Source organism: Fundulus heteroclitus, chromosome 23 (genome assembly GCF_011125445.2).
Source record: "Fundulus heteroclitus isolate FHET01 chromosome 23, MU-UCD_Fhet_4.1, whole genome shotgun sequence".
Taxonomy (NCBI): Eukaryota; Metazoa; Chordata; class Actinopteri; order Cyprinodontiformes; family Fundulidae; genus Fundulus; species Fundulus heteroclitus.
Genome location: NC_046383.1, coordinates 9,148,121 through 9,292,299, shown reverse-complemented (window position 1 = coordinate 9,292,299; position 144,179 = coordinate 9,148,121). Strand labels below are relative to the sequence as shown.

At 39.9% G+C, this 144,179-nt stretch overlaps 1 protein-coding gene across 1 annotated transcript; it reads left to right on the top strand.

The window, feature by feature from the left end:
- Positions 1 to 35,026: 35,026 nt before the first annotated feature.
- Positions 35,027 to 140,824, top strand: ppargc1b (peroxisome proliferator-activated receptor gamma, coactivator 1 beta). Its single transcript, XM_012861834.3, has 12 exons — positions 35,027 to 35,136; positions 103,694 to 103,879; positions 109,414 to 109,614; positions 119,675 to 119,800; positions 123,971 to 125,021; positions 126,155 to 126,200; positions 127,953 to 128,017; positions 130,128 to 130,773; positions 132,570 to 132,627; positions 132,883 to 133,001; positions 133,341 to 133,462; positions 134,081 to 140,824. The coding sequence occupies exons 1-12, from the start codon at positions 35,056 to 35,058 to the stop codon at positions 134,170 to 134,172; spliced, it is 2,793 nt and encodes a 930-aa protein (XP_012717288.2). The 5' UTR covers positions 35,027 to 35,055; the 3' UTR covers positions 134,173 to 140,824.
- The last annotated feature ends 3,355 nt before the right edge of the window (positions 140,825 to 144,179 follow it).

The following is a 144,179-nucleotide window of genomic DNA, read 5'->3' as shown; positions in this document are numbered from 1 at the left end:
TCCCTCACCAAGAAAGCCCAGCAGAGGATGGACTTCCTGTGGCAGCTGAAGAAATTCAACCTGCCAAGGACAATGATGGTGCACTTCTACTCCTCCATCATTGAGTCCATCCTCACCTCCTCCATCACCATCTGATATGCTGATGCCACCGCCAAGGACAAGATCAGACTGCAGTGTGTCATCCGGTCTGCAGAGAAGGTGATTGGCTTCAGTCTTCCATCTCTTCAGGACCAGGACCTGTACGCCTCCAGGATTCAGGCGTGCAGGGAAGATTGTGGCTGATCCCTCGCACCCCAGTCACAGACAATTTCAGACACTTCCCTCTGGCAGGAGGCTGCGGTCCATCAGGTCCAAAACTTCACGCCACAAGAACAGTTTTTTCCCCATCCGCTACCAGCCTTATCAACAAGACCAAGAGCCACCCGTGACACTTGACACTGCCTCTCTCCCTCGTTCAGGACCTACAAGCTACATCAACGTAGCATCTCCAGACCTTCTGCGTTACATTAACACACAGTCTACTGTGTACATAGCTCTGTATATATATATATCTATTTTGTCTGCACCATCAACACCAAGTCAAATTCCTTCTAAGTGCAAACCTACTTGGCAATAAACTTGATTCTGATTCTGAGTGATTGATGACAAAGTGGTTTATCCAACCATATACAGGGATTTTTGATTAGGCCCCTCCTTCTGAAATACATCTCCAATGGACCGATCCCAGATGGATGTGTGGAGCTCTGTGGAACGAAATCCATCTGGCGAGAGTCGGGTTAAATCTTCAGACCAATCTGTGCCATTCGGTCCAAATGACAGGATTGGTCAGAGTTTTTAAGGGCCTGCAGCTCTCACAGAGATCTAGTTTATCAACCTCCTTTTTTCTGAATACATAACACATTTACTACTGTCAGGATGGAAAGACCATTTCCCCCAGTATCACAAAAAGTGTTTCTGAACAGGATTACCAACTATAGCCTTGATATAGAGAGTTGTAGGCCACTGTATGTACTAAAACAACTCTGAACCTTCTCACCTCTTGCAAAAATGCTTCATATATCTTTTTTTTTAATTCTATCACATGAGAAAATGCTTTCTCTGCTTTTTTTTCCCATGTTACAGTATGATGTTTGCTTGTAAGTATATTGTTGATGCATGTTTATTTTTTGCACACGTGGGCCGACGTATAGGCCATTGGGTTTGTCTGAAGGGGTCAAAGCGGAAAAGCCGGACAAAACTGCCAGGCAGATTTAGCAGCTGAACCTGGATGAGTGACTGCAACAGAGACAAGGATGGCGGGAGAACCTCAGAGGGGGGAAATAGAGATGAAAGGAGAGGCCTGGAGGTTCCCTGTCTGACAAAACTGATTATGAGAGAAAACTGTGAGAAACACCAAGCCTGGTCATGGCCATGTAACCCACAAAAAGATATTAATTGGAAATTTTCTGAAACACAGAGAACAAGTAGTGAGAATCCACGGATGTAAGGCACTGCCTGTAGGTTCATTACTGTGTCCCTGTGGCTTTCATTTGTTGTGTTCTGTTTTGCTTCATATGCTGCAGGTTCGCGGCATTTGAAGGGGAAATACACCCAGATGCAAAGAGGGGATAAAGAGGTTGAGAGGATAAGGGAGTATGAAGGGATAGGAGAGGAAGGAAAGAAAGACACATAACGCAGGGAGGAGAGAGGAATGTGGTCGGACGGGAGAAAATAGAGCAGAGCAGAGAGGAGAGCGTGGAAAAAGCTCAAGCGAGGGAAAGAGATCAGCGCTGAGAGTCATGTGACAGAACAGCACGTGTTGGCCAGTAGTGTCAGCTCTCCCTCCTCTTCCTCACTCTCCTTCTCTCCTCTCAGATACAAGAGGCGATCCCAGCCAATCAGGACGCAGTGCCTCTGTTTTGCTCAGTTTATGTGTCTGTGGGACTCCGGGTGATTGTGTCGAACTTTTCGTGACAGAATATTTGACGGAAAGGCTCCTTTGCAGTTTTAATGTTCAGAGGTATGACTGAAATGATGATAACATTGCAGGCAACACAACCTGTACTCAGAACACGATCAGAGTGCGCACAAATCAAAACCGAGGCAAAACTTTGAGGAACACCAAGAGAAAGGAGAAGTTTATAACAAAAAGTGTTGAATCAGAGAGAAATTAGTATAACTGCAACATACAGGCTTTTTTTCTTCTTTGACCCTAGTGGAGCCGAGTGTATAGAATATGCATTCTTCCATAGCAGATAAACTTAATGCTATCATTCTCCCAGCCAATCATTTTCATGTATTTTTTTTAAACGTTTTAGCAGCTAAGACAATAAAATTGTTCTATCAAGTTAACTGTCCAGGTTCTCAATCCAACATTCATAAAAATCTGCCCCTTTTTGTGCTTTATTGCATGGTGTTTGTGTTTATTTCATTGTGCTGCAACCCAATTTTTCCAATGCAAATAAAAGCAGGGGAGTGGCCATCTACTTTTTCATTAGACATTCATGGCACCCCATAAAATATCTTTCTAAATACATTTTAATTTTAATGTTTAGTTTTGCTTTTTGTCTCTAGTAAAGAATGTTATTTAACTTTTCGTTTCCTTATTCACAGTCCTTTGTGGTTTTCCTGGAATGTTTTTGGTTATTGCAATGTTGCAGGATCCAGTTCTGCTTGAGGTTTAATTTCTATAGTCTCTCACAAGGTTTCATGTTTTCCTCAAGCTGCACCTCATGCACAGCAGAATGTTTGGTAGATTATGTGATGATGAGCAAGTCGCGCTGCAGCCAAGGAGCTTTTATACGTGTCATGTAGCCTAGTCACACTGAAATATACACCACAAATGCCAAATTTAATCTGAAAAACTATGAAGACTGAAAAAATGTCTAATTCTTTATAGTTATAATTCATATTTTTTGACCGCAGCTTAATTGAGTTGTGTCATTAATATTTATTGTTGTCTGTTATTAACCTGAATATATTTAAAAACATTAACCTTTAGTCCCTCATTAATGTGAATGTTTTACCACACTAAAAACTAAAATGTTGTTTCAGATAAAAAAAAAAAAAAAGGTGATGAGATCAAATTCTTTCAGTTAAAACCTCTTGGGCCCCAGACCCCTAGTACTGGGGGAGGAATATACATTTTCAGCAATTGTAAACTATTTAAATAACCATTTTATTAATAATTGTGTGTCAAACACTTTTGAAAGTTATTTGAGGTGACAGTGGTGCAGGAGTTAGAGAGTTTTTCCTGAAACTTGTGGGTTGCCGGTTCAAGCCCCCACTCTGACCGTCTCAGTTGTTTTTGGAGAGCAGGTCTGTGGACGGTGACGTTTGGGTAGGCATGGAGGATGTGGAACCGTTCTCATTAATTAACATGACAAGGTAATTGCTCCGTGGGTCAGACACGAATGGAACGGAGCAAACACAGAGGATGGAGAATTTGGGAGTAAGTTCACCTCTGACTCAGAAGGACCGACCCTTAAATTCATCAGGATGGTTTTGGCCCACAAACTCAGAGAAAGCTCTGATCAATCTGGCAGATTTGGTTGCATCAAATGTTTTTGTTTGCATCATACTACGTTTGTTTATTTTTGTGTGAAGTTTGAATTACAGCAATTTATTCGTTTCCCAGCCCCACTTAATCCTTGCAAGGTCACAGTGGGTTGTTGCTCATTGCCAGTTGTCAATTAGCAAGAAGGTGGGGTACACCTTGCATGGGTCACCATTCCAACACAGGACGTTTTTCATTTTTCATTTTAAGTTGAGGTGAGGCATTAGAACTCTGACCATGCAAATAATTTTAACTCCAAAGAAACCAATAAACTATTGATAGATGTCAGACCTTTAATCACCCTTATCAAATATTCCCTTATCATAAAACTTTCCTATGAGCTGTACAATCTGTGTATGTGTTCTATCAGCCTTTGTGAGTTCATTTCTCTCACATAAATCAATAGTATGTATACTAACAAAGTTCTTGATTTCACTGATCACCAACTCTAGCTGATTCTTGTCATAATCTTGTATTGTGTCAGCTAATTCAATTGCTGTACTTCTTTTGAGTCATAGGGCCAAATGAATGAGAATAATCAATAAACCACTAATTTAAATTAAAGTTTGTGCCTAATATTCTTTTTCATTACTGTCTCTCTCAGGTAGTAATGTAAAATCACCATATTGCTGTTTAAGTTTATTGTTATTTTAAGTATTCTTTTATTCAGATGTGCAGAAGCTTTAAATGAGGTAAACATTAATCTAAGCTATTCTTTTTCTCTCCTCTCTCTCTCCATCCTCAGTGTTACTCGCTGTTTAAATCTGCACAGATATCTCCATCTGTCTTTCTGTCTGCCGTTCAGATTTGTGCAGAGTGCTCAGTCGCGGATGAAAAGCTGACACACCCTCGCACACACTAGGATGACTTGGTTGAATGTGGTGTGCCCTAAGCCTGCGTGTCACTATGTGGCAGATGGAAGAAGAGAGGGAGCTTGAGTGAGAGACATAGCTGAACAGACATAGGTGTCTGCCTTGCAAGACCGTGTACAACCGTTCTGCTTGTTTACAGTTAATCGTTGGTGTCCACGCGTGCACGTTTGCAACTGAATGGACATCGCTGTGCAAGATCAATACACATATGATTGATTTACAGTAGAGGTCATGTAAGTTAACATTATGTAACGTATGGAGGAAAGCTTGTGCATGGTGATGGTGTCTGTGCGTGACAGATGTGCAACAGGATCATTATACTGAATGTAAATTCCACATGTCTCTGCAGAGATTATAAATCATGCAGAGTTAAGTCATTTGAATTGACTTTTCTCACTGTGTTGTTGTGCGGAAAACAGAATTTGAAGTTGAATGATCACTTTCTCTCCATATTTATTTCACAAATCAGACCTTTGCTGATAAACACACTTTTAAAAAGCATTACTGGTACAATTCAGACTTCAAAGATTTTCAATAACTAGGGATAGAAAAGGTACATTAGTGTTGACAACCTCTATTTCTTCATAAATTTAAAACAAAACGAATGCTTTTCAAATGGATCTTAGGAAACAAAATGTGTTTCTAAATGTACGTTTTTGCATGTTTTATTATTCTACCATTTATCTGCATTTAATTTCTTGTGTAGGTCTTGTAATGTGAATATATATTAACAAAATATATGTTATAACCATATCACTTGTTTGTTTACCTAAAAGCTGAAACTTTAAACCCTGAGGTAAATTAAAATGCCCAACCTGAAATTATATAAGTAACTGATTGCTTTATCAGCTCTAATATACTGTGGCTTTATCACACCACATGAATTATGATGCTGAGACAACCAAATTAAATGCTCCCCGACATGTTCATCCAACATATTTATTCACAAAAGGGTAATCCAAGCCCTAAAACACTGAATAAACTTTATTGATTTACAAAACTCCATAATATAAGCTCATTCGATTACTTACATCTCTCAGTCACTGTAGTTTGAACATCTGTTATTTATGCATCATTTGCTGCTCATCAACCTAGACGCACCTTGCACATCTGTGACTTTGCCGTCAGCTGCCGAGTCTGTTGACGCCATGCAGGAAGAATTTGTTTTGTCTCTGAGGAAGAAAATTTGTGACTTCCACATATGGTACCTTGCGGTTGTTTTTCTACTAATAAAATAGGGCATTGTTTAAAAATGTGTTGTCTCTCTGATTTAATAGAGTGCAACATCACATTGAGCCTAAAAACTCCTCTGGCCCTTCAAGCTAAAAAGCAAAGGTTCCCTATCAGTTGGTGTTTTTGGAGAAGGTTCAAAAGTTTGTACAGAGTTCATTGTTTATCAGATTACAAGTGAACTGAATAAAGACAATGGGTTACTGGAACAGATGAGACATCTCATTTGATGTGAGGACACCAGGGGATCCTTCAGATTTCACCAGGAGGAACTATGAAAAAATGTTGGAGAGAGAAAAACATCTGTACTCCTTATTCTGCAATCAAACAACAACTTCGCTTTTATAACTATAATAAACTGGATTTATGCATGTTTGCAGGTTGTACTGAAAACTTCCTAGACCCCCCCCCCCCTGTATATTCTGTTCTTCATCAGGATATCATAAAAATGATCTCAATCAGCTTCTGAGATTTTCTAAATCTAACCAACGTGTCCAAAAACACATTGCGTTAAAACAACTCTTCTTCAAAGGATGTAGTTCAAACTCGTGCAGTTCACTTAGATGCAACTTTGGAAACTTAAGTCATGCTACTATGTTGTTTTTAAAGAGAAAAAAAAACTCTCTCCATCTCTATCTACTCCTTGGAGAGAATTTGCTTGAACCTCTGATCCTGGTAAGACTGGCAGCTGTCTTGGTTGTTTTTGTGGGAACAATCTTTCTGTCTGTAGAATTATGATATTCAGATAGTTGGAAAATGGCCTCATAACCCTTTCCAGATTGGTAGGCAGCCTTATGCCCTCTTAAATCTAATATAAGCAGCAAATGTGTATCTGTATGTGTATATTCTATTAGTATTATTTCATATTTGAGGTTAGTTTTTTTTTCATCCACATATTTTGCTATATATGTGTCAAAAATGAAAGACGTGTGCATTTCTGGTGGATGAGTTGACAGTCAAGACTGTTTTTAACTGTGGCCTCTTAAACTCTATGATGCTGGTGTTCCTCTTTCTTAAAATCCTCATCAATGCACAGAACTTTGTGAAAATCTTTGCTGAAATAAAGATATCGTTCTCGTTACTGTGGCTATACCTCTAGCTGCAGCCTGTATGAAGCTAAGAGGAGCAAATGAGTCACAGAGTTCATTGTGTGAAGGTAATTCCTTTGCATATCTCCACTGTACCCATAACTAGTTGTACTTATTGTCTAGAAACACAAAAAAATCACACACAAATACAGACATAACTTGGGATTATCTAAAAATTTGGAAAAATTAGGGCATAAACCATTTAGTTTGTGTTCAATTCAAACGATAATGTCAAATTACCAGTAACAGATCCCCAAAAAGATTTATATTAGCCTTGGTATTGGCCTGAACCACCCTGTGATTAAAATACATACAGCATCACCACTCTTACCTTGAAGAGAAAATGCAGTGAAACCTTTCTGCAAAAGGAAACCTTGTCCAACCAATGTATTTAATATTTTAGATTTTGGATTATTCTCTGTTCACAAGTGTTCACTCCATAAAAAGAGCATCGTTTAACAACACTGGGTGGACCTAAATTCTTAAAGAAAAGCTAGTGGCACTCATAACATATTCATGCACAACAGTGACCCTAATAAACTGAAACTAAGGGCTCATACCCTGACCATCAAAACTTTTCAACTTGAATTATGTTGAAATGTGTCTGCATTCCCACGTCACACTAGACTAACAACACTTGCCCTAATATAGCCAAGCAGTCTAAAGGAACAAATTCAAAGTTAATCAATTTTGACTAATTGGATATGTGGTTTCCAAATGGGGGCGAGGTTCAGATCCCACCGTTCTGTTCATTTGTATTACTCTCAGCAGGGGTTATTGTTTCACAGTCCATTAAACTGGAACTGTCTTTCATGGGGAATGGCTGATCTAGTAAAGGCTACAGAGCATCTCACCTTAATTAAACATCAAAGCAGTCGCATCTGTCCCGTCTTTTAGGCAGCAAATGGCAAACTAAAGCCTGTCTGGGATTAAAGTTGTTCAAGCCTCTTTATTCAGGCGAAGAAAGAAAAGGTGACATTCAAAAAGAAATGGAATAAAAAAGTAAACGTGAAAGAAAAACTGAAGACAGACACATATTGCAAAATGTCTCCAAAAGACATACATATGAAAGATTTTCATATAGTTCCTTCTGTTGACGCAGATTCTGGCAGAAATCCACCAGCTCTCAGTTTCCCTCTGAAACAAGGAATGCACCTCATCTCAATGGAAATCAGGGAGCAAGACTGCGAGAAATGTTTCAGTTTTTATGATGACTTTTACAGATACAGCTGACAAAAGGTGAAACAATTCAGCTATCTTTTATTTCTTTGTAGCTGAAGATGATTGTCACAAGAGGTTTGTCTTGAGATGCAACATTTGCTTTTCTGCTCATGGAAGCTTGGAAAATACTGCAATGGCAGAATAAGAGGATACAGCTGGATGTTTTTTTTAGCTTCTACTGATTTACAAGTTTACTCAAATAGATTGTTTTGCTGTTAATGAATTTGGGAAAATATGGATGATGTTATTGCTTTGTAAACTTCATTCACAGCATTTAAGTTAAATGGAGGCGCATCATTCATTCATCGTTCATCTGTTCAAACAATAACACACATACTACTTCCTGAGGAGGGCCGGTATGAAGAAAACTCATCAAAATGCCCACAAAGCGGGTTAAGCTGAGTAGAACGAGGCCAAGTGGAGCCATTGGAAAAGGGGGAAATGGTAACAGACCTCATTGTCAGGAGTATGTTTCTTAGAAGGAGGACCCAATTGTAGACAGGCAGGTAGAGGCAACACTGTGACTTGAAAATATGTTTAATAATGTAAAGACTTGCAGAAAAAGACAGGCATGACTGTGTAGTATTTCTCAATTGTCATTCATAGCCAAACTAAACCTTTTTGCCTTTTTGTTGCACAAAAAGGAAAATAGGGTCAGTAATCTCTGGTTTTGCAACCAGGAGAAATGTTCATGACCAATGGCTTTGCAAGACTCAAAATGGGGCCAATGGCAAAATTAAACAAACAATCTATAATACGACACACATCTAAACAGATTTCCAAAGTTACTGATATTTGTAGAGATCAACCTTTGCTTTTTAATTAAATAATTTTAAACATTTCTGATGTTGGTGCATTGTATGGTCCATCTGCTTCATGGTCCATCCATCCATCCATTGTCTTCCGCTTATCTGAGTTCAGGACGTAGGGGCAACAGGTCCGGAAAGGGAAACCCAGACGTCCATCCCCCAGCAAAGTCCCGCAGCTCATTCTGGGGGATCCCAATCCGTTCCCTGGCCAGACGGGATATATACAGTCCCTTCAGCAAATTCTGGGTCTTCCCAAAGGGAGGCGCCCAGGGGGCATCCTGATCAGATGTCCAAACCACCTCCTTTTAAACACATGAATACTTGCCTTAATTCAAGTCTTCATGTGTCTTCCAATTGTTTGCCGCTGGCATTATGAAGACACAAAAGAACTTTGATGGAAGAATTGGGAACTTTTCTAGCCTTGAAAATGTTGCAACAAATCACCGTGTGAGGTTTATTGATTTCCTGGTTTTGCACAAGGCGGGCTAACTTTGTCCCTTCTCCCTGCTTATCAAGTAACCTTTTGTAAAACCCGTTCATTCCACTCACTGATAAATCGATAGATGAGGCTTTCTGGTTTTACTGTGGTGTTCTGTATTAAGTTTGACTGAAATTATATTTGATCAATAAACCCCCAGCTGTTTATAAGGACTCTCTGTCAGTTGAATTAAGATGTAATGTACTGCACAGAATTTGGTTCTACATTTTCACTCCTCGCTGGATTGACATCCTAAACAAGCAGATGTAAAAACTAGATATCACAAGCAGCAGGAGCTTGTGAGCAAAAATGAATCTCTGGAGTTGGTTGCAATGAGAATAAAGTTGTTTTGGTGCAAATTTAATTGCATTGTTATCACAGCTGTGTAGAGTGAGGGAGCAGCAACCCTGTGGGAGCTTTGAAAGATCTCTGAGATGAAAGAGGAAAAAAGGAGAGCATGAATGAAACATGAAGTGAAATGAAATGAAGAGCAAAACTGTGATAAAACATACAGACTGTGAAGAAGATTGGAAGAAAATTTAAAGGGCTCTGTTCAATTTAAAGAAATAATCGTTGTGCAAGTTAAAATCAAAATCTTTAAACCTTAAGCAACTGGATTGGGAATTTCCAATGCTACGTGTGTTTTTATTCTCTACACAAAAAAATAAATAATTTGACATGGTTATACTGCCAAAAATTAATATTTAGAATGATTTTAAAAAAATGCAACAAACTTAATGTAATTTGCCTGAGGAAAAATAAAACTTTGAAAGTAAATCATGAAATATGTTTAATATTTTTTGTCTCTGATTCGACACACCTGACTCCAATATTAGCTCATTTGCAGAGCTTGACAGTGCGCCAGTGAAGTAGATTAACCATTTGATTCAGGTGTGTAGGGCAAGGGACATGTTTAAAGGTTGCAAGACACCTGCCCTCGAGGATTTGAGTTTGATGCCACTAATATGAAGCAGCAAACTTGTCCTTGAGATGGTCAGATATTAGCTATGTTTACATGCACAAAATTTCACGATCAGATTAAAATGTTTTCAGATTAAATATTCAGATTGCACAGTGTATATGAGCACACAATCAACTGATCTGATCATAATGTGCGTGTATATGCACTTGGCTTTATTCGGAATAGAACCATTCTGACATGCATTGTTATCAAATTCCCCCCAAAAAACACCGAAGAACAAATACCTCCATCTTTGCTAAACAACAAAAAATAGTAAACTAAGCAGTATTATACGAGTATTTTTGTTTTACCAGAACCCAGGCTGGAGTTGCACGATGTTCTAAGTATGGTTGAAACGTTACTGAGTAGGCAACAATTTTTGGCTCTTATTTTATTAACAGAAAGGTTTTATCGGGAGCCCCAACAGTTTTGCTTCCTGACGTATTTCCGGCACTCAACAACGCAAAAATATGTCACGTTACGTCAGGTAAGTTTGCCACATTTGGAATAACTTCAGCCTGACGGGCGTTTATATGCATGTTGATCAGATTATCATAAACCACCCCTCTCATTCGGATCACAATTCTATTCCGATTGAGCTTAATCGGATCATCACATTCTGATTGGCTTGTTTACCTGATGCATTTGTATTTCGATCGGCCCTTTATTCCCATTACTTTTGTCGATGTAAACGTAACTAATGATTTAGTGTGGTTAAAAAGAAAGAGAGATAATGGCATCCCAGCAAAAGTAACTGTCCTTTCTTGGCACAGTAGCAGGTTTTACATTTTACCTTTGTCTTCCCAATATATACATACAACATAAGATTGCACAAGTGAATGGTAAATGGCCTGTACATGTACAGCGTTTTATCATGTTCTGGGTCCCCAGAGCGCTTCACACTACATTCAGCTATTTACCCATTCATAAACCCATTTATACAGACTTCATTTATGTGACATTTATATGTCACAAAATGTGTATTTGTGTTTAGAAAACACAAATACACCTTAACCTGCTTGTTTCTATAATGCTTTTCTTTCCTCTGTAATGTTTTTTTTTCATGTACAGCACTTTAAATTGTCTTGTTACTGAAAAGTTATTTCTAAATAAACTTGCCTCAATTGCCTTGCTAGTTCAGTCATACATAAGAGATAACACTCCCCAAGAAAATAGGCTTTTTGTACACTAAAATTAAGACATGCTGCTGCACAATGTCAGGGATAAATGAAATAAAAATGTATTCACTGCAAACCGACCAATTGTTCTCTGGTTATTAAAGATGACTTATGTCTGTGCAAATTCTCAGTCATCTGGGTCATGCTGACCATAAACAGATGACTTATCAACATTGTGAGAAGATTAGCTAATTAAAGCTTTCACAAAGCTGAGGTGTATCCATACATGTTGACATATAGACACAGAAAACATACAGATTTGATTCATATTTATGCTATTGTTGTAGAATTGTGCAAAATATTTTACTTGTGTTGAGTTCATGTAAGAAAATCTGGTTGAACACAAAATTGACCTTTTACTGTGGAATGAAGGACTGTAATGGAGATAGCTTCCATTACATCAGGAAACTTGATTATTGATTGAGTTACAGTCTAAACAGTTGCATTGTTGTATTATTTTTGTTCAGACATTTAGGTGTACCTTCTTGAGATGCAGGGGGACTGGCCATCCATTCTGTGTGATGGAAGTGTCAATATATGAATGTCAATTTATGTTTCCTTAAATTTCCAGATGTTTATTTTCTTGGTTTGACAGAACTCTTGTTTAGTTGTAAGCACCTACCTCTTCCTGGTTTGGCTCCTCAGCAGGGTGTGGCAGCAAATGGGAGAAACAAGCTGCAGGTGCTGCTGAAAGCTCTTGGAGCAAACCATTTGTAAGGAGGGTAGAGCTTTAAGGAATTATGTTTAATTTGAAGTATTATTTTGATTGACTTTAGATTTGGTTAGTTAAAATGATTTGCATTTATGTAAATATCTGTTAGGTTTCATTTATTGTTTTTGGGTGTTGTTTTTGTGTAAGTATGGTTGTTTATTATTTTCTGATCATCCCCTTCATTGGTTCATTCTAGCAAGACACTCAGGGTGCACTGCTATAAAAGGCAGATGTTGTTGTTCAGCATGTTTGGTGCCAGTCCTTAAATAAACCACCTCAAAAGTTATTGATGGTCCTGCCTCTATATTCAACGTGGAGCCTCCGCCAGTCGAAAGCTGACAAGGACCAAACCCAAAAGCTAAACAAAACATCTGACAGTTTGCATTAATAAGAAGACCTATCTTTATTGGACAAAACAGGTAATATTAAAACCTTTCCTTATGTTGTAGCACAGCAAAGATGTCAATGTTGCATTGCGATACCCTTCATGTGAAATGACAAGTGCAAATACAAGTAATTTGGATCAGGTCAGGTACAACAGGCTCAAATCGAAGGCAACTGGACATTTGCTCAGTTGTGTGAATATATTTTGATGTCTAACCAGGAGTCTTTGTCAGCTCTGGAGGCTTGTAGTTGAATAATTTGGGAGCTGCTATTTACAGGGATTGCTATGACTTCTCCATCGGATAAGAAAAAAAAAAAACTGGACAAATCCATGGTACACCACAGGCAAGCCAACAGCTTGAGGCAAAGTTCAGCAGTCCCCTTACACCTCAGGAGAAAAGGACACACTTTATTTGACAATGATGTTCTGATTTTTGACAGAGGGATGGAGGAAGCCATCTTTGTCAAAAGAGAGAAGAAACACAGAGCCAACGGGGGAGAGTTGTGATAACAGCTTTCCAGTATCTACAAATCTGCATTAAAACTGATTTCAAATCAATTATATAAGTGGTCTAATTGGGCTTTATGTGACCAAGTGAGCAACTCATACCAGACAAGACTCCAATAACCCTGGGAAGGGAGGGCCATGTCTTTGATTTGCATCTGACTTTGAATGTCCTTAGGAGGATGGGCCTCCATGTGCTTAAAAACAGCAGCTCCAAGCTCCACGTTGCTGAACTGCAAGTCTCCAGATTTGACAAATTCCTGGATAGATGTCGAAATATACTCACTAAACTGAGCAAAACTCCAGTTACCCTTTCTCTCAACATGTCATTGTATCAATGCTTCATTTTACAACAAAGACTGTGAATGTTTTCATATGTGACCATGAAGGGGAGTGGGCAAAGTATGTTTCTTCTTAACCTGGTTTACTAACCAAAAGATGACAGGAAACAAATGAAATCACTATACTCTATTTGGCTTTGGTAAAACAACAAGTTACACTGTATCTTAAACTGATGTAGCTGTGAAAGTAGATTTCATGAGGGAAACTATATATGTGCGAATAGCTCAGGGCAGTGGGCAGGAGAAGTGAATTATGAACTGCTGAGAAGGAAACAATGGCAAAGGAGTGGCCATAGAGAATGGGGTTGAAGGTTAGATTACTGTTTCTTTTCATTCCACACTTAGGTGCTATAAAGAAAACTCCTGCGGGCTTCTGTTTAAAAAAAAAATAACACAAACAGTTTAATTTGCAAGAGTGATTAATAGCTGGTTTAGGATTTTATAACAATTTATTTTTTCAAATGGATTTTGCACACCCTGGCTTTTCCTAATTAATTATTAATTGATCATTTTCACACTAGACAGCAGTTGGGACAATTGTAGTTGAATATTCATAAAAAAACAAACAAAAAAAAAAAACGTTAATTGAAAGAAACAAGATAATTATTGTTCGTCCATCAATCCATATCTTTTCTATACCTGCTCATTGTTGGAGGACCTTCAGACCTGGGGAACTGGCATTTATCTCCTGCAGTCATTAAGCAAATGATGGGGTACACTGTGATGACCGGTCCATTATAGGAAAATACAGAGAAAAACAAGACAAACAATCATGCACTCACACACATCCTTGGTGCTGATTTGGATCAGCGTCAATTGATTTTGCTGGTGGAGAATTAACAGAAAAATGTGCAAACTTGTTGATAGCACAAATTATATTCCTGCTGAGAGTACATGTAGCAATGGAAGAAAACATTACTAATTGTTGTTTTACGTCATCTAATTCCACATGATCGCTACTCAGAGGATATGAACATATCCTTTCTTTACTGTGTGCTATAATTTATCTTCCCCTCACAAGTCAGCGGTTAAAATGTTATGTCTGATCAGCGTTTACCATTATAAGTATTCTTTTGGATGTCGTGTGTTAATTAAAGCTAAAAACATAATGATACTGTATTGTTGCAGAAGCCCATTGTCAGTGGACAGTCTGAAACACTTTATTCTTGAAAAAGAGGAAATACAAGTCAGATCTTTTTGGCCAATGTGTATAGTTGTGGAAGTTGTTCGGATAGTTATAGCAATACTTACCGAGGAGAAGACTCCGAAGTGCTACAGAGGAGTAACAAGGAGCTTGAACAGCAACAAGATTACCTGCAATACAGACAATCGCTTTGGCATGAGCTTTTAACCCCTTCCTGCCATAAAGTATAAGGGATTTGGTGCTGTTGGCATTTAGTTGGAAGACCCACTATCACATCACAGCATACCATTTCATGGACTTGGATCATTAACATTAGATAAGGCTGGTTCAACTCTAGAAGATATATATTATTTTCAGTGCCAAAAGGTTTTCATGACCTCGTCCCAATCTCCAGGGTCTCCCTATGAGTGAATGGGAGGTGTCTGAACCTTCAACAGCAGTTTTAACCTTCCTGTGGATGAGGGGATGCCAAGAGTATTCATTGGAGCTTATCACCAACATGAGAGAATGCAGTTCAAGAGGTTTCTGTCCCTGCTGCACCCAAGTTAATTGTTAAAACAATTTTTAACTGGGCACAGCACTCTGTACACATACCTGTGTGGGTGCAGTCAGAAGACATCGTGAATCTAAAATATCTTTCTGTTTGTGCAACAATTGTAATGATCTAACCACGATCAAGCTTTGGAGAAGACAATATTTGCGTTTTTCTTAGTCATGCTTCAGCTTTTGTACGCTTGTGTGATAAACCCAATCAACCACTGTTGATGCTTTTTCCTTTTCATCCTCATTAGTAGCTAAACATTGTGCCAGGGCCTTTCTTTGAGAACCAGAACGCAGTTTGCTGCATTAAAACTGCTGCCCGGAAAACTCACAACTTGTGTTGGTCTCCTGGCAACTAGCACAGCCAAGTCTATGAAAAATTTGGAGGTGTGCACCCCACTGTGCATTTAGGAACCCCACAAAAGTAATGGAAACTCAGTGCATACTAATTCTATGGAGGCCCGAGGATGGTGGCATGGTGTTTATTGGCTTGGACAGTGTAGATTGTTTGTTGCAGCTGTTTGTTGAGATCCTCTTTGTTAAAGGACAAATAGTTATTGTAATCGATGCAAATTGCAGTTATGGCACAAAGAATGTTGCAACAACGTTGCATCCTACCAGATTCTAGAATGCTGTACATGTGATGAGGTTGTAGCCTTGGCAAGAGGCATATGTGGCCAGTCCTGCTTCAAATTCTCTATGACCAGGCTACTTTGGTAATAGGGGGTCCCACATAAAGCCAGCATCCTCTTTTAAAGCTCCCTTGTGTACCATCCAGAACCTTGACATGCTGCCAACACAATAATGAACCACAATAAACTCCCAATGGAAGTTCTGTGCAACCTATTGCTGTGCACAGCCACTGTTGGGATTTGAACCTGGGACATTTTTGGTACTAGGCAATACTGTAAATGAACAAAACAACACATAGGTCCATACATAAGCAGGGTTATTCACAGGTCAGATCCTCCAGCAAGGATTTAAATGTGGCCTGTGCTCGGACAGATCTGATTTAAGGAGTTAATCCAGTTCAAGGCTTAGGTGCAACAATTGTAGTCGTGCAAAATCCCTTGCATTTTTGAGCCACTAGGGAGTATCTGGTCAGACTGTTTCAGGATGACAGAGAAACAGAAATATGACAGTTAAATAAGAATAAAAAGAGACGACCTGCATAAATTGCATCGTGCCCATTTAAATCAGTTCTAAAAGAAAAGTATGGCCTGAAGAAGAGGCTGCAACAAGGGTGAAGTGCACTTTCTACTGGTCTCGAACGCCATCCCCCAGGTACAGAAGTCCTACATGTTTCAAATGCATTACGGCTCCTGTTTACTTTATTGAAAAGTGACAAACGGGGGGTGTGGTGGTGGCGCATGGGTAGACCATGTGACCCATGCTCAGTCCTCAATGCAGCCATCCCGGGTTTGAGTACTGGCCCATGGACCTTTGCTGCATGTCTTCGCGTTAGTGGGCATATTGCCACAAAATGGAGATAAAAAATAAAACAATTAAATATTGTAAGGAGGCTTATTGAGCTAAATCAGGTGTGCCAAAAGCAGGAAAACATCTAAAATGCTCACTTTTTTTTTCAGTTATAGCATTTACATATTCTGTTTTTATTGCAGCCTATCGGAACAGTAGCTGGTCCAAATAATCAAGCTGGAAAGAAAAAAAAATCCACAAAACCTTTCCTAGGTTTGTTTTTATTTGAATTGAAAACCGGTTTGGATGCCACATAGGGAAATAGTTGTTACATACTCAGGAAATTTAGGCCAGCCAATGCAATTTGTCTGGGTGTGTTTTTTATAACACCTGGCTACAAGACACTCCCTAAAAAACGTCAAACACTAACACACACACACACACACACACACACACACACACACACAGGGAGTAGGGTGTGTGTAGGGGGGAGGAGGGGTTATGTTGGGGTGCACACAGTAATGTAAGTGGCAAACATTGCCTGGGGATTTATTAATACAGCAACGGTCTGTCACAGGTCACCGTGAGGACATTAGCTAAGGAAATCTATTTACAGCTTGTCTACACATGTATGCACGCGGTTGTGTAATAATTCACCCCGAGTAAAAGAACAGCTCAAATGAATTATTATGCAGAGGTGAAAGAGAACAACTTAACTCCTCCACTAGTTGTTTAAAACACATTTTTGTACAAAACAAAAGAAACAATTAACCTAAACTTGATTGTTGAAAAATGTTACGTTATCTATGGGTTGTGGTCATTTCAACCCTTCCCTTCTTTGTAGATTTGACTGTTTCGCACATTTAATACTCCACTTTTGCAGGGAAGAAAAGGAACATGTACCATAGGACATTTCACATGCACACACATTAATTTGCGCCTGCCTTGGAGATCTTTTATTTCCGCCTTGACGAATGATGATTTGAAATAATTTCACAAACTCTACCCTTAGTTTACTTGAAGACAATGCTGATTTATGACTCCAATAAACCATATCTATTGTCAAGGGTGTCACAATTCTGGGGTGTTTGTTCATTTCTTGTTTGGTTCTTTAGGTCTTCCCTCATTAGTTCATTTTTTGTGTTCAGGTTCTTTGTTTATTTTAGAATTTACTGTTAAGCTCTGCTTCTTTGTGTTCCAGTTCAGCCCATTCTGAGTAAATTTCTCCCTTCTTAACATTCCTTCTTAGCTGTTCCAGATATCCCCTGATTGACACACCTGTGTTCCACGTCATTAACCTCGCCTCCCCACAGACTTAAAGACTTACTGTATTTTTTTTTTTTTTTTTTTTTTTTTTTTTTTTTGCTGTTTTCTTCCATTGACTTCATGTTACTTGCTGCTCAGTTGCCCTTCCTCCCTAAACCGAGTAATGAGAAAGAGCTCTTTAAAACCATTTAGGCTTGGTCAGGGGTTATTATTTATAATATTTTACATACTTTAGCTGGCCCTAAATGGAATTTGAACCAAAAAAGGGAAATAAATAAACCCTAAGGGACTGTTGGATCTTGGTCACTGAGATCTAATTCAGTTTCTGGCATAAAGTACAAATTCTAAACCCAGGAAGTTTCCTAGGACTATTGTTAAATTTTTGCAACAAAAGTAAAAAATTTAAACAAGAATCAAATTACAATAGTAAAGATATCAAACACAATGATAAAATTAAATTAAAAACAAAAAGAACAGAACACAAATTAAACATAACACATTCAGCCTTTGGAAAAAAATATTTGAATGGAAATATGGACATTACAGAAATATTGAAATCTCACTAATGATATTTGTGCATTATTTTGTGAGGATTTTATATCACACTGTATTTCCACAGATTTTAGTTCTGATCCCTGTTTGGGGAAGCCAGCTGTGACATAATATAACATATTATGACCCCTGATCAAACCAAAATAACCGTTAGCTTCTCCCTAGTGGGAGATGTTTATTAATATCTAATTATCATATACTTTTATAATTATCATATAAAATGATCACATTTGCCTTACAGTAGATGTGAAAATATTTACCAGCTTTAAATCATCATGGTTGGGCTTGAAACACCCCAATCTGCAAAAGTGTGAATGCAAAGGGTTGAAACAATCAGCACCTGGTGCTGATATGTGTAGCTTCTGCAGTGACAGATTTTAGTTTCCAGCCATGCAGAACTACAATGTTTGTTAAAGGGATATGACAGACTTGAAGCAGAGAAAATGCGACAATAAGAAATGAGGGCTAGGTGTGAGAAGAGAAGAGAAACCAGGACCAATTAAAAAGGAACCTATGAATAATAATAAAAAAAAAAAAATTAAGAGGCACAAATGGATTATTAATTTAGCTAAAACTGAACCAATAGACAAATTTCACTTCTGAACACAAAACCAACTGACCCTGACAGACTATTGCATTTCAGTTGGTTGTTCACTTGTTTGACTTTAGGTTTACCCCATAAACTACTAACTGCAGTAAATATAAAAGGAAATATTTCATCATATTCCTTGATTTTGGGGATTTTTCCTCAAAGGTACAAAACGTGGGGCTGAACTTGGTCTTAGATGCATATTTTCCTAGTTTTATATTTATGTTTGCTAATTTGTACTTTACTTTTAAATCAATTTAGCAGGTTTCTCTTATTAATATTTTTTTAGAATTAAAAAAAGGATAAACAGGTCGATCATGGATGGATGGACAAAAATATCACTGACATTAAACATTTTATTTTAGATTATTTTTTTACAAAATCTTTAAAGGTCAATTGAGACTGCGAAACGCTACCTAACATAAATATTTTTTTTAAATAATACCTGAAAAGAAGAGGACATTGTTGCAATAAAATGCAAAACAAATAATATCATAAACAAGAACAGTTAACCTTTTCAGTTTTACACGTGAATCTCACAATCTTTTAGTGATATTTAAAGACTAGTGCATGTTTAGAGGGATGTACGTGAAGCAAAGCTCTGCTCTGGTCAACAGCTGTACTGTAACTGTATTTGGATGCACTGGCATTTAACCGGACACACACATGATCTGTCAGCCCCGCTGTGAAAAGTAGTGCAAGAGTCAAGGTCAGCCTGGTAGAGAAGGAGAGAGAGAGAGAGAGAGACTGATGAGGAACATAAGTGACTGAGCAAAAGCATGGACAAGCATGTGCAGAGGAGAATAATGCATAGCACTGGATAAATTAGAACCTATACCGCTCACATTTATACCACACTCTACTTTTTCAGCAACTATTCACCAGATTGGCCAAGCAAGTAATGAAATTCCTTGGTTAGATTTAATGATGCAGGCTGCCTTGAATTACATACTCCTATAAATCAGGATGCATCTCATTCAGTGATGTACTTTTAGGACGAGGAATGGAAATAGATTTATAGTGAGAATACATCCAGTGACGATAAGGGAATAGAACTGCAAAAGAATCAATGCATTGGAAAAAAGCAGAAGCTGACTTGTTCACAATGTTCATCTTCATTCAGAACTTGTCATCCTTACGAAGCAGCAATATTTCTACTATCCAGCTTACCCACCTGAGAGCCTTCAATACACTAGGCCATAGTGTAAAAGGACCAACAGGATTCCATCTAAAATCAGATCGTCCGTCTTGGCCGTGGTAATCCAACCCTCCGTCTTAATATCCTGAGATGGAAAACGTTACTTAGTCGCTAGCTATGTTTACATGGACAAAAGTAATCAGAATGCGTCATGTAAACAAGCCAATCAGAATATGATGATCGGATTAAGCTCAATCATAATGAAATTGTATTTAAAATGAGACGGGTGGTTTATGCCAATTGATAATCCGATCAGCGTGCATGTTAACGCTTGTCAGGCTCAAGTTATTCCAAATGTGGCAAACTAACTCGAGTGTGCATGGCACCCGATGTAAACGTGACATATTTCCGCTTTGGTGAGTAGCGGAAATACGTAAGGAAGCGACACTGTTCAAAAAAAATAAAAGAGCTCAAAATTGTTGCTTACTCAGTAATGCTTGAACCGTAATTAGAACATCATGAGAGTCCAGCGTGGGTGGTCTGAAGCCAAACTCGTATAATACTGCTTTGTTTACTTTTTTTTGTTGTTCAGCAAAGACGGAAGTACTTCTTCTTCTGTGGTTTTTAGGGGAATTTGATAACTGTGCATGTCAGAGTGGTTCTATTCTGAATAAAGCCAGGTGCATATACACGCACATTATGATCGGATTACTTCATTGTATGCCCATATAAACAGTGCAATCCGATTATTTAATCCGAATATATTTTAATCCGATCGTGACATTTTTTTTTATGTAAACATAGCTATTGTTTCCTTGTATCTTAGAATCATCCACCAGGACCTTATCTGGCACCTCTTTCGGAGCGTCCACTTAATCGTCTGATTACTTTGATGGAATGCAGTACTCCCCTAAAAAAAACTTGCTAACCGCCATGGGAACTGGCTACTGGTCCTACAAGACAAATGAGACTCATCTCGTTTTTAACAACAACACCTAGAGACCAACCAGTATAGCTCAAGAAACAACCACTGGTCACCCATCACAAGGTACCCGTCCTCCATCTAGTTCAGCCATCCATGGATCCATGGCACTTCCACAATGTCAGTAATCACTTGCCTACAAGTTAAACTCTTTAATCATGTCATTTATTCAGTTATGGTTGTTTCCCCGGAGCCTTACTAATCTCACGCTCCTCTCCTCCAGATCATTTGCAAGGCTGTTGGTTGAGAACACGGGAGGTCTTGAAGAAATGGAACATTATTCAAAGCTTACAGTGAATGGCTTTACCGATCTTGGCTTGAAGTGTGTTGATGCATTCGAGTTCAGAGCTTAAAACCAGTGGTGGGTTGTTGATAATCCCAAAAAGCTGCAGGAGACACTCAAATTTTTTGCAGCGCCTTCTTTTGAGTTGCCAAACTAAATTATTCCAAAAATGTGTTTGATGTCTTACCCTAAATATGAATTGGATCAGCTGCTGGTAAAGGTAGTCACTGGTACAATAAAATGTAATAAGTCATGCTGATACTTTCAATGATCAAAATATTAATAATGTCCAAATGTCTGGATTTACTGTATCTTCAGTTTGATAATCTGTTCTCCACAAACAGAACCGTTTTGAATTAAGTAACAAGAGGATGCACATTGCCATCAAACTGATTTGCCTTTAACACAGTTTCTGCAACCTTGTGTGCATCTCCTGCAGTGGGACATCATCTGCATGCTAAATCTTTTTAGCATGCAAAGTGTGTTTTCCTGAAATCACAACCAACAAATATCGCATTACCAACAGTTCTTTGAAACATTATTACTGCACAAACTAACAATGTGACAAATGACACCTTGTGCAGCCTTTACTCAAATGAAATGTACAGTTAAAAAGTCAACAGTCTTTCAGTTTCCTGGGGCCTCATTTATAAAGCTTGCATACGAACAACACGGGGCCTGAAACTCGTGTACTTCATGTTCTTTGCAAAGATTGTGATCTATATAAAAAAAAAAAAACACTTGTGTTCAGTCCTTCACGCCGAGTCTGTTCCATGCATATGCTCATTTTGTAGACAGAGGAAGTTGACAACGGTAAATTGGTGAATTGTAAACAATGCATGATGATTCCTCTTAGACATTCAGCTTCACTCCATATCAGACTTTAATCATAGATCGACTTCATGATAAACATTCAAAACTGTAGTCTTATCCATGCTTGCACTGGACACACATAACTATACATAAGAACCTTGCAAATGAATAAATGAATAACATGACCATAACATAATTTAAATCAAAGTCCGCACAACATTAACATTAAATCTTGAATTTTAAATAATTTTAAATCTTTTGTATAATTTTTTTTTTATAATTATAATTTACATTTTTATTTCCCACTCTGTGAATGTCTGCAGTCACTGTTTCCTGTGGCCTACCACTAGGTCAGTGGATGCAAACCTAACTATAGTTCCTCTGGATGGCTGCTTTTCTATTTAAACATATCTGCAATTACAGAGCAGCAATGAATCAAAGCAAGACAAGTGCCTGTTTAAGATTTTTACATTTGGGTTTAACAAGTTCAGCTTTGCGAGGTTTTTTTTTTTCAGCTTGGTGAGTTTGGAAGTTTGCTTTAACCTCAACAATCCACACAATCATGATAATAAAATAGACATGTAAACATCCTTGGTTCTTAATCCCATAAACATGATTCAACCTCATTCTTGAGGAAACCGAATCTGTGCGCTGAAGTGAGAAGGCAGCGTAACGGAGTGTGACATTCTGGCTAACTGGCAGCCTCACGAGCTGGTTTAGAATGTTCCAATGTATTCCCATATCTTGGATGGTTATATTTGGAACATCCTTCTTACATGACGAGATTCTTTTCAGCTCCTCATTGACTGCGTTTGATCTCAACATCATAAAACAGTCAACTCAAAACAGTTGGATTTATTTCTTTTTTTCTAAACTGTGTTGACCTTACTGTTGTGGGTTTTTGGACTTCCAGAAAAGTCAGTAATGACTTGTTTTCTGCATTTGAATCTTTTTTGAGGGCTGGTGGAACCTAAGCATTTTCTTTTTTCTTTTTTTTTGCAGAGCAGAATCACTACTCACACTGACCAGGGATGCTGAGCATGTAAAAGAGTTACATAGGAATCCAATGCAGTACACTCATCTTTGGACTGCTTTAAATCATTGGAGGTTTTGGGAAAGACTAGAAGTCATCCTCCACTTCTCCTTCCATCCCCCTGGTTATACTAGATCCTTATTTGTAGATAAAAAAATTAATAAAAAAACGTTAAATTCATTTAATTCTGTCTAGATGTGATTTACACCTCCTGAGCTAAATATGTGTCTATATATTTTAGATTATGTAATTTTGCTCACACATTAAATGTTATAACCTTTGATAATCCAGCTGGAGATGTTTCTGTAAACAAATCCTTACACATCAGAACTGTTTTGGTGATTTATGTGAACAGCTCCCCATTTTTCTTTATCCATCGAGTCAGGGGTACAAGTTGAAATTACATGTTCCCAGGACACAGTGTGGCTATTGATCATAGTGCCACAAAATTTAGGCATAACATTAAGGGTTGTCAAAACTCGTTGTAGAGTCATTCGTTTTTGTTTTAAGATATACGTAAAAAACAACAACCTGTCATTCACGGTGGTAACCTGACCTTATTCCCTGCATATTTGACACTCTTCCTGAATTCTCCTTGTATTACTTACCTTTCCTCTCAATCCTCACCTTCCAGGATTGCTGTTCAGCAGTGATGGTGAGACGAAGCCTCATGAGGCTTTAAGCCACTTGAGCCAATTGCTTGCTTCATTTCTCAAAGCTTCATTTGCACATGAAACCAACTGGTGAGTGCATAATCACAGTCAGCAATATAATCTGTCATGGTCGTCTGTATTTCTTTATGGGACCCTTGGAAATGATCATTAATTGGCAATAATCATTAACTTCTCTTATGATTATTACGTGTGTGTAATAAAAGATTTAGAATTTTATTTGAAAAGTACAATCTTATATGGCAGGCAGTGTATGTTTTTCTGTCACTTTAGTGAAACGGCATGGGCTCAAGCAGACAGTGAAAGAGCTTGTGCAACTTGGGCAATGATGTGACAAATGGGAGATTTTGTTCAGAAACAACAGTTTTTCAACAATTTGTGGTTTTAATCTATTCTTTTTTTGACACTACTTCTATGGCCTTTTATATTTTTTTACTAAGAAAATGTATTTAAAAAAGGTTTGTGCAACTATTTACAGTTAACAACAAAACAAACTCAAAAGAAAAGTCATCCTTTTTATAAAAGACTCACCATATGATAAAACATGCTGTCAACCAAAGCCTATGACTTTGAATTTAGGGTCGAGGAGAGTAGCTAGTGATAGGATGCGCATGGGTGGCAAAATCTGAAGCTTTTCCCATATTTGCCTGATGAGGTGGTCTCCAACTTCTAATGCAGTTGTTGGTGCAAGCATTGTCATCTTCTCCTGGAGGCTTAGTGCCAAAATTTTCATGAAATGGTGAGCTACTACAGTTCAGATCTCTCCTCTGAGCCTCTGAGTCTACCTCTCTGGGTCCCCTGCTTTCTGTGGTCCTCTCCTGGGGCGCTTTTGGAGCACTTCCAGGCCTCCTTCTGCAAGCCGCTTCCACTTCTCCTGGTTTTCCGTCCTGGTGCACAGTACACTTACCTTCTCCATCACTGCCTCCGGCTCACCAGCCTGCACACCCTCCAACATTTACCTGCTCCCACAGGCCGATCAGACCAGAGAAAGGGATTCAACACAACCAGCCTCAGCAACTTGCCAACCTCAACTCTCTGTGAGCAGACTCACCGTTCCCCGGATCCTTCCTCATCTCACTATATGCTGCTGTGGCACAGCTCATGTCATTGATTTGATTCTTTACCTCCCTGTTAACCATTATTATCTTCCCGCCACAGAACCTGAGCCGGGTGCTGATAACTTCTCTGCCCGGAGCAGCCTCTTCCTGTTTTCTAATACATGGTCGTTCACTAACTGTAGTCTGTCTCTGCAATTGTGTCTCATTCCGAGCCACACAAATTCTCACCGTGACACACACACATGCAAAAAGATTACATTTATTTCAGTGTTTAAATGAAATATTAAAGAATGAATGAAATCATGAGAGTTTTGCAAATTTACATTTTTAACATGACCACCTTTCCTTGAACTGCAACAACGCATAAGTTTTTTTCATTGGGTCAAGTGTCTATATTATAATGCAAATGTTTCACACCTTAAAATACTTTCAGAGTTAAACTAGGCCATTTTAATTATCATAGCTCAAATAACTTGCATTTGTTTTACTTCAAAAACTCTCGGGCTTGGGCGCGGCAGGAGAGCCCATAACCTATGTTCAAAGGCCTCAGTCGATCCGGCTGTCTCGGGTTCCAGATGGCCTCTTCTGTCATGAAATAAAATAAAAACTGTTTGGTTTAGCAAAATAAATCCCTTGATGGACATGACTTCGGGTGATTAAGGACCAAAACACAAGCAGGGAGCAGGCAGAATTGGATGGATGGTCCAGTATGTTGTTTACCGGTATTTCTTTCTCTTTAACTCAGCACTGTGTCTCTCTGTGGCATGAGGAAACAACCTGGTTTCACAGATGTTACTGAAAACTTAAAGGAACTAGTGAATCAAGGGCTCAAGAGCATGGCAAACTAGAAAAGGATCTGGAGGGACTAATGAAAAATACACTGCAGCCATGGTGAAAGCAGGGAGCTGAAGAGATCTGAGGGAAAACTATTAAGTCAAAATAACCGATGAAAACATAATGGACAAGATAATGAAACAACGTTGAGACATAATGAAACAATAAATATAACAGAACATGAACAGACATTAGTGATGCAAGACCAAAGTCATAACAAAACTCAGGAACAAGAGGAAAAAGGAAAGCGGGAAGTAGTTAAACAGAGCACACACAGGAGGGTGGAGATCTCTTCTACAGAAACAATGACTACAACTTTAAACAATTCAGAGTAAAGGCACAAAACCAAACCTCAAATTGAACACATAAACAAACACTCAATAAAACAGCAGAGTTCCATTCAGTTCATTTGTGAAGCTCCAGTTTAGAAGTGTTCACACAAGTCGGTTTACAAAACAAAGAAATCCAACATACTTCCATTTATAGAGTCTCCTTTGGTCCAAATTAACTTCTAGTTGATTAATGAATTTGTTTGACACAATTTATTGTACAGGCAGATTCATACACAGTAACATACTAGCCTCTTAAGTGTAGTGACAGTTGGCCCTAAGAAAGCCATTAGCAGCGATTCAATGACTTAGTAACAATCACTCTTCCTAAGCAAGTACACGGTAAAGGTGGAGAGGAATGACTCCATTTTAACAGGTGGAAACTTTCAGCTTAACCTGTCTCAGAATGATTGTTTATATGCTGTGGCCTGGAAGAACAAAAAGGAGACATAAAAAACACAGACAAACCAAGCCAAAGGGGTTTTTATGGAGAAAACATAGCACAGAGGTAACTTCAGCCATGACTTCAACTGATTTGTCCAGGAATGAGGAACAGCTACACACAGAAGCACTGAGTCAGGAGCACATTCTTGAAAAAAAGAAAAAAAAAGAAAGAAAGAACACAAAGTTATTGGCAGCAGTAGATTCATCAACGGTTATGCCCACCAAAAGAAAAGAGTACAGACCATTCCAAAACAAAAACTACTGTCGTTTTTATTAAAAATGTTTACCTTTAGATGGCCTATTCCTGGTAAGTTTCATGGTAAGTTTTTAGGTTACTTGAGAAAGATCTTTATGACTGAAACATTGACCTTTTTATATAAACTAGTGCAAAAATGTACAAGCATACACAACTTTGTACAGTTCAAAATTGTGAAATGTCTCAAATTATCTTTGCATGCAGTATTTCAATGTAATAAAATCCATTTGCACATTTTCACCTCTCAACATAAAGGTGTTGCTCCTGTAATGTCCACTTACCCCTGAAGCTATGTGAGGTCAGTCTGACCGTTGCAGTGGCATTAGAGAGTCAAAAAAAAAGATGTTCTCATTTGCACATGAAGGCATAGAAGCAGCTAACAATGTAAGCCTGAGTGCAGTTACAAACACCCACAAACCAGCCTGGCTCAATGACAGCCTGACCTCAGATCATGAGCTTGGATTAGGACTGCATGACCTGAGGGATAGAAATCAGTAAAATGTCCATTTAAATGGTCTGGATATGAGCAAGACGCACACCCTCAGAATTTATACTTCAGTGGTATTGATTGTTTTTGGTGTTTGTTGTGGTCAGCCGCAGCTTGGTGTGATATACGAAGGCATTAATGTTGCCCTGGTTGCTGCAGCTTATTGCCTGTTTGTCATCTTGAGTGGAGTTTTTTTCCTGCATTGAAAGACATTTGTTGTGTGAAGCCCTTCTAGGTTTCAGGCTCTTACGGCACATTTTATTTCCCTTCGTTGCTATTTAGTTCTTATGATTTGCACATGCGAAACTAAAAAATTGTTTTAATTAAATAAATAAAAATGGTTCTGAGTTATTTGTGACGTGTTCTATAAAAGTAAGTAAAAGAGATGTTGCTGCACAGTTTAGTTTCTGTCCCTTCCTCCTCATCTTTAAGGCTGTCCTGTCAACTGCCCTGCTGTCACTAGTTATGTGTTATAGATGTTTTGAAGCTGTAGGTTATTCTGTGGTTGACCTCATTGGTTCTGTTTCAGGGTCAGGGAGTTGACTGGAGGCCTTCTCTTTAAAGACACCAAATTGCAGTAATATTAGATCAGGGCATCACCGGAACGTGACTTGCGAGTACTTTGTTGGCATTTCAGCTATGCTTGCTTCTTCTTCTAAACACTGCCGACAAAACACCCTGATAGAAGATATTACAGAAGCTGCTATTTGAACCAGTTGCTATGACCTATATCAATAGTTTAGTGCTCCTCAAGCAAACCTAACATATTATGTCTAATGTGGTCTTTTCAGGCCCAAAAGAATAGGAATAATATGTTGTGTAATGTGTAAGCTAGTGGGTGTTGAAATCAGCTTGAGGAATGAGTAATGCTGTACATTAAAATAAAATTGTTGCTGGCTTTGAGAGTTTCAGTTACACAACAACATACAGATAAGGACATGAAATTTGAAACAAAACCCACCACAAAATGTCTCCCGGTTCTCACTGTCAGTCTGTTAAACTTCACTTTGTTAGGACTTCCAGGTGTTAGACCACTGGGGTTACAGTGCTATGGAAAAAGTATTTCTCCCTTACATATTTCATATACTCTTCCTTCCTTGTTACACTGAAACATTTCACATTATCAAAACCATTTAAACATCAAAGACAAATACAAAGTATATCAAAGTAAACAGTTTGCAAATTCTGATGTCACCTAAAGCATCTCAGTTGGCCTTTGACTAGGCTACTCCAAATCCTTATTTTTGGAAGCCTTGCTGGTGACCTTCAGATCATTGTCCTGCTGTGAAACTCAAGGGTGCTTGAGCTTGAGGCCATGAACTGAGATACTTCTGTTTCAAAAAAGGAGGGAAAAAGAAAACAAGATGGAAAGGTGGGACATTTAAGTACATTGAGTGCATATACTTTACAGTTTACTATATTAACACTGATAATACAACACCTAGAACTTTTTGACAGAACTTTGAGTTTCAGTCAGCTTCAGAACTCATAAAGCACTGAAACAGCTCTGTTGAAAGTCACTAATGATCATGGCCTCAGATAATGGACTTCTGTCTGTACTTGCCCTGTTCGCTCTCACAATATCCTCCTAGAAAGACTTAACCATACTGTGGGGATTAAAGGAAAAGTATAAGGCTGGTTTAAATCTTATCTGTCAGAATCCAGTTTGTTCATGTTAAAAATAAATCTTCTTCAAACTCCAGGATCACCTGTGGAGTACCACAGGGTTCAGTCCTTGGACCAATTCTCTTTACTGTATATTAATGCTTTCTATTGGTAAAAGTATCAGACGGCATGGGATTAATTTAAACTGTTATGCTGATAACACTCAGCTATATCTATCCATAAATCCTGAAGAATCCAATCAATCAATTACTGTATTGATGACATCAAAACCTGCATTACTTAAAATTTTCTGCTTTTAAATTTTGGCAAGACAGAAGTTGTCATCTTTTGGCCAGAGTCCTTACAAATAAACTTCTTAAACAATAAGTTAATCTGGATGGCATTAAATTGACCTCTATCAAAAAGTTAAAGAAGTTGGTGCTATTTTTGAGCAAGAGTTCTGATCAAAAATTAACAAGAGAGATCACATTTCTCAAATTTTTGTTTCCCTTCATTGGCTTCCTGTTTAATCAAGAATATAATTTAAAATTATTCTCACATATAAAGCCCTTAATAATCAAGCTCCATCATATATCAGAGCTCTGATTACCCCGTATGTTCCTAACAGAGCATTTCTTTCTCAGACTGCAGGTCTGCTGGTGGTTCCTAGAGTCTCTAAAAGTAGAATGGGAGGCAGATCCTTTATTTATCAGGCTCCTCTCCTGTGAAACCAACTCCCAGTTTTGGTCCATGAGGCAGTCACCCTGTCTACTTTTAAGACTAATCTTAAAAGGTTCCTTTTTGATAAAGCTTATAGTTAGAGAGGCTCATGTTACCCTGAGCTACCTCTATAGTTATGCTGCTATAGGCTTAGGCTACTGGAGGACATCAGGGTCTATTTTTCTCACTCTGCTGAGTTCTCCTACTGTTCTCCAATTTTGCTTTATTTGTTATTTCAACTTTTAACTTTGTGCTCTCTGCTCCGTCTTCTCCAACCTCCAGTCGGTTAAGGGAGATGACCGTTCACACTGAGCCTGGTTCTGGTGAAGGTTTTCCTCCCTTTGTAAAAGGGAGTTTTCCTCTCCGCTGTCGCTTAATGCATGCACAATATGAGGGATTGCTGCAAAGCCATCATCAATGCAGACGACTGTCCACATGAGTAGTGAATGCTGCTTGTCAAGACTTGATGCTTTCTGACCAATCTGTCTGGAGGATTTGATTGAATTGACTTCAAGTGTATTGAGATGACATGTGTTGTGCATTGGCGCTATATAAATAAAATAACATTTTATTTTATTTAATTGTGATTGTTTTCAACAGCTGGAATTTATACCACCAATGGTATGTTATTTTTTTATCTACTATATCTTGCTATGTAAAACTGTCACATTTTGACCTAATCATGAATAATTAATATATTAGCTTTTCAATAATATTATAATTTATTGAGATGCACCTGTATTCAGATAACGTTAACTGCTGATACATGACTTCCTCCTTGATGATGGGGACATTAATGAGGCGGCATTTTCTTTATGCATCACAGACAAATGACTCTTGTTTATCAGATACACTGCCTTCGGGAAAAGTGCAGTAGTGATTCCCTGTGCATGAGAAGAAGGTACTATTTCCTGCTCCCATAGTTGTAAAACATGATCCCTGTCCCTCCTCTCGTCTTGGCTGATATGTGCTCAGTCATTCACTGTCTTCAACAAGTGATATGACCTAAACACTGAACCTGCCAAACTGAACGTTTGCTTCTAAAACATTTCAATTGGTCCTACGTTTCTAATCAGGACAAAATTTAATAACATGAACAACAAAATCAAATACATGACAAGTTTTTTTCACAACTACGTATGTTGATGCTTAAGGTAGTTGAGAGTTTTATTTTTTTTTTGGTATGTGCCACTTGACTCAACTTGTAAAGTCTTGAGCAGTTATTTAACTGATGTTGTAATACTGTGAAACAATGTCACAAGTGGAGACAAATCCTATTTGTTTATTCTTTTTATTGAGTTGTGCTTTAACAACTACCACTTTCAGTAGATATGTTGTTTGGGGATAAGTTGTGACCAGTTGCTCTAGTATATTTTGTATCTGTGAAACCCATCTGCCTCTTGCTAATGGCATTTACATGGCATTTACAATGTGGCATAACGCACACAAGTTGAAACTGTCCATCACTGTTACTACTACACCAAGATCTTTTTTGGCAGAACTGTTTGACATGTTCAGCGTAAGTATAAAAAGCAGAACTTGGTTATTTAGCAATCACTTCTAACAAATCTAACCTGAACTGATCCATCAATTCACACAATAGACTGTGTGGGGTGCAAACAGTGCACTATTATGTATTAAGGCTACTATCCAGTTGTGTATTTGTTTGTTGCCCGACAAATGTACAGGCAAAAAACGCACAGCTGAATAATGAACTCTGTTTATCCACAACAAGTCTTCACAAAATACAAAGGTTATAAAGTGTACTGAAGAAAACAAACATGCTCATTCAGCTGTGTGTGTACCTGGGACAATGACATCACACAAGACACAAGAAGTTAGCTTTCACTGGTAAACACTATATATGGCCAATGAGACTTTTGTCAGATTTCAATGCTGATTGGGAAGCCTATAAATGCATTTGAGTTGCAAATCTTGTTTAAACCAGTCAATCTGATTAGTTTTTTTGTGGGTTTTTTCACTGGTTATAAAATTAACACTTCATTGTCTGCTTCTATATCCTTAAATTGTTATGTTATTTGCCAGTATGGTGGCACTGTACGCTCTCTTGAATACAATTATTTTCCATAGTTTCTCATCATGATGTTAACAGGACTGATAGTGGTGGTACAGGCTGTATTTCAGATTCATATGGAGGGGTTAGGTGACGAGACTCATAATAGCACATAGGTCTGTCTGGTTGGTAATTATTCTCTACAGAAGTAGTGGTTGATGCAATTGATTAGCAAGAAACAGTTTTGGTAATATGGAAATCCTCTTAATAAAACTAATAATCCATCAGATGATTTTCTAACAATTCCAACTCAAAATGATTACTGAAGGTCTTTTGATAATGAAATCTGGCCATTCCAGCCTGCACTGGTACTCTCCACCCAGCTGCCTTTATGTGTTCTCACAGACAGCTCCAACATTTTGGTGCAGGCACACAGAATGCAAGTTTTTTCAAGAATTTAACTGAAAACCTGATTAAAGTGGGGGGAAAAACAGAACGATTCAAATGAGCTTATTCAAGACAGTTGTGATAATTTGCCTTAGCATTTGTGATGTCACCAGAGCTGTGTATGTGTGGAAGCTTGTTATTAAGATCTTAGACAACAAAATAGCAAAATGAATAACAATAATACTTTCACCTTATACTAAGAACTTATATCTAAAGAGAGTTTGATTGATTTTACAGAAAAGACAGCTTGCTACTTTGATCTGAGCTGCTCTGTTATTTTTCAGGACCAAAAGAGTTGACAACCTTTTTCTTAATAAAAATCTGAATCTGCAAAACCGTTTTTAGACAGGAATTTATCTGCATCATGATGGTTGGGATAGCAACAAAACAGTAGCTTGCCTTCAAGGAAAACTACTTACTGCTGCACAGTGATAACATACTGGTGCCAGCAAGCGAATGCTGAGGTATATTTTCCAATCTGCTCTGCATTTGGATCTGACACAACTGCAGAAATTCATAGTACAAATATCACATTAAAGAGCGTATAGTGAGAACGTACAATTATGGATATCTGACTGTATCCAAGGAGCTGGCCTAGTTGAGATAATTGCTCTTACTGGTGCTAATAAGGCAACAGATTTTTTCGCATCTGAATACAGAGAACTTGTTTTTTGAGGTATAATTAACATATTTGCGTCTGCTCTGGTAATGATGTCAGACATGCATGTAAAACACAAAGTTGTTCTGTGTTTAGCAACCATATTGGAATAGTTTAGGATTAAGATGGGAATTTGCCCCCTGATTGCATTGTTTTCCATCTATAATGTTTGTAACTGTCCGTCAACAAATTGAAAAGTGAAACTGTAAAGAATTAAGTCATCAATAACCTTTGACTGTTTGTAGTCAAGACAAGATTTACCTGAACGCGCTATTTTGCTTCAGGCTATGTGTCAGGTTGAATGCTAGGTAAAGCCAGTTAATTCAGGCCAAGAAGGCAAAGTCATGCTGACTTTAAAAAAGCAAAGTTGAATAACATCGCTGTTATGAAATCATAAACAGTTCGTACACCGATAAAAAAGCAACAAGAAAATGCTGCTTGTCAAGACTTGATGCAATCTACCGGGTTTCCTTAGGAAACTTTTTGACCAATCTGTTTGATTTGATTGAATTTGACTTTGTAAAGTGCCTTAAGATGACATGTGTTGTAAATTGGTGCTATATAAATAAAATGAAATTGAATTGAAAACTAAAACAACAAAGACATTGTATTTAATAGTTCCTTGCAAAGGTGCCATTCAACCTTTTGCTACATTACAACCAACATATCATGTAACATTTATTTTATTTGGATTTTATACGTTGGAGTAGAGGAACTGTATTTTTTACAAATACAAACCTGAAAAGTGTGGCGTGAATTTATATTCTGCTCGTTTTACTTTGACAGCACTAAATAAAACCGATAGAAAACAACTGCTTTCAGAGATTGCCTAAATTTAAAAAAAATGGAGTTCACCTGAGCTGTTCTGTGAAGGCCAGAGGTGTGTTAGAAGAATGATGAAATGAAAGCTATTGTCACAAGTGAACCATCAGGAAATGGAGCCATGTAGGGGACACAGCAAACATGCGAAAGAAGGAACTCTCGTCATATTAAGACAAAATGACATTTTTCGGCCTACATACAAAACCCTATGTGTGGAAGAAAACGAACACCACACACTTTCGGTTTCACAGAAAATCAGCTGTGCTGGAATAAACGACTGACAGGCGTCGAGGTTGCTGTTTCCCAGCAACAGCAAGAGGATTTTTGCCACTTATAGCTGTGGATCTGGGACAAAAGCAGAATGTTTGAAGAGTTTTCAATTGTGCAATGCATGTCCCCACTGATCAGCTCCCTTTTTCTATGAATTTTTTATTTTTTTTATTGCGTGATTACAAAACAGGGCCCTTAGTAATAGAAGGTACTTTCTTCGGTTGCACATTTCAGTCTGGTGTTAAGTCCCTTTTTTCAGTTTTAATGGTAAACATTACACATCCAATTCATGTTGGCATTTTATTAATCAATTAGGCGTAACATTATGACCACTGTCAAGAGATATGAATAAAACTGCTTATCTTTTCGTTATGGTACCGGGTAGTGGCTGAGGTATCTTTGCCAGCAAGGGAAGATTTTGTCCTAAAAGTGGATGTTTTGCAATGTCAGCGAAACAGTATTCCTCAATGGCCTTGCAGCAGGATAATCCTCTGTGAAAAAAACAAAACAAAAATGGATCAGGAGTGGTTTGATGAGCACCAAGTGATTCGAGGTGTTGAGCATGAGTCCAATGTGCTGGTCAAACAAGCCAGAGCCTTGTAAGTCTCGCCTCGGAACTTACAGGATTTAAAGGATCTGCCGCTAACGACTTGCTTACAGATCACATAGCAGGCCTTGAAGGGTCCACGGGACTCCAGACTGGATTGGTAACGCCGTGTTAGCAGCAGAAGAGGGACAAACCCACTATCACGCAGGTGGCCATAATGTTAGGGCTGATCGGTGTGTGTTAATGCCGAGCATTGTTAACACTCTATCAATATGAAACAAAACATTTTCACGACAGCTCATCCTACAATAATAACAATAAACACAAAGGCCACAAAAACTGAAACTTTGGCTGAGATTTATTTACTTGTATTAATGATTTTTTTTACAGTCCCATGCAAGCATAAGCAAATATTACATGTGTTTCTAATTCCCCTGTATCTGCAGCCACATCACTAATATATCGTTACATTTCAGCTGCTGTAAATCTGTTGGATATGTTGCAGAAAATGTGTTCTTCAAATGTACCAACTTTAATGCCATGAGCAAGGTTCCAGAATATGCGTCTCTGTTTGTATAAAGCGGTTTTTATTAGATTTGGGGCAGCCACATTGCAGTGAAGCCGCCCTCGTTCAGCTGCGGGAATCAATGCGTTGACCCCTGGTGCTCCCCGGAGACCGCTTTTGAAGAGCCGCATGTCTTTTAATGTTGCATGCTTGTCTTCATGTGTAAACAGATGCGCCCCCTATAGGTGGCCCTATCTCACTCCTCCTCCTTCTATACTCCACTCTCTGACTCCGCAGCTCCTCATTCACTAGAAGATGGCGGACTGCGCTCCACTATTAGATGAGGAACTCTCGTCCTTTGTCTTCAGTTACCTGACAGAAAACTCCGGCAGCCAGGTAAGAATCCTGCCTTGGAGGATGCAAGGGACGTCGGGCTTTGCAGAGCGGTGCGCGTCTCTGCACGTCGCCGGCCATGGCGCACGCAGTGCCCGGCTGATGGGAGCCTCACTCCGGGCTGCTCAGCAGCATCTCCCCGGCACAGTGCAAGCCGGCTTCTCGCTCTACATGCGTTTGTGAGCGTGCGTGTGTGTGCGTGCGTGTGTGTGGACCTCTACAATGACTTGACGTCTGGCTTTCACGTGTCTTGGACGAAATGTCACCATCCATCGGCAATAAGGGAATTTTATGGATGAAAACGGATAAATGTTTTAGTGTTTAGTGCTGGAGGCGAAAAGCAGCCGGTGTGCTGCTGCTCGGCAGGGATTATTTGGTATGCAGAGGGGCGCTTTGGAAACTTTAGACGCATTCTTGTGGGAAGTTTTAATTTCAGTGCTGGGGACTCGGGACACGTGGTGCGCTTCTTAACGCGTGGACGAAGCCGGAAGATTATTATGATATATTGACGTAATAATCGGCTTCTGGACTGTTTCTATCTATTTAAATGTGGGTTAAGAAAACACGCACCGGTATGTTTTCTTAAATCCATGTGCTGCAGCCCTCGTTTCATCTTTGAACACGTATCAAATTTATTCAAGAGGCCGCTTGTTTTGGCACTGCAGCAACAACACATTAGGTCTGCGTGATGTTATTTATCCACTTCATTATTAAGACGATTGTCGCGGCACGGCGGGTTCAGAGCGCTGGGGGATCTTTGTATGTCCACCGTGGGAGCTCTGCGGACTGGTCGGATCACCCCAAAGTTGAGCAACACCTTTCCCCACGACGCCTTCACGGCCAGCGCGGCATTATCGTTAGACCTTGTAGTCCAGAACCCACAGAAAGAAGAACAGACGGGGTTCTGGGTCAGCTGGAAAAGTTGGTGCGGTTTTACGTTTTCGTAATGGTTTGCGTAATCGCGTGGAAACGGTTACAAAACGCGTCTGGGTGCAAACTTGACAGAAATTTATTCGATTCTTTGATTGTTTTTTGTGACAGGCAAATTATTATGACGACTTATCAAAATACGGTGTTTCTTGAGGGGGGGCTCTGCGGGGAGGGGGGGCTCTGCGGGGGGGGGGGGGGGGCAATTATGTCAGGAATTAAGATCAAATTCGCTGATTCTCCTCTAATTTGAAGACGCAACTCTCGAAGATTAATCCCCCTCATCCACCCAGGTTGTCTGCAGGAAAAGTCCCCCTCAGGGGTCTGTCTCTGTCAATCCAGGATCCGCATCACAGCGTGACATAATTGCATTGCGGTGATTGTTTTTGCTCTGGATGATGCAGGGTCATCGCGGGATATGGTGCTGTGTAGGTGGGAGGTGTCGGTGTTGCTGTTGGCGGGGGGATTGGGGGGGCTCACAGCTGATTGGCAGCCCGAGCAGGTTGAAATCACTGCGTGGATGGATGTAGGGAGATGATGGGCTATTTATAAGGAGCAGCAGAGACATGTGCCTCTATATAACACATACTGTAGATGTGAGCCCTCTTAACGTGACGCATATTAAAGGTAAATAGGAAAATGCAAAAACGGCCTCTTTTATGTTGCGGAATATAATGTTCCACATAGCTCAGCTGCAATGTTCATGTCTTCTCACAGGGATTTATTGCCTATTTAGCTTTTTAAAATGGGGCTGCAGCACAGCTGCACAATATCACAGTCGTCATGCAGTATCAAGGTATGCCACATCTCAATTCCAAAGCACTGCAATATGTGCTGTTATATTCCATGGGCTATGCATTCAAATTGCCTGCCAGTAATCCTTGTATGAGGTAGAACACCAACTGGTTCAGTGAAATTCTTCGTCATGTTGTCCATAAGTGATTAGGCAACCTTTTCTCCCCGATGTTGGAAGATTGGGCAAGGATACGATTTGAGTGAGTTTCACAAGGGCAAGATTGTGACAGCTGAACGAACGTGGCAAGTTGTGTCCAAAACTGCAGCTCTGCTGGGATGTTCCTGGTCTGCACGGATCAGTATCTATAAGAAGTGGTCCAAGTACTGAGCTCCATTGAGCTATGGAATATGGTGGGGGCAGCATCATGCTTGGCTGGATATATGGGCTGGACTGGTTTAACTTTACTGTCGTTTACACCTGCACCGCATCTGTATATGAGTGACTTGAGATGCTAAAGCTCAGAGAACATGGTATGGATATCAAGATTATGAAAAAGGACATTGGGACAGTTAATCTTGTAATATGTTTTGTAACATTATGCAGCTTTCAACTGCGCTATAGTTTGGCAGCGATGTCTGCAGTGTTGGTTTTTGCTTGAATGGCATGCAGGCCGACTTCATTTCCTCTGTGCAGATGTCAAAACACCCAAACATAAAAAAAAAAAAAAACTTTCCATTTTAAAATAAGCCAGTTCAGGATTACAATTCTAAATATTTTAGACTTTGAAGAAGAGATTGTCAAATCTGGTATATAATTCTAAAAAAATAAACAATCCCTTTTTTAGTTCCAAATCAGAAACCTTTAATTAAATAATTTCTTACAGTGCGCATACTGTACGCAGTACAGAGTAAGTTATGTAAAACTGGACGTACCCAGGGTTTAAATCGCAGAGTTCTGTTCCTCTCATCCTTGGTCCTCCCCAGATGAAGTGGTACCCTAGGTGGTGAGCCTTATCAGCCAAATAAAAAAAAAAACACAATCGTTTATCAGGTCACCGCTGGTTTGAATAAGTCTCAGTTTACTCCCTAAAACAATAAAAACTTGCTGTGCTTCATCATTTTTCTGCACAAAAAAATTCACCTCTTCTTCACAAACTCATACAACCAAACATCAGTCAACCAGCAGAGGGGATTTGAAAAAAAATAAAAAAAATAATGCTCACGACACCTTAATACACATTTGGATTCAGAACGATGTGACTATAAAACAGAAGTGTAATCGTGCTGTGCAGATCCAATAAAGAGGTGGATGTGGAATGTAAATGGGACAACTGCGAGGGAGAAAACTTCTCAGATGGAAATAGGCATGCTGTTACGTCTATGCGGCGCTTTGCTCTGAGGCTTTTAATGCTGGATTGCTTCTAAGTCCTTGACTGGCACGGAAGAGGGAAGATAAACTTGAGTCAGAAACAGAATCAAGCTGCGCACCATATCACAGTGTGAAGTCCCTTCTTTATGTGCAGTCTGATAAGGTTATTTATATTGCAAACGGCACACTAATATGTTAATATTTACTCCTGGTTATTAAGGCGGACTTATGGCTTTCTTTTACTCCCTATCGCCCTGTGTGTGTGTGTGTGTGTGTGTGTGTGTGTTTGGTTTGTGCTTTGAAAGACTCACACTTGCCCCTGTCGGCTGGTTATTGTAGTACTCTATCCTCGTGACTGGTGTTACAGAACTGCCCTGCTGCAGTCATGTGAGTTGTAGTGGAGGGAGGCGTCACCGTGACGTAGAGGAGGGATGGGCTGTCTCGCCTCCTTCCCCCCCCCCCCCCCCCCCCAACATGTGACTGCTTCCTCCTCTTGCTGTCTCTTCAGTTCTCTCTCTCACAGGCAAACGGCAAACAAGCACGCCACATTTTTTCCTCCTGTCTGTTTCCCACACATACACACGCCTCCGTATATATAGAAAAATAATTTGCTGTTGTTTGGGTTTATGTTCCAGTTGTAAAAAACCTAGGTAGGATTTGTCTTTTCAACAAACTTACTATAGTTTTTTTTTTTGCCAATATTTGCAGGATTCAAAACCTCCCGTGTTATTTCTCATAATTTATCTCCCAAATAACACAAACGGCCCATATATGGTGTAATATGTCTCTGTCACCATTTATTTACGTTTTGAGTATTTGCTTGTGATTATTTTATTTTTTTTGTCAGCCAAAACATAAGCGGGACAATTGCAGTTTTTTTTTTTTTCTCACAAAGGATCTGCTGTCGCCTCGGGCTTGAAGTGATGGTTTCCTGAAGTTGCTGCAAGTTTGGCATTTCAAACATTCTTCTTGCGAAATCGCAAAGTCTTTGACGACTTGCTCCTGCAGATGCTACTCCTGACGTCATCAGCATGTTTTGGTTTTTAACACGGAGGGAACGTGTTGGTTCTTAACCTCGCACCTGAGTCTTATTTCACAGTTACGCCTTGCAGCCAATTAAGATTTTGGAAAACTCCCAAGATGACCCTGGAGGTTTAATTTTGAAATCTTTTGTGCAACAACTGAGTAATAATTGAATGTCCTCATTAAAAGTTTGAGTCAGGCCTATAAATCATAACTGAAAGTGAAATATCTGGTTTTTCAAACGTTTTTAGTGCGCCTTCTTACACTGGCACCGGTTGGCTTTACGCCTTTGGTAGAGTAGTGCGTAGTTGGTAGGGGAAAAAAAATAGGTTTTGCATCGAAACATATTGTTAAAGGTTGATTAAAAAGATAAGCTGCATAAAAACACCAAATTTTAACAACAAAATTCAAACATTTATGAAAAGATCTCAACATTTTACCCACATGGCTGATGTTGTGAAGACATTTTTCCAACAGAACACAAATATAGTCAAAATTACATGATACAATAATGCTTTAAAATAACTGAAAAGCTTCAGCCTTTCCACTTATTTTGAATGGCTTCTGTCATTTCTGTCTTTGCCTTGTTTAGTTTGGGTTTAGTGTCACTAATTTGCTGATTGTAACCTACAGCCTGACAACTTGCTGTGGGAGAAACAGACATGAACTGTTTTTTTATAAGCCCTGACTTAAAAGAAAAGACATCACTGGATGGAAAACAGCTTGGTGAATTACTGCCACCATGTGGTTATAGTATTATTGCTGTTTGTTTGTTTGTTACATGTCAGCTTGGCTCTGCACCAAATCGTACCTCCCTACCTTTGTTATGCATTTTCATCCCAACCTACTTCCATTTTGTTCTCTTTAACAATCCAGCTCATACCAAAATATAATTAATTACACAAGTAGTTTATTTCCCTTTGTGATTAAGTGTTTTGATGAATTATGGAGCTACTAAGTTAGAATACAATTTAATTGTATATTATTATTCTCTGAAGATTTTAACATGCTTTTTTAATGGATTGGGATACTGATACCAATTTGGACCACTTGACAGTTATGAAATAAGACAATCTTGACTGATATACGTAGTTTTATTGGAGTCATTGAAACACAATTATTTACAATGTAGCATAAATGAATTACAGATAATTACTAAAAAGTACTTAAAGTCTCAAAAATGAACGTTTTGGCCATTCAACAGGGTAATATTCGTTCATTATTTGGGTTTTGCTGTCAATTTAGCAAATCTTTGGTCATGCCATTCTTAGTTTAACAGCTGTTGTGCTAGAACACTACAAGATAATTATGCTCATGTAAACTTGACAACAGCAAAATATCACCTTTATTATCCAACGAAAAAAAATGTTGGAAGACTTATTCTTCAACTGATAAAGTTTTAAATGTGTTATCATTTTAATGAATTGCAGTGGCACGCTTTAGTAGTTACAAACCTGCTGCTTCACTGGAGGTCTAATAGAAAGCTTACATTGTTAATTTAAAACTTTCTATTTCCGTTGACCTGACTGGACCCATGGAGAAGTCGCTTCAGATCACAGAAGGCTTCTGAGACCTTTCTCAGGGGTAATCATTGACCGCTTGGTGAGGGTCCCTCAGCCTGCTAAGAGGGCTGACTTCAGGCGAGATCAGCCTGTCTTAACGTCATCAACACATCCTGCTTTGACAGGACACAACCGGCTATGGGACGCATGCTGGTAAAATATTAGCCGTGGCACATCTAGTTCTCTGTGCTGTTCAAAGCGCAAGTTGGGTAACCCTGCTTCACTACTGAGAAAACCACATGCGTGTACAGAGTGTTATCAAAAAAGGTGAATTCAAAAGCATTTTTTTTGCCTTTCTGAGCAACAAACTGTATGGCAGCCATTAGTCATTAAGCAATACTTAATGTTTTGCAAAGCTTTTGGGTCAAGTTATTTTGAAGCTCTTTGGCTATTTGAAAACCATACGATCACTTAGATCACTAAACTTTACAGAACATGTTATTCTGCACTATGGTTTGATGTAAAGTTTGATGCAGAAAATTGTTCAAATTTCTCACGAGATGAAAAATGTCCCATTTATACTGTGGATTTTTAAATGGCTTACCTGCAAACATGGGAAAGTAGAAATGAAGGTGTGTTGTGTTTTTCTAAAGCACTTTGAGTTGCCATTTAATAAACACGTCTTGGCTTGAAACTGTGTTGGTTTGTTGTGCAAAAAACTAAATTTCAGACTGAGAAACACCTAAAAGGGCTTAAAAGGCCTCAAAACACTACAGAACTTGATTCATTGTCTTCCAAGTCTGGATAAATTTAGAAACATTAAACCAGAGTACTGAATAATATTTGAGTTTGTAGATTATTTATCAAAACTAAAAGAAAAATCAGAAAAATGCTATAGAGTTAAATTTATAGAATACCCTTTATTTTCAATTTATGGAATACCCTTTATTTTCAATTTGTCACATCTAAACTTTGTTTTTTTTCATATACCCTGATTGTTTTGTTTTTTTGGGTCACTGACAGAACATGCAGCTAAATGCACATTAATAAAAAAAAAATATTAAAAGCCAAACCACAGTTTTTGGGGTCTGGCAGCCTTAGAATAGGCTTTGGAACCAGTTAAACTAGTTTTAGACAGTGTTGTCTGTTTAGATGGCAAACAAAGCACTGTGACTTCATCTTGTTTGGATTTTTTTGCCAACAAAAAAATCTGTATTCAAAGTAGGATAATCCTAGTCTGAATTTGCATCAAATTGGATTGGAGCTGATCAAAATGTGTCCAGATCCCCTGAAAACAAAATACATTGTCCATGATTTATGGAACATACAGATAGTATTTATCTTGGAAATATATTTGAGTTTAGACTTTAGATTTTGAGGAATCTTGAAACCAGTCACCAACCTCATTAAGTAACAATGAAGCATCTTGGGATGTAAATTCTGGTCTTGAGCTCCTTTCAGCCCTCATCCGTCACCTAGAATAAAATGCTATCCTGTTTCAAATAGGAAGTGACGGTCTCTTACTGACCACATTCAGGTAGCTAGCTAGACTTAGCACGATAGCGCCATTTTGCAGGGATGAAGAGTTTGAACGACATGATTATAGAACTCGAGTTAAAATTGCGTTGTCATCTTCAACTAAATGGAGCAGATTTTAGTTCTAATTCGAGCCACTTTAAAACGACCTGGCTACTAATCTGGGCATGCAATATGTTCATGCTTCTTTTTGCTGATATAAGAAGAGGATGCTAATGCACAAAGCAATTTGGTGAAAATAATAATAATGATAAAAAAAACTTTAAAATACAATTCTGTGTTTTAGTTCAGATGTGAAATTCTAAATAATTAGTTGTCGTCAGTCACCTGGGAGCTGAAAGCCTGTTGGCGCATCAGCTCCCTTGTGCAGACTGATTAATACTCCTTAAGCTGGTTGGTGACTGAGGAGTGAAGGCTCCACACAGACAACAGACAGACTAGTATAGATATCAAGCCTTTAAGGATCCTCCCAGGTGTGATGGATGTGTTGGATACAGACGTTACAGGCAGTCTTTGGTACATAATCTGTCTTGAGTTGTTTTTCTTTTTTTTTTTTTTTTTTTTGGCTTTTCAATGATTTAGGCTTTTTTGTTGTCTCTACTTCAGTTTCTTTTTTGCCACGATCCTGTGTTTTATTGCCAATTCCGTGCCATTAGCTCTCTTGCTATTCCTCTCCTGTCTTTGTGAGTCGTGATGTGCAGTGCTGCAGTGCAATGTGTTCAGCCTGCAGCCCCACAGTGACTCACCTGTCCCTTCTGTCACCATGCGCTGCGCACAATCACAAGGAGCGATGGCATATAATACAAAATTACGGAAACTGTCACGAAAGTGGCGCGCACTGACGTGTTTTGTCTTTCGAATATTTTAACGTAGCTGGGGATGGTAAAATTAAGGCTGCAGTTGTTGCAGAATCCATTGTGTTAGAGACAAAAACAACATTCCCGGCTGACATAATGTGCAAAAGTTAAAGTGAAAAAGTTTAGGTGCATTGTTGCCTAGCTGTCAGATTCACAGCTAATGGGCGTCACATGCTATTTTCTTTTCTCAAAATAGTCACTGGTCTTGGTAAACCACCCCCTTATGGCGCTTTAGACGTCTGATTGTGTATTACAGGTTACACCTGATAGATGTATAGATGTTGAAATATGTATTCTTTTGTCAACAATATAAGTTTGTTGATGTTTTGCTCATTCTGTTTGGGTCTGTGCTCATCTCTGGTGGTGCTGGGAATATGTTTGCTTCCTCTGAAATCCCTTTGAGGTTCATCAAGCATCCTGCTCAGGCACAAGGGGCCCATGCTCGTTCCTGTTCACCATGCTCCTAAACTCTGTGTGTGTGTATTGCAGGGATCTTTCAGCCCGTCACGTGTTCCACTGTTGCTAGCTACCATGCTAGCAGAGACAGGTTAGGTGGTGGCGTGGGGAGGGGGGATTGTTCAATAATTAATTAGCTGGTGATTCATCAGCTGCTCACTCAGACTTTCTTGGCATCACAGCAAAAAATTCACGCAGGCACACTCATTTGGATCATGCAATTGTGGATTAAATCTATTTTTTTGTTTCTCCGAACTCAAATTATGATGTTGTCCTTCTTTCCTTTTAATTGTAGAAGCTCTTCCTTCATTTTCTTATTCTTCTGAGGTGCTTTTCTATCATTATACATTTTACTGTCAGTCTTTCTGGTGCCTTATGTGAGCTCTCAAATTTTAGTATCAATGAAAGTACATTTTCATAATAATTTAATCCAATTTAAAATCTGCAACTTCTTAACTTAGAACCTTTAAGATCGTAGATTTGTTTTTGCCTCATTACGGAAAGCAGTTTGCCCACTATTTATTAACTTTTCAGACACACATTAGCCAAGCTGTTTTGTAACTTGGCAACATGTCAGATCTTGACTTTGCAACATTGTTCGCTCCGTTTTAAGCCATTAGTCATATTCTTGTAAATGTGTGGCAAGAACTGCTGAGGGATTTCTAATAATTACAGTCAAAGCTGGACATTATGTGTAATAGTTGATTGTTCTTGCATTATGTCCTATGTACATTTAAAGGCAAACTACATCAGTACAGATGCAAAGATCCAGCACACCTTAGCTACACTCAAAAAGGTTTAATAAGGTATATAGCAGACCTTGATGTCAATGTATCATGATTGAGTTAAAAACGTTTAGGTCACCTTGCTGGCAATCAGCAAGTTTGTCCACAATTTAACACAATGCCAAGACGGGAAGGACATCACCATTAACATTAGATAAATATCTGTTGCTGATCATCAGTCTGGAAAACATTATGAGGCCAGTTCACCATTCAACAGAGAGAAATATTATTAATATGTGGTCAACAGTTATAGTAGTCTGTGCATATTCTTCTTTCACAGCGTCTTTATATTTTTTTTAAAGACAAAACGTGCAAAATTAAACGTCTGCAATTTCTTTTTGTAAGTTATAAGATTCTGTGTTGTCTCCAATTTCTGTCCACGACAGTTTTGGAAAGTTAATCTTATGATATAATCTCATCTGATCCCAATTGTGCAGCGCAGCAATCAGGAGGCACTGGTTAGATGCAACAAATCACCCAAGCTAATTAAAACACAGCACAGTTTATTTCATTAAGCCTTGATGGACACAGTTTTAATGTGCAGAAGTGGTATGCTTATTGCTAAAGAGCCAGACTCATTAAGTCTTTGCTGACAGTCCTGGAAGACTGATAAGGTCGATCCAACTGTCAAGATCAGATGCAGTTTGTTCTTTTTATCATGTGGCTTTGTCGCTGGTATCCAGTAACGGTGCACAGTAAGGCTCTTAGGCAGCGTTAACCTTTAGCCCAGTTTCCAAACAGGGATAAACGGTGCTAGCAAAGGCTTACAGACCTGCATGGTTTAGGGCTAAACAGAGCGGTGCATTATTGCTTTAGTTTTAATCAAACCAACATGCGTTTTGGTCCTGCTACCCTTCCCCTGTCTCACAACAAGTTTCATGTGAAGGTCTTAGGCTTGTGATTCACTTGTTTTAGTGGAACTGTGTTTGATCATCAATCATTCCAGAGAAACTCACGGTCCAATAAATGTTTGTAAAAGCGAGCAGGGAGTATGACAGGTTGCATTGTTAGAGGGAACTTAGATCCATGTATGAATGTGTGAAATCCAGCTTACGTCCTCTCTTGCTTTCATGCGCCACGATTTCACACAGTAGCCTTCTGTCAGGTATTGCATTGAAAGGCAAAGGGAAAGATGTAGGAGAAATCAGGTAAGCAGAAAAAAAAGCTTAAACTCAAGGGGAGTTCAGATCCTATTAGGAATTCCTTATTGCGTTTTTTTTTCTACCTTAATTTGTATGAAAATCTATTCAGAGTGTCACCGTGTTGCAGGTTTATGCCGCTGTGACTCAAACCAGAGTGGGATGTGAAGATGTAAATTTCTCCTCCATCTCATCTTTTGCACTCAGTCCAAGCTTTTCAGTTAGTGTTGTGATTCACTGGTATCACCTCTTTCCATTTCCTCACGATGCTTATTATTCCTCGAAATCTATGCTTTTTGTCTTTACGGCACATTAAAATCCATCTCAGAGGGTTTAGATATATTCAGTCTGTTATTGTTAAATCATCTTTTACACACTGTTTAACACCGGTGAGCTGGTTAAGCCTCTCGGTTAGATATGTTACAGCAATTCAATTGCAAAGACCCCAAATCATCAGTGAGTCAAATTACAACAATTTGAGTAATTTATCAGTCGCTGAAGTCATTGAGAAACTTCTTTGAATAAATCTTTTTGCTGCTTTCCCCTGTGACTGTAGGCCCCAGGCAGTCATTAGATATTTGGTACTAGTATTTGACGCTGAATAGGCTCATAAATGGCTAATTAGACAGAAAAGCGATCTTCTGAATTCCTGACTCTAAAGCTGAATTTTTTTTACCCCCTCTGCATCTTACGTTGTACTGCATTTACACATTTATTTCTTAAGCAAAACTAAACATTAACTAAAGGTACATGTTTATAGGCCTTTATTGCTTTACATATCTTAATTAAATAATTATTTTTCTTCAATAGGGTTTGAAGGCATAGGAGGAAGCTAAAACAAAATGTTTGCATCTCTGACACGTGGCATATTAACCTGTCCACTTTCTACAGGCTTTTCCACAGCCTCTGTTAATTGGTAATTCCCTTAATTGGAAACCAGTTTCAGATCAGTTAAACTGATTTGAAACTAGTTTTTGGTACATAATGATATGCTAAGATGCAGGCTGAGGTTGTATTTATACAGGTGCCATCAATATATTAGAATGCAGTTCAAAAGCCGAGTTATTTTAGTAATTCAGGTTAAAAAAGGAAAACATTGGTGCCACATATTGATACATTGTAGTTAAGTGTTTTCTTCTGGTCATTTTGATAATTGCAGCTGAAAATTTAGTTTCTTAGAAAATATTTATATTACATTGTAAGACCAACTAAAAAATAGATTTTCTGTTCATATAACCATCAAAGTTATGCAGAAATAAATATTTCAAATGTTTATTTCACTTCACACATTCATCCTGTGTGCCATGAATTAAATAAACGTTCCTATGATATTCACCTCACTTCCACGTGTCCTTATCTAACCGTCATTTGTAACTTGTATTCATCACAACTGCCGTGGTGGCCATATTGATAATGTCAACATGAAAGTCCAGCTGTCAAACCTTGGACGCTCACACTGTTGCTGTGCACAGCACCTGAGGGAGGTAGGGGCGGGTAGGAGGAGAGGGAATTCAATCTCACCCTGCTGCTCGGGGCTTTGTAGTGAGGCAAGAGCTCGCTGGCTGCCCTACTTCTTTAAAGCTCTCCTCCACAGCCGCCTGATTTATCATGGGGGCAGCCACATGAGAAATGCCTTATTTTTAGGCAGAAAGACCCATACCCAGGGTTATGTTTCTTTCCAAAATCTGAGATGAGTGGAAGATAAAAGAGATGCTGTAATCGGCCGACTCTCAACGACTGTGCAGCTAGTTGCATAGAAAAACGTGACCAGCAAATAGCAGAACATACATGTAGACAAAACTGATAAACCACAGTGCGTCTTCCCTCCCTCCCAATAATCCACTCGTCTTGCTGGATTAAAGTGTAAGATTATGACCCATGCTCCACAACTTCCGGGATTACAGTTTGCTTCCTGGGGTAATGCCACCCTGAGCTGAAGAGGCAGTGATGCAAAAGTAGTGTATATATTGCTCTTCCTGTAGTATTTTACCGTTACTATGCTTGAGGAAGCCTGTAGAGTCACACAATGGCAGAGATATTTTGATTCACTGCAAAAATGTAGAGATGTGTGCGACATGCAACAGTTAAAGCTGTAAAATGGTGAAATAACTTCAATATAATTGTGCTGGCTACTCTAGAGTTTGTAATCAGCTGCGGTTCCAAGAAAATTTGGACATGTTTGCAGAGAGCTTATAAATCTTTGTTGCAGAGGGTGTTCTGAGGCTACGTTCACACTGCAGGGAAATGCGACCCAAATCCAATCTTTTTGCCCATATGTGACCCATATCTGTCTTTTTCACGGCAGTGTGAAAGGCCCAATTCCGAAAAAAATTCTTGCAAGACCAAAAAAGAGTGTTATATTTAAAATATACAGTAGCAACAGATGCAGTGCTTTGTGAAACTTATACTCCTGTTACTCCACATCCCAACGGTGCTCTGCCAGCTTGACATTTGGTGACAGGCCAGTGGAATACAGGGTTAGGGTTAGGATGTTTGTTAGATGGTGCATTATTCTGCTGGTATTATTTATCTGATGGTGGATAGACTGTGGTCATAAGGGTATGGCCACAACGTTCGCTTGGTACTAAGGCGCCCAGAGTAGACCACATTTTTTTTTCTTACACCACCACCGAACTGAACCTTGCTGGGTCCATGATTTCATGACGTCTATGTAAATTATTCTCTGACCCACTTGAAAGCGAGACTCAACAGTCAGGCAATCATCTCCCCAAATTGTCAAAGTCCAATTTTGTTGTTCCTGTGTGAACTTTAACCTCACTAACCTGTTCTGAGCTGACATGAATGGGATCTGCTGCTCTCTTCTGTTTCTGTTGCCCCGGAATTTATTCTTTTTTTGTCTTGAAATTGGCAATGTAAAAGTGAAACTAACTCTTTACTTTTAAGCAACATTGTATTAGTTGTTGACCTCCGTTAAAACGCCACGTTCCTAATGTAACAACCTGTTTCCTATGGCTTGGTAAATAGTTGATGCTGGGGTAGCAGCAACTTTTCCTGTCTTTCAGTTAGTCTTTTTAGTAAGGAGACAGTAAGAAGTTCAGTTGTAAAAAAGATAAGTTCTGACCCCAGCTTAAGCATTGGAACCAGTTTGGTAGCTTTGCTCACCATTGCTGTCGAAAACAATAATCCTTTGTGCCTACCGACAGAAAAGACTATTTTGTGCTAGGTCTAATATGCTTATAACCAGATCTGCAATTTGACATATTTGTCTTGTAAATGCAGCTTTGGTGAGACTAGCAGGGACTTCACAGATTATACACTGCAAAAAAGAAACTAAAAGTAAGTAAAAGTTTCTTGAAATTAGTGTAGTCCTTGATTTGAGGTAAATAAGATTATCTGCCAATTGGAATGAGTAGTCTGACCCCTAAAATAACACTGTTGGATATACCGCACTTGAAATAAGACAATGGAGATGAGTTATTCCTATTTTAACTGCAAAAATCTTATTCCTTTGGGAGATCATTTAAACTTACCTGCTCAAACCAAGGACTCATTTCAAGAAATAATTACCTACTTTTAGTTCCCTTTTTGCAGAGTAAGAGAGTTAAAGAAGTGGTCTTGGTAGTACTAATAGGGTAACGGTAGAAGCAGAAATATTACTCATCACATGACTGTGTTTTAGGAGTTTGGACACCTAAGCGGTCTCCGTGGCAGTTGGTTTTATCTCGGCTGAACTGTTTACTGCCCCAACAAAGAGACAGGGTAGATAGAACAAGTTTCTGTTGCACCGACTGATCTCTCAAGGGCGATCTTTTAAATGAGGGAAAAGGTTAAAGGCAATTTCCATGGAATTGTGAAACAGAGTGCAGGGACAAAAGGACACACAGTCACATATACAAATGCCAGCATGCCATATATCCGTGGCAACGGTGTGCCAGGGGAAGGCAAGCACAGACTGGTATGACCGTGCACCTCAGCACACTTACACACAGGTAGCTACGGTTTGCTTTAAACACAGCATATCCTAAGCAGTACAGCTTTATTGGATACGGTTCGGTGCATAGCACACACACAGTCCTGTACTTACAGTCTAGCATTTCTCCTCATGCTTCACTCCACTATAAAAGCCATCTTATTTTTAGATTTAACTTTGTTGCTTCCTCACATAAAAGGCGCATTATTGTCTCTTTTTAACTCGGTTTGTGTGCTCCAGCAGGGAGGGACTGTTATAAATAGATCCGCCGGCTTCGCCGTGCACACCTTTCTGTCACATCACACACATTTAGATTTGTGGACAATCTCAGGCACAGTCAGAACTACTAAAAGAGCTCCATGTGGGCTTGTTAAGTGAATAACACAGAAACATTATAGACTAATGATACAACTCATCAAAATTGATTCGATTACCGCTCCGAAGGAATCCAAATTTGAACCTATCCACTCTGATTTTGTAATATATTCTGATGATAATCGGATGTAATGTCATTGACAATTCCTAATAATGAGCACATTTGAGTGGAGTTTCAGTAATAGGCTCAGGAGACTCTGTGGAGCTTAGTGATGGAAAGTTTAGAGGTGTGTGTATGTGTGATTTAAGCATGCAGGCTTCTACCTGTATATAATTGAAACACTGACAAAGGTGGGGTGAGGCTGTTAATATCCATCGGTGTGGCTCATGCATCTACACTGGCACACGCGTGTCAGCATTCATAACATGTCTAACATGTAAGCGCATGCTCCCAGTAAAAACAAGCATCCTGGTTCTTGTTTTCCGCTGGAAATTTCCACGTTCCTCCCGCCTATTTGTGCAATCTCACTCCTTTATGATGGCAGGCTTGAATCTGAACGTGATTTATTTTCACCTCCCTCCATTCATCAGCCTACTGTTCGTTGACCTACATCCCGAAGGCCGCTTAGGTTTGCGTGACCACAGCTCAGTGCCATGGTGATATGGCGTTGCACACATACACAGCGCACATGCATCCAGTACTGCCTGCACACTCACATTTGCTGCTGGGATGTACAGCTCTGCATCTGGATGCTGTGAAATGAAGCCATATCAGTAAGTTTCAGTTACAGTTTGGACCGAACATTGTAGCTAAAATCAATACAAAAAACAGTTTTTGTTATATCTGATAACATATTTTAATATTTAAATACACTGGAACCAGCACAGTGTAAAATTGCACTAGAACTCAGATTACAATCAGAAAGCTGTATTACTCTTTTGTCCAACGTCAATAAAGATGAGTAGTTAACTACTGAAAGCCATTTTCTGTGTTATTACATTTTATTGCCTTTATCTGTTACAACATGCAGTAAAACTGTTTAAAGCAAACCCGAATGGTGTGACATTGGTTGGCCACTAGATGTTGGGGGTTAGGAACAATGTTGCCCTGCAATGTTTTGTTTTTATCAAGCTTTGTCAGATTATGCCAAAAACAACTTGGTGAACTATCACTCAATACTGATGATTGAGAATAAATATTCAAAGGATTTGCCGTAAGAAGGCTCATATATGGTTATAGGGGTTGTAATGTACCACTGCTCCCACTCCACTATTCCTCTGTCACAGGAAACCCAAAACCATCCAGTGCGGTGTTAAATAAAACCAAGCGATGGATATTTAACCTTCTGTGTGTCATCATTACTAGCCACTGTTGCATTGCTTTGGTGTTAATACTTTAGATGGCAGCCTAATCTGTAATCTGCTTCGACACTTATGCCAGTCCTGTTATGGGTGATCCCTGGTGACTGATGTATTGTTAGTTGGACATGCCTGAGTACGTCTACTGTTAATCCCTTACTACAGAGCTTGGAAAGAAGTTGGCTTTCATATTTCATGTCTGTTTCAAACTTTGTACCTCACAGTTTTTTATCTGCACTCGTCAACTCTACATAAAAGCCAAATTGCAACTCATAAACACTCTCATCCTTTTATATTGCACATTTTCTTCAGGTTGATTGAACTTTCTTAAACCAGAGAAGAACTATGTTTTGTGATTAAACTTCTCCATGAACCTTTATTCACTTGCAGCAATGTAGGCAAGATGAGAAAGTAAAAGGAATCAAAACTGGAAACTCGAAATCTGCTGTTGCTCAGATTGATCCTGTAACTTTTCCTCTAACTCTCGTATTAATCGCTTTTATTCCTTGAAATTGTGACCAGCCTCTGGGGAGCATAAAGTTTGAGTTAATGTGGAAATGATTTCTAATCAACTCTGACTCCGTCAACTCGGCTACTAATGTGCCGGGTCCTCCTTTCTCACCTCTTCAGTGTGTCAGTAGTCGGAGAGTATCCGATCTCCATCAACAGATTAGAAAAATGAGAATCATCTCGTTGATTGCTTTCAGAAAATATTGGCACACCCCCGCTGTGGAGTGCAGCACCTTTTTTTTTTCTTCCTTCACGCTCTCCACCATTGGTTACTACTTTTGCTGCAATGCGGGGGCGCTGTTGACATAAGGAGCATTACTATTGTAATGCTATTTGGGTAATAAGTCATCTACGGTATTATGAATGTGTCCTTGTCTCTGGGCGGGAATATTGTGGCGCATTAATCCTTAAAAAAGTTAAACAGTTTAGTGATGAAAAGCTGCACATTAGACTAGCCTGTGCTGCTTTTAAAGTCTCATCACTGCTGAAATCCTTGTTTTTTTTGCCATTTAAATGGATGTTGGTTCTTCACAGTTTTTTAGGTGCTAAAGCTTAGCATTTAATTTCTACTGTTTTATATAGTTATGGTCAAGTCTAGATAATTATCATAATTATTTGCATTCAGCAGTGTAAAATGAAGAAACTTTACTTTGACGAACTGTTAAACTTTTACATAATTCCACAGTTTTCCAGCATTTGATGTCTTTATGTTCATGGATCACGGTTATGATTTCCTCCTTTGGCATATCTGTCTGGCAGCGTTTGTGTTGTTTTTCTTAAATTAAAACAGACTTGAGTATGTCTGTTAATTTAATAATTTACAGATACTATATAAAGGTTTGATAAAGGTCCATGCTAGTTACATCTAGAACTTTTTTTTTTTTTTTTGCTGGGTGAAATTGGCCTGCTCTTTTAAGGCTTGTTACCATCACAGCACAAAAGAAGTAAAGGTTAGCTCAATTGGAGGCATATATGGATAAACCAGCAGCCTGGAAAGAGTGAAACCAGCTCTGATCTGTCCAGACTCCGGACCTTTCAGCACAGCACCGGGTAATTGGGTGGAGATGATGGATGGCTCCACCGACAAACAAGAAGAAAAAATTCTCTTTTCTGGTGTGGTGTTGTTTTTTTTATATCTGTACTAGGTGACTTTGTTGATACTTTTGTTCTTATACACCTTGTGGGCCTCATTGATGCTCTTTCCTCTAAAGCATCAATTTCTCAGAAATGTCCATCTTTGAGTTTGTGTCCATCCAAACCTGACCACTGTGAAAATGGCATCCATCTCATTGTGAACTTCAGTTTTTTTTAACATCTAACAGTTTGTTATAAAAGGACAGAGTTACCTGGCCTGGTGAATCTGGAAAATATGGAATTTGGACTGAAATAAAAAGGCACAAACCCGCCCAATTGGTTCAGGTTTAGGGTTCAACCAAATACGCACAGTATCATGGCTAAACTGTTGCATGTTTAAGATCAGCTCGTCCTGTGAATTATTCTTCCAAGCACAGAGTGAAAGTGGCCCTTGTGATTTGCTTGCCTGGTACCTGTTAGGGTTATGCAAATTTCTTTACACCTCATGTAAAGTTGAACTCTTGGCAAACATGCCTGTATTTCCGTTCGTTGCACACCTTTCACTCTATTTTTTTTGTCTACCTCTCTTGTGTTCTCCCTCTCTGCTTCGTGGCTTTCTCAGTTCGGAGCGCCTTGCTGGGGCCCGTGACCTTTGTTTCAACTGCCTTCCCTCTTTTATTTCCTTCCCTTTTCACTTTTTTCAATGGTTTTCTTTATTTCTGTTGGCTTTGATGTCTGCGTAGGCCTACTCCATCTTTTTCAGCGTGAATATCGCTCCGTGAACAGTTCGTCTGCCTTCAAATACTGGGACAAAGCACACGCTTGCACACACTTGCTGTTCCGAGTACGTACTAGGAGTGACGAGTGAGTGATGGAGATTTTGTCAATCAAATCTAGGATTAAAATTGACAGCGCACGTTCACGCACATGCAATCGCAGACACACAAACAAACAAACACACGCACGGTCAGAGAAGAGCAGAAAAAGTGACTGGGCCAGTCTGATAGCCAATTTACACAGCGTGAAATACAGGCCGAAAAGAGGAGAGTGAGTCTGTGAGTTGTCGCGGTCTGATAGCTTATCGATTCCTCTGCAGGTGATTTTAGGAAGAGGACGATCGGAGGATTGCAGGGCGAGGAGGAAGTAGACAAAGAGTCAGAGCAGATGAGGAAGATGAGGATGATAGTGAAGCAGAGATAGACTCGTATTATTTTAGGTGAGGGAAACAATCATTCGGAGAGAGAAATCCACCAAACGCTGCTAGTCTCACTTCAACAAATGTGTTTTTGGAAGTAACCTTCTAGGAAATGGAGTGTGCACTCACTTATTCAACCTTGAACTCTTAAAAAAACATTTACGAGGCAGGTCATAGACTAGCAAGTTTAGCACTGCCTCTTTCTATGGCCATATTCAATAAATTAGAATATGTATTTCCAAGAGACTTGTTTGTGATAATAAAAGTAACTTTTGAAAAAAACCCTACCTTTAAGTTGGTAGTAAACATAAATTTTTGATTAAGCCCCCATTTCTACATGAACAATTTTGCTTTTTATTTGGTCTGATGCAATATTGTAATCTTAAATGCTGTGTCGTTATTTGCTGCCTCTGTTAATCTGTATAATGTGTTTCCTTTAGTGAATTAAGTTACGGTATTGAAATAAATGAGCTTTACAATGATATTCTAATTTTTTTTTATATCTGTGTATAAAAACAGGCTAAATTCAGTGTTCTGAGGTTTAAATATGAATGGGTAGGTTTTTTTTATGTAGTTCTCATCAGGAAACAAAGCTAATCTTTAATCATCCCCAGAAAAGGCACCTTGTAGCCTCAGTTGGACGTTTCGGCTGAGAGTTAGCCATTTATGGCTTTGACTTCTGCTGCAGACCTAACTAGGTTAATTAGTAAAGCCCCAAAAAGCCCTTTGTGGCTATTTATGAGTGAAGGAGTCTAATGAGGAGCTCTCCAAAGCCTAGTTGTTTCTTGAATGGTTGTGTGAATGTTTGGCTGTAGCTCTGCAGTTGATAGCTGTGCTATGAAGGAGTTATGCTTTATTTGCTCACGAGAAATGGACTTGGTCTCTTTCTGAAAGGCTTTTGAACAACTCAGACGGACTGAATTCTATATCCTAGCTGCTCTATTTGCTCTGCATTTCTCTTATTTACATGAATGATCTGCTTTTGGTTACCTCACCAAAAGTCAGACCAGTGAAGAAGCTTTTTTCTCCCAGTCTGGCTGTATTTCATAGTACCGAGCAGCACTGTTTAATATTCAGGCCTTCTTTCTTCCCTCTGGGGCTTCTGTGTGTGTTTGGGAAGTAGTACTGCCACATTGTTTGATATTGTTGCAGACTGCCCACAAAGAAGACCAAATGATCACCGGGTGTACACGTGTGTGTGTTCTCATCCCATCATAATGGTAGCCTTGGTTTCAGCATTATAGCTAACAGCCGAATGAGTACCAGAACACTTTGGATATCAACAACAAAAAAAAGCTTTTCTCATTTTTATGTTGCCCAGTTATCCGACTGTATTCCTCAGATGTGGGCACCAGGTCAGCCAGACACCTTAGCACTTCCAAATGGGCTATGTTTCAAGTCTTGGGTTGCTCCTGCTCTTGTTTGTTACTATTCTCTTGAAGATGTTAGATGCTTGCTGTTTGGATTTCTGAAAATCATGGAGGGCAGATGGATGGATGCAATGGTTGGTGGATGGATGGATGGTGTACGACAGCATAGCAGAGGCTGTATAAGTGATGGAAAGCTTCACTCAGACAACCATGTTGAAGGTTTCCCGGTCCTAAAAAGGGTCAGTTAAGTGCTGACCGAGGCTTGAAGTGAAGAATTGTCCTGTTGACTGAAGTTAAATCACCCCTTGGAGGAGAGAGGCTGAATAAGACAACAGGTTTGTAGAAGAGAGATCAACTTTATGGTTGGTGTGGTTTCCTATTCATTATGTTGCCTGATTAATAGTCTGAGAAGTCTTAATTTGCTACATGTCTTCCAGCCTGATGTAGTTTATTAAAACCACCCCATGAGAAAAGTGAAGGGAGAAAAATAAAACGATTCACATGATGCTGAACAAGATATTTCTTCTTCTTTAATGAATTCTTTTTGCAAACTTTGTCTGAGTGAAATGAAACAAATCAATTGTGGACATGTTGCAGTCCAGATTTCCAGCTGTCTTGGTTTAATTTTAAGGTGTCAAAACCCTTTAAAGTGTGAGATGGTAAATGTTCTGACAGTGTTCTGGCAGTATCTCCAAACAGCCATTTCCATCTGGATCTGATGATCGAGTCTGACACGCCTGTCAGGAGATTAGTGGCACAAACTTCTGTAGCTCTGTTTTTTTTTTTTTTTCTAAAGAAGGCATTTCCAAAATGCAGCAATGAATCTTAAATAGTTGCTGTATGTTTGTCAGTTTGTGTAGGAGCTGTAAAATTTGTACTAACATCCTCCTGAGGTGTTCTAATCTGCTGTTAAGTAGTTGCTTTATTAATACCAAGAAGTGTGCAACAGTGTACAGCGCAGAAGTACTATAAAGTACAGGTCCTGCATGCGGTTCTGTTGGAGTTCTCTGGGATTTACTGGAAGCAAACCTGCCTGATTTTTTTCTTGCATGGACAGAAATGCTGGAGACTGCTGTCATGACTAACACTTGCATAAGAACTTCCTACACATACTTCGGCTTACACACGGACTCACAACACATACTCACACACTTCATGACTCATCAAGCACTTCCAGTTTTGCAAAGTTGCTGAGTTCAAGCTTCGTTCCGTTTTCTTCTTGAAATGTGTGTGTTTTTAGTATTAAACTGATACGTAATATGCAGCTTAACATATATATATATATATATATATATATATATATATATATATATATATATATATATATATATATATATATATATATATATATATATATATATATATTACAATGTTGGAATCATAGCAGCCAAATTATGTGGGTAGTAGTCTAAAAGATGGTGCAACAATTTTTAGTTTTTGTCATTGATGCACACTTTGCATCTAATTGGCTCCTGTGGCACATGTGTTCAGATGGATGCTGGGTACCGTGCTTCTTCACCAAAAGAAGACGTCATCTCCCCGGGATTTTTGTGTAGGGCCTATAATAGTTTCGGCTGAAATGGTCAAGCCTGGGTGGACAGCTAACTGTTATGTTTTAAGATATCCTACACGCACACACACACACACACACACACATTTATATATATATATATATATATATATATATATATATATATATATATATATATATATATATATATATATATATATATATATATTATGAATCATGCCTCCTGGATATGAAGGTAAGTGTTTAAAGTTTGACACTTTGTTTCAGACTCTTATTTTGAAGTGAGCAAGGAAGTGGTCCTTTGGGCTAACTGTTAGCTGCTAACTGTTAGCCACTAAGGATACCCAAGCTGGTATCAGCTTCAGAGCCTCCAGTCAGCATTAAAGAGCTTTTTTGCTGTTTTTAATTAATGTGGTCAACTCTGACTTGAACAGAGTTTCTTCAAAACATAGTTTGAGCCCAGTGCAGTTTTGTCATTATGAGCTGCTTAGACAAGAATATGGGGGAACACTGAAATCTTCTCCATTGATTAAAGATTCTTTAAAATGTAGATTGTGGTTTGTGAAACTTAGTACTGACAGACTACACCCACACACATTCTAGTTTAAAAAACAATGCGAGGACAGTGCCGTGACTTCTATAGACTTCCATTCATTTTAAAGCCTTTCTATGGCCCAACCCTGACCTTAACCATAACCTTTACCACTATATACTCAACCCTCACCTAAACCTAATTGATACCGTAGTGCTAAACCTAACCCAGAAAAAAGTAAGGACCAAAAAAAAAGGTCCTCACTTTACATCAAAGTCCTCACTCTGCTAGTAGCACACGCACATTTGTGTCCATGGGTGTGTATTAAAGACAGAGGAATGACGGTAGTATAGTAATAGAATGAGGTGGTGGTGTGAAGGTCGTTCTGCCATCATAAACATGATGTGGTATATATACACACACACACACACAGGCTCTGACACACACACACGGCCTCATATCAGCTGCCTGTCCCACTCTGCCCGCCTGTTATTTACAGCCACATTTTCTGGACTCACCCACAGCCCGAGCTCTGTCCGCGCGTGTGGTGGTGTGTGTGAAGGCCAGTTCCAGTCTGCCAGGTGAAAGATTTGCTGCAGGCATGTAGACTCAGGTGGGCATTAAAGCAGCAGCTACTGGAGAGAAAACAAGGGATATTTTTCTTTTAAATCTTAGCTTCATTCTGCCACTAAGAGGCAAAGTGTGCAACTCTGCTTTCATCTTCTCGCACCTAAATATTTGCATTTTCACCTTTTAGAAAGCTTGTGTGAAAAGGTTTTGACACACAGCAAGAGCTGTTTTTTTCTGTTGCCTGTTAAAGCACAGCTTTAGTCTCCTCTGGTCACTAACCACGTGCTTAAAGTTTTAATGAGCATCAGCATCTCCAAATAGAAATTATCGATCGCTTGTTGAAAACAACACTTTCATCCTGTCTCAATATGATACATGCATAAGACAGAAAAACAAAACAAGGTGCATGGTGGGCACTTTTTGGTGATGTACTAAGAATTTGTTCTGACAAAGCATTACATCTTTACATACACTCACCAGCCACTTTATTAGGTACACCTTGCTTGTACCAGGTAAGATGCTGCAGATTTGTCGGCTGCACAAGCATGATGCGAATCTAACGTTCCATCACATCCCAAAGGTGCTCTATTGGATTGAGATCTGGTGACTGTGGAAGCCATTTGAGTGCAGTGGACTCATTGTCATGTTCAAGAAACCAGATGATTCGTGCTTTATGACGTGGTGCGTTATCCTGCTAGAAGTAGCCATCAGCAGATGGGTACACTGTGGTCATAAAGGGATGGACATGGTCAGCAACAATACTCAGGTAGGCTGTGGCATTGACACGATGCTCAATTCAAAGTGTGCCAACAAAATATCCCCCGCACCATTACACCACCAGCCTGAACCGTTGATACAAGTCAGGATGGATCCATGCTTTCATGTTGTTGACGCCAAATTCTGACCCTACCACCCGAATGTCGCAGCAGAAATTGAGGCTCATAAGACCAGGTAACATTTTTCCAATCTTCTATTGTCCAATTTTGGTGTGCCTGTGAGAATTGTTGCCTCAGTTTCCTGATTTTAGCTGACACGAGTGGCCCCCGGTGTGGTCTTCTGCTTCTGTAGCCCATCCGCCTCAAGGTTTGACGTACTGTGCATTCAGAGACGCTCTTCTGCATTCCTTGGTTGTAACGAGTGGTTATTTGAGTTACTGTTGCTTTTCTATTGGCTCGAACCATACTGGCCATTCTCCTCTGACCTCTGGCATCAACTAGGCATTTGCGCCCACAGAACTGCCGCTCACTGGATATTCTCTCTTTTTTAGACCATTCTCTATAAACCCCAGAGGTAGATGTGCATGAAAATCCCAGTAGATCAGCAGTTCCTGAAATACTCAGACCAGGCCGTCTGGCACCAACAATCATGCCACGTTCAAAGTCACTTGAATCACCTTTCTTCCCCATGCTGATGATCGGTTTGAACTGCAGCAGATCGTCTTGACCATGTCTACATGGCTAAATGCATTAAGTTGTTGCCATGTGATTGGCTGATTATTAAGTACACCTGTCCAACTGCTCGTCAACGCAAATTTCTAAAGTGTGTGAGTTTATTCACAATAGGACTGAGACACTTGGTAATTCAATATACCATTTCATTATATAGTCATTTTCAAATTTCCATAGATCTCGTCCCCGTTTTGGTCAAGCCTACATGTAACACTTCACATTGAGTCGATTGCAGATGGAGGTAAGGCTGAAGTCAGAATCATTGATGGATAGATTGTGCAAAAAGGCATGGATAATGCATGTGTAGATGGATGAATGAAAGGAAGTATAATGAAAGTACACATATATGTACATATTTAATTTATGATTTGGGCGTAGCAAAACAGTGATAGGTATTGGATTACAGTCTCTTAACATTTTTGATATCATTGATCTTGTATAGTGCTATCAATTTCTGCTTCATACCAATTTAATTCCAAGTTGTCAATTTAGACAGAAAATTGAGGAATTATTTTGAACAAATAGAAAAAAACAACAACAACATGAACAGTACAGGAGCATGTCTGTGCAGCCAAATGGAGTTGTATTAGAAAAATTAAAGACAACACCACCCGCCATTTGTGCGTTCATGTGATTTTGTACATGCAGTATGCGTCTTTTACTGTGATCCTACGGACCAGGCTGGACATAATGGCCTAAATAAAAAAGGATGTTGTGTGTGTTCTCGTGCTTGAGAAAGATGTAAAGAGGAAGCAGATCTTTTGATGAGACAGCTGGGAAGTTCAAAGCCCGCGAGGCTACGCGTCTGACGACGAACGCACATGCTCCTATGAAAACACACGCACGCAAATTATACATGTTCCGGCGCACAGTTCACAGCTGCAGCAACACACACCCTCCCACACACATTCACATGCACTTGTTTCGTCAGCCTCTCAGAAGCAGGTTCACTTTCCGCAGAGCTTTATTTAGAGATAAACCAGGAGGTCAGAGGTTGCCGTACAAAGTCCATGTCTTTGTTTCCCTCCCCGTCTTCCCTGCCTAATATGGATCTGCTGCTGCATGAGTCTTGCAGTCACATGTGTCATCCAGCTGCTAGGCCACACACACATGGAAAAGGAAACGCGCATGGAAACACGGTTCAAAACTGAACATTTGACACACCAAGGTTCTTCTTACTCTGCTTTGTTTTAAAGAGGCATGCTTGGTGTCTGTACTGAAATATTAATATTGCTCTTTAAAGGTTCAGGCCTCCTATTTAATATTGGTTTCCTCGTTCCTTGACTCCTCCTCTTGTTTCCATTTTTGCTTTTTTTGTTTATCTCTGTCTGTCGTCTTTTTCATAGATTTTATTCCTCTACCTTCTGGGGTCTAATATTTCAACCATACTTTCACCATACGTTTAGATTACTCACACTGGTCTTTCTCATGCAAATAATTACTTACCTTTAAAACACCTTGGAAAAACTTAAAACAATCAGTAAAGTGTTTTTGTCCTGTGACCTACGCAAATAACAGTAGCAATCATTTACTGGCAGAAGACCACCTTGATATTATATTACCTGAGCTCCCTGAGTATGTTAGGATTAATTAGCTCTGCAGATGTTTTTCACTATCTTACAATTGCATATTCAAAACTCAAAAACATAATAGAAAAGATTAAAAGTTAGCTTAAATTGACATATTAGCATATTGTACAACATGTAAAGACATCTTTGCGTTTCGGTTAGGCTCTGAAAGAGTGAGAAAGAGCAGGACTTTTAGTAGATAACAGGAAGGGTGAATGGAGTACAGAAAATGTGCAGTTTGTTAAGGAAAATGGCTGCTGTCTCACATAGCAGTGTTCTCACATCCCTGCTCCTTAAAACTAATTATTAACGGCCACTAACAGGAGGGATGTAAAAAATATAAGAATAGCAATGAAAATATCTTTTGTATGATACTTTTGAAAAAAGAAATCCAATTTAACTAAAATCAGCAGGGAAAACCTTAACAAAAACTGGGGACTGGGAAGTCTGTTGCACATTCTAAAATTCACATTTCATATAAGTGTTAAATCAGCTAAAGTCAATGTTTAAAACACCTTCAGGATACGTGAAACTGCATAAAGCATATTTGTGTGCTTGACTGGCGTCTGCAGGGCATTACTACTGGTTGTGCTGGACTAATTCTGTATGTTTAAGCCACTAAGCCGCGGTTATCTGCTCACATTTGCCTAAGCAGCCTAGCCGACCAACGTCTGGACTGAATGTAGAAGCAGCCACCCTCACTGGTCATTATGTGAGAGGTGGCAGGAGCTTGTACCTGCAGGGGTAATACTTCTTATGCTAATGCTCTGCTCAGACCTCCTTTTAAACTCTTTTCATTCATTTCCTTCCTTTTTCAGGCTGAAACTGGAGTCTAATAATGCCAATAAAATGGAGGAAAATGACAATGAAATGAAAATTGCCTCCCTGTCAGATACAAAGGCATGCATTAATTTTCAAATCAGAGATGTTACTTAAAAGAGTGTTGAATGTGAAGCTAAAAGCAGCTTCTGAAAAGCATAAGCTTGTCTCCCACAAACCTTTGGGAGCTGCTAAAAGCAGCAGCACAGAATAATGTGAGACTGATAGCAAGGGAGATAAGGTAAAAAAAAAAAAAAAAAAAAAACTTAGTAAAACATTGCGGATGGGAGGATGATGAACCATGTCTTGAGTTTAATTGAAATCTGAGAGCGTGTTAAAAAGATATCAGGAGGAAAATGGCAAAAAGGAGAGGGATGAGTCTGCAAGATTCCTCCTCTCTGTGATGAAACAAGAGAAAATGTCAGAGGATTAGAGGAAAATGTTAAGGACACTGAATAAATTTGTTATTTAATCATGTCAGAACTCTTTCTAAAATCCTCCACTGGTTGGTGTGTGTGTGTGTGTGTGTGTGTGTGTCTATGTCAGGTCTGCATGATGATGTGTCACTCGTGGCATTCCTCGCTGAGCTCAAGGACGGAGTCTCTGATTGCACCGGTCATCCTCCGCTGCCTCACTCATAGTGTTCATGTGTGGGAAATTGTGTGTATGTAAGGAAATGTGACTGGGCGCCTGCTGATCATGGTCTGTTTTCCTGGATTTATTGAGGTGAAAATGTGTTGCTACAAAGAATCTAGATCAGCTTTTTAGTGATCCATAGAGACAGCAGATACATTTTGCCTGTCTTGTAGACTCTCTGTACATGTTGCTATATTAAAGGAATGTTCTAAGATGACTGGTACAAGTCTCAGTCAGACATATGTTTTTTTTCATAGTAGACAGGGTTGTGACCTGCACACAATTAATGCATTTAAATGATCAAAATGTACAGTACATGCTTGATATTCCAGTAGCTCCCCAATGCAATAAGAACAATTAGTAATGTTCATCCTTTTTGAATTTGCTTTGCATTCCTATGTAACATTGGTTGTCCTTTACCATAAAAAGCATAGAAATGTATGAAAAATACATATTAAATGGTAAATACAAAAAAAGTCATATTTTGAATATTATTTGTCATTGAAATGCTCAATTTTTCACATAACTGATTAAATAATAATTCCTTCTGTGATATCAAGTTACATAAAAGTTAGTTCTTTCTTCTTCATAGTGTGCATAGTGAAGGCCTGTTAATGCAAGTGTTTTTATTTTACTATCTGGGGTTTTAACTAGATCACTGCCCCCCTTGCTGATGCAAAACAACAGAGCTTTTGCAGTTCAGCTTTACTTAGAGACTCTGATCACAGTTGAACAATATTGCCTTGATTTAGTACCCACGCTTTATACTTGAGACTCAGTCAACTGATACCTTTGCATGCTAAGCTATGTGCGTAATAAGAACAGTACATTAGCGTTTCACATAGTATGGATGCTGCACAGGAGATTCTGACCTCCAGAAACTCATCCAGGGGTCTGGACCTCATTGGCCATCATACTGAAGGACCTGCTTTAGGCCTGAGAACCGCTGTTTGTAGGACTAGTTGAATTTCATGGTTCAGTTTCTCACTTAGTCAATCTTTGCTGATTTTTAAGCCTTGGTTTTTCAGTCAAGTCTATTTCTTCTTTCAGCCAAAGAGCAAAAATGGCACGCAAACCTTCAGCTCTTGTGAAAAATATAGTATTGAAATGATATAATTTACGTAAAATCAGTTGTAAATAGCTTTTTCCTTTTAGGTTTCTTCTTAAGTGAGGTTTTAAGGCATTAAGGGTGTTTATTATTAAAGGACTGAGCAGTACATTAATTATATGAATAGAAAGGCACAGAGATCTTTATTGGTGGCCGAAAACGTCCGATTTTCTGCTTGATCGGCCACGGACGGTGACGACGGATGTTTTTCTCATCAGTGGCTGCACCGTAATTGAGCAATACGCCTTTGCGTTGACATCAGCACTTCTGCGTAGACAATGTTACTGAGTGGAGAAGAACCAGTTAGCTGTTATTATTCAGTATCAGAGCTGTGTTTAAAATGAAGTCAGAGGACACACAGACATGTAACAAGCTATTAAAATGGAATCTGTAGTTTCTAGAACGTGTAGAGGCAAGTGTGCGTTGAATTTAGGCTGCGAGGGAGAGCAAGACTTAAAGCAGATAAAGTAAAGGTGTACAGCAACATGATTCTGGTTTATAATTTTAAGGTTTTAACTTTGGACAGTCAGCTATGGAACACACTGCATATGGAAACCCGTGCAGTAGCCTGTTGTGATTTATAGAACTAAGTGAAGGATCTACTTTTTTGGGGAAATGCACATGGATATTACTGTTTTAGACCAATTATACTCTTTAATCATATTGTATTTGTTCTAAAATAATAGCTAACATTTTCTCACACACACAGCGTGACGTTGCCTCTGTTCCTAAGATAAATAATAACTGTTTACTTCAGAGCAGTAGATTTTATGCTGTAATTATATCTTGTACAATAATTGTATAGTAACATCATAGTTCCTAAATAAACATCCAAAAAAGGGTAAAATTTAGATCCGCACATCAAAACAAATTTCTGATCGGTGCATCTCCTCACACACATCCATTTCTTTTCTGGCCCCCTCAGAGCATAAATGAAGGTAATCTGTTGTAATTTTTTTTTTTTTTTCCGTATATACCTTGAGCGATGGAGGCTGTTTTTGTCTTGACAACAATAACCTTTTCGAACACATCGGCTCTGCCCTGACAGAAAAATCTTTAGCTCCATGTCCTGGCGTTCTTCTAAAATAGCCACTGGAACCATCCCAGTCATCCCGGTCATGTACAAGTGGGCAGAGGAAGTGCTTCATAAGTCACGGACCTTGTGTTTCTGAGTCTGACTGACGTGCCCTTTAGCGGCGTGCTTTCTTACCAACTGCTCCATACCTGGAACAACACAAGGTGGCCTTGTGTGTCCCCGCAGAGCTTTTACAGCGGGTATTTCAGTCGCGTGTCCCCACATATACATGCGTGGAAAAGCACCTCTTGCTGCCTCGGCTGCATCCGAGAGGGGCTAGAGAGGTTAGCTGTCTAGGCACCGAACGTTTTCCATGCTCTGCTATAGCAAGCCCGCTCCCTACTTCACTTTGTATCCTGTGCGTCTGTGTCAGCAGTTTAAGCCCCACTGTAAGTAGACGTGTTATGCAGAGAGAGGCTTTTATTTTCTGCCCGCGTGTTTCTGTCCACCTGGTCGTCCTGACAGTGACGGATGGATCGGGCTTCAGAGCGAGAGGCTCATCTGCCGACTTCCTTTCGCACATGCGCGCACGCACGGCACCTATTTATAGCTGTATGAGTGAATATGTGTAAGGGGGGGGATTTTATATCAGCTTTCTATTTTGGCACAGGAAAGGTTCTTGGTGCACCTCGAAGATGTGCCTCAAAAGCCTCTGTTTGCATGCTCGTGAGGTCACAGTGTGACCAGCCGTGTGTGTGTGTGTGTGTGTGTGTGTGTGTGTGTGTGTGTGTGTCGCCAGGGGACACAGATCATGTGAGGAAACTTGTTCAAAGGTGAGAGACGGAAAGCGAAAGCGTGCAAACAACTGCTTTCTGCTTGAGTTTTGCTCAACATCACACAGATCTCTCTACACAGTGTCCACCAGCCCTAGATTGAAATCCTGAATTGGGTAACTTGGTGGTGGTGTGTTGAATGAGGCGAGGCCACTTTCTCCAAAACGCTGGCGTGTGCCGTGAATCCGGGCTGCCCAAGCCTCCTTTTGTTTTTCCCGTCATAAACCTTCCATGAGCTGTTTTTAGGTTCAGAGGCGAATGCATTAGAAGCTGCCACAACACTTAACGCTCTGCACATCTTAATGTTGTTGATTTCTCCGCCGAGCCTTGTGTTGCTGCTGTGTTGTGGATAATAGCGGCAGCCAGATGATTAGAATTGGTTCAGCTTAAATTGGCTCTTAAATGAGAAAACTGTCGTCATTTAGAGTTACAGCCCATTTCATTCTCTCAACATCTAGTTAACAGTTTGTTTGGTCATTATAGTGTGCGGCCGCTATGTAATTGGATCTATTTGATTTTAACTTTAGCTGATGATAAGATGTGACAGCTGCCGTTGCTCACTTTCCTGACAAGTTTGTGCTTACAAAGAGTTTTAGAGGCAATCTAATAAAGTCTATCACACGATGCTAATTATCTACTAACTCGTTTATATACAGTGGCTTGCAAAAACAAATACCCTTTTAATTTTAGCTGTGTTACAACCACAAACCTTGATTTATTGTAGTGGGAATTTAGGAGATAGATCAACACAAAGTGTAAAGCAGTTCTTAGTCTGAAAAGAAAATAATCTGAAAAGTGTGGCACTCGTTTGTATTGATCACTTTAGATCAATACTTTCTGCAATTAAAGCTGCACGACTTTGGTTTTGTATCTTGTGCCATTGTTCTATACCTTAAGTCTAGTATTTATGTTTTGTACCTGGTAAAGCTGTCTAGAAATTGTTTCTCTTATCCCAAGAAAACACATCCCCACAGCATGATTCTGCCTCTGTGAGGGTTTCTCAGTGGGGCAGATACATTGAGAAAGATGTGCAGTGCTAGTTTTCTGCGTGTAGGCCAAAAGTTAGTTTGTTTTGTCACATTTGTAGTGGTAATGTAAAAAAAATGTTAATGAGTTCAAGGGGTGTGAATACTGTTGTAAAGCGCCGCACTGGACTCCAACTTATTTTTTAATACTGTCATCAATATGCATTATGAATAGTTTTCTGGCTTTTATAAATGAAGACTTGCCGTAAAGAGCAAACGTCAGTTATTTCCATCATAGGGCTGGACGATAATTCAATATTGATAGCCGTGGGGTTCAATAGAAAAAAAAGGGGTCAATAAAAAGTTCAAGAAAAGAACATTCTGGCCTATCATGTAGGTTGAGACTACAGGCATTAATCCTCCCAACCAATTACAAACGCAGACCCAGGAATGCTCCGTCCGCCTTCAGAGGGTTCAGAGAGCACATGTTCTTTTTTTTCAGGACTTACAGTTTTAGTAAAAAGTTGGTTGAATAAAGGGTTGTGTTTGAATCCATTTATTTAAAAAAAGTCCATTAAACAACAGCATAAAATGGTCAGGGCTGCACAAATGTATGTTTACATTTTTTTTTATAGTTATCGATATCGATCGATATGATTTCCATTTTATCGATATGCTTTTTTTTCCATATCGTCCAGCCCTAATCCATCATGTGGTGCATTTGCTAGTTTGTATTACCAGACTGCATTGCTGGTATTGCACCACACCGGGCCGTTACTGTTGGTTAGCCTTGTGTCTATCTGGGCCAAGCTCAGCGCTCTGAGCCCTGGGGAAGAGAAACAGTTTCTTAGCCATCAGACCTTGGCGAAAAATAGAGCTCCAGGAAAATGGTTAAATAAAGGTTGTAATGCACTTAAAACAGACTTGGCCTCATCAGTCTGAAAACAACTAAGTATTGTCTTCACTGGTTTTGTGAAATGCTGAGCTGCACAGAGGTTGTTGTTTTTTTTTTTTTTACTTTGGGGCTGGCAGCAACTCAGACATGATGAAACACATCAAACCTAAGTCAATCAAACGTTTCTCAATGAGGCCAATGACTGCAATAAATGTTCGTGTAACCTCAGATCTCTCCTGAACAGATTTCCGTGAATAGCTCCGCTGAAATGCGGAAACGCCAATAATTAAAATGCTCTGTAGGGTGATGTTTTGTGCAAGCGGATAAGATCTGGTGTTGGAGGGTTTTAGACAGAATGGCGAAAGTTTCATTCAGCCATTCTGGGGCAATATAAGCAACTGTCGCTTTATTAAATCAAACTGTTAGGAACAAATAGATGTAATTACAGCGGATATTCAGGTAAATGGAGCATGAAAGTCGCAGTTAACTATCAGCAGATTTGTGTTTGGCCTAAAATTTATTGCAGTTAAAGCTAAACCAGCTAAATTAAGTTTGAATGCAGTTTGTGCTTACTATTCAACACACGCTTCTCTGGAGATAGATAAATGACAAAACCGGACACTTAAAGGTAGATGTACTTCAATAATCTCCCTCCTGTTTCCCATTCTTTATTTCAATGCGCAGCCTAATGTTATGGGAAAACGCCACCTTTTGCAGCATTTAATGACACATTTAATGTTTGCAAAGTAGTCTTTCAAGGCTGTAAACCTCAGTGTATTCTTGTTTCTTTAGTCCACTGCAGGTAGAGAGAGCAGCTCTTCAGAGAGAGGAGGCAGGTTGCGCTGCTATATTTATAGCCGCTCTGTTTCCATGCTAAGCTCTCACATGTTCTGCTGCATAGCGGCATATGCTGCATTCACCGCCACCGTGTGTCCTTCAGACAAGGAGCTCGGTGCCCTTCATGACTGCTGCATATCAGCAGATATGGACAGCACTGGAGGGAGGCGTGGCGCAATGAAGGGAGATGATGGGGTGACACAGATGAGAGCAAAGTGGAGAGGGGTGACGGAGTGGGGAGACGGAAAAGTAGGGCAAAGTTGAAGAGGACAAAGTCAAGAAGAGCGGGAAAAAAAACCCGAGGGAGGAAGGGAAAACGATACAACACAAGATATCTATCTATCTATCTATCTATCTATCTATCTATCTATCTATCTATCTATCTATCTATCTATCTATCTATCTATCTATCTATCTATCTATCTATCTATCTATCTATCTATCTATCTATCTATCTATCTATCTATCTATCTATCTATCTATCTATCTATCTATCTATCAATAGTTTGTTGTTGCTTTAAATGGACATAAGCGCAAATTTTAAATGTATTCTCTAGCTTTAGTGAACGCTCTTTTTGCATCTAATAACCAATTTGAAGCTCTTTATCGTGTAACACTGACACTTGCAGGTAGAATAATCTGCTCAGACGTTCTGGTGATAACCTGCAAACTTTTATCTTTTAACATGGTTACATTAGTGATGGACGTGGGTGTTGCTCCTTCAGTTTCCACACCATGACTCTCCAGAGGCATTGAGTCAAACGACTTCTTCTTCTAAGCAAGTGGATAGCGCGGTAGCTTTCTTTCAACCAGCTGACTCGCAGCATGCATCAACAGGTGAAGCGGAGAGGCAGTTTGTCGCCCGCATTGATGTAGATGTGCTAACACCAGCATGCTGGGGGCTTGCAACCGATGACTTTCTGCCGGATTTGAATACCCAAGAGACCAAAATGCTGCACAGCAGGCGTTAAAATGTCAAGAAATCATCTATACTCTGTAAAGGAAGCTGAAAACCAGCTCAATATCGACACCTATTGGACTGTCAGGTCAAACTTTAGTCGGTCGAGTGACATGGTTTGTCCTATGAACTCTCGGTCTTTACAGGATTCACTGGCAGGCTTGGTGTGACCTAAAATTGCATCCCATAAGATTATGAGAATGAGGAGAAATACCATTGGAATGTGAGAGAAATCAGGGAGTAGTTAAGAGGAGCGAGGAGACAGAAAAGGGACAGAATAAGAGCGGATTAGAGGAAATGAAGACTGCAGCAGAGGCGAGAAGGAACACAGATGGTTAACTGAGATGCAATAGATGAGAAAGAGAACGAGAAGAGCATTGAAATGAGAGGAAGAGCATTAGGTAAAAGAGAAGAGCTGAGAGGAAGATAGAGGGAAGTGGACTCCATTCATCACTTAATGCGTTTTCTCCTTTTTCTTTAGAGTGCAGTGGCTGGAAGGCCTGCCTCGGTGCATTAGAATGCAGAGCCAGTTCCCTCTTTGTCGAGCAGTTGGCCTCCCCTCTCTCGCACTTTCTGTCTCTTTTTCCTTTTCGCGCATCCAGCCTCCATGTGTGCGCCCACATGGGGACACTATCACGCGAGTGTGCATCCCTGCATGTGTCCGTGTTGCCATGGGTCACTTGAGGACGACGCTTGCAGGCTGCGTCTTCCTCTTTTTCTTCGCCATGATGCCTGGGACGATTCACAGCTTTGAATGAGAGCTTGCGGGTAATCAGTGGTGTTTATGGGTCTGCGCGCTTTGCACATGCTGTACCGCTGTGTTCATCATCTCCAAGGAGATGCTCGAGGCGAGAGGAGAAGCCAGCAAGGAGTAGGAACCCGAAAAATGTCACTGTCTTCAAGTCTGGGTTTAGCGTTTGGAGGAATGCGTCTGAAACGACCCTCTACCTGCTTCTTTGCTGCCAAGCAACTCTGTGTACTCACCAATAACACAACCTGTGGACATGTTTAATCACAATGGTACCCACAGGTGTGTTTTGGATCTGTGCTTACATGCTAAAGTTTTTCAGACACTGCTGTGTGTTAAGTTGCCATGTTTACTCATGTTTTTTGCTTCCATCTGTCCAATTTGGTCCAACACTGCAAAAACAAAAGTAAAAACAAGTCAGATTTTCTTGAAATTAATGTATTTCTCCTTGATTTGAGCAGATATATAAGATGATCTGTCAATGGAATGAGTATTTTGACCTCCAAAATAAGACAATTAGATAAACTGCACTTGAAATAGGATGATGGAGATGAGTTGTTTCTGTTTTAAGTGCAAAAATCTTATTCGACTGGCAAATCATCTTATGTATCTGCTCATTTCAACAAAACTTTACTTGTTTAAGTTCTGCTTTTGCAGTGAATTTTCTCCTCACAAGTCCAGTTTTTCCTGTCTGCCTCGTTCTCTTCCTTAACGCTCCGTCTAGAATGTTTTGCTTATTCTACTCATACCATGAAAACTAAATCGTCTTTCATACAGCCATGTAGATTTGACAAAGATTTTTAATCAATCGGTATCAATTGGTAAGTCTGAAGGGCAGTCAACTTGAAGTTTTCATTGAATGTTAGCTAATATTTAAAATTAATGCTAATGCTTTGTAGTTGCAAATAAATAAATAAATAATTAAATTTGACAATTTGGCAGCGGTTTTATGTTGAGTTCAAAGTTTTGAATTGTCATTCTTAGAGATTTATGAAGTGGGCATAAGAAAAATTGAAGATCACTAAACTTATTCACACCCTGATTGCTCATTGAAGGACAGTCCGATGACAGAATAAAAAAAGATGAGCAGGGTTAAACTTTAGCAGCAATGTTTAATTGCTTAAACCCCTTCTTGCAACCAGTTCAGGTATACAGGTGTCAAACTTCAGTCCTCAAACTTTTAATGTGTCTCTGTCAACACACCTGAATCACACCTGAAACACATAATTACTTTATTAGCAGGACTCTTTAGATCAGGGGTCACCAACATGGTGCCTGTGTGCACCAAGTAGCCCCCGAGGAGATGGTGCCCACGAGCATGTTCCAAAAAAAGCACAATCCACCAGTGAGCTGCATCTAAAGCTTTATTTAATTCCATTACTCCTGTTGTTTAATCACACTTGCATTTATATTAAAAAAAGGCAATATCTATAACAAAGCATAAGGTGAACTCTGACTCTTCTGGGTCAAAGGTCAGTACTGGTAGACCTTTGTAAGTAACAACACCAGTGAAGTAGCTCTCAGTTTCAAAAAGGTTGGTGACCCCTGCTGTAGAGGGGTGATTGACGAGGAGGTGATTCAGTCCTTTGATTCGGTCATGTTGGACCTGAGACACACCCAAAAGTCGGGTTAGACACCAGCTGTCAAGGACTGGATTTTGACACCCCTGAGGAACATAACAGAACCTAGCTGTAATAGATATAGGGTATTTTTTCATGTTGGGGTAATATTGCCAATATGTTTGCAGTACTTTGTCATAGCTATCTCCTCAGGGGTAAGTCCTATTAAGCTTGACATTGTATGGATTTTTATTTTATTTCATACATAAGTTAGTGCCAGTGGAACACTAGGAGGCCTTAATAGGCTAAGAAATTTACAAAAAGCAAAACACGTGCTAGGCAGTGAAACCATTCTAAGCCCAGACACACATTTCTGAAGCACTATTTTAAATCCACCTTGATTGGCATTAAACTTGTCTTCATATTTGTCATTTGCTGAGTTTAAAAATAATTTTTGTACTACAACCTAGCCGATCAAATCATCGGCAGGTCAGCATGGCGTTGTAGGAAGGAACACGAAGCATCAGGAGGGACATGCCTCTAGATGGACATGCTAAAGAGGACTTGGACTTTATTTGATTTCACTTTGGGATTAATAAAAGTATTTTTGAATTTTGAATTGAATTGACTCCATGTCATAACTGCTTGCTGCTTGTACTCAGCAAAATACCAATGAAAGTGGACTAGAGATATTTTTATTCCAAACATTTACCTTTTAATCTTAAATGACAAAGGGTGATGATATCTAGTGTCAAACTGGATTCAGACTTAAAACTAATAAGCAATATTCAATCAACATATATATATTTTTTTATTTGATGTACTAGTTTGCAGAGAAAGTCTTTAGGAAATGTAGCTATGACCTAAAAGCGGCATTCCTATCTCAGTTGTTGGGGTCTGAAACCATTTGTGTCCACGGTTGGGTTGGACTCAACCTTCTAGTTTTGCAGACACTCTGCTGTATGTCCTGGGACTAATCTGTTGGGTGTCGCTCTGTATTTAGCGCGACGTGACCTCACTGGCCGGCGTAGAGTGGCCAGGTGAACTGAGCTAATCAGGCTGTCAGTCGTCTCACAAAGCTTCTTGTGAACGTGGTGAAGTTTCTGCGTTTACGCTTGTCCTACAGAGGTTAATGAAAAGTTGACCACGATCCAAACACTTATAATGACGTCTTTCCTTTGGTAGAGTTTTTTTTTTTTTTTTTCAATCTTTGAGCACGCTGCTATATTGTTAAATTAATGTGTCAAAAAATAACACACAGTGCAACTTTTAGTAAAACAGCAAACATAGTGTTTTAAAATAGATGCGAAGAATTTCCTTTGAGCTTGTAGGTTCAGTGGGAGATCCCCCCCCCCCTTTTTCCCACTTGGATTTTTATTTGTAGTTATGAAAACAAAAGCATAAAAGTGAATATAAGGAAACAGCTCATATTTTTCTTTGCGCGCTTACTGCCTTGCAGGTTGTTTGTTTATCATCTTAATGACAGAGACAAATTAGTAATCAAATTGGTGCTTCGGCTGTAGCCGTCTGGAGTACTATAATTAACAGTGTGTACAGACTGAGTGCTTGTGTGTGGTTGAAGACAGTTAGCGGTTTGTATTGGCAAGCAGCCAGTGGTGGGAATTATAGTTCAGCACAATAATTCTTGTTTCTAGACCCAAGGAGTGTGTGAATCTGCTCAGTTGGGTCGTAGTTTTTGGAGTTTTGCTAATTTTATGTTTGTGTCTGTTTACAAAACACTACAAGAAAGCAATATATTATAATGCATCTGAAAGTTTTGAAATGTAGACGGTTCAAAGAGAGCTCCGAATAAGGAATTTAAGAACATTTTTAATGCGAGTACACAGCTGGCGACAAGCAGAAACAGAGCCGGCCCAAAACACAAGAAAACTAAGCAGTCATAGAGGGCCTCCAGGCCAGCAGGGGGCCCCCAGGATAGCTTGATGTCTTATACAGACACATATGTAAACTTGTTTGTCTATCAAGAAAGATCCTAACTTTTTTACTCCCTTGGTTTCCAAACATGTTTCTTTTGAATGTTAACATTTTTTAAACATAATTTTTTTTTCAATTATCTAACATTTAAAAGAGCTGAAAATGAACTGGTTTGACTAGTAAGGACAATTCTCAAAAATTAAAAGTCATGCGAATTATACATAGGGTCTCATTTTCTACATCAATAGAAATGAAAAAAAAAAAAATTAACAAAATGTGCAGAACTACCCTAAAGTGACAGTTCAGTAGTTCACAGGCGTCTTCAGCATGGCTGCATTAGAGGCATATTGCCCACCTTCAGTGTGTAAAGTCAGAGTTAAGACCGAACCACGAAGCTCCAATTAACCCTTCCTGTCTGCTTTCCTTCCCAAGCTGGATCATTTAAATACTGCCACCGTAATCACAAGGATTGAAGGATGCCTTAGCAGCATCCCTGCTGAGCTGGATCTATCCTGAGTAACATGACGCAAATTTGGCCCGTTTGGACAGGGAGCTCAGGACCTCAGCACTAAGCTGAATTATTCTTAGGGAGAAAGTGTTTGTGACTTTCGTGCCCTAAAATTCGTTTACTGCGTCTTTTTAAACAAGGTTTTATTTTAATCTCTACCCACGGACAGGAGGTTGTGTTCTCAGAAATGTGAAAAGTGCCCTACACAGAGGAGACTCTCTGTAGCATTAGATAGGGACTGCAAAGTATAAGTATTCCTCTTAAACTGCATTTGTAATTTAAACATTTCTAAATTAAAGAAAAACTAAAAAAAATCCAGGTGATGCATTGAACTTCTTGATACCTGACCCCTTTACTCTTATGTAATGTAAATCACATGTCTCAGTGAAGCTTGCAGCTCTGAAGGTAGCTTCAGCTGACCTGTCTGGCCTCATTAGAGGTAAAACCCTTTAAAACCATGGCACCTCAGGTAAAGATTTCCACTCTGCAGGTTGTGTTGCTCCCTTTAACTAAAACCGAGCCAGCTGATAAGCCCAATTTAGATTTGAATGTCAAACTCGCTAAAACACAGGTTTGCATAAAACTTTGCTCTGGCAGTCGGAGTTCTGGTCAACCAATCGCTGCGGTGGACGCTGCAGACGAGCGTTGATGTAAAAACCTACTGCCGTGCGATTGGCTTGACGACAGATGGCCCTGCTGTCTGTCTCCACATTAATAAGATGCTGAGGAGAGGAATCAGTTAACACACGCGCTTTCCCTGCTGCGTCTGTCCATGGATCTGACCGTGTTTATGTAGAGCCTGCATATCAGTTCAGCAAATTTTCTTCTGCTTTACACGTACACCTACCTATGTGTGTGTGTGTGTGTGTGTGTGTGCTTCCAGTCTCCTCTGTTCTGCTTCCTCTGAGACAGCAGGGAACATCGCTGACTCACATTATCCACTGAAATACACACGCGCAACAACAGCAATGAGAACAATCGAAATACATGGGCTGTCAAAAAAGACAATATCTGATTCTGTGAGAAGATCCTTCACTTTTGATTGAGTTCAAGGTTTTTTTGAACATTGGGTCAAAGATAATCAAGTGCAGGAAAGAAAAACATTTACTTCTCTAGTCTTGTCTATAGACTGAGAGGCTAACCCCTGATCGCACACAACTCGATGGCATGATGGGCTGCTGTTTTCAGCCCTTTCGCTTGAACGCACCCTCTGTTCTCATCAAGTATTTAGAAGACGCCACACTGGATGTTCAGGCTGCATTTTGCACAAGAGGGTTGGATCTAATCATTACCCAAGAGATGCACCAAGATATTGAATAAAATGCTCCCCTTGATCGGGCCTGAACAGTGGCCGGTCAAAAACTCAAAAGTCAGATCACTTCCCAAACAGTCAACATACAATACATAGGTGCTACCAGGTCGTTTTGATGACACTTTTCAGTCTGGATGTTGTGACTTTGTGAAGAAGGCTCACAAATTTGAAGAATTTCAGCGAAGGATCTACATTGTCAAGCGAAAGCACAGAGACACTGTTGAATTAGAAAGGTTTTACAGCTGATCTTTTCTCTCTCACAAAATAACACCGTGTGACATTTTCTCTACCCTTTAATTAAATAGTTAGCGATCTCTAACAGAAAGAAGGCTAGGAAAAAAGACTTTAAAGACAATTACTGATTGTGCATGTGTGAGTGTTCGAAGAATCAAAATTAGCCAATCCTGGCTGTGGCAGATTACACCTTTGCAAAAAAAGATTTGGAAATTAGCTCAATGTTGTGATTAATGCATCTTTAATTAAAACGTTTTGTGTATTTTGCTCAGTTGAAGTATTGTTGACTCTGTGGGTCAGACTGGAGTTGTTATCTAAAAATCGTTTTTTTCTGCGAGCATTTTTCTGTTTTTATCTGTTTTCTCCAGGTCATTAATGCAGCTACCTTTGTTTTCTTGGCGCAAGATGAAGGGAAACACTGGACAATGTGCATCATTTCATCAGAATTAATGAAAACAAATAACCCATGGCTGTCCCTAAATTGTGTTGGAAATTACCATTTTAAACAAGGTATGCTTTGTCTCACCAAAGGCCATCAACAAAAGCTGCAACAGGATACAATAAAAGCAGTTCTCCAATCTAATTTGCAACTAATGACATCTTTGAAATATCTAAAGTCTTGTTGAAGGCTACAAAATCTAACTTGTAGTGGCATCGTTACATTGTACTACATTTTCAAGAGTCTGTTAATTAGACTTATATCCATCGGATTGGGAGCACTTTCACCCAAACTGACCCTCAGTCTGACGGTACAGAAAGTCTCTCTGCTCTGCTGAGTATGTAAGTGCAGAAATGTCAGAGGTGAGATGTGAAGTAGCTGCTGACTGCCTTTAATGTTTTATAGTGTTGCAGGTTGTTTGGAACTGTGTGTGTATTTTGAGGGGAGGGATCTGCTCACTGTGTCCCCAGTAAAATACTGTTGCTGTTCCTTCGGTTGCTGTGTGCTTTTAACGGGGAAGAGATTACACAGCTCCGCCGTGCATTCAGGAGTTTTGGAAGCTGGATGTGTGGAGACCAGGAGCTGCCAACGCCGTCAACAAGAACACTTCTTGCCAAGTCTTTAACACACATAGTGAACTTATAATGTGTGTTTGGCTTTTGAACGTTTTATTGTCTATTTATTAAGTTTTCTGCCTAAAAGATATCTGGATTGAGGGGGAAATTGGGAATTTTATGGTCATGGACAATGCTTAAGTAACACACCGTTTGCTGGGGCAGCTCAGGGAAATTTAGTGAGTGTGTTTTTTTGGGATTGATAGATTTTTTTTGTATTTTCTCTAATTAATCCTATATTTAGCCTCAGCATTCACCCAAGGTTTAAATCCGATGTTAGTCAGCCACAATTTGCGTGTCCTAGTACATTTAAATACCTATTTGACAGGACTATGCGTCCCTTCTGGCATCTGAACATTTTGGAGTCCCCCTCTTATGATATTTAAAGGGTTTTGGTTACGGATGGCTGGAGAAACAGGTAAAAAAGCATATAAATAATGTAAACAGGACAGAAAAGCAAACCTTCACCAAACTCCAGAATTGCTGCATAGACATAATTAAGTATAGGCAATATTAGAGGGAAATGTACAGACTTGGTCTTCAAAGGCTTTAAATGTCACATTAGGGCAGATGCTAATCGGATCCTGAATATACTCGGTTTGAAACAGATGTAAATACACTGCTGTTCTTCAGTCGGGTGGTGTGTTTACAGGGAGGTGGGGGGGCAAATTGTTGGTTTCACCGTTTAACTTGAGGAAACAGCTAGTTCAGATAAGGTTCCGTGCCAGGCAACAGACACCTTAGTCTTTTCAACAAGGTAGAGGGTTTCTGTTTTTTTCAAGTCACAAAAGGCTCTTTGTTCAGGGTGATAGAAAATAATTCCTTCCTAAAAGAAGAACCTCATCATTTACTGAAATCCAGCTTGTGCGTTCTGTTTATCGTGCAACGTTGCTAATGTGCATCAGGGAACATTAGTATTCATCAAGAAGGGGCCACTTTATCGTAATGCTGTAAAAAAAAAAGAAGCGTAACGTAAAAAAAGGCTGGATAACGTCCCTGAATATGCCAAATGAGGACTTCACCCGTAAATGCTGCTCCACTTTTACATTGCTGGACATGTGTGGCATAAGATGCTGTGAGAAAGTATTTTCCCCTCAAAAAGTTCTATTGTTTTTGCTTCTATGTTACACTAAATGTTTCAGGTAATCAAACAAGTTTCAATATCAGACATATGGTTATGTGAGTACATACAAAAAGCAGTTTTTAAAGGGATGATTCCATTTCTGAAGGGACAAGGGATGTCAGTGTGTTGGCCTAGGGCTGCTTTGGTTTTTCAGCACCAGGGCGATTTGTTCTAATTGAAGGAACCATTAGATTGCATAACCCAAGAGAGTTTGAACTTAGGCTCACAGTCTATCAATGATCCGCAGCATACAACAAAGCCCACCTCTGAGTTGCAAGAAAACAAATTGAAGGTTTTAGAGTTGCTTAGTCAAAGTCTGGGACTTTGGTCTGACTGGGTGCTTTGGGTGGAACTTAAACATGCCGTTCATGCTCTAAAACTCTACAATGTTGTTCAGTCCCAGTTGTCAAAAACACTTTATAGCAGTTGTTGTCGGAAAGGTTGCCACAGGTATTAGGTAATGGGGTTGATTACTTCATCAAAGGCCCAGGGGGGTAGTTGTTTCTCCTTAATACATGAATTTATTATTTGAAAACTGCATTTTGTTTGTACTCGGGTTATCTTTATGTGCTATATAATGGCCTTGGTGATCTGAGGCATTCAGGTATGACAAAAAAAAATATTAAAACAAACATAAATATGTAAGTAGGCAAATACTTTTTAACAGCACCTAATGTGTTATTTTTAAGTGCAACACCCGCTTTCTTCTGCAGACCAAATGGCTTAGATCGTCTGGTAGCATGCACATATGTACAAGCATGGGCAGTAAAGCAGGCGTGCAAGTTATACACGTCTCCAAAATAACTGTTTCGTTTGCAAGTGGGGCGTTTCGCGTTGCACTGGAAAAAAATCTGTGTGTGTGTTTCTGTAACGGGATCAACTGGACGGGAGTTTGAAATTTGCCCCGCGATGTGTCGGCTGTTTGGGATCGAACGGGTGACCTTTCTGATATCTAACAGGCCGGCTGTTACACGAAAACAAAGAGGAGTCAATGGGAGACAAGCATCGCAGCCCCGAGGCCTAGTTTCTTCTGCGTGAGCGAGTGTGGGAGAGTCCGCAGCCACCTCTTTGGTATGCACGCTTATGTTTGTGAGACCAAAACATTTTCTGTCCTGGAAAAGGGAGAGAACGCCGCTCGGCATGGCTGTTTGTCACCTGAGCACAGTTTCGCACCGATGCAGAGACCCCCGACGGTGCCGTGTAAAGGTCAGAGCTCCACCCCTCTCTGCCATACTTAGACAAAACCACCCCCTCGTTTCAGAGTGAAGGAGGATATGTTGTGTACAGTGTCACTTATCAACACCGCACACACACACACACGCACACAGGGACACAGTCTGGCTGGTTGTTTTGAAGATGAGATGGAACGATGCCGATTTAGACGAGTGATGACCTGTTTCCCACAAACTGTGATCCAGTAATTCTCCAGTATCAAAGCAGCTCACTGCCTTTTCTTACCTCCTCACCCCTGCGCGACTGTCACGAAAAAGCAGCAATGATTTCAGCAGGAAAGTGTTTGTCAAAAGGGATTTTTTTTTTTTTTTTTTTTTAGAAGTCTGTCTGCGACTCAGTCTCCCCAAGGAGGAGAGATGGAAAGAAAGAAAGATGGATGATGGCTATGGCAGCAAAACAACTTCCTTATTTAGACGAAGAGGAAGAGAGGCTAACAGAGGGGAGATCCTTTGAGAGGCAGATTAAGAAAGGAGCAGCCCTGATTTTCTGCAGTGCGCTTTAGGGCCGATCGTGAGCTAAATTGTTGGTCCTGTATCACCCTGTAAGAACTGTCCATCAGCAGCTGAAATGGAGCACTGAAGGCTAAAAACAGCCAACGGTGAACATGTGATGTTGTTGAGGTGTTGTGTTTCAGGGCTATCAGCGAAGTGCACGCAAATTAATTAAAATGAGCCATCAATGAAAAGACAAGAAACTCTCTTTTCTCTCTCTTTGTCTCACTGCTGCTCCGCCGGTTATTGATGTTTGATAATGAATACTTGTCAGACTGTGTTTAGAAGCCTCTCTATGTTTCTCTTCTGAGTCTCTTTTCTTCCATGGGCTGAGCAAACTGACCTTTCCAATGTGCTTTATTATCCACCATCTAAAGTTCTGATACGTGAGATTGTCACGGAATTATAACCGTGAGAGATAATATCAGTATTTCAATAAAATCTAATTACTTTTGTAGATGTTTTATGTTTTGTAGTTTGCAAACTGTTACTTTTGAAACAGGATTAACTTAGTTAGAGCAACAGGTTACCCTAGTTTAGTCTCCTGACCATGACTGCAGCTGGTAACTGTGAACATTTCAGAATCTTACTGGATACAAATTGTGAGGGTAAGAAATGACTTGATTCCCAAGCCTGAATTATTACATTTTGGCAACATCCAATTTAAATGAGAATGTATCACAAGATAGTGGAATAACAACAATAAGATTTCAGCAATATTTTTGGACCCGTTTGGACTTCACAAAGTTAAAAAAAGGTTTAAAAAAAACACACACTTGTGTTAGATTAGATTTAGCGACCATATGTTTATGTCAGTGCCAACCTCAACAAGATGCGAGAGCCCAGCAATCCTTTTAGTGTAATATAGACTTTGCTTTGATAAATAATGGGACATTTCACTGTCACTGCTACAAATCATCATAGCGAGAGACCTTAGTAACTTGACAAGGAGAGCTATGACGAAAATAGAGTTAATTGATTGATTGCACTACCTAGGTCAGCTCAAACTCTTACCTCCTGATTAAAAACGGCAATATCCAAAGTCTGTCAGCATGTGAAACAATTATTTGTTAGGGCCTAATTATAGTGGTGCGTGACTAAAGGGGCGGCCGAATTGTGGTGTCTAGACAGCTTGCAGTTCTGCTTTTTAACAGCAGGGTTCACTGCGCCGATAAGCCAACAAGAAGTGCAGAAGAAGAGTCTTACACGAAAAACTTTTTTTTTTTCGTTCAAACTTAACAGCACAGTTTAAATCTATTGGCTTAACTTTGGACCTGTTTTGGAAGTTTATGTAGGATTTACAATAAATAAAATGACCTTGGTAAAGGAAGATGCTAGATAGAGTCCTAAACACCTACAGGTTTACCTGATCCATTTAGGATGTTTGCCAAGTTTGCTACCTTATCAAGACTGATGACAAATGAATGTCTTGCATATAAATAAGTTTAACTGTTTCTTAAAGCCCATTTAGTTGAAGGTCAAGTTCTCTTTTCTCTTATTTTAAACACAACAATCAATGTTGGATCACTTACACTATAATGCTGGAGCCTCAGGAGTGCTCTCCCAGACATTTCTGATCTCGAAAAACCTCAACAGTCTGCAGGCTAAAGTGTTTTTCATACCATCTCATGCGCACTGGGAGCAAAACAGCTGTCGAAACCCATACAGGAGCTTTTCTTTGAATAATGTCGGAGAGAGAGCGTTAGCCTTTCAAACATTTTCTCTTCATATAGCCTAAGTCAGTGTTGAGCTTGCAAGTCATACAAAATTGTTCAACATAGATCAACCTAGCTCTAATTCCTCAGTAGCTTTGCTTCCAAATCTGCTCTAAATCAGGACAGGAGCAGAAAAGTAACTTTAAATCAGCAGTAAAAGAATTAGAAAAAGTTAGACTTGTTTCTACAAGATAAAAAAAACTACATTAAAGCAAGTTGAAACATCTGCTAGTTTTTATGAACAAGTTAAGCAGGTTCATTTTTGAGATTTTATTTGTTTGTTGCTGGGTAGAATAGCAACCAGCTAGTTATCGCTGAAGAAAAGGTAATCGATCACATGTACCAACACGCCGTCTGTTATTTAAAGTTACTAAAGTAAACCTTAGCTGAGACATTTTCTCCTGGTTCCATTCATCAGCTCTCGCCAAAAACTAAACATAAATTCACAAAAAGAACATTGCAGCCGTCTAGATTTGCTTACACCACTTTGTTTGTTTATTACTTTAATTCTTCGGACCTCTATGACTGCTTTTTTTCCGCTCTGTCAGTTGTCTTTGCATTTTTATGGAGTCGTGACTGAATGGGTGCGGGAGGGATGGAGGGAAGACGAGGGAGTGGTTGACGAGAGGAAAATGGATGTGCCTTGATGTTCCGTTTCACCTCTGTGTTCTGCAGGGACGGAGAGGGTGAATTAAAAAGCGGGGCCTGTTAGACACAGAAAGAAAGCGGTTGCATGTGCAGGGGTTAAAGCGCACAGAAATGACGCAACGCTTTTAAGAGGCGTGGAGAAAAAAAAATGGCAGAGATTTCCTAAATATGTAATGAACGGATGGAGAGAAGGAGGAGGGAGGGGATAAAGAAATACAGAGTGACAGGGAGGGGTTAGGAAAGGAGGGTAAGTTTGCAGACGCACCGAGCGTTGAATGAGAATGAGACAAGATGGAGCGCACACACAAACACACACACACACACACACACAGAGAGAGTCGTGATGCTTCTGCTAGATGAGCCATTCGATCAGGTGACCCAGGTCTGGTCCATTACTTTTTACCTGCTTCTCCCCTTCCCTTCCACTCTGTGTCCTTTAATTATATCACCTCGTTCTCTCTCTTTTCTTGTAACGTGACCTCCTTCATTTCTTATTTCTCTCAGCTTATCTCCCTTCCTTCATTGGGGTCTCCGCTAATGAAACTCACGGCTGTTCTCGCTAATAGAGCCGCCGCAATACAGAACGACCATAAATCAGTCCGTGTGTGTCCAGTCCATTTGGTTTCATTGCCTAATCTGCCCAGCTACAGTACCTGAGCCGCGCGCGCAGGCACGCCGGCCCGGGCGCAGACTCTGGCCCAAAGAGAGGACGCGACTAAAACCCCGAATTTGCTTCGACCTCGCGACGAGGCGGCACCACCTACGGAGCAAGGTCTGTGTGTGTGGGAACAGGTGTGTCATTATCCAGCCGGCTGTAACGTTAGACACCTGCTGTCTTTGTGTAAAGGACACCAGCGGGGCGATAGATTGGGTATCCCCTGTAGAGGGCCGTGCATGTGAGGGGATATTTTCAACGTGTTTGTGGATGTCCGGCAACTCCCTGCGGGTTTAACCGGGAGCCGCGGATGAGACGTGAGGGCGTTTCACAGCTGTAGGGAAATATTCTGAACATAGATGAAGATGAGGCAACGTTTCCCAAGGCTTTTGCCTGTATGAGTTAAGATTCTCACTACTGTGGTGACTGCTAAATAAACATGCCATTGTTTTTTTAAGGTGTCAAAATATGTACCGTATTATCCCCAATTTAAAACGAAAAGCAACAATTATCACTCCTCCTTTTAAAACAATAAAACTACTTGCTGTAATGATGTTATAACATTCTTGTGTCTGCATTTTCATACATACAGTTAAGAAAGAAATGCAGACACCTGCAAAATTGCTATATTCAGTCATATTTTTGTCCAGCAGCCTTCTTTTAGACAGTCCATAGCAACAGGTGGGGGCGGGGCACGGTGGCATTGGGCATCATACAGCTTTCTCTCTTACTAAAGGGATTTTAAATGTTCAGTTGTACCAATCCTAAATGTAGGATTGGTACAACTGAACATTTTTGAAAACAATGGATCACAGCCCATACATGTCAATGGCTGTTTAGCTTTTTAGCTTATTCATCGTTTTGTGCTCTTACCAACCTTTATTTGACTTTATTTTATCACTTTTTCCTCTTTAAACCCTCTGACCCCACTGTTGGCATGCTGAGTTGTGCCTAGCTGCACATTTTCCAGCTTTCTCAGCCTTGAGAAACCACCGATGTGTGTTGGCTTGTGTTGGCCTGCTGTGATAAGCGCTTTTTCTCTGTTAGCCACTGATAGGGACACCCAGGCTGGTGTTGGGGAGACACATGCCGGTCGACCTGAAAAAAGAAAAGTGTTGAATTTATTCACAGATAACCTAATTCCTGATTATTAGTGTTTGTGTTGGTTTATGGTCTTCTCAACTCCATATAGAACCCACGAATGTAATAGGAGACAGAAAAACGAAACATGGTTGTAAAAGCTGCTCTTCTTCGTTAGTGATGCACCAATTCATCGACCAGAGATTGAAATGGGCCAATTTTGCCCTGACTGGCTCTAATTTATTAGATGCATAAAACCTGAGAACTCCCACTGTTTTCCAGTCTGTAAACACATCAACAAGCAGTTTAAAGCTTAGTAGCGCACGCTTTGTTGCATCTGTGGGCATATTTAATGTAATTCCTCCATTTTGTTTGATTTAAAATCACTACCTCTATGAAATAAACTGCAGGATATTTCTTTTCATTTTATGGTTGATGTGTGTGCGTTTAGTTGTTGATGGACATACTTGAAAGAGAAAATTATATTTGCCTGACCTGAAGTAAAACTAGAATTCAATATTAGAGCCTGAAGATTGAATAAATGCCATTTTCTGCACTGTCCAGAGTTATGTTTTATTCTGTATTTGATACTCAATATTAACAATTTTCAGTTATATATTCCAGTAAATTGCTTTAAAATGAAAAAAAAAAGAAAAATGAGAACTCTTTTATGGTCTTTTATTGGTCATACCTCGTTCCATTAAACAAGATTTGGTAAACTTGACCCTTTTTGCTGGTTTGTGCGTGTTTCTGCTCCTACGTCAGGCGTCACCTTACCCTGAGAACTCAGTTTGGTCCGGTCGTTAGTCTTCACAGTGCTGCAACGTACTAATAATCATTGAGCTGCAGCCAGCAGAGAAAACACAATCAGCTGCTATTTGTCTTTCTGTCTCGTGCACGCGCGTCCGCGCACAGAGCCACAGGTTTGTTTATGTTTTCGTGGCGTAGCAAATAGGATGTGATTGGCTGTGTAATTAACTGCGTGCGCTCAGCTTTTCGTCAGCTTTATGCTTCTGCTCAGGCTGCAGGAGTGAAGTGCGCTCACCCAGACGGACTGAGGTGCTTGGTAGAGTTTACAACCGGGCTGTGGGTTGTTGGGGTCTGGGATATTGATTAATTCATTGATCAATTGATCCGTTTACTTGTTTGCTTAAGAGAGTTCGTTATTTGTAGAATTTTATGGAAATCCTGCTTTTTTTGGTAAAGAATTCCCATGTTACATGCTTGGACAGAAAAGCTATATTACACTTAATTTTTATTGATACAAAAGTATCCATCTCATTTTAGTTTTGTAGTTATTTTCTTGCTCTGTAGGAACCCCACCTTGCACATGTCTGATTCTGAGATTAAATAGCTGACGTCATGATTTCCCACCCTTTTCATAATTGCAGTCTGCAACAAAAAGTTCCCCAAAAGGCTGAAAACATTCAGGCCATTCTCCACACGGTGGCATTATCTAATTGGACTCTTGATAATTGATGAAGCTCTATCTCTACTCGGTGATCATATTACAGGCCGCAGGATCGCATTTCCCTTCGGTGTCCTTGTTCTGTTCCGGCCATCCCCTTCTCTTTCTATCCCTTCCACCCCCCCAGCCCATCCCTTCTCTCTGCGGCTCCCTTCGTCTGACGCTGCGCGCCACCTTAGCCGCCCTTCGGTCAGAATAAGCAAAAAGCATATGCTGCAACGTCCTTTGTCTGCGGCAGATGGAAAATTCAGACTACAGACTCTAGACAGCGTCGCTAGTCTACAGTCAGGGCGGCGAAGGAGATGCGGGAAGAGAATCATAAACAGGCTGCATTAGGGCCAAATGATGTATTGCATTTTCATAGAAATGTAATTTTCACAGTTTAAATGCATTTTAATTGATCTGCAGGGATATTTTAAATAACTAAATTTAATTCGAAACAAGGCGTTTAATTTCTGGTGATAAAATTACAGATTGATAAATAAAAACTTTCCTGCCATGCGTAGGGTTGCTGTAAACGGCTGACCCCACCTAATGCAACGTCCACTCAGACTCTGAGTTCAATCCTCTTAAAAGCTTTAAAAACTCTTCCTGATTCCCAGCCAAAGGAAGAGTTGATTGGATTCATGGAAAAAAAGGGCAGATGGATGTTGCCTTTATATATCTGGAATACACACTGAATATGGATTGATTACAAATCTCAGTCACACTCAGTCGGCCTTTTGTCGTATTGATTAGGAATTAGATTTTTTTTACTTTATTTTTTCATGTTTGATTTAACAAAAAATCAATTTTAATTATCATCTTTTAAATTAATTTCACCTTTTATCTATGTTTATTTTGTTTTATACATCCATACCAAATGATTTAGACGATCCACAATGTGTTCCCATGTGAAATGAGTAATAATCGGTAACAAATTTCATGTCCAGCTGCTCACAACAGGAAGTGAGAAGGAAATAAAAGAAGTAAAATGAGTAACAACACTTCATTTAACGAGTACCTTTCTTTGAACAATCTGTTGGTTTGACTTTTGTCCCTCTTTTGTTATAATAAGAATAATGCATTTTATTTGAATAGCGCCTTTCAGAGCACTCAAGGACACTGTACAGGACAAACAGCACAATGACCATAACTATAAAACAACAAACAATAAAAGTCAGAACGAATCGGCATTCGCAGAGAGTATGCACTGTTGAAGAGACGGGATTTGGGTTTGGAGATGAACTGGTAGAGGGTGTCGGTATTGCTGATGTCTGGAGGGAGATAATTCCAGGATTTGGGAGAAGAATGGGAGAAAGCTCTGCTTCCCTTGGTGCTGAGGCGGGACGTAGGAACAGGAAGTGAATGGAAGAGGATGATCTAAGGGTAGGGATGTGAAGGAGATCAGAAAGTTAGGGGGGGGAGCAAGGTTGCAGGTGCCCTTGAATGTGCACAGAAGGATTTGGATTTTAATTCTGAATTTAACAGGGAGCCAGTGGAGCTGCTGTAGGACTGGAGTGATTTTAGAGAAAGTATAAAAAGAAGAAAGTTACACTAAGCAATGCAGGAGGTCACATATCTATGGACGATTGATGCAGAGTGAGTGGAAAGGGAGGGACGAAGACGATTTGTGTTGCCTAGATGAAAACGGGTGATGTTATTGATGTGAATGTGGAAACATGCATGGAGGGTTCCATTTCTTTCTTTCTTTTTTATCTAATAGAGAGATCCACACAAGGTAGCATTAGGAGTGGGTGACATAGATAAAAGTGATTTTTAAAGAGGAATGCAGCATAGCAGTGATGCTCTGTTTGATTTTGCGGTCCCTGAACCTGCTGCCATTTCAATCCAGTTATTATCCCAGCACTGTTTTCCTTTTGGAGCGCTTCCGGATGCCATCAGATGCACGGGTTTCACAGTGACGGATTTGTTCTCGTCCTCAGGCTCTGCAACCTAAAAAAAACAAAACACACGCCGATTTCAGTTTTATTGGCTCCAAATCCGATTTGTCAACAACGATAAAGCGAGTGGCTTTCAGGAACAGGATAGGCAGTTTGGGTCGTTTTCTTCTAGTTAACTCACCACAAATGTTTTGAAGGATTAGATGATGGCTTTGGAGTAGTCGTCACTGACCTGTGGGTCCAGATAAATCTAGGAGTATTAACGTTTAGTGTCCATAAAATCCTTGTAGAATAACAATTTAGTTCATAATTTTAAAGACTCAGGGAAAAATGTATTTCATTTGAATCACAGCCTGATTAAATTGCTGCATCAGTCGTTTAACACTAAAGGGATGTGCTGCAGGTTCACTTGTGATAAGAATGTGGGGCTGAGGCAGGATAAAGGTACGTCTGTGGCTGAGAATGCATGACACAAAGAGCTTTTACATGTCAGATAGATACAATGGCTTAAAAAAGAAAAAAACTAAATGAGTTTTTGGAATATGATCCGAACAGAATTTTAGTCTTTACTATTTGATTTTTTTGTAAATCCATTTTCGCATTAACGCCCGTATGTACGCCTACATCTCCTATCCTCTGTTTTTTTCTGTTTGAGGCAGAGCAATCCTCTTGAACCCCCAAGCTTCTGTTCTTAGCATTTCTTTTCTTTTTTCCTTTCAACAACCCAACAAGTTTTTCCTTTTTCCCTTTCCTTTTGCCATTCTACCCTCATACTGAAGCTTTTGCCCTGCATGAACCTGGCTTGCAGGCACACCATGTCGACTTAGCTGCCACCAACGCTCTTATGTCTGAGCTTTGAATCGGCTTTTCCCTCTACGATCCCATTACTGGGCTGGCCCTCAACCTGCAGAGTCGAGATGGTAGCTCTAACCCCTCTTTCGATCTTTTATTCTTCCCTCCCAACTGTTCCTCGAGACCTTGTGTGGATGTTTACAGTTTAGACTTTTATAGAGGTTTAGGATCTGTGGATGCCTGATGCCACGTGTGTTAGACACTATTCACTGAAAAACTTTACTAGTATTGGCTTGAGCATCTTATGTATGTGATCAGCTTGCTGAGCAAAAACTCTGATCTCCATGTGTGGATCCTATGGCATTTGGATCTTTACCTTAACTTACCAAAATCTGAAAAGATCTCCAGGTCCAACATTACAGAAGTTTAAAGCTCCAAAGGATGAAACAGAGCCACTTTAATCGATTTGGCCTTTCTGTTATCTGCTGAAAGTCTTGCTCTCTCTCAGGTCCTTAATGAACTACAGACATTTCTTTTCAAGATCTAGAAAATACAGTTTTGTTACATTAAATACAAAATAAATAACTTAGAATTTTCCTTAATCAGTTACTACTCTCACACTGGAGTGTTTTTGATAGCACTACATAATTTCACTTAGTATAGTGCTTTGACCAGTTGGGAAAAATTTTTTTTTCAGTATGTGATAATGTCAATCGCTACTCAAGATGACAATTTTCTGATACTGATAGACCTAAGACTCATAGAAGACACGCTTATGTCAATGTAATGTCACTCCTATGAGGGAGTTAAAAGCTGTTTTTTTTTAACATTTGACACTTTTAAATTTTTAATTGAAGTTAATGTATTATTATCACATTTTGCATTAGAAATACACAAAGTAGTGATATTGAATCCCTTCATTTTGGTAAATTTTTCTATTTCATTATTGTTTTCTGCTCCATATCCTCCCCCTACATCCAATCAGAGCTGCTGTCCTCCAGTTTCCTCACTCTTGATTGGCTGTAAGTTTATCATCAACCAGTGTGTCAGACTGATTTAGCTGTCAGTGCTAATCTGACAACGAGCAAGAGCTTAGCGTAGTGATGAAGTGATGCCGTTGTGGACGGGGCACCATCAACTTGCTGTTGTGTGTGTGAAAAAAAAAAAAAACCCTGAAAGCACAGCAACTGTAGTGCCACATGTGCTTGACGGAAGAAGAAAAAAATTGCTGCCATATTAAGCAGGCAACAAAAATAAATACGCCACACCCACCTATGTTTTAATCCGCCTCTCAAATCGAATAAAGACTGTTTGTCGCCGTGTTTTTCCATCTGGCCACCATTACCCGTATTATATTTAGGGTGCAGTGGAGGGTTTACCGGGACTGCTCCAGATTTTGCCACAATTACTCTGACACCCTTTGGCGGAGTGGGAGGTGGCGAAAGGGAGGAGGGATAATGCCAGATTAGGTTGCAGAGTGGCAGAGGTTGGTTGGAGGTGAGATCAGTGTAACGGATCTGCCAGCAGGAAGAAAGGCAAGCAGACAGCCTGGATTCCCTGTTGTCAGTAACCTTAGACACGCAGAGTTAAGAAGCGACTCTGTGGAGACTGTTTTTTTTTCAATATTTTTTCCAATTTTAGTACAATTAATAATTAATGATACATATGTGAATGTAATTTGATGATGTTGTGTGAACATTTTATTAAAGCCCATGTCTCTCAGAAATTTCTCTTTAAGCACAAACAGGAAAATAAGATAGGATTTTACACACATCTCTTCTGCCAAAATATCTACTTTTTCCATCAACTGTTCTGAAATGAGAAGTGTTAAAAAAAGGGAACTTCTCTGTGGATTCCAACTCACTTCACTGTCTCCAAAGGGTTTTTATCTCACTTTCCCGTCTCTTAGTACAAACCTATAATGGTTTTATCCTTTAAAGGGAGAGATGGATTGTCCAACGTAGTGAAGGAGTGAGAAAATGAGCATTTGATTGAACTCTTTAGGCATTTTTTCCAGGTGAGACTGGAAGTGGCATCAGCAGCACTCAATATCATTTGTGGTATTGACTCAGATCATTGAGTTCAGAAACTGTGTGTGTGTGTGTTTGTGTGTGTGTGTGTGTGTGTGTGTGTGTTTAAGAGAGAGAGAGACAGCTAAACCAGGGAAGTGAAAGAAAATGTGTTCCTGAGATGAAGGATGACAGAGAAATGGAGCGTTTGATCATGTGCTTTTTTGTGAGACCAAGATGAAAGTAAATCTACATGGAGAAATTTGGGCTTTTGACATCGAGTCAAAATGCAAGTGACTGAGGTTGAGTACTTCCCTACATCTTAACCCTCAACATCTATTAGTGAGTTTTTATCACTCCAGCTCCCCTGCTGGCATGCTCCCATCTTTGGAAGTATCTGCCAGTAATGAGAAAGGTAAAAGGTCTACAGTCGCAGTGTCATTAGCTCCAAAAATCAAATAAAATACTAGTTAATCTTAATAGAGCCACACATTTTATTTAATTAGGTTTAGGTAATCAGAACAGTACCCATTAAATACCTTGGATGGCCAGGTAAAATGATGAAAAAAAAACAGAAAAGGGTTGTTTCAAATGTTATTTAGAAACAGCTGGTTGTCAAACACTTTAAAACCTCACCGTGATGTTAGCAGGAATGCTGTATATATTCAGTGCAAATATCAAGCAGATTTATGATACTAGACGTAATTAATATGAAACTATCTGATATGCATTGCTTATATTAGGCAAGAAGGTTTGAGTCTGAGTTCATTCCTGGGAACTTAGTCTCTGGGAACTTCAAAGTCCAAAACCAAAGCCTGTGTTTCAGGGTAATTAACCACACTAAAGTGCCATTTTGTGTCAGTGTGAGCATGGTTTTTGGTCAGTCTCTGTGTTAGCTGCATCAATTGGTAAATCCTGCCTCACAGCACCACCTGCAAAGCCCTGAACATTATTTAAGAAAGCATGTTCATACTGTACTATTAACTAAATTAAATTAAACGAGACTTGCTGTCATTAGTTAAATGAATGAATGAATCATTCTTCTTTTATTTACAGAGTGCTTTACACACCAAAGCTGACCAAAGTGCGGTACAGATCCGCAACTTGAAAGAAAACAATACATAAAATGCATAAAAACCTCTTCCTGTTATCACCTGATTATCAGCCTCCTGGATGAACCAATTGAATTCAATTAAATTTTATTTATATAGCGCCAATTCATGAAACATGTCATCTCAAGGCACTTTACAAAGTCAAATTCAATCATATTATACAGATTGGTCAAAAATTTCCTATATAAGGGAACCAGTTGATTGCATCAAAGTCCCGACAAGCAGCATTCACTCCAGAAATGTGTAAACATCCCTTCCTCTGCTTTCATCATGACAACCTCACAGTCACTGAACATAGCTAACTGAGTCTGGTTCATTCAGTAACAGCGTCCGCATGGACAAATGCTCCAGCAGCACTTACGGATCGCTCACTGATCCTAAAAGACTGGACGATTGTGTTCCCAACAGATTGATCACTGCTTAGGGACAAGATTTTAATGTGTTTCTACTCTTCCACGCTATCAATTTGTGTTTATTGCTTTGTTGAAAGGCTATTCATTCACATTTACTGTACATTTCATTTGCATTTATCACAGCTCCAACATACAAAATCACACCCGATAACATGACTCACTCACAGGTCACCTCCAGTGTACATCCTAAATATACATGAATTAAATATAAAAAATAAATTAGTGTTTAACTAGCTCCAGAACTTGTAACGTAGCTGTCTGCTTCTTGGAGCGGTCTCTCATTTAAGCACAAGCTCTGCCCACTGCTCAGGCATGTAATAAGAAACACTAGCTGCCAATTTAGCCCTTCATCTATTCATTATAGCTGCTTTATGTGCACACGTGACAGAGAGAGGCTCCCGTTGAAATAAATCACTTTATGTGTCATACGGCTGCGGCATTGCGCGAGGTCACGGCCACGCACACACTCGCGCAGGAAGCCGCGTTGGCAGTTGCCACCGGAGCTTGTCCGATTAGACTTTATTGATTCCACGATAATCCCTGTTCACTTGCATCATCGAGCTTTAAGGTGCGCACGCGTGTGTGTGAGGGTCACTGGCGTCTGGCAGAGCTCCTCGGTGGCAGCCAGTGGAGGAGCTGGTCATGAGACCAGGATAACGGCTAAATATAGAGGCGCACACACGGTGGACACGGCCTGTTTGTTACTGTGCCTTCTGTGTCAACCCTGAACCTGTCTAAGAAAGATTCTGGTCAGCGCCCCCTTTATTTCATTTAATTCTCCTCCCCTCTCTGTCTTTTATTTGGACTTAAAAAGTAACTCCTGCAGGGATACAAAAAAGAGAAATAAATTCCTTCACAGCTCTTTAAACACCGATATCAACCATCAGACATCAGTCATGCGTCCAGCTTCTTCGAGCACATCTTGCAGACTATTTATAGAGACACTGTTACATTTTTAAACTGCCAAACATTCCTGTCATTACGGTTTTGCATAACCCGATCAACAGCCAGAAAATAACTGTAAATCACGGTGTTAAGTGGTAGATCTGTCTTCGCAACTTCTTTGCAGTTACCTCCAAAAGAAAATGATTTACCCTCAAAATGGCGTCACTTATCTGGAAAAAAGTTATTCTATTTACCTTATTTCATAACAAATGCAATCTCTAATCACTTTACAAGACAGACAGCTGTGACTTTTGTTCAATCATATTGAAATTGTTATTGATCAATTCACTCTAAGAAATTCCAACGCAATCTATTTTATGGAGCGGAATTTGAAGTAAAATGAGTGGATCTGAGGTACATAAATGGCTGGAGTAGACAATTAGGAATCCCATGTGGGTCTGTATTTGACTTGAATTCCTGTTCAACCTGGAAATGTAAAAGTTGTTGCTGCTAAAGAAGCGTTTTAATTCCCAGTATCGCTTTTCTAAATAAAAAAAAAGGATTAAAAGCCACGATAATGATGTGAATTGATCTGTATCCTGACCTAGCTTCGTTCTGCATCCCTGGTGAGTTTCTTTTGCTGGACATTGTGCCTCAATAATCAAACTGCACATAATTGGCTTTTTGTGGCCCTTATTAAACAGCGAGGGGAGGGTGCGATGGATGGTCGGGGACATCTGTTTTGTTCGCTTTAATTAAGGGCATCTCTTCCATATTAGCTGTGGAAAGAAAATTGAGTTTTCAAGAATAAATTGTACAGCCTTCCCTTCCTATTAGTTCTTAACAAGTTATTCACAATAATACAGATCCTGGTGACACATAAGCTTTATTTATTGAAGACTAAGGCCCCTGCCGAAGGTCACACTAGACATTTCATAGGGTCAGAAGCTGAAATGCTGAAGTTAGAAACTTAAGGTTTAAACCCAAACATTGTTGGTGTGTAACCAGGAAATATTGCAGCGATTTATGATGGAAACATCCATCAATTTGCTACAGCTGCTTTTCCATACAAGGTCATCGGGGGTCAACTCTAACGGAGAGGGAGTACACCCTGGACAGGTTGCTAGACTATCACAGAACCTACAAACAATGCACACGCACAGGCACACCAAAGGGCAAGTTAGAGTAACCCTGGTGGAAACAGCTCCACATATTCCAAATATACTGAAATAAAAGGACTCGAGGTTGCTCAGTACCCTCAATTTTTGACCGCAACGTTCTGAATTGTCATTTATTATCCACTTCTTGTCAAAGTCACCTAGAAGAAAGTGTGACTTAAAAGAGTGAGACACTTAACGGAGTCCCTGGCTTGGCACTCTGCCTTATATCTTCCATGTCGCTTCAATGTACGAGGCTTGAAGGTGATTACAATTCTCCTTCTGGCTCCCCTCATAACCATCTTTCAGCTATATGGTCTGTGCTCTTGTCACTTAACCTTCACACGTTCCTTCCACTCTCCATTTCCTGTGTTATGATGTCTCTGTCAGACAGAGGGACGCAACAGTTTTGGATTATTTAAATTTCCAAACCAAATTCTGATTCACATAGTAGGAGAAATTCCGGCAACCCTTATTTTCCTAGATAGCCAAAATATGTCCCAGCATATAGTCTATATATGAAATATTCCTGTTTAGGGTCCCTGGAGACTGGTCTATTCCTATTGGCCCTGAGCTGAGGCAGGCCTCTAGTATTGTGCTGGCCTGAAGAGTCAAATGTCTCCAAGCCAGTTTTTTCACCTCACCACTTGACTAATGAAGACTCAGTTGTAGATATAGAGTGAGGTTTGATGACAGCGGGGCTTTTAAGGCAATTATAGTAACACAACAACTCAGCTATGCTACAAAATTGGGATCGAAAGCCGCTTTGGCTTTTCCTCTTGGATATCCCACATATTTGTGTGACACCTAAGCTTCCAAACTATGAAACAGGCACACCTTATAAAGCAGAAAGGGATACAGCTGTTGAGTCAGATGATCTGGAATCACTTCTTCACCTAAGCAAAAAGCAACAAGAAAGTACAAGCGCTTACCTACAAGCCCAGTGCAAAGTTTTTTGCAAGTTTACCTTTTTTTCCACCAATTGTGATTTATCCATTGGATATTGTTATTTAGAGGTTAAGGTGTTCTCTAATAAAAGTCATTAGGAATGATGAGCCACCAAACCAACCAACTAAAATGTTATATTCTCCAGTTTTTGTTTGGTAACTCTTAACTTAAGGTTTCATTGACTGGTGAAGCAATAAAGCCCATAAGGGACAAAAGGAATGTATTCATGTAGCAAACATAACAACCCTAAAAACGGATTTCCACGTCTAATTGAGACTTTAAAGACACACTCCGTCTTACATCTACCGTCCTGAAAGCTGCACCTCATAATTCAAGGAGCATGACCTTGTATAGTGTTGCTGCGGATCAAGTATGCCTGCGCTGCAGTGTGTTCCTAAAGGGAAGTTTGGAAAGGTCCAGACCAATGTCACATGACTGGGCTTGTGACTGACCTTACGTAACGTTACAAAAGGCCCTCCTGTCAAGCTGCCAGGAAAGCAGCAGGCCTGGCTTTGATTTCTTTCTGTGGATCAATAAGGTGTCACATCATTATTAGAGCTCTGTTGCAGCTCAATGGTTTATTTGCAACAGTCGAACACCTGCATACATCTCAGTCTGGCTGTCCTGAATTATGACACAACGGTTAGGTTACACATATACAGAGCCGCAAATGAAACTTGTAATCCCGTACAATATTTCTGCATGGCTGGAAGAGTGTTATGGTAACTAGAGCAGGCTTAAATCAAAGACAACTGGAGTTTCGCTCTGCTTTGTGAATACGTTTCGACATCCTTCCAGGAGTCTGTCAATAAGGAGCCTTTAGACAAAGATGTTTGGTTGCCTTCAGTTTAAATCTGTTGTAGTTGCCATGACCCAGATGAGAGAGAATCTGCATTGGCAAGCGTAACGGTTCTGCCCCCATCAAACCAAGTAAATTTAAATGTAATTCACCTTTCATGCTTATTAAAAATTGCGAGTCAAGGGTTAATTTAACTGAATTCTCTTTGGTTTTTTAAAGATGACTGAGAAAAAGCTGGTTTTCTAAAATATTTAATCTCTATTTAGATAATTTGAGCTTTTTTTAACTGCACTGCACAATTCACTTTATAATCAAACTTTGGGGGGGAAAAACCTACCACTTAGTGTCAGTACTATGATCACAACTCATAGAAAAGGTTGCAATTGCAAGTTTCCCTCCTGTATGCATGTGTCTGTTTACAGAATTTATAGCGCTGGCTTTCCCACATCCATTTGTTCATTTTCCATATAGCTTGCCCACGTGCAAGCTTTCTATTAATAGGACAGGTCTAATGTGTGATTGTCCCAGCAGGCTTTTTACAACTGAATGAGCCAGTAGGTTTTCTGTGTCGTTACCAAGGCAGAGATTAACCGCAAGAGGAAGTCACTGTGTCGGATTTTTCCCCCTTACACTCAATTCTGCCTTTGAAGCTATTAGGCTTTAATATCATTTTAAAGCAGTTATTATTATAGATCCCAGAGGTGTAAAAAAAATAGTAAAAGATCCAAAACGGATATTTTATATTTAGTTTCTTTTTGAGGTGAAATGCCTGCACATTTATTTGTGAGCCAAGTGGCCATTGATTGTTTTCACCGAGTTCTTTTTTCTGCCTCCAGCAATATTGAGCTATCAAAATGATGTGCAAATCTAGCTGAGTTCAATTGCTGTTTTGATGCCTGATGTTGTCAGTTTTGTCTCAAAGTTGTTTTGTTGGAACAAGCACTCAATGGTCCCTTTGTTAGGCACCCCTTGCTGTTACAGGGTTGAGTTCCATTTTTACCGTCAAAGCTGTTGACGTTTTTGAGGGCAGAAATCCAACATGGTGTAAAAAACATTCCTCGGAGATTTTGCTGCATGCTCATATGATCGAATCACTGTTGCTGTGCAGCTTTCTGTAGCACATCCATGATCTGATCCTCCCATTCCACCATTTCACTGCAGTGCTCTGTTGAATGGGCATTGAATTACAGTGAATTCATTGTCGCAATTCAAGAAATCATTTTAAAGGGTTTTCAGGATGTTAAAATGCTAGATTTTGCTGCAGGATGTAGCCACTAGAAAGTGGGTCCACTGGTTGGACATGGTAAGCAAGGATCATGGGGTTACTGACAACTTTCTAGGTACACAGATGTACACAGATATACCTTTTCTCTTTTTTTAGGCCATTCTCTGTACACACGAGCGATGGTTGTGCATAACAACTGAAGGAAATCAGTATTTTCTGAACTACTCAGGCCAGTCCACATGTCACCAACAACTATGCTACATTCAAAGTGACTTAAGTCTCCTTTCTTTCCCAATCTGATGCTCGGTTTGAATTTAAGCAAGTTGTTTGCCCATGTCAAGGTGCCTAAGAGGCATTGAGTTGCTTCCATAAGATTTACAGTTTGTCTTTATATCAATGGAAGAAGTGCATCTAATAATGTGGCTATATAGTCTATAAATCATGGGTCACACAACCATAAGAGCCATAAACAGTTAAGGCATATCGATGCTTTAAAGCCCTTGAAACTCTTTCCAAACTTGCCGTTTTGAATGAAATGTGCTCTTTCTGTAACTATTAAGAAGCCTGTATTATGTGTCAATTTCATACTAATTGGTCTAATCTACCAGTTCTAATGGCTCGTTTAAGACATGGTAGATTTAGAGATATTGGCAGAGAAATTTGCAAGTAGGGAGGAATACATTTTTATTTATGTTTCAGTAAAAATGTTTTTTCTTGGAAAAAAAATGTGTGGTGATGTTCAGTAAAAATCAATTATTGTAGTTGTTTTTTACCCTTCAAGATTTATCTCATTCATAATGTATCAACCTACGTGACAGTTTGATTTTCAGTTTGATTTTCCCTGTTGAACACGTTCTGCAACGGCAGACTAAAGCCATGTAAGTGCATTTTAAAAATCCTAATTATTGGAACTATGATTCTACACATTTTACAATGGATGATATGTTCCATACATTCAAATGCAAACTGACTTCACAATCAGCATGTTTTGTGCACCATATTTTTGTTGCTCTTTGTTGGAATCGCGTTTACCAAGGTGAGCACAAACGATCCATTTAAAATTTCACTTACCAGCAACTTTTGGGCTTTAGAAGTAATTTAATAGTGGCAATTCTGAATGTAAATTTTTAAAATGGGATATAGACATTAAATTAAATAAGCAAATTAAGTTGAAAAAAGCTAGTTTCATAATGGTCTCTCAACACTTTGAGATTGGTTGTCAGGGATTAATCCCGGTCTTTCTAAAAATAGTGCAATTCTTTTTTTGAATTAACATCGGATAAGATAATGCAATCAAAAAGCAAACAGCTTCGACAGAAAAAAAAATTATATGTTGACTCAAACTTGCCGAACAAGTTTGGTAAGTGTCTCGATGGTGTATTATAATTCCAGTGAAAACATATTCATTAATGTTGATTAAGAATTCGGTGACATAAACGCTTAAAAATATGCAATAGATCTTTCTTCTTCCTTAAGGCGCTTCACACCTAATCCTGGTGAGCTTTAGAGATCTTCTGCAATCAATCCTGATGGAAAAATGAAACGAGAGCGTCATGCAGAGAAATATAGCTGCTCAGTCTCTTGACTCCTCCTACTCCTGGCGCCTGGGAGTTATGTTGGGAACCTGTCAGCGGCTTCATCAGAACTCTATAGCACACAACATGTTAAAAACGCTGCAGCCACAACTGTTGGCTAGGGGGTCTGGTCGGGTGAGACAACACTGAAGCTTTTGACCTTGATGTAAAACGCTATGTGTTACAAAAAAACAAACAAAAAAAAAAACATTGGTGCACCACCATGCTGTGACGAGAGGGAAGCTTTGGAGGCTGATAGCAAACTTAAACATACAGCCAGAGGACACATGGAGTGGTTTAGATTAAAACATCTATTCATGTGTTAGAGAGGCCCGGCTTTGTGTCCATATCTAAATTGAATGAAGAATCTGTGACGAGACCTGAAAACCGATATTCACAGACACTCGCCAGTCAATCTGACTGAGCTTGGGATATTTAGCCTGGAAAAAATGAGCAACATCTTCAGTCTGCAAAGACACTCCCCCGAAAAACCAATTATTGCAATTGTAGTTTGGACTCAGAAGAGTTAAATTCAAATGCATGAACCAGTTTCCAGATTTTCATTTGCAAAAAAAAAAAAAAAAAAAACTTTCCTAACCCCCAATGGTGATGCACTCCTGTGTGTTGGTCTATTACTAAAAAATGTCTTTAAAATACATTGAATTTTATGGCTTTATTGCGGCAGAATGTGAAGAAGTTCAATAGGCCTGGGCACTTTTGCCACACACTGTATCCCTGTTAACATCGCCTGGTAACCATTGCTCATGCCTGTGAGTGTGTGTGACAGAGAACAGGACACCGGACAGCGCGGCTTTAGCATCGTAAGACAGAGGGACTCTGCTTTGGTACGTGATGAGGCTTCCTGTAACAAAACATGACATTTATTCCAGTTTTCAGGTTAAACATTCACTCTATGCATCATTTCGTTCGTGGGTGTGTGGTTGTGTGTGTGTGTGTGTGCCGTGCTCAAGGATGTTTTTATTGATTGACTAGTTGTAATGGACAGAAGAGGGGAAAAATAGAGGGATGATGAAAGAGGTCCAGCAGCTGAGTGGAAACAAAGGAATCAATCAGCCAGTCCTTTGAGTTTATAAGGAGAAAAGACCGAGATGGAGGGATGAGGGAAAGATGGAGAACAGAGAGGAAGGTCATGGGAGAATGCTGGACGGTTGTATAAATAGGAAATAAAGTTGAAGCTGGTGGGGGATTGATGAGAACGGAGTCGCAAGGAAAGAAAAAAAAAAGGAGGAATGAAAGAACACACTGAAGGGCAGATGATGGACATAAGATGGAAGATGTGCAGAGGAAATTAAAAGAACAAACGAGGGAGAAGGAAGTACAGAAGCATGAGCTGAGCAGCAAACAAGTGGTTGTGGGGATGAGGCCGAACCACGTGGCGTTTGTGTGAGCTGCATGCTAACTAACATACTAACACAGCAAGGTGAAAACACACCTGCATCAGCAACTAGGAGAGGAAGCAGCAGGAGGGTCTCATAGAGGACATCCTTCCCTCCTTCGTCTACCTTTTTCTTCCTTCATCCCCAGTGGCCATCTTTGTTCTCCGCTGACCTAATTTTTTCTTTTTCTTGTTCCCTCTCCCTCTTTGTCTTCATTCTTGCACCTGGATTCCCTTTTTCTTACCTCTCAAGTGTCCAATATCACTTTTCCCAGCTTTGAGTTCTCTTTTCTGACTCTCCCTCTCCCTCTCTCTCTCTCTCTATATCTGTCCGTCTCTGTCTCCCTCTCCATCTATCTTTTTCATCCATCCCGCTCTTTGATCAAGCCTTCTGTGGTCTACTGTGTGAATCTTCTTCTTCTAATTTATGAAACCATAAATGATATCAGCTTGCGTTAACCATTCCTTGACCTAAATAAACACACAGCACACTCAGACAAACCGCAAGGGCAGCGCGATAATACGAGGGCACAGATTTAAGCACGGAGAGGCAACTATTTTTACCGACCGACGATTAAGGCAGACCAAAGAAAAGAGAAACTGAACAAATGTGGTTTTGTTGTTCATTGGCATTGTTTTTTTTTTTGTTTGTTTTCTGTCTACATGTGCATTTTACTGCATGTAGAGAAAGGAAAAGACACGATGTGAAATGGTGAAACATATTAGGGAGAAAATAACTTATTGTGGACTAATATGATTAATTAATTATACACATCAGGGTTGTTTAAAGTGCCCTTTAAATCGGTGTGTGAAAGCGAACATCAACCCATAAGCGTCAAGCCATTTAAACGCGGTGGTGAAAAAAACAAAGTAATGAGGCTGAAGGCTGGGAGAAAAGAAGCAAGAGACTGATAATCAAACACCGCTTTGCTGGAGAAAAGACAATTAATTATGACGGCCTAATGTTAATTTGTCATAAATGTGCTGTGGCTGTTGATTTCCAGCAGCGTTTGTGCATTATAAATAACCACGATGGCGGTGTTTTTTGAGAGGAGCCTGCGATGACTGAATGGAAGAGAATGTTGTCGATACCCTGAATCAATGTGTTTGTCTTTGCTGATTACATTTTCAACTACATTTAAACTCCACCAGCATAAGTAACCGACATAGTAGGCATTTGTTTCATTTTCGCCAGCAATCAGATTGTTTACTGATTATACTGTCAATGTATCTAAATGAATAGCTAAATAAATTTGAGTCTAAATCTCACAAACTTGGAAAAATGACTTACACTTAATACGTATAACTCGTTTCTAAGTTAGGTGGAAATGGAACAGCCTCCGTTATTAAGTAAAAGTTGTAATATGATCAAAGTCTGATTCCTTTCAGATTTTCTTTCTTTCATTAATAAGGCCTAATTTTTTTTTATTTCCACTTCAATCTCTTATTTATCTTTCTGAATACTCAGGCTTGTTTTAGTTTTACATAAAATATTTTAAAAATCTACCGTAAAACCAAAATAATAAAATGTAGCTCTTAACAACATTTTGCTTTAGGCTCTGTTTCGCCTAAACTTTAAAGTACATATCTTTGTTGAAATTTTATTTTATTATATGTAAAAAAAAAAATAAGTCACGTAAAAATAATAGCTTATTTGTACTCCAGGTGCCAAAAAATGGTGAAATAGGCGTTCCATAAAGAACAAAGATACCTGTGTGGTTAAAATCTGAGTGGCAGATTAACTTGTCAGCCCTGTCTGCTCGCACCGTAAAAAGAACAGACAAGAAACGTTTTTTATTTTTTTTATTTTTGCGTGGGCGTTTTGAAGCCCGGAAACAAAGCATAGTTCCCCGTCAAACGTACAATAGCACACTGAGCTCCAGTTGCTCGCAGAGGTGCAGTTACATGTTGAGGATGTAAACAAATGTTGCTGAGTCACTCTGATAATGAAAAACTGGTTGAGCCACGCTGTGCTCCTCAACGTTCCCACCTCTAACGTTCACTCCTCCGGTTCTTCACTTCAAATCTCCTCCTGCATTGTCCTACCCCAGGAGACGTCAGTTGGTTTTCCTCGCAGCGAGTCACGTACGCCCGCTTCCTGCTTGTCTTTAGGGCTGTTCTCACAGTGACGTGGCGAAAGGTTTCTGCCTGGGACCACATGTGTTCACTTGCAGCGCATGTGGCTGCTTTAGCTGCCTTTTAATATAGTTTTAGAAGCTATGTACTGTTTTGTGTTTTCCATAGGTTTACGAATGTTCTTAGGAGAAGGTCAGTCAAAATTGTGACCGATGATAAATTGAGAATTCATACAAAAAACAAACTTTCTAGAAAGCTATCACCCGAGTGTTTAAAAAGGTCGACGCATCATGTTTTTCTCCCTAGTCTTTAAAGTTAAATGCACACACATGTCAGGTTGTAACACGAGTGACTTGTAGAGTTTTATGAATTCCTTTGTGCTTCAAATGGTGTCTGAGCAAATGTTTCACTCATATTATTGGACTAAAGGGATGTTTAGGATACGATTTTGTGTGAGAAGTTCTTAAATTCCATATTTAAGAGTTTTAATAATTATTTAGTAGTGATGATGTCCTTGGTGTGTTTGAACTGAGAGAACTTCCAGGGTCATCGTTCGAGCATTCCTGGATACTAAAGCTGACCAGTGAGCTTTTGAACCTTCAAAACTTGAGTTTGATAAGATAATTGTAAACCTTGTGATAAACTTAGAGATTCTAAAGGGATCTATAAGCGCTGGAGTTTATAAAGGTCTGGAGTTCCACATGCTGGTTTCAGATCCTTAAAGGAGTAATATGCAAAATTTCATTTTTTTAATATTTTTTTTTTTAGATAGAACTAAAAAATAGTGATGTGTATTTTTTTTAGATGGATTATGGCATGACGTCACACACCATCTCTCTGTGTTGATCTCTGGTCCCTTGTTTACATAGCCGGGCCGGCTGGGTGTGCATACATGTACGTCTACGTGAACGGCTGCCACTCTGTGCTGATCTCCTCCGTCAGAACAGTGTAGCGCAGGAACAAAATAGAGGAGAGGACCCCAAGTGGATTGACATGTTCGACCCGCTGGGGTGCTCCAGAAAGTCGTGGAGAAAGAATCGTGGCTTGTCATCTACAGACAGTGCTCAACAGCCCACCAAGCGGGGAAAATTTCACTTATTGCTCCTTTAACAACCTCAAACAACAGATGTGAAAGCGTTCCAGCTGAGATATTGGAGATGTTTTCAGAAGACTGTTGTTGTTTGTGATATGATGAATATTCCTGAGTTTTCTTTATTTTGTGCACACACGTTTAATAGTTCAGAAATAGTTTTGGGTGTTCCTGGGATCTCAGGCTTGGTGATAGGGCTTGTAAAGTTCAGGCATTCTGGGAGGATCCAGATTTATTTTATTTTTTTGACTGACCAAAGTTTTGAGGTCTATGTGCAGATTTTGGAGTCCAAAATTTAGTTTGGGTGTTAAAAAGCTCTAGCAAAGTTCTGGAAGAGGTCTTGTAATCATTGGTTGATGATTGAAGAGGGCTTCCAGGGTCAGTGTGACTTTCAGGAATTGTGAGCAAAATAACATTTTTAACATTATAAAGAGGTAAAATGTTAGGATTTTTATTTTGGTCTATGATGGATAGAGAGTTCTTGCTAGGTAGTTTACCTCTTGAAGTGGATTTAAATAACTAATTTAAGTTAATTTTAACTTTTAAATCATCCTTAGGGGCCCTAAAAGCTTTTGAGCTTCCAATGGTCTTGATGCTATCAATGGCTTGAGTTCTAATGAGCATTCACTTGTGATTAAACAGAAACAATAAACTGAACGTGGTGCTGCCACAAATTTAATATCATTCCTTTTCAAGCCAAAACTTTTCTTGCCTTTGTCTTCTTTTGGCTTTATCTCTGGCAGCCTGTTCACTTTCGGCAACGTCTGCTTGATAATGTGTCAACATAAACAATTTGGGCAGATTTTACAAGATAAAAATCACAGACAGAAACAAGCGGAAGCTCAATTGTCTGTGGCTGCGATACAGAAAACAACGGAGCCGACTTCACAGATAAACAGCCCCCTCGTCTAACAAAAGAAAACTGATCACCTGAAGACCACTTGGGCAACTTTGCTCTGAGCCACAGGGAGCTGTTGCAGAAAAAGAAAATGCATAATGCAACTGCCGCAGTCACTGCCGGGATATGTAGCATGTTTTCTGCCTGCCTCTGTTGGTTTCAGTGTTGAACCTCCTCTAAACGTGGAAGTCTCATTATCACTAATGAGTGGCTGTTGAGAGATGAAGAGCCGTTGATGAGAGCTCCTTCTGACTCAGACAGTGAACAGTGTAATAATATACAGTATTGGCCACATGACGGAGGCTGTTATCCAAAGTGCCCCGCAGTGCTTCGTCTGCATGCATATTTTAGAAAGGGTAGCCCAAAGGGAACTAACTAAACCTCTAGTTCTAACAATGTGACTGCTTTACAAAAAAAAAAAAAAAAAAAAAACCTGCAGGAGGATCAAAGGTGGATCTGGATTACCTCACATTTGGTAGCACGTCTCAAAGAGTTGCAGGGGGGGATATGTTTTTTTCTTTGTTACGACATAAAACTGCAGAGGTTCATACTTGTTCATGTCTTAAAGGAGAACTACCCAGCTGTGATCTGCAGCTCCAGTTTCACTTTGTGTTCATGTTATCAGAGTGACTGTGTGTGTGTGTTTCTGTGTTTCTGTGTCTCTGAAGACCCACTAGGGAATTTTGTGTGAATTTTTCAGTACTTAACCAATGCAAATTCTCCCTCTTTGTTTCCATCTTCAGTATGGGGAGGAGGAAGTGTGTTCGGACCGCTTGGACACCGACTTCCCTGACATCGACCTCTCCCAACTGGACACCAGCGACTTTGACAGCGTCAACTGCCTCAGCGAGCTGCAGTGGTGCACCGATCAGCCAGTGGATGTCTCACCAGCCTCCATCCACTACAGCACGGCAGATGAGCTCTTCGAGGTGAGCTTTTACCACCAACGTAGAGTTCATGTGCTCTCCAGTGGAGACATGGACTGGTGCATCGGTGTAGTCTGTCATTATTGTGGTATGCTTTCATTTTGCACTGAATATGGTGCTGATACGGTTGTGGCGCCGCAAGGAACCCAAATACTTAAAAATCAATGTGTACACTAACATTATGCTAGAAGGAAGTTTGACCAGACACCACAACGGTTACTTAATCAAGCTGCCAAATTTTACAAGCCAAACAGGAAACGTTGGGCTCTAAACAGAATAAAGTTCCAGTGAAATAAAATCGCCCCTCCAACTTACTCTAACTTGACGGGTGTAAACAAAAGGAACGAGGAAACACGAGGAAACAGAGGGGCTTTTGGAGGACGAAATAGGATATTGAAGCGCACCGATAACAGGCTTTGCCCAAAAAAGCAAGAAACATCGCTGTTTATTTAATCATTTATGAGGAAAAGCAACAGAAAGGACCATGTCGATGGCTGCTGTTTCCCTAGGAGCAGCATGAGCGGGGGTTTGCGGCAAACCAGAACTGGATCCGGACCGCAACCCGCACCGTAGTCAGTGTGAGCCCCGAATAAGTCATGCTGGTGATGGACTCGCCTCCAGGTTGCAGTCGTCAGTCTATAAAGCACAGTCCTACAGCAGTGCTGACTGTTTGCTTGTTTGTTTTTCATCCATGTTTATGATTTTTTTGTAAAACAGAGATGGATTTTCATGTGAAGAATTGCGAGGTCAAACTTGCCATTATGACTGTTTACTAGATGATCTGCCACCCAAAGGACGGAGATTATGCCACCAATAAACTTTCTGCTCGCCCCCATTGATATACATTCTGCAAGTTCTCCTTTTAATTTCCTTTTGTTAAATGAGGGCATTTTGAAAGGCGCAACATCAACCCTGCAATAATGTCTTTGCACCCGCAATCTTTATCTCCTCAGTCCTGTCAAACCCTATATTTTGAATGCCCACATATTGGGCATGCAAATTTTGCTTTCCAGTAAATACATTTAAAAAGTCTTATTTCTCAAATACACAGCAGGGAAAAAAAGTGTGATCATTTTCACATAATTACTGCTGCTAATGGCTGTATTGACATAAAGTTCACACCAGATGTTGGTAGCAATCCAAGTAATCCCAAATAAATAAAAAAGTATGTAGTCCAAAACGTTGGTTACATGTAGTACTTAGTAGAAAAGCCAACTTAAAGACCTTTCTCTGTGTGGACAAACAAGTCTCATGCATTGCTCAGGTTTAAGCTTTTCCCCATATTCTACCACACGAACGGTCTTCAGAAAGTGAAGGTTCTGGTGACCAATACACTCTGAACTTCAGTTCTTTGTGCAGATATTGAATTATATTCCAGTCAGTTGATTAACTGGGCCATTCTATCCGCTTTATTTTCTTCCTTTGAAGCCAACTTTTCGTTGCTGGGCCATGTCTTTGGGATCATTTTCTTGATTAAAATGATCTTCAGTATGCTTTTTCTACACAAGTGTGCATAGAGGGCATTGTAGTTGAGTGCACTACATGTTCTTTTCACATAAAACCCTTTGTGAAGCTCGCTGTGAGGGGTCCTTGGCTCTTGGACAACTCTTACGATTATTATTTTCACTTCTCTGTCAGTAATCTTGTCAGGAGCACCTGGTCCTGCTTAGTGGTGAAATTGTGTTCATGATTATGGCCCAAAATTTGCTCTCAGGAACATTTTGAATTTTAGAAATAGGTTTTTAACCAAGGCCAGCACTACAGTTTTCACCAATAGGATGAGAGAGCTCTTTCTTACCTTTTACCCATTAAGAGATGGTTGTGCAATAAAAAAGCTTTTCACAAGCCACAAATAAATACCTAATAAATTGCTGTTAATTTGCATTAAAAGAGTTGGGATATTTTTCTAAATACTGACAGCTTTCAGTGATTATATTGAACTTTCTCTGCCTTTTTGCTCCTTCTTTTCTCCCTGAAATAATTATCTAAGTCATTTCATTCATAAGAAATATAAATTCTGAGAAAATTGTTTGGTTTATACTTATATGTGTGGTGGCCTAGTATTTAGGGAGCTTGGCGAATACATCTTGGAGACGCCCCAAATGTTGATGGTTCGACACTCAGTCTGTCACTCTGGGTCCCTGAGCAAGACACTCAGTGCCAGCAGCACACTGCAACCTAAGGGAAGGGGTAAACGCAGATAAAGATGTCATCTATGTGGGACTCTAAAGAGAATATATTATATATATACATTTTACATCATGTATATACAGCAAGTTTAAGCAAGCAGCTATTTTCTTGTAGTCATTTCACGACTTATAAATATCCTCAAACATCTGGCTTACTTGAATGCCATGTTTTCTCGTCTTTCCACTTTTGAAGAGTGGATCCGGTATCACAGTATAACTATATCACCTGTATTGATGACTATTTTTAGACAGTTTAATCCACTTAATGTAAAGTATAAATGGCAAAATGTCTTTATTTACATTTATTTTATAGGAATATAGGATTGTTGGGGAGCAAGGTAAGTGTGTTCATTGGTGGTTATATTAAAAAACAATTATTTCTGGGATTTTACACTTATACATACTTTTTCACAAATTGAAGGTTGGAGTTTCTAGGTGTTATTCTTCTGCAAAGCAAGATGACTTTGTTACCTGGATTTTACACATCTTCACTGTGGGTGTAAATAAGTATGATGAGCTCTGTGTTACATTTAAGTGAATAAAGTGCAGTGAATAAAGCAATATGTGACTAAACTAAGCAAATAGACTACAAAACAACCAAACAAATGGTTATAATCACGCATATCACCTTTCAAAACTAGTATTGTCTGATTCCCTGATTTATGAATACGTATTTTATCCTATTCTGAATGCTCAAAAGCAGCTTCCAGCACAGAGCAAGAGTGGCAGCCAGCCTGAGACAGTGAAAACATTTTATGATAAATACTTTGGCAGCGAGGGACAGATAAAGCTGGATGATAAACGGGAGAGGCAGATGAATGAAAGTTAGTGGTTTCCTGTAGGCCAGCCGCGCTATCAACTCTCCCACAGACACGGCTCTCAGCAAGGTGGCAACTCCTCAACGGTAAAACAGCCCCTTTGTGGGGGGGGGGAACGGCAAAAGCAAAGGCAAATTTCAAACCTTAAATCTTTTCTGCAGCTTCCACTATTTTTTTCCCATGTTTGAAAACTACATGAAAGCTGCTGCTAAACCAGAATAGCATGGTGTCAATCGAGCCACGGAAGTCGCGAATAATTAAAAAGACGTTTCAATAAAAGTCTAGATTTAGCAGAACTGTCTTTCTAAAGATGAAATCCGAGGTCAGGCTGATATTATCATTAGTGTTGCACCGATACCAGTATCGGACGGGGCCCCAATCTAGCATTAAAATGGTGGTATCGGTATCGGCGAGTACCGATACCATTTTGATGTTTGTATGTCACTTAAACGCAGCCTTCTCTCTCCCGACTAGTATTATACATGTTATATAAGTTCATGAAAGTTGCAATATTTTGGCATTTGAAAACTTAAATGAGATTATTCAATTATTAATGTAATTTTACTGTCTTAATGTTGCACTACTATTATACATGTTATAATTTCACGAATGTTGCACTATTTTGGCCTTTGAGAGCCAAAAGTTTATTCAGCTATTGTCACCCATTCCAGGTAGGCAATAAAAAGTTCTACTACCCTAAGTAGTATGCAGTTCTTCATATATATACACACACACACACATCAATTTCAAACAGATGGTATCGGTATGGTATCGGTATCGGCCAATACTGCACAGCCAGGTATCGGGTATCGGGACCAAAAAATGGCATCGGCACAACACTAATTATCATAGACCAATGTGAGACCTAAGAGGAAACTCTGAACCTGATTACAGTCTGTGAAGAAGCCTGATTGTAGAAACGGAAATATAGTCAACACCTTAGGTGAATTTTGTCTCTATGCAAGGAACAAAAGTTAATTTTCAAAATGTGGTTCACATATAAATCTTGACGATTGGCATTTTCTGACTGTCTTCATGATTTCAAGACGGAAATGTTTCATACGGGCTCATTGTATGCTGGACCCAGATGGGAAAGCCTTTGGCAAAAATGCAGAGAAACATTGTTCAAGTCTGACTCTTTTCTGTTTAGAGACTAAACTGAGTTATAAACCTTTTTCACCTGCTTGCATTTACAAGCAAAATACTATTGAATTTTAACAGTTGATGTTAATTCAAGGACGGTAGCTCTGATCTGAAGATTTTCTTAGAAAAAGCTTTTTCAGGAGTCAACAGCATGATTATATTGCAACACTAAAGCATTGTTTTATTCCAACATGTGAGAGCTAAAAGCTGAATTCTGCGTCAGAACAACACTTTTGTTGAGGTCAGATGAAACCTAATTTGGACATTGACTGGCTGTTGTTGGTCTCTAATATATGTATGTATGTGTGTTTGTGTGTTTGTGTGTGTGTTTGCGTGTTTTGTAGAAGATTAGGGATGACAGTTGAACAAACCTGATTATTGCCTAACTCCAAAGAGTCACGTTTTGTCTTCAACACCAGAATTAATTGTCCAAATTTAGCAAGAAATCTGTGATAAATAAGTGCCAGCATTGTCTTTTTTTAGCATCATTGGATGTGACTCCATGAAGCCAGAGGTGATGTAGGCCAAACAGCTTAGTCAGAGTGACTTCACATAGTCATTCTGTAGGGAAACAAGACGCTGCATGCCTCTTTTTCCAGGCGGAAAAGCAAATTGCTCAATCCAGATTCAAATCTACTTCGTCATCCAAACCTAATTATTCCCAATTTGGCCCATGATGTTCTTTCACTACCAACCTAATGCAAATTCATACACAACTACATAACCACCAACAGCCTAAACTGTTCCATAAAAGCTGTTATTGTCTTTAAAAAAACGATAAATGTGATGTGCATACAAACATAACTTCACAGACATAAGATGCAGCGGTTTGAAGGGTACGATGTGCGTTTGCGACGGATGATGAGGAGATGTTTCCAGAGGGAAGCATTTTTAATCAAGGAAGACAGTAAACGTTCCCTTTTAATCCTCTGATTGTACCAAAAACAAAGTTTGGCATAATGCCTCTGTTTTAGGCACATAAGCATTACTTTCTCTCACAAAGACCTTCTGGTGAAAGTCTAAACATTGTTGCTCAGTGTGCAGTAGAAAAACTGCTCATGCAGCACCGTCAGAGAAATTTGATTGGTTCAGAGACGGTCCTGATCTTTAATCTGGAAGCCTAACCTGCTCCTGAGCTCCTGTTGGCTGATGCTGCCAAGAAAGGGGGACTTTCAGTAATAAAAACAATTAAATAAAAACAAAAAACATGCTCGCACCAGTCAGGGCCAGACGTGGGAATATTTCCCAGTTTCTGTCACTGGCTGGCTGAGTGCTGCTTCTCCAGAAGTGTTTATAGTTCCAATAATACAAACCAGGGATTTTCTGTGTCGCTTTGTCGTCTTTTCTGTTCCTCACCAGTTTTCTCGTTGTGTCTGACTCCCTGCAGATAGAAGAGGAGAATGCGGCCCTGCTGGCCGCCCTGACAGACAGTTTGGATGGCATGGTGGATGCCGAGGTGGGCGGGCTCTCCGTCTTTCCCACTCTGGAGGAAGAGCCCAGTCAAGAGGAGGAGGACGAGAGGAGTCTTCCTCTGAGCGCCGAGGACTTCAGTCAGCCCCTGGGGGCTGAGACAGAGGACCTATCTCTTGTAAGAACATCTATTGACCTAAAGCCTTCATTTACTGTTGGAGACATTTTGGGTTGATCTTATGAGCAGAAGCATCAGATGTGAACATGCTCTTTCATCTTCCTTGCCAGTCCCGTAAACTCAGCTTACCACACACCTCTGAGCGTCTGTTTGAGAACATCAACTCTACCCTCCTGGTTCTGTTTATAAAGGTCTGAAAATCAAAAGTCCCCTGCAGCTCAGAAAGCGACATCTGCCAAAGTGGGTCCTTTAATTCTGCCTTCAAACGTCATTTATCCCCTCCTCACCCGTGCTGCGACGTGCCTCTCCTTTCCCATGCTCGCCCACTTTCTTTCTCACTGGCATTCTAATCTTCACGGCGCGTCTCACCTTGATGTTCCCCTCAGGTTGGCCAGCGAGGCTCAAAGTCCGCCTTTAACTCCCTGAAACACAGAGAGGCACAAAGTCTCCTTTCATCCCTTCCTGTTCAGTGAGCGTGGGCTGCTGTAGTTCCTAGGCCTACGGGCCTTTTCAAGGAAAGAGGAGGAAAAGTTTTCACAGAACGGGGCTGTACGTGTTAGAATTCAGTCGAGCGGGAGCTTATAAAGGTTGGATTTTCTTCTCAATTAAAATCCAAGCTAGTTTTTATTTTGGATGTTTCAAGTTGTATCTGTTTAAACTAGAATATTATTAATAAGTTATTGTTTATTTTTGCTATCTAAACTCAAATAGTTACAGTTAAGACAGTGACTGTCACCCTCCACATAAAGGGCATCCCACAATAGGCCCTTTATGGGGAAGCTGTTTATTTTTTACTGTCGTACCAAAGCATATTAATAAAAAGCTGAGGGGAAGGAAAACGTTTGTAGAGGATTTAAGAGTTTATTGGAGACTCACAGAAACTGCCACCCTAAGCAGACCTGACTATATCAAAATTGCTTGATGTCCACGGTGAAGTCAGTTAGTGATAATTCGGGTCGCCATGCCATATGCCGATGTTGTCTGATCATGTCTGGAGTTGAGGCAGTGGTCGACCATAAAGTTTTTGGAGCTCTTCATACCTCCCTCAGCTTGGAAGCTTTATAAAGCTGCTGATTTCATTTTCCAGCAGCTCTTGGCCCATTGCTAAAGTTACCAATACCTGCTTACCGAACATAGTGTGTTTCAATGACCAAACTACCCTAAACCCCAGAGACATCAACCCTACGGAGCACGGGTCTTCAGCCATTTTCTTCAGGGTGTAGCCTGCCTCGGTACACCTCATTTAAATACATGGGTGATTAAAAGGTCTCTGCAGCTGAGAATCTGAGAAGATAATGCAATCATTTGATTCCGGTGTGGCGGTGCAGACACATCTAAAGCACGCAGGACAGTGGGTCCTGGGGACCAGAGTTGGACCCCTGCTATAGAGAATCTATAGGAAGATAAGAGGAAAACAGAGACAGCAATGTGGATGAGACGCAGGCCGCTGATAAAGCAAACTGGGCCTCCTTAAGTTATGCAAAAGTACCCATGATCAAGTATTTTGTCAGTTTAATTTAAAGTGCATAGACATACCTTTCATTAGATTAACATTTCTGTAATAAAAAAAACTGTTTAAGAAGCATTATTTTGGCATAATCATAAAAAACTAACAGAAATCACTCTGTGTGAATTGAATCTACATATGAGTTTCACTTTTGGATTTAATAACTGATTTAATTACTGATATAAAATAACTTATTTGGTGATATTCTGTACTTTACTGGCTAAAGAATGTGTAGAAGCAAAGGGTAGGGTAGGGGGAGATAAGTTGTGATCAAGTTTAAAGTATTAGTTTCAAGGCTTTGGTCAGTTTTAATCAGGTTTAACTTGTATTGTCAATCTTAGCAAGAACCGCTCTAAAAATGCCTACTTGGAATAGTTTCCCCAGACAATCAAGAGAGTTTATGTCGTTATGAGACTTTAATGAAATGTAATCAGAACAATCAGAGCAGTTTTAAATCAGGGAATAATTCCATATCCTCATAAACGCGCTATGCGATCCTGTTGCACGTGTGAGTGCTTGTTTTCCAGCCCTTCTTCCTATTTTCACACTGCGTTGCTGAATGTCTCCCTTCATCGTTCGCTGAACCACATTTCCAGGAACAAACCTTGTTTTGCTCTCCTTGCTTGGTCTCCTCCCTGTTATCAGCCTCCGCCTGCACCTGAGACCCCCCACCCATGCCTCCCACCCCCCTTCTATCACACAGGAACAACAAATTGTTGTATCCCTTTACAGGCGATATCATTGTGGCCCATTTTCTTTTGTGTCGGCTCGGCTGTCAGAAGAATGAACCCCTGTACCCGGCTCTGAAGCCTAATTGTAGAAGGAAGCTATTTCACTGCCACAAACGACTTATGATTAGCGCTGTAACATGGCCTTATTGCACTTGTCGAGTTGAATCCACTCTGCTTCCTTAATTTGACTTAAATTTCACAGCACAGGGGTCTGCTTCCAAGGTTTTCTGATTAAGTGCCAGCCAACAAAGATGCCATTGTTTGGCGGTCACGAGTCAAGTTGGACGGCTGAATACCTGCAGCGTAAATATTCAGTGAGCCGCTCTGCCATCCCATAGTTAATTACACACCGGGCTGAGGCATAAAACAGGTCTTTCAATAGAGATTTGCAACACTTTAAATGAAATGTTGGATACTTTTCAACATTTGATGGGAGCAACTGGCTAGAATTGCAAACTTTTTTAGATTAGATGAGTTAATTTAGGCAAGCATAATTCAATCCAAACTGAAGCAAAACAGAACTGTCTGTTGTGGGCAAAATTGAATAAGCCGATTTAATTGATTCATTCAAATTTGCTATTTTTTTAAGATTAAATTTGTGGAAAAATGGATTTTATTTTGCCAATGCACACATTGGGCTTCCATGATGCAATGCTGAATATACGTTTAGGAAATTATGTTCTCAATATATTGTAATAAAATAAATACATAAATAGAGAACCTTGTTTTTTTACCTTAATACGAAGCACTGTAATTTACCTATTTCCTTTTTTTTTAAGTTTGAAGTTATACTAATAAAGTGAAGCCTGTTCTCAGCTCATTTCGTAATACAACCAGCTGCAAACATTTTGTTATATTCTCATTGTTTACAGCGGCAGGGCCACCATCTTGTTTTACAAGCCTGTTTCACAGCTTGTATTTAGTTGCACTTTGAATTCAGCTCAACTCCCAGACAAAATGTTTGACATAACTGCACACTTTTAAAACAATTTCTTTAATTTATTTTTGTGAAAAAATGAGGGAGGAAAATCGATTCCTCGGATTCAGCATAATAAAATCAGAGATTTTATTTTTAGGCCATATTGCTCAGCTCCACACTTGTTTTTTTGTTTTTTTTAATATTAAGCACTTAAACCTACAATGTTTTTTTTTATTTTGTTTTTTGTAGAAAAAAAGGCTTTTGAACCAGTAGGATCTTGTATAGCTAAATGCTTTATTTTTTTAGCCTCCACTGATCTCAAAGTACACTTAAAAGATGGCGATTCATTCCAGATAATCCCTAGCCCATGGGAAACATCAGGCGAAAGTTCAATGAGGCTATAAGAGATTATAAACAAACTAAATTGAGATTGACAGCCGCACTGTCAGCGAATCTGACTGAGAACAGAGAAACAGAAAGGAGGAACCCACTAAACACCACAGCCATAGCCGGTCATGAACTGGAAACTGTTTTGCAATCGCAGTGAGCCGAGTTTTCTGTTTCTGTGGAGAGGTCTCCTGCTCTGAAACTGAAACAGTCAAGCCCAAAGGCAATTTGTAGCTCCTGACGTGGGCGAGCTAAATGACTCCTCGAGAAAAGTGTTGTGATCGGCACAAACAGAGATTTATTTGACTTGAGCAACACGTTTATTGCTTTCAAAAAAGAACACTGTGCCAGACTGAAAGCATGGTAGTGGTGGTATAATGCTGTGGCATGACTGTACAAATGGTGCCTTCTACACCAACATTCAAATATAAATCAGACATTTGAAAGTAGGTAGAGCTCTGTAATTATTTAGCAAAAGACTCCTCTGTCTTACAGACAATGCGGTATCTCCCGTCCTGATGTAAATCATTGATGAAGTGGCTCCTTAAGGTCCCTGTATAGTTGCAGTAAAGGAATTAATAATGTATTAACCTGGACACAACAGTACATCCAAACCTTCTCCTGTCAAATATAAACTTGGACTCAGCTGTTTTTAGTTTGAATGGGCTACGCAGAAACAACTTCAACCTAAGTCAGGCCTGCCATCAATAACACACAAGCAGTGCGTGGGCTTTCCATGCTGGCAAAGCAATTGCATTGAGGACACCTCAGGACGCAGAAGTGATTGTGCTGCAACGGTCGGTTAAATGCCATGAAGGTATTGTTTTAGTCTAAATAACATTTCCGCAATACTGAGGAGCCACACTTCCAGATAGGATTTTCGTTGCTGTTGTCTTGCACAACACAGTTGCCCTTCTTTATCCTTGGTGTCCCTCTGTTATCAGTTGATGCGCGTCCAAACCAGCGCCGTAGCAGGCCTGGTTACTGAGTTACCCATGACTCTGTTTCCACACTTATGGAGCAACTAAAAGACAATAGGGGTCAAACAAGAAGTAGTGGCTCAATCAGCTCTTTACTCGTGTGTTTCTAAGAGGACTCGTATTGCATGTTTTCTCCATTTATAGCTTAAATCAGGGGTCACCAAGATGGTGCCAGGTTGCCCTCGAGGACCACATGTGGTGCCTGCAAGCCTGTTCAAAAAACAGCACAACCCTCCAGTGTGCTGCATGTAAAATGTTATTTTAATTACCTGCACTTCCTTTTTAATCATACTTGTACTTACATAGATTTAAAATGATAAATGCATTAAAAACATGTTTATATTATATAAAGTTAAGGTGAGCTGTCAAAGGTCAGTGCAGGGAGCCCTTCGTATGACACAGTACCAGTGAAGTAGCTCTCAACCTCTAAAAGGTTGGTTACCCCTGGCTTTAATGTTGATGTGAACTACATGATCTTGTCAAAGTTTAGTATTTTCTGCACCACTATTTCTTTTGAAATCCATTTATCATGACTTATTGTGCACCAAAACATCAAAGTTGCCCTCCTTATGCACTCAACATAAAGTCTCTATCAGCCTGGCTCTGCCTCTTAGTTTTGGTAACAGACAACACTTCTGCATGCTCAGTTTGCTACATAATCTCTTTTCCAGAGTTTCTGCTTCTACTCTGATTCTAAATCAGTTCTCTGCAGGCATACTTTGGGTTGAACCTGAAGGCAGGGAATTTGTGATGAGCCAGTTAAGACCCATAGCTTCTAGGAATTTCAATACCTGAAACTGTATCATCCACATGTCAGGGGGACGGGTGAATCGCACTCTTTTCGTAGTCTAGTTCTAATTGTTCAAGGTGCAATCATTTCCCTCAATTTTTCATAGATTTTTTATTTTTTTTGGTGAGCCTCTTCAGTCTGCGGCGTCTCAAAATTCCCTGATGTAAATCCAGCCGTGACGTTCAGCACCCCAGAAGAGAAGCGTGATTTTTCTCTGTACTAAATATAAATCATATCACCCTGAATCCCGACTCTGTTTCCACTGAGTGCACTATCAGTGGCAAATATGGCAGCCTGGCATTCACATCCACTCACACAGAAAAGCCTGGTGTAATAACATTAGGCCCTTTACTCAACCGAAGCTGCCAGATGTGTGTGCCTGTGTGTGTAATTCATCCCCTCTTTCCATCAGTTGAGTGGTTTACTGTCACATGTTTGCTGTCACTCATGTACTCGGGGCTGCGTCTGGCGCTGCCCTCTACTGTTAAGCGCTGGCGCTGCAGGCTGCCTCTCTGAGCTTTGCAGTCTTTCCGAGCCTGTCTGCTCACACAGCAGCATGCTTTTATGTTCTCAGCTTAATTATTCTGAATTAAGCTGATTCCCAAATGCACACGGGGGGATTTTATAGTTGCAGTTAAAAGTTTTATGGACTTTGAGAATGATTAATGAATAAGAAAATGAAATGCTGTACTATTTGAAATAGACACAATGCCTAAAAGCAGATGCAACTGAAAAAAAATCTAGACAAAATGTTCATATATTTCAGTAAGACTTAAAAGGCCAAACATATATAGCATATAGATTTGTTTTGTACAGATCAATGAATTTCAAGCATTTCTCTGAAAATATTATCGAAGGTGTAGGTTATATAGATTCATATAGATTAGTATGAAGTTCTGGACATGTAATAGACTACACAATCATAGGGAAGACTGCTGATTTGATGGTTGTCTAATGTCCCCCACAAGGAATGAGTGCCAACATTTTGTATTGGTAAGGAAGCACTGACTTCTGTATCCAACTTTTGAATAGAAAGTTAAGTGGAAGGAGAAACTGTGGTAGAAAAAGCTGCACACGCATCGACTAATCCGATCTTCAGGGTTGGGGTTACTTAACCTCTTTCTTTTCTGTAGGACATAATCAACAGTGTTAACAGAATATCTGAATTATTCGAATAAACTAATTAGTCAATACTGTTTTAAATTTATTGAGATTTACCTGAAATGCCGGATTTAGCCTCAGGTTGAGGTTTGTGAAGCTCACCATTTGAAGAATAAGTCTTTATATTTGGTGGCTTGGAATTAACCACAATAAATGGGCTGAATAAGACCTCCTCTGTCCCAGCTGGATCTAAATCAGCCTTGTTTTAAGCCATAACCATGCATTGTTCAAACTCTTCAAGAACCCCTTGAATAATCAGAGCAACAAATTAGATGAAAAATCCAACACTGCTGCTTTGTTTTGGTAAACAAGACTATTTTTTAACAGTAAAACTGTTACTGTCATTAAACATCTGATCAAAGTTGGTGTTTGGACAAACACACAAACCCTTTATTGATCAAATCTGTGCATTCAATCCCCATAAAGCCCACAAAGGGGGGTGGGGGGGGGGGTGCACCGACAGAAAACCTCCCATCATAAAATTTATCTCCTGGTGTATAAGTCTGAGTTTGTATCCACGTGTATTTTATTTTCATAATGTAACATGAGATTGTAAAACGTAATGATAGAACAAAAAAAAAAAAAAAAAACAAGCAGCTTGGAAAAGAAATCTCGCTTTCTTTGTGTCCAATTAAATTAACACACTCAAGATTAAGCTTCTTTTTAAATGGGAGCAGCTGGTTGGTGTCTTCCTGATCAAACTACAAAACTGCTACTACAGATTGGATGGGTACTCTAGTGATTATAGGCCTAAATTAACTTATTTAACATTAGTTGGAAAAGTTTTTGCGTGCTCGTCATCTTTTGTTCTTACATTGGCTACATACCCCACAGTCTGTTCCTGTGCGGGTGTTTCCCTTCGTATTTCTCTCGTATCACCTGTGTTTGCGGTTCCACTTCCACTCTCCCTGCATGTGTGTGTTCCACCGTAGAACAAGGCCTCTGTTGTTGATGCCAGCGCAGCTCTGGAAAGCGTCCAGAGACGAGGAGAGAGTGGGGCGCACTGTTAGGGAGGCCCCGATGCTGTCGAAGAGTTCGCAGCGTTTCACACAGACTCGAACCTTCAGTCTCCTCTTCACTTTCCTCAATGGGGATCTCAGAGGAGCTTCAGCACACACTCTAAGCCAAGTTGGCTCGCCGACAAAGGGCCACAGTGGCCCCATTAGCGGCGCAGGCAATCGTCCCATTTCAGTCAATTGACCCAGATAGTATTCTTTGGTTACAGCCAGCGCTGCGGGGTGGTGATGTTGTATTCATTAAAACATTGTAGTACTATAACTGTGAGGAAACTTGTGGAAAAATTGACTCATGGCTCAGCTGTTTTATCGCATAAATTGCTAATATAAATATATCAAATATGTGGTGCCCGTTTTCTCTTCAAGCCAGTCTTTTTAAAAGCACTTCTTCCTATAATGTTTCACATTACTTTCTCATAACAATGAGTAAAGTCTTTAAAGCTTTATTAGCTGCTCTCAGATCAGTCTTTCTCCCCATGCAGTGCCATTGAGTAGTGTTTAAACTAATGGCACAAGTAGATAATTATTCAAATGAAATGAAAAATACATAAACTAATAGAAATATTAGTTGTACGTTTGCATCTTGGCCGTGCAAAAACCTTTAAAGGGGCAGGTGCTCAATGATCCCTATTAAAATGAAGGACATTTTAATAGGGCATAGACCAATAGAATATATAGCATTACATGTTGAACTAGTCAACATGTAATGCTTATTCCGAGTCATTCCGAGTCATAACTACAATTGCAGCTGGAGATCTTTCACAGTGTTTTTAAAGATCTAAAGGCTGAACATTTTCTCTATCAGTTTTCCAGTTTTACTACAGATTTTCCATTGTATTTAGATCGGGACTTTGACTAGGCCATTCAAACAAATGTGTACACTTTAATTTAAACCATCAGTTTTAGCCCTGTTGCGGTTCAGGGCCGTTGTCCGGCGAACAATGACCCAGTGTCAAGTCTTTTGCTGCAGGATTTCTTCCAGTGTCGTCCTGTATTTAGCTCCAATCCGTTTTTTAATCTACTTTGACCAGGTCTCTTATCTCTGCTATAGTACAGAGTTCCCACAGCACAAGATGATGCATCAACTGTGATCTTTGTACTAGTTTTCTAACACACATGGTCTATTCCAAAAAGTTAATTTTTGGTCGCATCTGACCAGGGACGTTTTTCCACATGTTTGCTGTGCGCTCTTGGTTGTGAAAAACTCCAAACAGCACTTTCTTTTGAAAATGGCTTTCTTCTAGCAACAGGACACATTTTGACTGAGTGAAAAGAGAAATTTCTTTGGCTACATTTATGAGACATAGTAGAATTCTTTAAATCGTAATAAAAAAAAAAAAGAAAAGAAACTTCCTTTATATCTTTGATAGCTTTAAGAAAGGCAAAAGAAGAAGCACTTTGTCACAATTCCTGGGAAGCACAACACCAAAATTGATGCTCGATTGCTTTAATACAGTTATATAAATTGCCGCAACCATCTCCCAAGGGATCCAGGGCCCCCAGTGTGGCTGAACGGCCCACCGCTTCAAGTCGACCGTCTTCATAACGGGTCCCTTTGAATCCTCATTCCTATCATTTCTATATTTTCTGCATCATCTTTCGGAGCAAAGGCTGCAACGCTTAGTGGGGGATTTTCTTTCTAAGCTGATTTATATCAGCTGATAGGCCTGCCATGAAGCTACGCTCAGGATTGAACGGATGAGTACACAGATGGAAAAAAAAAAAGTAATGAAAGGATAGTTGGAGAATGAGGAGCGGTTGTGTTAATATCCATTTGAAAGGTAATACCCAGGGAAGGTTTAAAGAGACGTTTCCTATGCCTCCTGCCTTAAGTCGGCCTTTGTGTTTGATCTGGAACAACAAGAGGATGGGAGCAGGAGGGGAGGGGCGGTAAAGAAGAGGGCAGAGCTGATGTGACAGTGTAGAAGTTAGGATGAAAATAGGTGTTAAGGGGTCACACAAGTTGATTTAGAAAGGAGTCACGAAGAAAGCGGAACGAAAAAGGAAACAGAACAAGATCGGATCTAAGTCAGACGAGAAAAAAGTTGGACACGTAGAGAATGATGCGTGGCCACATAGCCAAGGATGAAGGAGAAAGGGAGGATATGTGGTCACGCTGTAATATTACGCAGAGAAAATGACTGGATCCGGCTCTTTAATAGGAAACGTGAATATGTCATGTATCTGTCAGCTGTGGTGGTATGATAAATGTTCAGTACCATGACCTTTTCTACACATTATTCCTTTATACAAACATCCATCTGTGGAGCATTAACGGCTGACAGAATATAGATTAGAAAGTAGGGTGAAAGGCTGAAAGTATACTGAATAGTCCCCCCCCACCCCGCTCCATTTAGTGTGCTGACTAAAAGTATGTTATCACATATTCCTTCACTGAATTTGCATCCTAATGACTCTGCCTATTTGTCTTGTCTTCTTATGGTCCAGGCGTACAACATTTACAGAGACGAAACATTTAATGTTGGCGGTTTAAACCATTACTTAAAACGAAAATAGTGTGCTGATATTTTCTTGTGTGTGTGTGTGTGTTTACTTTTTCCGTCTGCAGCTGAAGAAGCTGCTGCTGACTCCACCCAACGTCCCAACTGGCATCGATGTGCACAAAGATGGAGTCCAAAGCCATCGCTACAGCAACAAAAGTCTGCGCCTACGGCCAGTCAGACCCCTGTCGAAGGTGAGGTGCAGATGACTGTAAATGAGTGACAGGGTGAAATGATCTGATACTCTCCTACCATTAGCATATCCTTTAATAAAAAGTACCCCTCTTCCATCAAAAGTGAAGCAAAAATCCAGAGAGGCACATCTCAGTATTCGCCGCTTGACGCCTCATTCCCCGTGTCCTCTGCAAGCTGGGGAGATAACTAAATTGGGTTTTTCCAATCACTTCCTCTCTGGGTGGCGAGTTGAGGCAGAAGTAATTTACAGCTGTATGTGCTGTTTGCAGTCAGCATTACCGCAGCTGCAGTCGTTGTGTTTTTTTAAATGTGTCGGCATTAATTCGACCCCTCCTTGTCTTCGGCGGGCAGCGAAGATTCAGCACTTTCATTATAAATCTGCATTTGGCATTTTCTACGCCGTGTTCATGATTGCTCTCCTTTAATGTTTCCAGCTACAAAGTTGCTCAAGTGGTCTTAGAGATGGAGAGCTAGTTTTACTTTGCCTCAAGCTTGCAGATGCAACTGAACGCGGTTTCCCCAGGAGATGCAATCACTTATTTCACCAGAGATGCAGTTAGCAATAAGCAGTCGGTCATGAATGTCAGTCAGCAGGAACAAACAAAAACAACTTCCAGGTTTAAATTTGAGTCAGATGTAGCGTGCAGAAACAGATTTTCCTGTGAAAACTCTCTGATGCTCTTTGCTTGAGCAGCTCCGGGAATTCAGATCATTTTTCTCCGCTTCTTTATGAGTTTGTCAGTAAGGATAAAGACCGGGGAAATGTTTTGTTCTCTCTTTGTTTGACTTTATCTTGTAGAAGTGTTGCTTCAGACAAACAGAACAAATGCTTGTTAGTGATTTTGTCTTAGACATTACGTTTTAGTGCATTCAATGACTTCCTGCTGCGTTCCATTTGGCTCGGTAATCAAAACTGATCTGGGATTGATGTCACACCCAATTTCGCATTGCTCCAGTTTAACTCCTAACTACCGTTACCCGCAAAAGCTGATAACAATGTATTTCCCTCCATCGCATAAATTCAAACATTAACGTATCATTTCCACAAATAAATGTCATACCGTGCTACATGTGTGACAAATATTGCTGCAGAGCTGTGTTTTATTGGTTTTCAAGGTCTTCAGTCCAAAGTAACTTTCCTCTCTTTCCACTCTGGACTTATTACTTGTTCCTAAATGTGTTTCATTCGAGTGTCGCTTGTATATGAGCAGATGTTGGTGGTTTAGATTGGTTATTAATTTTATAGGCATGATTAAAAGTATAATGATGGATGGATGGATGGATGGATGGATGGATGGATGGATGGATGGATGGATGGATGTTCAATGCTGTAAGCAAGTGATCAGCATCTCAGTTTAACAATTAATCTCCTAATTGGAATTGTTGTAGAAACGTTAACTAATTAACCTTTATTTATTTAGCACTTCTCAAGACAAAAATCACGATGTGCTTTACAACAGAAAATGAAAACACAGACAAAAATAGAGGCAGATTTAAACATATGTTTTCAGCTGGCCTCAGAGTCAGAGGAAGGGAGTTCCAGAGTCTTGGAGTTTTATTGTCTAAAATTGCCTTAACAGGCATTTAAGGCTAATGTTAATCATCTGATGGTCTGTGGCACAGCACATAATTGCATGAATAATTAGACCTGATTAGCATTTTAAAAGCACTCTTATCAAACCGTAACATGCTACTTTACAATACAATGCAACTTTATGTATAAAGCTCTTTAAAAACAACACTGTTGACCAAGGTGCTGCACAGAAATACCCTTGTCATCAAAATACAATAAAACTATGACCAATTAATAAAACATCAGAATTATAAAACTAATTCTAATAATAATAATAATAATAATAAAACACAGGAAATAGTAGTCCCAAAGAGCATGATGTACATCTAAGAAGTTGGCATTGTCCATTGGCAGGAATAACAATTTGTCCCTTTTGAGTTCAAACCTCTAATGTTCTCATTATTGTGTGGATTTAACCCTTGAAAATGAAAAATGCACGCCGTTTCTTAGCAGTTAAGTGTCTTGAAAAACATGGTGTCTAACGCGTTTTCCTAACATCAACAGAACCAATCCTCGCTTCTTAAATTGGTTTCCAGGGAAGAGTTTAAGCGTCAGAGAAGTGGTAACTGTAGTTAAGGACGAAAGAAATAATAAAATATATCCAGCCGGTCTGTAAATAAACAAAAAAGAGGAGAGCGGTTGGAGCTTGAGCACGAAGCAGTTTCGTCAGCACACCTGGAGGCTTTAATGTGGCTCCTGACAGCTCTCAGATACTCTATTATGTTTACAAAAATGGGAAACAATATCAAAGCTGTCCATGCTGCAGCCGCACTTCGTGCCGTACGGTGACAGTTTTTATTTTCCCAGTGATAGATATTTCATTTTAGAATAAAAACCCTGAGCCGTCAAGCTTGCAGAGACCTTCAGCTGCTGCCCGTGATAAATGTGGCGTTGAGGATGAGAGGACATCTACAATGGCTACTGCTGTATGACTTAGCAGTAATTGGATGGCTGCTAGCATTGTGCTTCAAGTGGTCATTGATTACAACGCTGGTCATTTATCTTGTACAAGCATAGGGAGCAGGGAGCCTTCGTGCCTAAGTAAGGAGCCAACAGAACCGCTGCAGCAAGAAGCCGGGGATCAGGCCTACTTCAGGTCGCCGTGGATGGCAGATGGTGGAAGTATTGACTGACAGGGCAGAAGGGCAACAGTGAATCACAGTGGTTCGCCATCTCTTCTATGTGTATGAGTAATACAGATCAGCCATTTTATTGCAGCTGCAGACTGAATCATCCCTCAGAAAGCCGAAAGAAAAATGTGCCGCTGTGTGCTCCGTGATCTTGTATCCAGGGCAGGAAATATAGCACAAATTGTCTTTTTTTTCTTCTTCTTTTAAGTTGCAGGTATAGATAGTAAAGGTTGAAATCTTAATTGCTGTCATCCAAACAAGGTTGGATAATCCCACGGTAATATCAGCCTCTAAGGAACTAAGTGATGTAGACTTTTAAATACCTTAAGTGTCATTTCTGTTTATTGAGAGAGGTGTCAGCTTTGTTGCTGATATGTTTCATTTGTATTGAGATTTTCTTGAATGCGTGCATTACGCTTGGATTTTTCTTTACGATGCAAAGTTCATTCCAAAAAAGGGATCGTCACATTCTTTCGAGGAAGTTGCTATTGATAGTTTTAGGGATGGGCAATTACCATATCCTTATATGAGGAGGAAAAAAACTCATAGCGATAAGAACTGTAATTTACAGTGATAAAAATTAACTTAAGTGTCGCTGTTTGCAAAACTGAGAGTACAGTTGGGATATTTTCCACTACTGGTTCCATGAGGGCATCAAAATATATCAATACAGTAATAAAAAATCTAATATTAACATGAAAAAATACAGAATGCAATTACTACTACCTTTACTAACTAGTGTGCTAAAGTAGCTGATCTGATCAAAGGTAAATTTTGCATTTTTGCAATAAATACAAAAACTGTTTTTATCTTTTAAATCCATATCATGCTGCACCACTTTCTATGTAACCTCAGTACCTTTCACTTTGAAACACATTTGCACGCTGCCCCACTGCTCTCTCAGTTCCTTCCTCAAATACACAGACTCAAACTTCATGCCAAATTTCTAATATTTTGGACTATTAACCATGAGTCTTTGCAGAGCCTCCTCAAGCATGAAATAGCTGTATATGAAGCAGAAAGGCCAAGTTCATAAAGTATTAGAACTTCCTCAACCTCTTAAGACCAGAGAATATTTGTCCGGACATAGGCTTTCAGAGACGTGAAAAAAGGTTGAAAAAAATAGTTATTCTTTAAACATAAATGTTTGATCAGCTGTAAACCTCCTTTACAGATCTGTCAGGAGAAAGAAAAACATTTGTTTGAAGAGAAACGGATCATTTTTAGATATCAAAAGGCTTATATTTAAACTGAAGTTCTGGGGTCTTAGGAGGATATCTGTGGCATAACCTCAGGCAAATTTGATCATCGTCTGTCTGATAACAAAACTGAAGAGAAATTTAGAAGAAAATGATTTTTGTACTCAGTAGAGTTAGGAAATATCCAATGTTGTTTTATATGTAAAAAAAAAAAAACCCTTAGTCCTTTTCATGTTCAGCTCTTAACGTTCTCTTTGTCGTCCCCAGAGCGACCTCCCTCCGGAGCGGAAGCCCCGAGCGGTGCGTCCCACCGGGCGCCTGTGCACCGAGCTCCACCGCCACCTCACCACGGCGCAGGACACCGAGGACGCCCCGGTCCATGACACGGACGAGGGCGAGGACGAAGAGGAGGACGAGGACAGTGAGTCGGAGGAGGATGAAGAGGAGGAAGAGGAGGAGTCTTCCAGCAGCGAGGTGGAGGGTGCAGCGGCAGCCGCTGCTGGCCCCGCAGAGCCCGCTGCGCCTCAGTTCAGCTCGGAGAAAGAACTGCAGTCCGTTGTTGAGCTGATCACGTACATGCACACGTACTGCCTGCCCATGCGCAAGCAGCAGGGCTGGGACCGCAAGGACCGGGACTTTTCAAGGCCGCGGGCCAAAACCGACGCGCCCCGCCCGGCCAACACAAACTCTCACAGCAGAGTTGTACTGGTAAACGCTCCTGGGACTAGCGGCAACCTGAACGGGACAAGCAGCGGCGCCCCCAGGAGGCTGCCCTTCGCCAGGCGGAGGGAGATGAAGGCCAACTCCCTTCTCCGTCAGCTTTTGCAGCAGAGCAGCTCCTTCGACGTGAGCAAGCCTTACAGACTCAACAGCCCACCTTACACCCACACACACAGCCCCAACAGGGGTGCAGCAGCGGCTCCGTCTCCCGCGGCTAACAAATGCCCCCCGGCCCGGTCCCTTAGCTCCACCTACCCCAAACCTGAGCTTTGGAAAGACTCTTCCTCGCTTGGGAGGAGAAACTCTTCCTCTGAGCTGCTGCAGAGCCTGGAGGAGGCCGCAGAGACCAGCAGCTCGTTCTCCGTCCGCCGCTCCAGACGCCTGGCATCCTTTCCCAGCCGCTTCGCCAAAAGACTGCGCCCCACACGAGTGAGGGATGAAGATGGGAAAGAAAAGGATGAGAAGGTGGAGGCAAACGCAGGGGACAGACTCCTGCCCACACAGGCTGGAGGGGGAACCACGACGGAGGCGCAGCCAGAAAAAGTGACGTCTGGCGATGGCAGCAACCCCTCTGAGCTGACCAAATCCTGCTGCCATGGTTAGATCACCAAACACACACAACGGCTGCATCTACAATCACTTCGTATCTTAGTCTACTTTGAGCAATAGTAAAGATGGAGCAATACATGTTTTTAAGAGAAAAATATTTTCTTATTTGATGCTCTGACATGAAGAAAGTATATTTTGACTAATGAAATGACAGGTTTTTCCTTCCGGTGTATTAATGGTTGATAAACAGGTGAAAACCTGAACTGAAGTTAACCAGCTGTCAAAGTTGACTACAGTAAGGCTGGGCGATATGGATTAAAAAATAAATCTCCGATTTTATCATACCAAATCCGATTAATCGATTTTTTCCTTATTTTTGTTTCATAAAAAGAAATTAAAGACATTATTTTAAAACCTTGCTTTTTTATGTCAAGCATTTCGTCAGGGAGTTGACCTGAATTCAAAGTGCAACTAAAAACAAGCTGTGAAACATGCTTGTAAAACAAGATGGTAGTCATGCCATTATAAACAATGAAAGTATAACAAAACATTTGCTGCTAGTGGTATTACACATTGAGCTAAGAACAGGCTTCACTGCACTTGTAAACTTCAAACTAAGTTAAAAAAAAAAGTAAATAAGTAAATGAAGTACCTCGTATTATGGTAAAAAAAAGTTTCCACTTAACAATATTTTGACATTACATTTGCCTAAATATATATTCAGCATCACATGCTGTTCTCTTCGTGGAAACCCAGTGAGTGTATTGGCAAAATAAAATCCAGATTTTCCAAAAATGAAATCTTAAAGTAATGTAAATTTGAATTAATCGATTAAATCGATTTATCGCCCAGCTCTAGACTACAGTAGGAAAATGGCAGAAAGCAGGGACCCTATAAAGAAATATGTTTTTTTTGTATATTAATTTACTGAATGTATGCTGTTCAGCTTTAACCTTTCACAAATATTATGTGTTCCTGGTTAAGATATTGTAATAGAAAAGTTTGGGATTATCCCATGGCCCTAAATTCCTGCATGTTGATGCTATTTGTACTGTGGGCCATTTATTTTAATATTCCCCTTTAAGATAATGCCTAAAAGCATTTCCCTTCACATTTATAGTTTACCAGTAGCAACGGTTGCCCTGTTCTAACCGAGGTCTTCGTATCTTATTCTAATTACAGAAAAGCGAGCCTGTCTCTGTCTGCCCCTCCACTCAAAGTCCACAGGGTAAGTATTTATGAAATGCACCTGCTGCTTTGCATCATTGACTTCGGGTGCTTTTCGTCCAAACAGTGCTACAGGCTCGCTAAATGGCCCACAAACCCGAAAGTAAACAAGGATGATTTTGCTCCTCGAAGGGTAAAATACGTCCTAGAGGGGAGATTTTAGGAAAACATGGAAATGCAATGCTGTCGCTCTGAAGGTCTATCCTACAGGCCATTATATTGTTTACATGCTGTATTTGCATGCATGACACTTAAAGTATATAATTCTCCAACCAGTCCTTTGCAAGTGCAACATTTCATACATTAATATATAAATTACGATTCCAGTTCAATATATTCTATATAACATGTCTCCCAGGGATGTTTTATGTGTACGGCTTGGTACACAAATTTCAACTTTAACTAAATTAGAAAAAAAAAAACAACACTTATAATAATATAATACAAACCTCCGAACTGTAGTTGGTCAATAAAAAGTTTGTAATCTATGATCCAAATAACTTCCGAACCTGGGGAAGAATTGACAGAGGGTGTACTTACCTTTTTTCTTCTGGGCTTGTTTTAAGTCTCTATTATTCTTTAAAAGAAAGACAGGGAGTAAAATGTAATCTAGATCTGGAATAATATACTGTAGATATAGATCAGGTTCTACTGAGGCTTTAACAATATGAGCCTTTCTAATACATAAATTACAGTGTTAATCACTTTTTTTTGTAAAGTGCAAAAATCAGAAATAGCTCGTTGAATCCCAGTCCCAGAACAGCTTCAGTAACATGATGCACTGCCTAATTATCTGGCATTGTTGAGAAAAGCTCTTCATAAATCAGTAATTAGCATAACACAGAACCCTGGGCACACGGAACAACACTGAAAGCATTGTCCTTAGATGTGATTTCCCTCATCAGTTCTGAGTTAAAACAGGCATCAAATCAAAGACAAATGCATGCTCGCTGCTAAATTAGAGCGATGATGGTTTTCTTGGTTAATACCCGTTGCATGGTTTGCAGGCATGTCCCTATGTTGGTTTGTGTGATGCCATTTATCTGTGAGTCTCTGCTATCACTTTCCTATTTGTTTTGAGCCCTCCTGGTTTGAATACATGTTTTTTTTCTCTTACAGTCAGATTTGCAGGTGGAGGAATTATGTCATAGTTTCAGTTTAGAGTTAATCCTAAATCTTCATTTTGTCCTGACTTCTCATTGTCTTGGATGCAAATGTGCATCAAAGGTTTTACTTTTTTTTTTTACACTTTAGGTCTTTGACCCTTTTACAACCTTTTCCTCTACGAGAATCTGTCTGTCTTCTAAACAAATCAGTCCTGTGAAGGACATCAAAACGGGGGAAAACTTTTTTCTGTATTTGTTATTTTTTTTTTCTTCCCTGTGGAGGGTAATTGATCTCCCTCCCTGAAGCCAATCCAGTCTGCACACCCACTTCCTTTCAGTGCAACCAGAGCGACAGAAACTGACAGCCACCACGGCAGCAGAAGAAAGGCGGCGAGGACAGGAGAGCACATATGGCTGAGTTGATAAGAAATGAGATGCGCAGCAAAGTGCCAGTACTGTTCACACAAAGACGAATAATTCCAATTCAGCGGACGTCAGCCAAAACTCTGCCTGTTTTATTTACGGAGGCAAAAAGCTGAGACTCAGAAGCTATTGAGGGATTGGTGTTTTCTGTTTTAAGCCTGCAACATATTCAGACATGACAGAGCGAGCTGAAAATTCTCTGCTTTGATCTGTCTCTTCACCAGAGAGTCCCAGTTCAGCACCAGGCCTTATGAGCAGACGCTCAGTGTGGATCTGTGTGGAACAGCAGGTAATCTCATCTCAGCCTCACTGGGTTGTTTGTTGTCCATCTACTCATGTTCCTATCTGCCGGTTACGGATCTAAAAAGAAATGATTTGTGGTGGAGTTAACAGGTGCCCGTGCATCACAGCCCGGATTGCTTCTAGAGCTGTGGATGCCTCCATTGGATCTGAGAGAATACGCAAGCATTTGCTGGAATATGCTTGATCAAATAATCAGTGTGACTTACACACTTGTACTGTATTACTGGCACCCCGGCTGTTAATGCTACAACCCCCTTTGCCAATAGAACAATGCCTGGTCTTCTTTTTCTAATATATCACAAGACTGGATCATACATTCCTCTTTGAACAATCTCTTGATCCTCCAGAGGCCTAGAGTTATCTCTTATGAGCTCTTCTCTGCAGCTCAGCCTACAGGTTTTCTGTAGGATTTAGATCTGGGGACCTGCTGAAACACGCAATGACAACCTATTATCAAAGGCTACCAGACGTCATTAAGAGCCCATGATGCAATGCACTCTTAGTGGTTCCCAGAGTTGGATCAGGTCCCACTTGGGGTCATGATAACATACATGTTAGATGCTATAATGTGAGTTGAGATAATCAGTGCCTACAAGTAGGTTAAAATCAATATATTGGCTGTTTATGCAGTTTGATTCATCATCATTCTCTTATTTATGACTTTCAAGTCTTTGCTGCTTTTATTTGGAAGCCTAAAGTGGAAAATACTGCACCGATGAGGTCCCCAGGCCCTTTGAGAGAAAAAGAGCCCCACAGCATGACAGCCCTTCCACCGTACTTTGCAGTGGACAGGTTTTCCACATGTTCATCTTTTGTTTCGCGGTAAACCCACCTGGACTGTCTGTTGCCGAAAAGTGCAATCCTATAGTCCCATCTGACCAAAGAACAGGAAAGAAAGCCTTTATTTGCTAGCATGCCCTCCCAGTCACCATGCAGATTGGCATATAGATGATAGCTTCTTTCAGAAGACGTTTCCGTCATAAATCCAGACGAACAAGACAACTCAGAGCTCCCACTGGCCGTAAATAAATCGCCTGGATACAGATATATCCCGAATAGCTGTTGGTTTCCAAAAATCCAGCTAGCAGGACAAAATATGGGATCAATACCATTTTCTTTTCAAAAAAACAATGGCAGATAAACTGAGTGAAGCCATACTGTCGCTGTCTGAGCCAGTGCTTTAAATTTAAGTTATAGATCTTACCATCTCACTCATTTCGTCAGTAATGTTTCTGAGTCTTGTTAACTGTATTAAATCTTTCAGCCGACTGGTTGCACAAACCGTACATCACCACTTCCCTCAACACATGAAGCCGGCTTTGTCCATAGAAGTCAGCTGATGCGGCCTTGTAGCTTCCTGCTTGGTGATTCGGGAGAATCAGAGGCTTGCTGACCAACCATCAGACCTTTCACAAAGCAAATTGAGACAAAGTGTCTTAACCCCACCTTGAAATATTTTGTGAAACGTACTTTCCAACTGTGGTTACGGGCACTTGGTGACCCCAGGATGATACTCTTTTTCTCCAGTTCTCCTAACGGTGAGCTTTGAAGGTTTGTTCCACATCAGCCTTCTCACTGTGTGTGGTGGCAATACCAGCTTGGGTCAACACACATCAGCCTTTCCAGAATGGAATATTCTCTTGTCTTTCCTGCCTTTAAAGAGTGGCCAGGATAAATCAGCCTCTGCTTTAAAATCATATGTATACCAAAGGGAAATAGGAGGTAATAAGTCACTAATTAGGGCCCCTTTAGCTTTTACTGGTTCGAAAAGTAAACACATTTAATTTAACTAATTTTATAGAAATGATTAGGGGTGCCAATAAGCCTGACAATTGTAAAATAATACAAAATGAAAACTCTAAACCTTGGATTTACCCTCTGCATTAATATACACAATACACAATTGGATCTTTCCACACATTTTAAGGTGAGGTTATGCTATGAAAGATATTATTTTTAAACATGTTTTATGCGATTTACCATCGCATATTGGGGTGCCAATAGGTATTATTTAAACGTCAAATGTGGGTTATGTGCAAGCCCATTTCTTTGAGGAACCAAGAGTTTAACTGGCACGTGTCTTCATCTTCTGCCAGGTCTCACCCCTCCTACCACCCCGCCTCACAAACCTGTGGAGGATGAGCTCTTTAAGCCGACGGATGGAGGAAAGGGCGGTGGCAGCAGCGAGGGCGGAAGCGGCGGCGAGTCTGTCCACCCGGCTTCAAATGCCAACCCGAACGTCGCCGCGAAGGGCTCGGCCTGGCTCAGTCGCTCCCACCACCAGAGGAAGCTTCCAGAGCAGACTGAGCTGTACGCCCAGCTGCAGCGCATGGGTCAGGCAGGCGAGGGTGACACCCAGCGCACCTTCGGTGACCACGACTACTGCGCACTCAGCCTCGGGGAAAGCCGCAGGCGCAGCGCCGCCATCCTGGGCGCCATACTCCAGACACAGGGGGGGAGCGAGGGAGACGGCACCCAAGCGTCTGGTCTTGCGGACGATAACGTTTTAGGTGAAAAGGGCGAGGAAAGCGAGGAGGAGAGGCTTGTGACGACGGAGGTCGAGGAGACACCGGAGCAGCAGACGACAATGGTGTTATCGTCGTCGCCTCCGTCAGACTGCCAGTCGATCGCCGCGACGCCTCCCGTTTCTGAGGAGGAGGCGGAGCACTCGTCGGCGTCTCGCTCACCTTCACCCATCCTCCACTTGTGTCCTGATTCCCCGTCCAGCAAGACAGACTCCAGGTAAGACAGAAAGGGGAAGAAAGAGAGGGGTTTAGAGGAATCAGATAGGATAGGATAGATAACGTGTCAAGAGTTTAATTCCCACAAACACAAGAAGAAATTATTTTAAAGGTTATAAATAAATGTTTTTTTTACCTTATGCAGTACATCATGGTTACCCAACCAAATGTACACAACATTTAAAATGACGTGTATTCTTTTCACAAATAATTGTTTTCAGTTGTGTCTCGGTGTGTGGCTAACAATAGTTAAACATTGTATAACCCAAGACAACAGCAGTAACAGCAAAGTCAACAGCTGGAATTTGAGTTGATAAAATTAAGTTTATATTGTAATTTATTGATGAAGGAAAAGAAAGTCAACATAACTGCAGTTTAAAAAAATTTGCTTGGAGACCTAACAAGCCAACACCCTAAGGAGGGGCTTAAAAGATGTCAGTGGTGAAGCCGCTCTGCTTGTAATTCACCACAGTGGGCAAAGACCATGCATGAAAAAACAAATTCAAAACACTAAAATTCTGCCAACATTTAGAGGGAGGTAGAAAATTCTGCTCTGGTTCTGACTAGCACGGTTACTCAGGCAAGCACTGGCATCCTTCCTCCAGTTTCTCCCAACAACGGTGTCACCACAATCCTTTAAATTAGGAGACATGCCGTTTTTGTGCAAGCTTCACTTTTCTCAGTCAGTCCATGATTTATTGCACCGTCCAAAGGTTATTTCAGAAACCCTGTCAAACAACAATTCTTTCTCATAGCAACTGTGGTAGTCGCTTACAGCCGACGTTACAAACACGTGGTTGTGAGAGAAGTCAAAATACTCAGACGGCATTTGCTCTAAAATATCTGGATCCTCATTTGGCTCTGAAAAAAAGATGCTGCAACGGCTAATTATTGCTAAAACATAAGTGATAAACTTAACTCTTCTAAACAACCCCAGCAGCTGGCTCAGGGGTTTTGTTGTTAACGCTGCTTGACCGATCAGTCAGCTAAACTGCTTCCATTGTTTTCGTAGTCCTGGAGCAAAAAGTCGATCCAACAAAGAAATTATTTTTGTTAGGTGAGAAGAAATCTCTTTGCCCTCCATCTATGAAAATTGCAAATGTTTCTGTGGTCGCTACATCTTTTTTCTTTTTTTTTGTATCACCAATAAGCAGCCTTGCATCCATTCGACATATTACCATAAAAGGGTATTTTATTCAAGGAAACTGAGATATTTGCAGACCCTTTACTAGTATGCCGACGGCTAGACCTGGTTATTGACAGCGACAGAGACAGTGCCAAGTACATGAGCTTCTCTTGGAATGCATCAATTTGTATAGCCGCTCATTCTGATAGGGAAGTTCAAGTAAAACCACTTGACATTTAATGTTTTCACCATTCAGTCTCTGCAAGTAGCTCGGCGCATTGGGCTGTGAAGCAGAGGAATTCACTCGGTAAATGTGTTCTGATGTGCAGCATATAAGAAGAAAAAAAAAACCTGTACTGTCCAAGTTAATAAGGTCAAAAGTCCTGTTTGTTTCAGCTAAATTTGTAGATGTAACTGAGCAAACACTCGAGCGTCACTCAGATCTCAGGCAGAGCTGTTTGAATAGGATGAGGTCAGCAGTCGTGTTATTTCTTAAAATGGATGACAGGGAATGTAACAGTAAGAGACATAAGACAGGAAGATACTCTCTGCCACCAGTGGGAGACTTGTGTTGGATGTGGTTCACCTGTCTCGCCGTATCTCACATTACAGAATCGCCCCCCTCTCACTGTCATCTTCCCCTTCTCTTTCTCTTCCTCATTCTCCTTCAGTGAGAACTCTGAGAGCTGTCCAGACGACAACCAGGGGAACAAAGACAAGTCTGACGAGGTACACGCCCTTCACATTCTGCAACCTCCTGCAAACCCAGAAACAGTTGAATCCAACAAGCTAATTGAAACAAAAACCTTAGGCTTGATAAAGGCCCAGACTAACTTTACTAAATGGTTAAGTTCCTGAAAACATTAAGACGTTTAAATCGCTTGTAAATGCATGCCTCCCGGCTTCCTGACTCAGTTCGGATTCTGTTCCCAAATTCTCTATTGCTCTTTGTCCTTACTTTTGCTTTGGTTTCCTCGTTGCCAGGACAACTGCCAGGTGTTTTACATCCACAACCTGCCCAGCAGGGTGACCGAGAACATGCTGAGGAGACGCTTCCAAGTTTTTGGCAATGCAGACGACTGCAAAGTCATCATCTGCAACGAGTAAGTGTCCCGATCCTGATCACCTAATCCCGAAGAGCTGCACCACAGAATACGATGGTGCTGGTTTTAGTGGATTGACTAAGGCGCTGACCTCAAAATTGGAGATGGTCTTTAGGCTTTGTGATCAACCAATGCCACAGGGTGGATCTCCCCATAGGGGCTAACAAATGCAAACTTAAAGTCTACATTTCAAAATGCTGTCCTGCTGGTGTTACAGAAAACACACTAACATTCTTACTCTCGTAGAAGAGAAAATGCTCATTAAAAGCTAATTCAACATTATAAGTTAGACAAAAATGGATGCACCTTTCATGCGTGTCTCTCTCTGTGTGGCTGAAGGGAGCGCTGCGGAGTGATAAAGATCCGTCAGTCTGGGCCTCAGAGACATCGCAAGGAGATTGTGTTCCAGAACGCCCCCGCAGGCCTACGGAGGCTAACAAGGAAACGCTACATAGATCTTGGTAATCAGGAAACAAACACACAAATCTTCTCCAACCAATCCTAGCACTGGAAGTTATTTACACTTGTCTTGTTTGCATTGTCAGTGTTTCATTGAGATTGTGATTTCAAGCTGTATAAACTCAGAAATGGACCAGCGGGTTAATATTTACTCTTAAATAACTGAACTACCGCGTGGATAAGAACGAGATATTATGAGGGTAACAGTTTGTAAATCACTGTCTGGGCCCTAATGCATTACCTGCTTTGCTTTGTTCGGAAAATTAATTAATTAATAAAATGGTCATCAATCCTCAATTAACTTCAAAACTAACAATACCATGAACTGAGTAGGGTATTGTTGTTGTGACATATTAAATCAGAAGCAGAACATATTTTCTTAGTATCTGTTAAAGCAAGGTTTTCGACAGACATTTCCACTAAATAGAAACCGAGTTTCGTTGTGTAGCTTGTAGTTTTTTAACTGACGTTCTATGAAGGTATTCTCTGTAATAAAAGCATGTGACGAAGGTGCAGATTGTTACGATAGCTCTGTAGCTTTAATGCGACCCAATATGCAAATGTATCGGTTTGTCTCCTACGAGGACCTTTTGTGACCTCATTGTGTTTCGGTGTTTCAGATGAGGCAGGCCCCGGCCCTGTCAAGAGTAAGTACGATGCACTGGACTTTGACACTCTGCTGAAGGAGGCCCAGAAGTCCCTGCACCGTTGACAGTCCAGCGCTGCTGACTGGCCAGCCTTAGTAAACTGCAGCAGAACCCCTCTGATAACACCCACAGTACCTCCGTGCAAGGCAACCTCGCAAAATGTTTACATTTTTACTATTGAAATGACACAACAAAGACCTTGATTTTTTAAGTCTCTTTCACCGGAGGATACTGCTTAAAAACAAGGAAGTCACCGCGAGGAGTTAAGAGACAGTGGAGGAAAAAAAAAAACAAAAAGGACTTTTAAGTGGCGATGGTACAACAGCTTAAAAACAACAATGATACAGTTCTCTGAACAAATGTAACAACAAAGCTGCTTCCTGTCTGTTCTGGTGTCGTCTTTGCCCTGCCTTGGAGGAACGGGCATGAGAAACCTGTAGCAAATCCTTGCTATCCCCGCGTTGCGTTGGTCGTTGTGGTGCGTGTCGTTGCGTGTGCGTGTTCCTCATTCTGTTCGTTTTGTATGCAAAGAAAAACAAAAGAAAAGAGAAAACCTCCCTTTTTCTGGTCAGAAATGGTAAACCTGCAGGCTGTGTTTGCTTGTTTGGTGATATTACCAGGATGTGATTTTAGCGAATAATTGTCTATGTTATAAATTTTTAAACGTACTCTGCGTGAGTGTGTGTTTGTGTGTGTGGCTGAGTGTGTGTGTGTGTGTGTGTGTGTGTGTGTTTGTGTGTGTCTCATGGACAAAGTATATAACAAACACGTTTAATGTAATCAACGGATGACTGATAAAAGTTTACAAATCTAAAATGAAGAAAAAAAAAATCATGTTTCCTTTTTTGTAATTGTAGTGCTTCCTTGATTTGATCTATGCACTGTAACGGAGATAGATGTCTCCTCTGTCCCCCTTCTGTCTCTGACTCTGCCATGCTAAATATTTAGCCTCTGCTACTGGCTGCTGTAGGTTCTGTTTAGTGGATGTTTCACACATGAAGACCCTATTTAAAATGGTTTTTGCTTCTTTTCTTTTTCAAAGATCGTGGATGTTTCTACGATCAACATAGACAGAGGAAGGAGTTGTCACTGGAAAAGCATTTAGGGTAAAACCTTACCTTGGAATCGGCTTACAAATCTGTCCTACAGATTAAGATGTCCCTGTTGATTTGGACGAATGTTGCACCAAAAATGTCTGTTCATATATAAAACAGAACAACGGTAATTATTCCCACTGCTACAGAAACCACACAACATAGATTTTACAGTTGTAGTATTGCCATCTACAACAGCACCACATAATTTAATGATATTTTTCAAGTAAACATACTTATTGAGCAGAATATTATCCCTTTTTACTGTTTTGCTCTTTATAGAGAAATCCAGGTATAAAAAGGTGAAACCAGCTGAATAATTAATTGGGCTGTCGGCTTAGTTAGCTAGCCTGCCGTCATTTACCGTCACTTTTAGCTTGCCTTCTGTAGGTTAAATAAAACGTTACCATAGCAACAGTGATGGTTGGCTCTTCTTTAGTTGCCACATCATCCCTGCCTGTGGTTTTCACGATCAGAAATATTTGCAAACAGCCAAATTTGTCTTTGTTGTACCAAAAGGGACAAAAGCAGAAAGCTTGTTTCAGCCGACTGACTTAACCCTCAGATTCCACATCCTCCGTGTTTGCTCCGTTCCGTTCACGTCCGATCGACGGAGCAACTACGTTGTCATGTTAATTAATGAGAACGGTTTACACACCCTCCGTGATTTCTCGAAACCATCGACAGACCCACTCTCCCTCGTTCCCTCGTGAACAACTCTGACTCCGGTCCGTCAGGGTCCGCCCGGGTCGAGCTCCGCCATTCCAGTCATAGCAATCCAGAAAAAGAACAGCAACAACATGCAGTTTGTAAGTTAAATAGTGTAAATAGAGAATATTAACCACAAATTAAATGTAGCTTTTGAGCTTGGTTTACTTTGATGCTGGAAACTAGCTCATGCTTAATTGGAAATATGGGTTTGTGGCAAGTTGAAACAAGACTGTGGGACAAAGCTGAACTAGAAGAAAGCTTGGTTACGGATTGGGTATACATTCTTAGTTGCTAAAACAAGACAAAACTTCCTTATTTAATTTTGAGTTTGAAGATTATTTTTTTGGAAAATTGTCTTAACACATTAAGAGCCTTTAACTTTGGCTAAGTGGAGTCTCTGCTGTGGTTTAGACGGAGTCAGTAAGCAGTGCACTGGTTGCCAGCTGGCGTTTTGTAGTAGTAGTCAAACCTACTTCTACTTAACCCTAATTTAGAGAAGATGGAGACCCTGGGAAGCCTTTTCAATTGCAGTGATCATCCTTACATGTCAGTGAACCGCTGCTATTTTTTGAAGGGGATCGTAACTAATAGCTTATTGCCGTCAATTTTGAGTGAAATGTTTCCTGGCACTTATCAGAAGAACTGTGATTTTATCCCTTTTTTGCACGTCGATTACATCTAGTGTAACATAGCAATGAAACAAGTGCATCAAACACTACACAAAATATTCAATTTAAGTACAAATAGATTTTACACCAACATGAGCTAGTTTTCCCATTTATTCGATTTTTTTGACAGGGCAGGCGTTTATCTCCCGTAACAAAACAGCGGTTTGCAAATCAACCTGAGAAGCAGCATAGATATACAGTAAAATTAGGAAATTAAAAAGTAAAATACCTTTACAATCTCCTTCCTCACAACCTACATGCATGTTACAGCCGTCTACGCCAGCCCATTCCTGTCCAGTCGTCTGTACAGTACAGGTCAAAACAGAGATGTGTTTATTTAAATTCTGTTTGGCTTTTAAGCTCAAACTGCATAACCCATTAATATACTATGGTCACAGATGTAGTAGGAATGTATTCTAAGAAGCTGAATGTAATCATCGTGTTGTTCCCGCACAAAGACTGTGGAGCGATGTGGTGCTTCAAAAGGGCGGGCTTGAGACCGAATCTGGTTAGCAGCTAGTTTACGTTCCAGCAGCAGCCAGCAGCAGCATGCCTTGAAACTCCTAGAGAGCCTCTGAATCCTGCCAATCTGGTGGCATCAAACCGCCACCAATAACGCAGCCAGGGAGCTGGCGAGGGATCAGCTGATTAAGAACAGAGAAAGTAAGCGACTGAGAATTCGATTTCTCGTCATCTACCGGGTCAGATGAGCGTCTCTACCTCACATCCCTTTATCCCTAACCTGGCCATCTTTTTGGTCATAGGCTCTCCCAAACGCTCTCTCTATCTCTCTCTCTCCTAATTTATCATGGTATCAAAGTTGTTTTCATTGAAAATTAAAGCTTTCACAGCTGATGAGGGGTGCTGGGTGGTATAAGGGGTGTGGGTCTCGATTTCTAAGCTCCTTGTGACAGAAGTAATCTCTTTGTGTAGGCTGTCCTCTGCTAGCCTCATACCGGTGTCCGTTTGTTGGAGTCTCAACGTCGTATCCTCGTGTAATTGAATGTTTTGTCTTTGTCTCGTGTTTGAGTTGGACACTGCTGATGCTTACGGGTCAGTGAGAGGTCAAACAGTGGTCTGGCGGACTGGTTGCTCCTTGTGTGCACTTTGTTGGCGAGGATTCAAAATCCTTCTCCAAATGCACTTGCTTTCACGTTTTCTTCAAGGAAGTGCCACTCCCTCCCCCTGTTTTTACCTGCTTGCCCTCTCGTTGCCCAGGAAATCCGATCCAAACGCAACCCGACTCTTGCTCTATCTCTGACTTCTGTCTCTTTGTGGGTTTAAGGCCTCATTGTCTTCAGGTCCTCCCCCACAAAGTTCCCACTTTTTAACAGATAATCTCCATTCCCCTGTCCTGGTTCTTGTCTTTTCTATCTAATCCACATCTTGGTAACACACACATACACAAAAAAAAATTGAATGTTTACATCACTTGTTTCTCCTTTGACTTTATTAGGAACGCACACTAAGTACAAAGGCGCCTTATTCAGTGCTTAAAAATGAAATAACAGCAAGTCAAGATTCTGGAGAGGACGCCTTCCTCTCCAGGCTCACAGATGTCCAAAACTAACACTTTAGTGCTATACATACTGATTGAAAACAAGGTGTCGCCTATTAAAAAGGACAAAAAAAAAAAAGGAACAACTTGTGAACAACTGAGTAAGGTTTTGTACTTAGTATGTATACTACTAAAAAGTGAGAGAATGTGCTGGTTTACATGTTAAAAAGATAATATATGAATATATAATGTGTATATAGCACTATGCCTCATTGTAAACATTAAATGTATGGTGTGTTTTTTTTATTTTATTTAAATTTTTGGTGGTGGGTCACACTTGATTACTAATAAGACAGGAGATTTCAGGTCAGTTTTGTTTCAGTGTGTTAATTTTGTTCGGTACAGGGAGGAAATGAAGGGAAAATAACGACTTCACACAAAGTCCAACACAACACTGTAGCAAAAAGAAGACAAAAAAGAAAAAAACAACACAAACGTAAAAAGGTATCACCGTAGACTATCACTTTAAGATGGTTGTATTTCTTTTCTTAATGTGGATTTTGCTTTTCCTGTTTTCTTAAAAAGCAATTTTCCGATGCAATACATAATATTCTCAAGACAGCCTTTGTGAAAAAAAAAAAAAAGCGGAGGTAATAATGTACAGTGTGTGGTTGATTGTTGAGCTATTACACGGGCAATCGTTAAGCTGCGGTTTAAGTAGGCTGCTGTACTGTATGTAGACTGCCATTTTAAAAATAATCTACAGGAAGAATGTGGTCAGTAAGCAGATAAACGGAACACGTTGTTCCAGCGTTCTCACTGCACAAATCGTCCTATTTCACCTTCTTGGTGAGATACCTTCACTGTTTTTTTTTTCTTCCTTTTTCTAAGCTGTTGTAACTATATTATTACCACATTTTGATGGTGCACAGACTTGGTTTGAATCAGAGTTGCTTACAGCACTTACTTTACAGCCAATAACGATACACGTATATCTCTGGTAAAGGAACGTGGCAGGGAGTTGTAGAAGAAAAGCTGGTTTTAACCTGGGAAATATTTTTCAACAGCCAATGCTAGCGCTGTAGAAATCCTAGTTTCACTGCTGCACCTTACGCTGGATCGGAAAAGGTCGGAATGGGAGGGTACATTATTCTTGAAAAACATTCAGGCAATTATGCAGTTCAGGTTTTCCTTGCAGGTGACCAGTCGTTAATGCAAAGGAGGAGCATACACTGTCATTTCATGTAAATTAAAGTTCAACCTTTAGCCTGCAGCACTGCTCGGGTTTCTACAGTGACTGGCGCTGTGCCTGCAAGGGTGTGTAAGGGTTAAATGAAATCGTATCAATCCAATGTTTATCATGGCAAGCCTTAAAAATTTGTTTGGGGGGAAACAAAGCTATCATTAGCTTTTAATATTACTATTTAAACCTCTTTCCAATCCAACATGGTTCATTATTAAATAATTACTGACGTAATTTTTTTCAATAGCCATATTATAAAAAAGGTATATACATATATATGAATATATATATATATATTTGTGTGTTTGTGTAGATATCTAGATTATTATATACTTTCTTATAGAAAACTTTGATGTGGGTCATTCTTTGCAGTGTTTTGAGAACACGTTGACGCATTTCAACATTAATAACTGCTTTCTATTTGATCTAAATGTTAGGTCAATAGGCAGTGAATCCAAATAAATAAATAAAAAAACGTATTTAAAAAAAAAACTGTTCCAAAGGGAATTACCCTCATAAGAATGCAATATCTTTCGTTCCACTCTTCATTTCACAAAAAAAAATGGAAAATGGTGAGAAAACATACTTCTTAACAGGCAAACTGACCAAAAAAAAATAAAATAAAATAAAATAAAAAGCAATGATTCAACAGGGGTCACGGACAGAAGTGAAAATGTCCTGAGATTCAGTTTTAAATGTTACCTTTTTAATGCCATGGCTCAGTAAACCTTGCATCACTCACTGTTTGTTTTAAGCCATGAATTTAGCCCCGACCACGACAGGAGTGCTTGCAGTATGGGCCGAGTTTAAATGAAACATGTAAAGAACTTAATGGCTAATCTGACAAACTAAATGGCGACACTGATGTCAAAAAGATACTTATTTGGGGCTGTAAACTGTCAAATCTGCTTAATGTGAGTGGGTGTTTTTTTTCTTTATATTTTTTGGGGAGCTGTGGATACAAAGGGCATATGTTTATGTTGTTTTCTTTTTCATTACTGTTCATTTCATTGTCTCTTCACATCTAATGACTATCAAATTCAAAAATGATTTTTTTTCTCCTTTTTTAACCTAGTTTTTTTGGTAAAAACAAAAAAAAGTAAATACTGCTAGTGAGATTTTATATTTTTACATATGTTTGTTTTATTTTGTGTTTTCTTTTTCTTTTTTTATTTATACCACTTAGTTTTGATGTCTGAAAAGTTTTTTTTTTCTTTGTTGTGTAATTTCATATGTCTTGAGAATGTGGAGACAAAGGCATTTCAGTATTTTTGAATTGTTAAAATCTAGTTTCATAGAAGCTAAAGTATCTGATGTTATAAATTATATTTTAATTCATGTAAATAGTTTAAAACAGACGACTATGGCTTCCTTTTAAACTGAATACATTTCTCTTCAGAGATTGTTTACATTATGAAACTGTAGAGATGTGCTCCTCATATACTGTATAAAGTAAATATATTCATTGATTTGCCTCCAAAAATAAAATCCTAATGAACAACATTCTAGCCTTGCCTCTGCTGATTTCTAACAAGAAGAGCTTATTTTGTTTACTATTGAACATATAGGTAAAAGGTTGTGAATAAGTACTAATTAAGTTGGGGGTCCGTGAAATGTTATCGGGCCTGAGGAGGCACTGCTGAGGATGCGTCGGGGTTGAGATGAGTAACACAAGGACAAATATTTAACTCTGTCCACTTCAAGTAAGGTAAAAGCCAAATCAGCTAAAATTAGGAAGTATGACAACAGTTACATCGAGTTTGGCTTTATGGAGAATGAGGATCTAATCTCCACCAAATCTCTCATATTAGGTATATTTATATATATTTTTAAAAACATACATCATTCCTAATGTATTCAACAGTACAAAAGGCTGTTTAAAAATACTATCAGCATGAGGAATATAAAAGGGTCCTTGGAAAAGTTTTACCGCTGCTAAGGGGTGCCTGGCCACGGAAAGTTTGAGAACCTCTGCCTTAGGGAGCAGTGAACTGCCACTGTGTGGCACCTGGGTAGTATTCTGGGTCTAAGGGTCTTGCTCAGGGACCCAGGGTGGCAGTCAAACCCAGAACCTCCAGGGTGAAAGCGCAATTCTCTGACCTTCAGGCCACCACTCCCCCCCAGGAAGCTGCAGTGGTTATAAAGAACAATGCAACTCTTAGTTGCAACTGATTCCATACAAGATCTTCATCAGAGCAGATACTGATATTGTAATTGGACGTTGAGCATAGGCAACCGATCCAGACTATATGGTCCTTTTATGGCTGCTCATCATATTTATGTCTGACTTTTTTATTGAAATTTAAGGTTACAGCCAAAAAATAGCTACATACATTATATATATTTTATTTTAATTTTTTTACTATATTTTTTATACTGACAAAGCAGGCTTACTAAGCCTCACTCTTCTGAACTTAGGCTCACACTTTTTCTCTGTAGCTCACTTTGCCCAGATAAACCTCACTACAAATAAGAAAAGACCTGCATTGACGAAAAAAACAACAACACTTTTCCGACATTGCTGCTAGTGACTGGTAATTCTGAACAGTATCACTGAAGAAGCAAGATGATTCTTCAAGGTTTAGACATCAAATTAAAGAAAATATTTATCGTTACCATGAACAGACAAGAGCTAAAAATGACTTCATAGCTTCAACTCATCATTTTTGTGGCAACTACAGAGAAATAAAGTTGATGAACGATGCAATAAATTAATTGGAAAAAGTAGTGGAAGCTAGACGGAGGTCAGAATTGAGCATCTGTGAGCAGCAGTATGGTTTCATGTCAAGAAAGAGCCCTTGAGATGCAATATTTGCTTTGAAGATGTTTAGGGAGAAGTAGAAAGAAGGTCATAGAGAAGTGTGCTAAAGTGGTGCAGGATATGTATGGGAGCTGTAAGTGGGAGCTGGTGAGGTGTGCTGTCGGTACGACAGGTGGACAGCATCAAGGATTGGCTCCGAGCCCCTTCTTGTTTGCTGTGGTGAGGGACAGGGTGACAGATGGGATTAGATAGGAATATCTGCAGACTATGAGGTTGGTGGTGATGAGACCGCAACGTTGTATGGTTTAGAGACAGAAGCATTGAGGTAGAGAAGGGAGGCAGAGCTGGACGTAGCAGAGATCAAGAAGTTCTCTTTGGGAGTGACGCGAATGGGTAGGATTAGGGACAAGTGTATTAAAGGGACAACTCATATTAGATGTATTGGACATAAAGCCAGAAGTCAGACTAAAATGGTTTGGACATCTATGTTGGATGGATAATGAGTTCAACAGTAGAAGGATCCTAAGACTGGAACTGCCAGGTGGGAGTTCCAGGGGATGACCAAAGCGGAAAGTTATGGATGAAGAGAATCAGAACGTAAAGGTAGTTGGTGTTAGAGAAGATGCAGAAGATATAGTTAAATGGAGACAGCTGACTTCCTGCAACGACCCCTGAATGGGAAAAGCCAAAAAAAGAAGAAGCTTCAACAACTCTATACATCCATCCCTCCATTTTCTAACACGCCTATCCCTTGTGGGGTCGTGAGGGGTGCTGGTGTCTATCTCCAGCTGTCAATGGGTGAGAGGCGGGGTACAACCTGGACAGGTCGCCAGTCTATCACAGAACATTTCTATACATTTATAGCATATTACCATTACTATTTTCCAGGAACATTTATCCACATTTGTCCCTGTATGAACCACGTAAATGTTAACTCTGTAGATTAAATTAAGAAGCAGTTAGTTAAACCTTATGTAACCCTGCAATACCAACACGCTGAAATTACAACAAAACAAGCCACAATTTTCTGATCAGACACATCACACTAACATCAACTATATTTAAGGCTATAAATGGAAATCAGTTTGACAAATATAATACAAAAACAAAATGCATACAGATGGATGACATCTTGTTAGCATCCCCCTAATCTATGCAGAAGTTGATATCACTGTAACAAATGAGGTGTCATCTGTTATTTAGTCTTTTGTGTGGTACAGATATCTATAGTGTCTTAACTTTGTTCATGAAACATTTTTTAAATCAACCTTCTTACAAACTGTTTACAGTCTGTTAGCTTCCGAGCAAGAAATGCATTAGAAAGCCTCTTCCCTCTGAAATAAATGCCAAATGACTGGGGTTTGCAAAGTTGTGTCTGGGTGAATCACAAGCGGTTTAGAACAGTGTCCTTTGGACAAATGGGAACCAACACAGAGAGGTTTGAACATAATGAACTACAGCCTATTTAAAGCCCAAAGAACAAACAAGCACAAAAATTTCAAACCAGCTGTCAGCACAGTGGCAGCGGGCTTATGATCTGTGCTTGTTTTGCAAGTACAAGAGGTTATCTAACAAAAAAACGTAAGGCCATCTGTCCCACGGTTAAAGCTTGACCCAAACAATTAACAGAATAAATCTACAACCAAGATCCTGAATTTAAAAAAAAAACACTCTAGGTGATGAAATGGTCTAGCTAAAGTCATTCGTTTGAAATATAACTGACAGTTTGGCACTGTTTCTTTCCAAGTGCTTTTTGCATTGCAAGAACAGAACAGGATGAATCCACAGCAAAGTTTCTGTGGTTTGTCTGTACTAACTGCATTCTCTGGTGTCCCGGCACATGCACACGCATTGGAACGCCAACAGACACTCCCTGTTTTCAGGCTTCCTTTGGTTAACAACACCCTATTAACAGGCCTCTGGCAATTTTCCGCCTGGCTAGACAGTGATTCACATATCAGTGACCGCACCGATGATGTGAGTGTACAGAAGATCCCTGCACCAGCTATGCTGTGGAGATGGTCTCTGGTTTCTTGTCAATCTGAGACTAGCAAAAACTGGAGTATCGATTTAATATGTGAAATTCGCTGTAACTTT

Bases quoted from the DNA above. Each gene is read 5' to 3' on its own strand.
- ppargc1b (XM_012861834.3), top strand. From the start codon at position 35,056: ATGGCGGACTGCGCTCCACTATTAGATGAGGAACTCTCGTCCTTTGTC. The intron at 109,615-119,674 runs GTAAGAACATCT...TTCCGTCTGCAG, and splicing joins AGACAGAGGACCTATCTCTT to CTGAAGAAGCTGCTGCTGAC. The intron at 119,801-123,970 runs GTGAGGTGCAGA...TGTCGTCCCCAG, and splicing joins CAGTCAGACCCCTGTCGAAG to AGCGACCTCCCTCCGGAGCG.